Source organism: Astatotilapia calliptera, chromosome 3 (assembly GCF_964374335.1).
Source record: "Astatotilapia calliptera chromosome 3, fAstCal68.1, whole genome shotgun sequence".
NCBI lineage: Eukaryota > Metazoa > Chordata > Actinopteri > Cichliformes > Cichlidae > Astatotilapia > Astatotilapia calliptera.
Genome location: NC_137424.1, coordinates 39,892,168 through 40,029,813, shown reverse-complemented (window position 1 = coordinate 40,029,813; position 137,646 = coordinate 39,892,168). Strand labels below are relative to the sequence as shown.

At 41.5% G+C, this 137,646-nt stretch overlaps 12 protein-coding genes, 2 long non-coding RNA genes and 1 pseudogene across 28 annotated transcripts in view; 8 read left to right on the top strand and 7 right to left on the bottom strand.

The window, feature by feature from the left end:
• Positions 1-4,529, bottom strand: part of ntn5 (netrin 5) — a 20,819-nt gene extending 16,290 nt beyond the window's left edge. Inside the window, exon 1 of one of the 2 annotated variants that reach the window (XR_013902237.1) lies at positions 4,372-4,516. The gene's annotated coding sequence lies outside the window, so the exon portion shown is untranslated. Of the gene's footprint in view, positions 1-4,371 lie in introns of both variants that reach the window. The other variant, XM_026162052.2, reaches the window with a different exon arrangement.
• A 12,448-nt stretch (positions 4,530-16,977) lies between these two features.
• Positions 16,978-19,435, bottom strand: cnpy4 (canopy FGF signaling regulator 4). The gene is made up of 6 exons (XM_026152565.2): positions 19,221-19,435; positions 19,003-19,129; positions 18,772-18,868; positions 18,540-18,662; positions 18,210-18,327; positions 16,978-17,499 (listed from the first exon to the last, which is right to left on the bottom strand). Exons 1-6 carry the CDS (start codon positions 19,303-19,305, stop codon positions 17,384-17,386), a joined length of 666 nt encoding a protein of 221 aa, XP_026008350.1. The 5' UTR covers positions 19,306-19,435; the 3' UTR covers positions 16,978-17,383.
• A 779-nt stretch (positions 19,436-20,214) lies between these two features.
• Positions 20,215-32,515, top strand: LOC113018722 (calpain-5). The gene is made up of 14 exons (XM_026162050.2): positions 20,215-20,579; positions 20,898-21,177; positions 23,489-23,673; positions 25,421-25,552; positions 25,708-25,919; positions 26,142-26,334; positions 26,416-26,609; positions 26,945-27,022; positions 27,113-27,536; positions 27,608-27,730; positions 27,808-28,004; positions 31,481-31,599; positions 31,712-31,848; positions 31,923-32,515. Exons 3-14 carry the CDS (start codon positions 23,509-23,511, stop codon positions 32,097-32,099), a joined length of 2,151 nt encoding a protein of 716 aa, XP_026017835.2. The 5' UTR covers positions 20,215-20,579; positions 20,898-21,177; positions 23,489-23,508; the 3' UTR covers positions 32,100-32,515.
• Positions 32,516-33,881: 1,366 nt separating this feature from the next.
• Positions 33,882-46,734, top strand: LOC145420996 (transmembrane protein 272-like). The gene is made up of 5 exons (XM_080290664.1): positions 33,882-34,003; positions 40,930-41,015; positions 41,116-41,166; positions 41,270-41,476; positions 45,366-46,734. Exons 2-5 carry the CDS (start codon positions 40,952-40,954, stop codon positions 45,572-45,574), a joined length of 531 nt encoding a protein of 176 aa, XP_080146790.1. The 5' UTR covers positions 33,882-34,003; positions 40,930-40,951; the 3' UTR covers positions 45,575-46,734.
• Positions 46,735-47,392: 658 nt separating this feature from the next.
• LOC113013096 (calpain-5-like) lies at positions 47,393-49,367 on the top strand (annotated as a pseudogene). Its single transcript, XR_013904223.1, has 6 exons — positions 47,393-47,596; positions 47,671-47,864; positions 48,200-48,277; positions 48,368-48,778; positions 48,850-48,972; positions 49,050-49,367. The product of XR_013904223.1 is annotated as a calpain-5-like (transcript).
• A 2,356-nt stretch (positions 49,368-51,723) lies between these two features.
• Positions 51,724-57,621, top strand: LOC145420994 (transmembrane protein 272-like). 2 transcript variants are annotated; one of them, XM_080290655.1, is made up of 5 exons: positions 51,724-51,936; positions 54,044-54,129; positions 54,219-54,269; positions 54,374-54,580; positions 56,630-57,621. In XM_080290655.1, the coding sequence occupies exons 2-5, from the start codon at positions 54,066-54,068 to the stop codon at positions 56,836-56,838; spliced, it is 531 nt and encodes a 176-aa protein (XP_080146781.1). In that variant the 5' UTR covers positions 51,724-51,936; positions 54,044-54,065; the 3' UTR covers positions 56,839-57,621. The 2 variants fall into 2 exon arrangements, with proteins under 2 accessions (XP_080146781.1, XP_080146784.1); XM_080290658.1 differs by having other exon boundaries at positions 51,798-51,936; positions 54,019-54,129.
• Positions 57,622-60,060: 2,439 nt separating this feature from the next.
• Positions 60,061-64,242, top strand: LOC145420985 (uncharacterized). Its single transcript, XR_013902230.1, has 5 exons — positions 60,061-60,431; positions 61,015-61,112; positions 61,195-61,245; positions 61,810-61,965; positions 62,528-64,242. It is a non-coding gene; the product is annotated as an uncharacterized LOC145420985 (long non-coding RNA).
• Positions 64,243-65,284: 1,042 nt separating this feature from the next.
• capgb (capping protein (actin filament), gelsolin-like b) lies at positions 65,285-81,045 on the top strand. Of its 2 annotated transcripts, XM_080290604.1 has the most exons (10): positions 65,285-65,449; positions 68,275-68,357; positions 75,236-75,429; positions 77,857-78,011; positions 78,432-78,590; positions 78,799-78,948; positions 79,132-79,218; positions 79,307-79,439; positions 80,329-80,420; positions 80,619-81,045. In XM_080290604.1, the coding sequence occupies exons 3-10, from the start codon at positions 75,237-75,239 to the stop codon at positions 80,682-80,684; spliced, it is 1,035 nt and encodes a 344-aa protein (XP_080146730.1). In that variant the 5' UTR covers positions 65,285-65,449; positions 68,275-68,357; position 75,236; the 3' UTR covers positions 80,685-81,045. The 2 variants fall into 2 exon arrangements, with proteins under 2 accessions (XP_080146730.1, XP_026017830.1); XM_026162045.2 differs by lacking the exon at positions 65,285-65,449 and having other exon boundaries at positions 68,234-68,357.
• A 1,896-nt stretch (positions 81,046-82,941) lies between these two features.
• LOC113018714 (butyrophilin subfamily 3 member A1) lies at positions 82,942-88,765 on the top strand. 2 transcript variants are annotated; one of them, XM_026162040.2, is made up of 10 exons: positions 82,942-83,904; positions 84,659-84,705; positions 84,986-85,140; positions 85,226-85,324; positions 85,617-85,745; positions 85,905-86,027; positions 86,158-86,286; positions 86,962-87,040; positions 87,205-87,231; positions 87,332-88,765. In XM_026162040.2, the coding sequence occupies exons 2-10, from the start codon at positions 84,669-84,671 to the stop codon at positions 87,862-87,864; spliced, it is 1,311 nt and encodes a 436-aa protein (XP_026017825.1). In that variant the 5' UTR covers positions 82,942-83,904; positions 84,659-84,668; the 3' UTR covers positions 87,865-88,765. The 2 variants fall into 2 exon arrangements, with proteins under 2 accessions (XP_026017825.1, XP_026017824.1); XM_026162039.2 differs by having other exon boundaries at positions 85,614-85,745.
• Positions 88,333-95,238, bottom strand: LOC113018715 (natural killer cells antigen CD94-like). 2 transcript variants are annotated; one of them, XM_026162041.2, is made up of 6 exons: positions 94,718-95,238; positions 93,339-93,440; positions 91,647-91,766; positions 91,310-91,470; positions 89,718-89,842; positions 88,333-88,877 (listed from the first exon to the last, which is right to left on the bottom strand). In XM_026162041.2, the coding sequence occupies exons 1-6, from the start codon at positions 94,770-94,772 to the stop codon at positions 88,760-88,762; spliced, it is 681 nt and encodes a 226-aa protein (XP_026017826.2). In that variant the 5' UTR covers positions 94,773-95,238; the 3' UTR covers positions 88,333-88,759. The 2 variants fall into 2 exon arrangements, with proteins under 2 accessions (XP_026017826.2, XP_026017827.2); XM_026162042.2 differs by lacking the exon at positions 93,339-93,440.
• Positions 95,239-95,387: 149 nt separating this feature from the next.
• LOC113018713 (receptor-type tyrosine-protein phosphatase eta) lies at positions 95,388-104,966 on the bottom strand. Of its 2 annotated transcripts, XM_026162038.2 has the most exons (12): positions 104,887-104,966; positions 104,700-104,772; positions 103,881-103,969; positions 102,068-102,842; positions 100,765-101,022; positions 100,235-100,483; positions 99,816-99,939; positions 98,949-99,094; positions 98,584-98,832; positions 97,992-98,255; positions 95,908-96,005; positions 95,388-95,763 (listed from the first exon to the last, which is right to left on the bottom strand). In XM_026162038.2, the coding sequence occupies exons 2-12, from the start codon at positions 104,740-104,742 to the stop codon at positions 95,704-95,706; spliced, it is 2,355 nt and encodes a 784-aa protein (XP_026017823.2). In that variant the 5' UTR covers positions 104,743-104,772; positions 104,887-104,966; the 3' UTR covers positions 95,388-95,703. The 2 variants fall into 2 exon arrangements, with proteins under 2 accessions (XP_026017823.2, XP_080146680.1); XM_080290554.1 differs by having other exon boundaries at positions 104,700-104,952.
• Positions 104,967-105,092: 126 nt separating this feature from the next.
• Positions 105,093-113,734, bottom strand: LOC113018712 (cellular tumor antigen p53-like). Of its 3 annotated transcripts, none has more exons than XM_026162037.2 (11): positions 113,582-113,734; positions 112,621-112,748; positions 112,438-112,546; positions 112,132-112,320; positions 108,826-109,000; positions 108,370-108,491; positions 107,739-107,848; positions 107,420-107,544; positions 107,249-107,340; positions 107,097-107,167; positions 105,093-106,273 (listed from the first exon to the last, which is right to left on the bottom strand). In XM_026162037.2, the coding sequence occupies exons 2-11, from the start codon at positions 112,707-112,709 to the stop codon at positions 106,177-106,179; spliced, it is 1,179 nt and encodes a 392-aa protein (XP_026017822.2). In that variant the 5' UTR covers positions 112,710-112,748; positions 113,582-113,734; the 3' UTR covers positions 105,093-106,176. The 3 variants fall into 3 exon arrangements, with proteins under 3 accessions (XP_026017822.2, XP_080146727.1, XP_080146724.1); XM_080290601.1 differs by having other exon boundaries at positions 112,438-112,522; XM_080290598.1 differs by having other exon boundaries at positions 113,412-113,698.
• LOC113018709 (solute carrier family 2, facilitated glucose transporter member 4) lies at positions 111,429-131,108 on the top strand. Of its 4 annotated transcripts, none has more exons than XM_080290576.1 (13): positions 111,452-111,582; positions 116,875-117,299; positions 117,519-119,552; positions 121,375-121,470; positions 124,175-124,335; positions 125,840-125,964; positions 126,068-126,183; positions 126,447-126,609; positions 127,530-127,717; positions 127,831-127,935; positions 128,424-128,525; positions 128,656-128,859; positions 129,155-131,108. In XM_080290576.1, the coding sequence occupies exons 3-13, from the start codon at positions 119,520-119,522 to the stop codon at positions 129,389-129,391; spliced, it is 1,530 nt and encodes a 509-aa protein (XP_080146702.1). In that variant the 5' UTR covers positions 111,452-111,582; positions 116,875-117,299; positions 117,519-119,519; the 3' UTR covers positions 129,392-131,108. The 4 variants fall into 4 exon arrangements, with proteins under 4 accessions (XP_080146697.1, XP_080146702.1, XP_026017816.1 ...); XM_026162031.2 differs by lacking the exon at positions 111,452-111,582 and adding an exon at positions 112,685-112,795; XM_080290571.1 differs by having other exon boundaries at positions 111,429-111,582; positions 116,875-119,552.
• LOC145420986 (uncharacterized) lies at positions 123,849-127,979 on the bottom strand. Its single transcript, XR_013902231.1, has 2 exons — positions 127,746-127,979; positions 123,849-124,327 (listed from the first exon to the last, which is right to left on the bottom strand). It is a non-coding gene; the product is annotated as an uncharacterized LOC145420986 (long non-coding RNA).
• A 135-nt stretch (positions 131,109-131,243) lies between the features above and the next one.
• LOC113018710 (Y-box-binding protein 2-A) lies at positions 131,244-135,812 on the bottom strand. Of its 3 annotated transcripts, none has more exons than XM_026162034.2 (10): positions 135,629-135,812; positions 134,611-134,674; positions 134,487-134,520; positions 134,328-134,417; positions 133,986-134,222; positions 133,736-133,854; positions 133,415-133,652; positions 132,415-132,546; positions 132,245-132,319; positions 131,244-131,838 (listed from the first exon to the last, which is right to left on the bottom strand). In XM_026162034.2, exons 1-9 carry the CDS (start codon positions 135,705-135,707, stop codon positions 132,281-132,283), a joined length of 1,032 nt encoding a protein of 343 aa, XP_026017819.2. In that variant the 5' UTR covers positions 135,708-135,812; the 3' UTR covers positions 131,244-131,838; positions 132,245-132,280. The 3 variants fall into 3 exon arrangements, with proteins under 3 accessions (XP_026017819.2, XP_080146750.1, XP_026017821.2); XM_080290624.1 differs by having other exon boundaries at positions 132,245-132,316; positions 135,629-135,788; XM_026162036.2 differs by having other exon boundaries at positions 131,244-132,316; positions 135,629-135,796.
• Positions 135,813-137,646: the final 1,834 nt, after the last annotated feature.

Sequence of the window (137,646 nt, the reverse complement as noted above, 5' to 3'; positions counted from 1 at the left end):
CCAACGACCGAAATATGAGGCCTCCCTTTTGGGACCACACAACTCTGAGGGGTCCTGTGTGCAGGTCACGGCGGTCTCTCGGCTGCCTGGGGACAAACTGCAAATGTCCAAAAGCAACCAAATGCTAGAAAATAAATCAGCTAAACTTGATTGAGCACAAAAGGGGAATAACAGGCTCAGCAGGCGCCTGTGTTTTGTGGCGTTGCTAAAGGAAACAAGTAACAAGTGCAGTGATTAGTGGTCTGACTGTGACCCTGGTCCCAGAGAGCCACATTCCTGTGATCCAGAATGCCTCGGCTAGCCATTCCTGACGTGTCGAGACATGCCCCACGGGAACCTGAACACACTGATAAAAAGCAAGACGTATAAGTTGATCGGCTGATTAATTGGCTCTCTGGTTTCATGTGGTATCGATATACCGGTTGTATAAGAAGGGGAGACAAGTCAAAGGGATGATGAGCAGGATAAAAAGCTACCAGAGGATTCAGGGAAGTAGTGGTGAGATTTCAGTCAGGAATTCAGCGAATGGGCAGTTATAAGCGTGTAGGCGGGTGGTGGGGGTGAAGTGTACACATGGCTAAAAGAGAAAGGGGTAGGTCGTTTAACATTCCCGTGACATGCACTTGCTCTTGTCTTTGTCACATTACATGACTAATTAAACATTTGCCCATTACACCCACTCTGATAAATGGATGCTCATCTAAGTGAGGCCCTTGAGGTTTTTAATGCGCCCCTCTAGGCCAAATGCAGAGACTAGATCAACTGTCTCGTATGGCCAATGCAACCCAGCAGATATGGTTTCAACTACGGTTTTTCTCTACCGCTTTCAATAAATTCACACAGCCAGCATGCCGGGGGCGGAAATGCTGAAGACGAGCGGGATTTCCTCTGTATGAATTTCCCGTTAACTCCAAGAAGAGGCCTCGATCTCCGTTTCAGTTTTGTCTACTTTTTCTTAGTTGCAAACTTAATGCACACAATAGCTGTTGATATAACAACTATGCATTCAGTTTGAGGACCCTGTGAGCAGAAGTTTTGAAATAACTTGGCAGCAGTCTGCCTCTCAAAAAGCTTATACAGCCAAATAGTGGTATGATGAGATCAACAACATCTCCGGCGGGTGATCTTTAGAAGCAGCTATGCTTGGCTGGCAAGGGGCTGGAAAAATACTTGCTGACAACCTGGGGGCATGTTTACAGCATAGTCGAACAGGAGAGAGCAAGGAGAGCGGCGCTGGTGTTCGTGCTCTGCAGTCCTCGTTTATTTCCCGATGTAAATCTCCCGTTCTTCATAACGCTGAAATGTGTCTGAACTTGAAAGCAGCAGAGATGTCGGCAGCAGAAACAAAAAAGTGGTTTAATGATTTGGTAGAGGCTGAAGCTGCAGGAGTTCATGCACATGCATATAAGTTTTTCACATCTGAATAAATGGATAGGAATATGTAAGTGAATAGGAAACTCAATAAGGTGTTTCGGTGCAGCTGAAAATGCTGTTTGCAAAAGCATTTGCTTGCTAGACAGTTTTGCACTGAGTCTTTCTGTAGATTTAGGAGTCTGGTGGAGCTTTCAGAGAGAGAGAGATGTGATCTTATGGGGTAATAACAGCAATACATCCATAGTTTTCCATATCCATGCATGTTCATTTTTCATGCTTGGCCTGTCTCTGTAAGTAATATACCATGCCTTTTGCTGTATTATGATTCTAACTGAAGAACGAAGATCATATCCTTCTGAAAACTTATCACTCATAAATTAACTTTTTTTTTTTTTTTTGCTTGTTTAATTGTTCCGCAGCAAACGTGTCTTTTTTGTGTTCCTGTCTCTTGCTGTGGTTCCTCTCTCTTGCTACCTGCTAACTCGCTTTGTCCCTTGCAGAGCTTTGGGCCTGTCTGTGTCTGGAGCTATTCTGCTGAGCAGATGAGCTGGATTTGGCCTGTCTCGCACATTTTAACATTCCTCGTCATGCGCAGCAGTCCCGGTCAACCGCAGCGAGGGAAAATATGCTAAATTCAAATAGTTCTGCAACCTCTGTAAGGGGTTTCAATAGATTAAAATGAGGATTGCGCAAATAAACACACGGCTGTGTTGTTTAATAAGGTGGATTTGTATCGAGCTGATAGCATCTGGGAAGATTTCCCAGGGTTTTACGTTGCAGCTCTGCTCCAAGACACGGAGCCTTTAAATAAATATGATCAATTATATAAGCTCTGTCTTATAGCCAGCGCGTTTGAAGCTGAACCAAGCGGGCACCTGTTGGCGCATGTTACCAAACTGACACCTTTGTTAATTTGCAATTGTCCTCAGCCGTCAGAAATACAACCCTGGGCTCTGGGTGAGAAGAGAAAGGCTATGCATGCGCTCTGTATTCCCATACTGCATTCCTGCCCGCACAGTTGAAGCCCATGTGTGTGTTATTCCACGCGGAGCGGATTCCAGGAGTTCTGTTTTAGGTGTAATAATCTAATTTTAGTGGGGTGGCCAGGGAGGTGGAAGCAACAGACAGCGCAAAATGGATTATCGCTGCTCGTATCTTTAGCTAAAGGCCTCTGTCCTTCATGTTTGCACCTCCAACAAACAGCCAGTCCGGTGCACGTGTGCCGCATCCTCCTGGGCCATCTGTGCCCCCTCAGATCTGAAAGGTGTCTCTGCACCGACCTGCAAGATTTACTTGCTTCACTTTTGAATAAAAAAAACACATGTTGCCCGCTTGATAATACAAGGGGAGTTTCCTGTCAATTTCCCTTTTACTGCCTCATACAAGTTGGCAAGAAGCTTTCAGCGCAGCTCCAACTTCACATGATCTTATTGAAAACCAGATGGAAATTAAATCACTGGGAATCCACGCTGCAGTCAGGCCAAAGACAACTTCGGGCATTGTGGGGGGAAAAAAATTCCTGTGCGTAATTGTGTGCCAATTAAATCCGCATAGTGTCATACAGCAAGTTAATAATGAGAAGCAGGCGCAAAATGAATCAAAAAACACCGCCAGGTTTGCGCCTTTTATGAGCACTGGACAAGATTAAAAAATATATGTTTTTAAAAAGAAAGAAAAAAGAAGAAAAGAAAAACAGCCAATTAATCATTAGTGTTACAGTTTCATAAAAAACAAACAAACAACTTTTTGTTTACTAAACTTTAGCTTGTTTTAATTAACACTTCACAGCAATCCAGTAAACCCCAGTCCCCAAATTCCTTAAGAAAGGAAAGACAGAAAAAAGCAGGCTGTCTTTATTAAGACAAATGCGGTGATATTTTTATTAAACTGGACTTTTAGGGAAACCAACAAACTGTAAACGGACCTTAAAAGGCAAACAGCCCGCAGATACACGCTGGATGCCGGAGTTGACTTTAACCTGAGTCCTTAGACTTTAATGATCCCTTTGCCACGGTTCATGAAACGTAAATGTTTATCATATTTAGTCTGATTGCTTTGGCCAGAGCTGAGAGCGAAGCCCGGAGACTAATTGGCTCAATTCAGCAGAGCTAATTGCGCTTTTGTTGAGCGCAAATTAGCTGCAGCCAATTATGAGCTTTATTTACACAGCGAGGCTATCGCAACGTGATCAGAAAACTTTCACTCTGATGTTTAATGTTGATCATTATTCTCGCTTGTGTTTAACGTTTAGGATAAATAACAGCGCCGAATTCCCGGCCTGCTAATTGGAAATCGTGTTATGAGCGTATATTGTGTTTTGATTTATTTATTAAATTTTTCTTTTACCTCAACATAATGGGACATAGTGGCAAAACCACGTGCGTACGATTACATTCAAAAGAAATATACAAATGAAAATATGTTTTTTAAAATTGTAGTTCTGTGCAATGTTGCGGTAAAAAACAAACAAAAAATAAATACAGATTGTTTTTTAGAATGTTTTCTTATTTAAAAATAAAATAAAATAAAAATAAACACAATAAGCAATTTACATTTCAGTAACACTCGAGGTAAAACAATTTATACTACATGAGGTCATTTTATAGGATTAAACGTATTTTGTTCTAGTTCAGTCCTACAGCTTATTTGTCAGCGCGTAAAACAATCAGTAATCACATTTAAAAGAATGAATTTTTAATGAGATTTATTCTCAACTATGAAAATATAAGTGCGTAAACGATAACTGAAAAGAGAAACGTAGCTATAACTCTACCCCTGATGTAATTTATACGAGTTTTTATTCCCCACAAATGCGTTTCTGCCTTTATTTAACCCTCTTTTAGCCCTCAGTTCCACCGACAGAAAATACAGTCTGCACTTGAAGTTCCGTCGCTGCTTCTCTCCAGCGCCACAAAAGCGCAGATAAAACTTCACACCCCTTCAGCAACCGCAGACCTCGAGCCGATAAACGATCAAAAATCAGTCACAGGAGCTCACCATGTGCGTCGTCGCTGTGCTTCTCCTTCCTGCTCCCGCGGTGCCTCCTGATCATTAAGAGCAGCGCAGCAAGTGTCCGGACATCCAGCTCGGTGTGCAGAGGAGAGCTGAGCAGAAGGCAAACCTGCCGGGAGGGGGCAACGCACCGGGTAGGGGTGGGGGGGACTGTGGGTGCAAATTAATGGGATAATCTGGGAGGTGTCTCTCCTAATAGCAACAAAACTGAGCCAAGAGCTCCCACCGAGGAGAGGAGTCACATCATTCTGTGCCAAACTAGCTCCAAGTGCCGAATGCGTAAAACCCCGATCCAAAGCTTTATTCTTTAAACACTTGTTTTACTGCTAAGTGTTCTGCTGGTATCAGCTTCAAATGTTTGGATAACATTTACTTTTCTTTTTTGTGGGAAAGTCCAGTGTTGACGCCCACCATTCTATGCTAACAACCTGTATATTTCCAGTTAATCACTGATTATATAAATAGTTATGTAAAAGGTTTTCTGCACCAGTGCATGCTTTCAGTAAATATCTTAAAATAATCAAAAGTTGTTTTGAAACAGGACGAAAGAGCATTTGATGTAAGAATAGAAATGGAAAGTAGCCACACAAACCCCCTCTGTGTGCACAAGTGCATTAAGCAGGGCATTTGTCGTGTTGTTGTGTGATTTGTTTACTGCAGATGAACTCCATAGGTTTTCTTTTTTCTCACTGTGGGAATATTTTTAGTCAAACGTAGCTTTTGATTTCTGGTTGCCTTCACTGGCTCAAAGAAACACCTTTTCTTCTTTGTTCTTCTTTCAGGAGCAGAACCTTTTTTGGAGTCTGATTTTATTTATAGGGCCTGCAGATAGAAGACACACTTCTTTGTTCTGTTGTCAGGTGAGGAGTTTAGTTCTTTTCTGACAACAGCTCCATCAGTTGCAGGCGTGTTAGTTACATTTGCACTGCTGTTTTAGTTGTGAGTTATGTGTTCGCATTTGTACTCTTTTATTTTGTTGGCCAGTTACTGAGTGCATTGGAGACTAAGATTTGACATCCAAAACATGAGATGAGTTTGCAAACGACACTTTAAATTAAACCAGAGATCAAAATATCTCAAATTAGCCCATTAGTAGCCAACTCCCATTTATCATACTTATGATACTCGTGCATTTTTTCATAATATGTTTGTGCTTTCTGTAGTTTATAGTTTTGTAGTGTTACGTCATGCAGCAGGAGACATGACACAGCTCCCTATAAATACAAACAGGTTGACCTTTGCCATTATTCCAGATTTTTTTTGTTTAGTAGAAAACTACAATTTTTAAGACTCAGCTCAGTATTTCATGGTTTGTTAAGGATTCCTTTTCTTTTCTCTTTTTTTGCACTGCATGGATTCTCCTCCTTCAGGTTTATTAGCATTGGCAGGTAAATTGAGGGGTGCAGACAAAGTTCAGTTGCAGTAGTCTTATCTCGTCATCCAGGCAAAGATCTCGCTATCCCCTTGGTGAAATAGGAAAAATAGCTGAAGTTAATTTGGTGGAGTGGATCGTTCTCAGATGTGAGGCAAAACTGATACAGATGGAAATATAGGAACGAGAAAGTGGAGGGAGGGAGGAGGGAAGACGCTTGATTGGAGAGGAGGAAACTTTCCCAGAGAAAGACATAAAACTGATTGATGACTTCCCTCGAGGAATGTTTCCCCAGGTGTGTTTTGTGTGTGTGTGTGCGTGCGTGTGTGTCTAGTTACAATGCACTTAAGAAATGCTATCCTTGGACACAGGACAAGTGCAATAAAGTAAACTGAGGAGTGAAATAGCACGTTAATGCGTCAATATTGCATTTTGGCAACATCAATACAAAGGCACATGAGATATCAGCGTGCTGAGGAGGAGGTACCCTTATAAAGAATAATTTGAAAAACGCAAATACTAATTGAGAGCAGAAATCACCCCTAACAGTGATATAAGAAAAAGCGTTTAACTGTGTAATAAAGTCCTAAGGAGGTCCTTGACAGGTGCTTTGCACTGCCAGATTGTTCACCCTGCAGCTAGTAGTGTTCTTAGAGACTCAAAGCATAATAAACAAAACACCACGGAGGTGCAATTTTAAAAGTCAACATTAACTCGCTGTAACAGAAAAGGGGCACATTTCACAATACATGGCTGTCCGTGTTTGATGGATTAGCAGTGTTTAAATATTTAAAGTACTACAATATGGCTCTGTAGCTTGGTTTAATGATCAACTAAGGGAAGGGGGGGGGGATTTCCAATATAGCGAAATTACATGAATTTTTGCCCCCCCGCCCCAGCTCTCGGCCACCTTTTGGTGCAACAGATGGGATGTTATATTATCCTGGAGAAAGATGCCCGTGTAGTAGAAACATCCAGGCCTAATGTGAGCCACCATCGGCTCCAGTTATGCCACAGGGAAGTGTTGTGTGGTCTAGACACGACCCTAATATCACAATCCACCTGACAGCTGGCGCAAATAAAGTGAACTTGCGCCTGAGCAGAGGCACACCCGGAGTCCATGTCATCAGTCAGAGCCCACAGAAAACTGCAGATGTGGGGCCGAACATTCACTGTTATCTGGGTTTCAACACAGAATTAATAAAAAGATTTACCGCAGAGGTCCAAGAAAAAATAAATAAATAAAAGCAAAAATCAGTGTAAATACCACATGTGGGAAATAATGACTCAAAGACTGAAAGCAATTAAAGCTTAACCCATAAGAGCTCGGACCCATTTTTACTGTGAGGAAAACTATGGGAGAGTCAGTTTTGAAACTTTAACAGAAACTTCTCAGTGTGTAAAGAGGCAGTGACACCTGTGTCACCGTGGGTTCTTATGTATTTAACTGAGATCAGCTGAATCTTTTTTTTCTCCTCTACATATGATTAATGAGGTGACAACAAATAAAACTAGAGAACTATTAATGATCTTGGACAAAAAGAAAAACATGCATTTGAGGAGATTTTTGACTCAGTCCAAAGAAAACATTAAAAAAAAAAGTCAGCGGTGTACCTCAAGGTTCAATTTCGGGTCCCTTAAAGTTGCTTTGTACTGTGTGTATTATTGATCCCACTAAATGCAGGTGTAAAAACACCTTTAGAGCCTCTCTTTTAAAAACAAACAAACAAAATTTTCTCCACCGGGATGTACATAATAATTTAAATGTTATGGTATAATTCTGCATTTAAATGAAGACGTTTCTTTTTTAAGTGGCTAAAGCCTAGCAAATTATAGACAGATTAGCCATTAGCTCTGTAGAATTTAACCATGATGTTATTATAAATGACTTAAAAGAGGGGGGGGGGAAAGCATATAAAAAACTAAGAGTCAATTTTAGATCCATATTTCCTTTTAGATCTTTCTTCTGTTGACAAAAATATTAGGGGTCAACGTACTAAATATGCAGTAACTTCAGCTCATTGCTGCTAATTCATCACCATAGCAGCATCTTCTGCAAGAAAAACTTTGCATACTACTTGGGAAAACCAAGGTTCAGAGGCTGTAAGAAGATCCTCTGTAAACATTGAGATGTGTCTCATCTGTTCCAGAGATCGACCCCCTCCGTCATCTGAACAGATCCTCGGGGAGATCGTTTTTCTTTCCCTCTGACCTCCGCTCTAGTCCATAGAGGGAATAAACAATGGGCACGCTTTTTGGTATAAGCCTCATCGGGATTCTCATTTGTATATTCACCCAGAAGATGGCAGTCATTTTGGATTTTAAAAACTTTCTATGTTCTACAAATATGTACACAAATCATTATTTCCTAAGTAATGCAATATGATTCTTTTTGTTATCTTTAAGGAGGAAAAAACAAAATAAACTTTATTGAATGCTTTGGCTCTGAAACATGCTTGGTATAAAGAACAGAGTGTAAAATTATCCTGGTTGCCATGAATCCAAATGCAGTGTTTTGTTTTTCCAGAGTTTTCCTCACTTTGTCTCTGGCACGAGTGCTAACGGGTGCTGTTTGCTGACGGGGAGCAGGCTGTTGTTCTGGAAAACAAACAAAAAACAAATCAATTACCCTGTTTAGTTCAAGTACCGGCGGTGTGGAATTTAGAAGAAAGGATTTTTGCTCAGCACCTTTTCCTGACAGCAGCAACATGTTCACCCTTAAATCTCTGTCGCTCTGTCTCTTGTTTCCAGCCACATCATGGTGGCCTTCTGTTGTATTTAAACTGCTTGTTAAAATACTTTTATCATTGTGGTTGATTAAGATTTCCAAAATTAAGAGTGACCTACATCTCGCTTTAGCTCACATATCAAATATTTATCCACTACGCACCTTGCCAAAGCAAACAAAGAAGGTTTCTAGATCCTTTCAGAGAGGAAAACAATCAGAGGAAATGAAACACGAGGAAAAGGAAACAAACCGAAGGCTTTGTTCACAAAAAAATTATTAAAAATGGACGTTTCAACACAATATCAAACACTGACAAGCAGCTTGTGTAATATGATAAAAACATTGTGTATATTTTTGTCATAGGGGTTTTCATCATCAGAGGAAGTTGCCTGTAATACAATTTCAAGCGTGATGTTGACAAATGTGGATATTTCTAAAATATCGTTACAAGGCTGGCAAACACATTTAAAGTTTTAATTTGAATGATCTCACCAGCCTCATTGTGCAAGGCGCACCTTATAAGGTATCTTCTTTAAACATCTGTGACACCTTTGGGCACAGGGCCCACAGACTGTAGCAGTTTCCAAATAGTGGCATGATAATCACTATTAATCACTCTTTAAAGTTTTGCACATTTTTGTAACTTTCCTTTTTGCCTGGAAACTCATTTTTGTACACATCACTTTATCTGCTATCATGATATTACAAAGTCATAAAGCTCTGACTGTGGAAGCTTCCAGACAGGTTACCAGGCTCTATGGATTAAATAAAAGTGAACACACACTTGATATTTCAAATGCACCTGCAGGTGTAGTCTGCAAATAAATAAATATAAATAAAATAAAAGGTCAGCAATGCAGCCTCTATACAGATGGCTACATGAATGCTTTAAAAAAAAAAAACAGTTCAATGACACTAGCCTGTAATTAAAAAAAAAAAAATGTTAGCATTTTTAAAATTATCTTGTTCGGTACAGGTATTTGAGATTGATGTAGGCCTTCTCTGGAAGAAATACGATTGGTCCCAAAGTGGTTATCTCTGCAAGAACAAAACATCCGAGTGAATCTTCTGCTGATCCTGTGACTTACAAGCTGTCTGCTTTTAAAATTCTGTCCAAATCACAGCAGAAGCAGCGGTTTGTCTGGGCTGTGTTGCTCCTCAGCGCCATCTCGTGGCTGGACTTGGCAGTAGCTGTCTAAATCGTGTTGTCAGTGCTGGGACAACTCATAGAGTTGATCGTCGCCATCCTCTGATCTCCATTTGAAAAAAAAAAGTTTGCATCAGGCATTTTTCAGTGGTTTAATTTGAACTTGGAAACACTGACCTTTAACTTTTTTCTTTCTTTCCTTCTTCTTTTTTTTAGTTTTTTAAGAAAAGGACTTTTTTCATTGGGATCTTCCTTGAACTGCGCCCAGCTTCCAGGTAACACGTGATACCTACAGGGAGTGCAGAATTATTAGGCAAATGAGTATTTTGTCCACATCATCCTCTTCATGCATGTTGTCTTACTCCAAGCTGTATAGGCTCGAAAGCCTACTACCAATTAAGCATATTAGGTGATGTGCATCTCTGTAATGAGAAGGGGTGTGGTCTAATGACATCAACACCCTATATCAGGTGTGCATAATTATTAGGCAACGTCCTTTCCTTTGGCAAAATGGGTCAAAAGAAGGACTTGACGGGCTCAGAAAAGTCAAAAATAGTGAGATATCTTGCAGAGGGATGCAGCAGTCTCAAAATTGCAAAGCTTCTGAAGCGTGATCATCGAACAATCAAGCGTTTCATTCAAAATAGTCACCAGGGTCGCAAGAAGCGTGTGGAAAAACCAAGGCGCAAAATAACTGCCCATGAACTGAGAAAAGTCAAGCGTGCAGCTGCCAAGATGCCACTTGCCACCAGTTTGGCCATATTTCAGAGCTGCAACATCACTGGAGTGCCCAAAAGCACAAGGTGTGCAATACTCAGAGACATGGCCAAAGTAAGAAAGGCTGAAAGACGACCACCACTGAACAAGACACACAAGCTGAAACGTCAAGACTGGGCCAAGAAATATCTCAAGACTGATTTTTCTAAAGTTTTATGGACTGATGAAATGAGAGTGAGTCTTGATGGGCCAGATGGATGGGCCCGTGGCTGGATTGGTAAAGGGCAGAGAGCTCCAGTCCGACTCAGACGCCAGCAAGGTGGAGGTGGAGTACTGGTTTGGGCTGGTATCATCAAAGATGAGCTTGTGGGGCCTTTTCGGGTTGAGGATGGAGTCAAGCTCAACTCCCAGTCCTACTGCCAGTTTCTGGAAGACACCTTCTTCAAGCAGTGGTACAGGAAGAAGTCTGCATCCTTCAAGAAAAACATGATTTTCATGCAGGACAATGCTCCATCACACGCGTCCAAGTACTCCACAGCGTGGCTGGCAAGAAAGGGTATAAAAGAAGAAAAACTAATGACATGGCCTCCTTGTTCACCTGATCTGAACCCCATTGAGAACCTGTGGTCCATCATCAAATGTGAGATTTACAAGGAGGGAAAACAGTACACCTCTCTGAACAGTGTCTGGGAGGCTGTGGTTGCTGCTGCACGCAATGTTGATGGTGAACAGATCAAAACACTGACAGAATCCATGGATGGCAGGCTTTTGAGTGTCCTTGCAAAGAAAGGTGGCTATATTGGTCGCTGATTTGTTTTTGTTTAGTTTTTGAATGTCAGAAATGTATATTTGTGAATGTGAAGATGTTATATTGGTTTCACTGGTAAAAATAAATAATTGAAATGGGTATATATTTGTTTTTTGTTAAGTTGCCTAATAATTATGCACAGTAATAGTCACCTGCACACACAGATATCCCCCTAAAATAGCTAAAACTAAAAACAAACTAAAAACGACTTCCAAAAACATTCAGCTTTGATATTAATGAGTTTTTTGGGTTCATTGAGAACATGGTTGTTGTTCAATAATAAAATTATTCCTCAAAAATACAACTTTCCTAATAATTCTGCACTCCCTGTATAGAACCCATGCTGGGGGATATGCTCCCTCCTTGTAGGCATTCAAAAGTTGGGTTTTTCAGTGCTAACAGTGCTCCTGGGGTTCTGATGGAAAAGGAAAGGTACAAGCTGAATCTGGAAGAGTTTGTTCTGAACTTGGGGCAGGAAACAAGATCTGGAGCTGCTCAGCTGGGAGTCTGTGAAGCATCTGCAAAGAACAGACAAAACCTTTATCAGATTTACCTTCTGCCCTCAGCTTTTATTAGCATTTTGGAATAATGGGATGCAGGAACTGGAAAGCAATATGTTCAAAGGAAGTTGCTTTCATTTGGAGAATTAAGTGGAGGAACTACTGTGGACATTAAAGACTCACCCCTGGTGGTCTATGGTGGGATAGCTGGGGTAAGAATTCACATTGGGGTCAGAGTGGCCACACAGCTGCTCGCGTACAGCTCTGAGAGGAAGAGGATGATGAGGCCTCAATGTTGACTGCTTCAGCCAAGAAGTAAACAGATGTCTGTCGCTCACTGTTCCAATCATCTGATGAGGGATGAGCTGCAGATTTAATCAGCTTTCAACTTTTGGAACAAAAAAATGTTTCCTTGAATGTCTACATGAAGAGAAAATCTGTTTCTATTGCATTGTTTTATTTATAGCTCGGATTTCAAATCAGAATTTAAGGAACAGTTATATCAAGTAATAAAGGTCAAAAGTCGTTCTTTATGGAGGACCCAGCATGCCAAAATTACAAACAAATAAATAAGAAGGAATAAAGGGAATATTCATAAAATGTTATAAACAGGTATTTCAATGCGCTCCTACATTTGTTTATTTTTGTGCTAATACTCCAATGTACATTCACCAGCCACTTTATTAGGTACACCTTGCCATTATTCATCTGGACCTCTTTTACTTTCAGATCTGTTCAGCTTTTTGTTTCATTCAGAGAATGTAACAAAATAGCTGGACACAAAAGCATTTTGTGTTTAAGACTTCTGTTCCAGTCTAACTGTTTACATTGAAAAATGATTTTGTTTTAGCTCAGAGAAGTCATATTTTTCTTGTCTTGATGCTCCAAATGTTTTCAGTTGGTGAAAGGTCTGGACTGGAGGCAGGCCAGTTCAACACCTGCACTCTGCTACTATGAAGCCATGCTGTTGTGATAGACACGGTATGCAATTTATCAATGTCTTGCTGAAATATGCAAAGCCTTCCCTGACAAATGACATCTGGGTGGGAGCACATGTTGCATGGAAAGGTGTATATCTTTTTCAGCATTGATGATGATTTTCCAGATGTGCTAGCTGCCATCTCTATAAGCACAAATGAACCGCACCTTTATACCATCAGAGATTAAGGTTTTTGAGTGCTGATGACAAGCACCTTTTTATTCCAGGCCGTGGTGTTTGTGTTTTCCAAAAATAATTTAAAATCTTGATTCTTCTGACCACAGAACAGTTTTCCATTTTGACTCAGTGCGTTTTAAATGAGCTTTGACCCAGAAAACACAGCACTGTTTCTGGATTGTCTAAGGAGCTTGGAAAGAAAAGCGTCTGGACTTGTTTAAGTTACTTGAAGACGTTTCACCTCTCATCCGAGAAGTTTCTTCAGTTCTAAGAGTCAAATGGTGGAGAGTCCCAGATATAAGCCTAGTGGGAGTTTCCCCCCACAGAGGGACAAAAGGACCCCCTGATGATCCTCTAATCGCCTGAGCCAAGGTGTGGAACTGGGTGTGGGTCCCAATCAGCCAGAGTTTCGGGTGTGTTCATTGTGAAACCTGGCCCCACCTTATCATGCGAATTCCTGAGATCAGATGGCCCAGGATGTGAGTGGGCGTTAAGGCGCCTGGGAAGGGATCTCAAAACTGGATTATAGATGGCAGAGAGTTGGTGTCGTAAACCCCCGCCTCTGTTCAAAGATGGTCGCTCACAGTGGACATAGATGGCTTCTTTCACTCCTCTTTCAAACCATCTGTCCTCTCTGTCCAAAATGTGAACATTGGCATCCTCAAAAGAGTGTCCTTTATCCTTAAGATGCAGATGGACTGCTGAGTCTTGTCCTGTGGAGGTGGTTCTTCTATGTTGTGCCATGCGCTTGTGAAGTGGCTGTTTGGTCTCTCTCTTTGCTGACAGCAAAGAGGCACAGAAAAGAAGATCAGACACCAGCGAGGGAGGATAAGAAGGACAGACGCAACAACATTGTCATCCCCTATGTAGCCGGTGTATCAGGAAGACTCAGAGTTTTCTCCAAGCATGATATCCCAGTGTATTTCAGACCCAGCAACACGCTCAGACAGAAACTGGTTCACCCGAAAGACAAAACGCCAAAACACAAACTTAACAATGTGGCGTATGCTGTACAGTGCAGCGAGGAATGCCCAGACCTCTACATTGGAGAGACCAAACAGCCACTTCACAAGCGCATGGCACAACACAGAAGAGCCACCTCCACAGGACAAGACTCAGCAGTCCATCTGCATCTTAAGGATAAAGGACACTCTTTCGAGGATGCCAATGTTCACATTTTGGACAGAGAGGGCAGATGGTTTGAAAGAGGAGTGAAAGAAGAAGAAAGGTATTGTTGATCTTTGTGTGGTAATCCGTTGTGTTCAGGACCACGGTGCATCTTCCCTTATCAGCTGGTAATATAGTGATGTTGTGGTCTTTGCTCAGGAAAGCAACGGCCTTCTTTTCCTGTATTGTGAGGTTAGACGGCGGGACTTTGGCACTGGAGAGGGTGGCTGAGAGTTTCATCCTGATTTGCTCTGCTTCTGTCTGTGATAATTTATTAATCCGTATGGCGGTTTCTGTAGCTGTGATGAGGTCCACTATGGGCAACTGTTGCGGAGAAATGGCAAAATTGAGTCCTTTGGCTCAGCGGTCTCCAACCTTTTTTGCGCCACGGACCGGTTTATGCCCGACAATATTTTCACGGACCGGCCTTTAAGGTGTCGCGGATAAATGCAACAAAATAAAACTAGTACCGGTACCGAAAAAAAAGAGGATTTATTCATAACACACGTGAAAAGACCCAGGAAAACCGAGTTAACGATAAAAACGATAACAAAATAACGCTGAAAACCCTGAAAACCATACATTTCACACCTGAGCCTCAACTCTCGCGGCCCGGTACCAAACGACTCACGGACCGGTACCGGTCCGAGGCCCGGGGGTTGGGGACAGCTGCTTTGGCTAATACTCTCTTTTCAGGTTCAGTGAGATTCCGGTCTGAAAGGTTCTTCACCCATTTTTCCTGACTGTCCTCAGGTGTGTGTTCTTCTCTGAGTTGTGTAGGTTCAGACCAAGGAGTGTTTTTGAAAGCAAGGTGTGGAATTTCCTGTGTTGTCTTTCTTTTCCTTTAGAGTGTTGGGCCCGCTGAGCCTTGTCCACAAACTTGTAAACCTCTTCTAAAATAGGAGAGGGTAAAACAGTTTCCAGTTCCTGCAGAGACTGGCTAATCTTGTTCTGGAGGGCATCTATAGTGAAATGGACCTGTCTTATCCTTTCACTTAGAAGCTGATTTTGTGCTTTGTAGAATCAGAAGTCCCACTGGGTTTAAATCTGGGACTCTCCACCATTTGACCTTAGAACTGAAGAAGCTTCTCGGATGAGAGGTGAAACGTCTTCAAGCAACTTAAACAAGTCCAGATGCTTTTCTTTCCAAGCTCCTTAGACTACGATGACCTGGATGACTGAGAACCTTCACAGCCATATTTCTGGATTGTGTTCACTTATGGCTTATTCTTTGCATTATAGCGCTTTAACCTGCCTTTGTGGATGACGCTGTCAACTATGTTCACACACAATGATTTCTATAAGCATTTCTGAGTCCATGGCAGAATCATACCTGTTTTTAATGCCATGGTGTCAAATGGACATTTTACTCATCAGTCCAGTTTTTGGAATTTGGGTTATATCGTCAGTTTTTAATGGATCAGCGACACAATAAAAGCTCTTAAGACTTTTATGTTTGTGTAAATTATCATTTCTGTTCACACTGGACAGAAACAGTGTGAACAGTGCCACCAGGTGAGGCGGGAGCAAGTTGATAAAAAGCACAACACTCTCAGCACTATCAAGAGAACCCACTAGGTGGCAGCATTAAGCAGCTACATTCAGGCTTTGTGAGGTTTTGTTGAGCCCTGAAGAGCTGAAGTTGGACAACAGCACAGCTTTGTGTGAACCACAACTGTTCTCACACAGTCAGCAGAAATTGTGGTAGTCTCCATTCTCAGACACCTTGGCAGTGTAGTGATCCTGCAGGTGAGCCAGTGTGCAAGAAAGCAGTTTTTATTAGAATCTTAATGCTGTCCTCATAACATTTCACCACAGAGACCTGGATCTTGTTTCATTTATCTGCAGTTATAACTTCAACCGGATCTCCAAAGTGGGAGTTTGGCCTGTTTGCCTGCCAGCTGTGTGAGGAAGAGAGGGCAGCTTTGATAAGTGTAACACTTAACAGCTATATCTCCTGGGTCTAGGTGCGGTTACCCCCTCTGGGGACGAGGGAACCTGAACCTGGGGTGTAAAGTATGTTTGGGGAGTATGATTGTGTGTTCAGTGTCCATTTGTGTCTGTCTTCAAGTTGGGTGAGTGCTGACTATTTTTATATGCGTGCATGAGGGTGGAAATGCACATCTGTGTCTATATGTCAGGTCGGGTCTTAGACTCCACCTCTTTGGGAACATCTCAGGCCCTCCAAAATATGGAGGCCTATCTCCCCTCACCACACTCCCTGCTGGTGGCTGATGCCCTCAGGCGTTGTTGGTTCTTGGTGTCCGGGGCTGGGCGCGCAGGTATGTTCTGGCTCACTCCCGGTGGCTGCTTGGGGGGGACTGGCGGCCGTAGCTCAGTCTGGCCTCTTCTATGGGGTGGGGGGGCCCTCGGCTGGGTTCACTCTTCCAGCCCCCTCTGGCTTCTGCTCTGAGGCTGCTGGGTGACCCCTGCTCTGGGGCTCTCCTCAGCTCTTCCCAGGAGGGTGGCACGGATGCCCCTCGCACTCTGGGGCCTTTGGATGTCTGGGTCCTGGATCTTCTCCATGCAGGCTTCATGCCCTGGAGGACAGGGCTATGGCTCCCTACACCCTCTAGCAGATTGTTACATGGAGAAACATTTTAATTAAAGTGCGCTCATCCACACAGGTGTACACACGGGTGTTCCCTGTTCATAGACAAACCACACCTTTCTTGGTTGCTACCTCAAAGAACATTGAGTGCTGTCGGTCCTGAGTGCTGCACAACAACATTCAATGTTATTGCATTAATGTCAACTTTAATGCGATGGTGTTGTGTTCATTATGCTGCTCTTTTTTGCTCGGAACCCCCCCAAACAGGTGAATTTTCAACAGGAGATTTTTCTTCTTTTTAAATAGCCTTTCTGTTTTTAAAAAAAAAAAAAAAAAAAAAAAAAAAAAAAAAAAAACACTTGGCAGTTATTAATCTAGTCAGATCATACAGAAACGAGTTGAAATAAACAAAGATGTGTATTTCATGAGCGATTTTGTACAGAGGCACTGTAAAAGTAGTATTTTATTAAACATGAAAAAAAACTGTACATACTGCACTTCAAGTCTGCAATTAGGGATACAACAATACTGATATGTACCATGACTGTGGCAAAGGGAGAAGTCACATGATGATCTAACATTCAAATATTAAAGATAAAGGTTTAAAACCTCACAGGGAGCGCTGTAACAGTTCAGAAAGGCCACACATACAAAATAATGGAAGACGTTTAGGGTTAAATCCTATAAAGTGTCATGTTGCACGTGTTCATCGTAAAGCTATATATCTAAGTGTAACTTTTACTGAATATTTGAAACCCTCTCAAACGATTTCAGCTTCTGTCCACCAGTTTGCAGTTAGAAAAACTTGTAACTGAGGTGTAGTGTTGTCTTCTTTGTTCCCCTTGTCTTCTTCAAAGCTCCCCGGCATCATGGATCTTTCCCTCTTCTACCTCCTCCTCCACACTTGTCTCCTCCTCAGCTCCTTCTTTGTCCCCCATGTCTCCTTTCCACACCTCCTTTAGACATTCTGAGGGAAGGAGAGAAAGAAAACACAAAGGGCTGTGTGGTTTCAGTTCACATTTCAGTCACTTTACATGCAAACAAACATTCTCCGATAGCTGTGGTTAAAAATAAATAAAAATAATAAATGCACAGCATCATCCATGCTTACAGTTGGAGGACTTTGTGCAAGCATGTCTGAGTAAATCTCTCCCTCTTTGTAGCCAAATATCTACAAATGGACACAAACACTAACAAATGTCCAAACCGCAGGGCGAGCAGCAGGACTCCCTTACAGAAAAGGGCAGACATGAGTGATAACAGGATTAGCAATAATTCAGTGAGACACAGCATCAAAGATGAGTTTGGGTGCAGGTGGTTTGCAAAGTGGCTTGCAGGTAACCAAATGAAAACAGAATTGGCTCTTTGCATGTACTCACACCACAGTTCCAGTTTATCCTAGAATCTGACGTCCTCTCTTTTGCTCACATACACACTTTAAAAATGTTGTATTGTATAAATTTTGTGATTTGACTTCAGGGCCTGTTTGAATTAACCCTGGGCTCGATTCAATTTACAAAACAGAGGAAATGAGAAGTTCTTATTTTCTCTGTTGCTTTTCCTGGTATATGAATGTAATCATTTTGGCAGGGTGTTTACATTCTCAACAAAGTGCGACTTAAAATATAAATATCATCTGCCAACCAGTAACTTGTTTTGGCACCATGCATCTCCCACCTTGCTCTGATGTCTCGAGGACGTGGTTCTCACAGAGGAAATTCTCCAGCCTCTGGTCCTGATGATGGAAGTACCAGTTCTCGACCACATCCTCAAACTGCTCCAGCATAGTCTCACACTAACACACACCAAGAAATTAATATCAATTAATTTAAGTGTACACTACATTAAACACATTTCCTCTTGGTTTCCATAGCAGCACCTGCATAATGCCCACCACAATATAGTGTAATATGACGAAATGATTACATATAGTGTCATCAAATAACTTATGCACTTTACAAAATGTGGAGCAAAACGTGCATTTAAAACACACACACACACACCTACCTGTTTTTTCATGTCTGTCACCTCCACAGAGGGCTCGTCCCACAGCTCGTACGGCATCCCCAAGTCCACTTGAACCCCTTTGTGTACCAGATTCTTCAGGGTCGTCATGGTCTGACTGGAGCCCTGCAGACACACAAACGAGCTAAATGTCAGTATGACACACAAGCTGAAGCAATAAGGACCACGTGACCAACTTTTTAATGCACAACTATTAAAAAAACTGTTAGATTACCTTAGCATATCTCAGGCTGCCAGGCCTCTCTGCATGAACATTATACTCCAGGATGCGCTCGCATATGTTGTCTACAGCCTCAGTCAGCCGAGTTTCCCTGATTTCAAACACACGGGGTTAACTACTGGTCTCACAGTCAGACACAGGTCACAGCCTGCAGTACAGCTCAAACATGCCACAAAGAAATCCCAGCTTCAAATAAGTTGCATGTCCTCATTCAGAGATACCTACGAGGTGTTGTATTTGATCTTTTTCCTTCTTTTGCCGGTGCCCAACACTTCTCCGACCTCCAAGACTTCACGGGAGCGAGCGGTTTTCTCCAGAGCGTCCTGCAGCTCGACTGTCAGAAACTTACACACTGACCGAGATCAGAAGTCACACGTTAACAAGAAGTTTGGTAACTGTGGGCAGGTCCAAGAATAGCTGCTGGTGCTAGTTTCTGCTCCTACCTTCGCATTTATTCGGCAGCCTCTCGTTTTCTTCCGCCGAAATAAAGCCGCAGAGCCAAAACAAAGACACAACGGCAAATTTCATTGCAACGGTTCGCTTTAAAACCTGCGGGAAAAGTCAAACTACCACGAGTTTAAAGGCACAGGAGCCACATCGGCGTATTTGACGGCGAATTTAAACTGCGCGTGCGTAGTACGTCATAACAGACGTAACTAGTCGATGCATGATGCTGCGATGTCAGGGAAGATAGTCTATCCACAAACGTTAAAGAGCTCAGTTTTGAGTTCAGTTCTTTACTAATAAATGTATAAGCTCTTAGAATCAACGTCACTTATTATTCTTTTAATAACTTTAATTGAATGTATTTATTTTTTAACATTAGTGTATTTATTAGCATTTTTTTAAATGGGTCCCACTCCTAAAAACAGAAAAGTGGTGGCTCTGAAGGAAAAACGGGTTCCAAACCACTTCCAGCAACATGTGGCTAATAAAGTGGACAGTAACTGTATATAGAAATGGCAGAAATATTTACAATATAATGCACATAGATATATTAACATGAAATAAAAGGATTATGCATATTGTCTCTAAACATATTATTTAAATAAAATGATCATAACCATGTAGACACATGATTAACAATCATATCCAAAAAGTGAAATATGTGAAAATGAATTTACCGTATGTTTTTATGTGACATAAAGAATTTTTTAAGTCAAAACAATTGAATGAAACTACTGAAGTTTCAGTATGTTGCCAGGTCGCATGGATGTTATACATCATCAGCAAGTGTATTTCTAAAAATATAGAGTTTAACAAGTGGATACAGTATTTCATATTGTGTACAGTAGTGTACACAATATAAAATCTAGATAGACAATTACACAGATGGTCAGACTAAACAGAAGAATAATTTAAGCACAATCTGTTCTTTGTTTTTTAATATATCAGTAGCTTGTCAGTTTTCACTCTGCTCCTCAATGTGTTCCTTAAAAAGCTGCTGCTGCTGCTGCTGCTGCTGCTGCTGCTGCAGGGTGTTATTATTGTATATGAATGCGGGATTATTGGCCTGGTGTTCAGCAGTGAAGTAGTTAACATAGGAGCGCTAGTCTCTTGGTTTCTCAGGTGTCAGGAGCAGCACACTCGACAGCAACAGATCAACAGATACTCCAGCAGACTGTGCGGGAGAAGATAGAGAGGAGAAGAAAGAGGAGAAGAGACTACACAGATAAGACAGAAAAAGAGAAGCGAGGGAGTCACAGGCCATGTTCAAGTGAGGAGAGAAAAGAGAAGATATGAGACTCGAGGAGAAGAGGACAGAATGTGCACAGTCACCAAACAGAAAAGCTGAGGCAGCAGTAAGTGATATGAGCGCAGATATACAAACACACAACCTTAGGAAACACATTTGTTGATGTTCTTCAGATGATGTCAGAGGATAAACTGTTCGTCTTGAATGTCTGAACCTTGAGTCACTGCAGTAACTGTGTGAGGATTTCCAAGTCTCTAATTGTGTTATTACACCTGGTGTGGCGGCTGTCTGTCTATTGTCTGAGTGAAGGGGGATAAAGTTACACACACACACACACACACACGCTCATGCATTAGCTCTAAAAACTGCACACACAGTCATGGTGTGAGGAGTTGTGTTTCACGTTCAATTTTTTTTCATCCAGGTCCAATGGCACAAATATGACACCGAGTTAATTACCTGGTGGAGATGTAGCAAACACTCCTGACACATTCAGAGGAAGGGACAACATTAACTGCTGCTGACTCTGGGATAAGGAAGAGGAAAAAGTGGACACATGTTGGCTGTTTTTGTTGTTGTTTTTGGGTTTTTTTTAATTATCCTCAAAAAAATGAGGATGACTAAATGACTAAGGGAATCCACTGACGGGGCTCAGCACAAAGGTCCATCTTAGGAAGCAAGTGGATAAACTTCCAGACTTGAAGGTAAAATATATGTTTATAGAGCCATGGCAACAATGTAGGTCTACTTTTCAAATTTACTAAATGACAATATTAAGAATTGTAATTTAATAAAAACTTAAAGTCGATGCACTACGAACACTAAAAAGTGAGTACTGGAAAGGTGATCTGCCAAACTAATGCACTAACCAAGCAAACTATTGTAGGAAAAATCATTTACTAAGCAATTAAAGTCTCATGAAGTCCAAAAAGCAGACCCTAAAGTTGGAGTTTTTATTGGGAACTTTTAAGGAAAGAGAAAATTATATACATTTGTAAATTTATCTTAAATACTTTGTGTTGAATGACTAGTGATATCTCGTTATTATCTTAGTTGATTACCTAAAGTGAGCTTATACATAAAACACTATAAACAGAGGATCTGATCAGCAACTATGATTTTTATTAACCTAAGATTGTTTTAAACTATATGAAAAATTTGAAATTAAAAATCGATTTCAAAAGTTACTACAAATCTGACTTTGAACCCTTTTCAGTTTATTAATCATTCCTGAATGATTAATTATTCAAATACAAGAACTTTGATTTGATGCTCACTGGGAGCAAATGATGATTTGTTTTGTGTGTGTTAGGATACTTTTTATAAAGTGTTGCATAACTGAAAAAGGGTCATTTTAGTCGATTACTAGGTGGTTGCTAGGCAACGTAATGACACGTTGATATCGGAAAAATATAAAAACATTCATTGACCTAAGATGTATTTTTGTGCCAGATAGGGTTGGAGTTCACAATCAGTGAAACAAATAAACACACAGCAAGACAAAGATTTCATTCACTATAATAAAATTAATTATTCCTCGTAGTGAATTTGGTTTTCAGTATAACAAAAATAGACTCAGATCAGGCTCATCCAAAGTAACAACCATCTGTTTAAAGAGTCAAAGTACTGCACAACAACAAAACAAACATGTAGCACCTGCAGATAAATTCATAGAAATGTTACTAAAAGTACTCAGTCTATTGGTGAGAGAAGGCAACATCACCAAAATCGGCATCTAATCCAAAAGCATCAAGGAAAAGACATTCATCAATTCCTGCAGCTTGATGTCGTAAAAATGTGTGTTTATAGATTTTCCTTCTCATTTGGTACGTCTGTGAAAAGATTGTATGAGAAAAAAAGCCATAAAATAGATTTCACCAAAAAGTGATAACGCTGACCTCCTGGCACACTCTCTCTGGCACTGAATCATTCTGCTACACAAACAGTTAAAGTTCAACTATGCTCATACTGCTGACTCCTGCCTGAGTTCATATCACTGATGACGAAAACAGTGCTCTTACTTTACTGCTGTCCTCACCCTGTGGCCCCAAAATACACACTGACCCCACAGAACACCCCCAGCTACCTCTGCCATGAGCTACATACCCCTTTAGATTCAGTTCGATTAGTTCAATGTTATGTAGCCTGCATATTAATACTTACACAGTAGTTACTGTGTGCTTACTCAGTACTTGGATGTTATACTTGCATCATCAGGACTTTCAACAAAAACTTAAAACATGCTCCATTAGGTGGTTTTATGTACATTTTAAATTAATACACTTTGTGAATTTCAATGAACTTTTATCAATAAGTTAAACGATGACAGTGTTTGAAATTTTACTTTGACATTTTGGTTAAGTGGGAATTATATGAACTGTGGGGTTCACCTTAATGGGACTGCACAGAAAAGTCTCTAGGCAGGTTGCAGCCGGTCAGTGTGATGTGATACTGTTTGTAATGTTTAGTTGGGCAAAACAAATAATAATATTAAGTGAAGTAGTGTGAAAGATCTCAACTGTCATTGAAACAGCAAAGTCATTGGCATCTATCAGTCTGGAAGGTATTACAAAGCCATTTCTAAGGCTTTGAGTCTCCGGTGAACCACGGTGAGAGCCATCATCCAAAAAGGAAGAAAACTTGGAACAGTGTGAACCTTCCCAGGAGGGGCCGGCCTGCCAAAATTAACAGAAGAAGCTCACAAAAGAACCCAGAACAGCATCTAAAGAACTGCTTGTCTCACATTTACCAAAAAACATTTTGATCATCAATTCAATAAAATTTTGTTTATAAAACACCAGATCACAGCATCAGTTGCCTCAAAGTACTTTATATTGTAAAAATCCTACAATAATACAAAGGAAACAGAGTAAACCCCAACAACCATATGATTCTCCAGTGAGCATGCTGCGAGCGTATCACCACACTACTTTAGCAGTGCATAGCTCCAGTTTCTTACAGTATGTTCTCTGACCCTCTCTCCCCTTTCTCATCTGCTTTCCACCTTCCTTTAAGGCCTCTGAGGCCCAACCAGGATGCCAGAACGAGTGTATGACTTCCAGGGCCAGAGTTTTCACAAGCTGCGGCGGGCCTGCCTCCGTCGAGGAGCGCTCTTCAAGGATCCTCTATTCCCCGCCACAGACCAGTCCCTCTTTTACAAGAGACAGCCTCCACCGGGTCTGACCTGGAAGAGGCCGAGGGTGAGTTAGACGTGGAGTGTAAAATTGAAATTCTTTTGTTTTTTAACTTGAAATACATCTCCACTCCTCCCACATCTAAACCGAGTTGCTGCCTCCACATGTTGCATTTCAGCAGATTGGGTTAATTAAAGCACTTTCTCTTAAAGGACAGGCGTCATGTCAGCTGGTGAAACCTTAGCCCTCAGGGAGCAAGTTGATGACGGACCGCTGTGTTAGTGGGATTGTGGGTGTGTACAGTTGAGTATAGAAAAAGCACAAGCCAATGTAAATAGCATGGGTGTTTTTAGCACACTGTTGTGATGGGTACAGCTGTCTAAGTATAGGTTTTTAATGTGGCCACAGAGAGCTAAGGGTGTGGTAATACACTTGAATTAAACCAGTGAAATGTTAAGGTGAATCGAGGTTGAAGGGATTGTTGTTTAGTGTGGATATTTATCAGACATTTGATGGTCCAGTAACTTTATGATTACAGAGTTTTATACCCGTCTGATGTGTCTTAATTTTCAGGACACTGATCCTCACTGTGCTCTGCTGAGGAAAATCGGTTTAATCCAAACAGTGAAACATGTGAAAGGATCAGAAAGCCCCGGGTATTTCCCATCGGGGTCATTAGTTCAAGGAGTTCATTCAAAGCCAGGCCTTTAGTGCTCTTAATGTGAAACCCTGCTGACGATTAATTTGTTGACTCAGAGCTGGAGAGAAAGGGTTAAAGGTATTGCGGTCCTAATGCACTACTCGGGTATTTTAAGCGTGTATCAACACAGATGATAAGGTGTCACCTGTCGCTTCACCCTGCTGGCACACAAACACAAACACACCCTAACTTCCCATTTGCTATCAAAACTATCCAGTTCATAATTTCAGTGGTCTTATCTGAAGCTTGTTACGAACATGATAGCATCGTAAAGAAGGTTTATTTCTTGTCTAGTGTTACAACTGAAGAAGTTATGGCCACCCAGAGTGTATCTTTCTGCGTGTGTGTGAGTGCAGCGACACTTCTACAGTTACCTGACCCTGTCCAAAGTGAGAGCAGAAGGTCTACACACACATTATCTGTCTCCTCAGCAGTGCTTGGACACCCTGACTGAATCAGCCCGCAGGCCCCATAAAACTCTGTGACGATACGAGCTGCTGAAGTCATTAATGGCAGTGCTTGCTCCACTTAACTGTGTCGTTTAAAGCTGCTTCATGAAACAACCTGCTTTTAGAGATGAACTCACCAATAATAATGAACGCCGACCTTCCTTTAAGCTCTAGATTTAGGTTCAAGCCTCCTGCTATCATCACAGGATCTCAGATCCCAGGTGGACACAGATGCCATTCACCCCATTAGCTGTCACGTAGTGATGAACAATCCCTGTATTTCCCTAGAAATGTGCAGGTAGGAGCTCATTGACTCCTTGATGCACAAATAAGAAATGAACCTGCTGTTGCTGATGAGGTGGAAAAACTGTGGTCCAAACTTAGGATGTGAAAGTGACGACCAGAAACTGTGGTCACTTGAAGTTAGCTTCAAGCGGGAAGAAAAACTCCCTTTTAACAGGAAGAAATCTCAAGCAGAACCGGGCTCAGGGAGGGTTGGCTGTCTGCTGTGACTGGTTGGAGTGAGAGGAGGAAGACAGGGCAAAGACACACTGTGGATATACAGTCTATTGCTAAAGTGTTACTGTTATCCTGCAGTCTGCCAGGTGATGACTAACTACATCCCATATTTCTTGTCATAAGCCTGATCTCTCTTCCTCTCCAGGAGATTTGTAAGGACCCCCGTCTGTTTGTCGATGGCATCAGCACTCGTGATTTGCACCAAGGAAGTCTGGGTAACTGCTGGATGGTGGCAGCCATTTCCTGCCTGGCGTCTGAGCCATCACTGTGGAAAAAGGTTTGGTGTGTTTTTCCCCTCACCTTCTTCACAATCATCTTTCCTCTTTCTCCTTATTCTTTACTATCGTCCCTACTCTGCATTCTCTGCATTTCCTCCTGGTTCCTTCCTTGTCTTTCTTCACCCTTCCTCATCCACCTCTATCCTCTTCCTAGGTCATCCCCGATCATTTGAATCAGGAGTGGAATCCAAAGCGTCCCGACTTGTATGCAGGAATTTTCCATTTCAGGTTCTGGCGTCTCGGTCGCTGGATGGATGTTGTTGTAGATGATCGCCTGCCTGTCAGTGAGGATGGAGTGCTGCTCTTCTGTCGTTCGGCAACACCACGAGAGTTCTGGAGCGCCCTGCTGGAAAAGGCCTACGCCAAGTGAGCATCAGCAGAAAATGCTGGTTTTGATATTAGATTAGATTAGATAAAACTTTATTAATCCCTCGGGTGGGTTCCTCTGGGAAATTCAGTAGCATTGATGGGACTGCTGTTAATTTTACACTGCTGAACCTACGTCTTGACTGCCACAACCACTACTTATGGCAATCCTAATGTCTAATGATCCTGAATCAATCACTCAATCCCTCTCTCAACTTTTAGACTTAACGGCTGCTACGAGGCCTTGGAGGGAGGGAACACTGCAGAGGCCCTGATCGACTTCACTGGTGGAGTTTCAGAGCCGCTCAGTCTGGATCGTGAGGCTCTAAGACTTCACAGTGACCAGAGGAGGGCGCTCTTCCAGACTTTAACCAAGGTCCATGAATGTAAATCACTCATCACTTGCTCCATACGGGTAGGGCTTCTGAGTCTTGAACATTTAGAAAAACTGGAGAAGAAATGGGTTAAAATGATTTCACTGTTTCACGTTTCTCAGCCTGCAGAGGGGGAGACCGTGGAGTCAGTGCTGGAGTGTGGGCTCGTGCGAGGACACGCCTACGGGATCACGGCAGTGAGGAAGGTGAGGTTGGGGGAGAAGGTACTGAAGAGAGGCGGGACATCCAGACTCTTTATGGTCCGCATGAGGAACCCGTGGGGGACCACAGATTGGACCGGTGCCTGGAGTCAGAGGTGAGAGGTGACTTTGAAGTCTTTGCACTGGCTTCTGCCACATGTCAGACTGCTGAGAGCATCTTGTAGGAGCTCTGGGGGGAAAAGTCTTTGCTGACTTTAACAGTGTCGCTGTGGTTTGCAGCATTTTATAATGCCACTGCTGATATTCTGGAGAGATTCTGACATTTTACAATAGTTTGGGATTTGTTTTACTGGGGTGGAGGGACATCTGCTGTTCACATCATGGAAGTCTGAGAACTGGATCACTAAAGGTTTCTAGAAGCTGAAACACTGCTTTTATTTTTATGTCCTTTCCAAGTGTTCTGCTTTCTGTCCTTGTGTGCCCCCTGCAGGTCAGAGCAGTGGCAGCAACTGAGTCGTGCAGAGAGGGACAAGATGGGGCTCGTTGTTCGTGATGTCGGGGAGTTTTGGTACTTCTGATTTTTATTATTTGAAGAACAAAAAGTCATGTGGGTTAGCTGGTTTCTGCCTCACATTTTATTCTTTTCCTTTTCCCTCAGGATGGATTTCGAGGACTTCTGTCAACACTTTACAGACGTGGTGGTGTGCAGACTGGTGGAGAGGACTCTGCTGTGGCCGAGATCTCGCTGGAGAGAAGTGAGCTGCTACGGGGAGTGGGTTCTACCTCCCCTCACCCATGGAGCACCTCCACCCACTGTGCTCCAGAGTAACTCTACACTGACTCTGAGTAAGAGCAGCAATGGGCCTGGAGGGACCAAGCAGCGTGGGAACAGAAAGGAGGATCGACTAGGTGAGAGTCAACAGGAAGGAAGGAAAAGAGGAAGAAGCAAGCCTGATGTGAGCAAAATGACAGCAGAAAAGGGTGGTGGGAAGGTGAATGGAGTATGGAAGGTGGAGTTGGATAAGAGGAGCCGGTGTGGTGGATGTATCAATCACAGGGACACCTTCCTGCACAATCCACAGGTAAATATAAGATTGAAACCAGGGTTTGCATCAGCACATGAATGCTAAAAATGACTTTTCATTCTTATCAGTTCATGTTTGAGGTGCGAGCCAAAGAGGAGGAGGTGCTGATCTGTCTGCAGCAGGAGGACAGGAGGATGTGGAGGAAAAATGGAAAAGGAGAAAACCTGCCTATTGGCTTTGAGGTGTTGAAGGTGAGCCGGGCCACTGAGCAACCTCACGTTTTTTGAGTCATAAAAAAAATATTTCAGTCCTTCCTCATCATCTGCAGGTGGAGGTGAACCGCTGCAGTCGGGTGCAGTGCGTGGTGGAGCAGGCGGCCAGCTCCATCTACATGGATTCCCGGAGTGTGACACTGAGGGGAACTCTGACTCTGGGACGTTATGTTGTGCTGCCCACCACCTTCCTGCCGGGCGTCACTGGATGCTTCCTGCTTCGCCTCTTCTCCCACTCTCGTATCAGACTCAGGTGAAATGCTGGTCAGGAAAGAAGGGTTAGAAATAGCTTTGAACGTTCTGATATTTGTAGATACTGAAAAGGTACGGAGGACCAAAGCTGCCCAAAGGTTTCAAAACCAAAAAAGTTTTTTTTATTACAGTTTTATTTTTATATTTGTCACAATTTATGTTTCCAGTGTTTTGAATTCTGCGTTTAAATTTCAATTTATTCTGCAAGTGGCACTTTTACAAGTTCAGCATTTCACATACTGGATGATCCATCCATCCATCTTCATCCGCTTTATCCGAGGCCGGGTCACGGGGGCAGCAGCCTAAGCAGAGAGGCCCAGACCTCCCTCTCCCCAGCCACCTCCTCCAGCTTATCCAGGGGAACACCAAGGCGTTCCCAGGCCAGCCGAGAGATATAATCTCTCCAGCGTGTCCTGGGTCTGCCCCGGGGCCTCCTCCTGGTGGGACATGCCCGGAACACTTCACCCAGGAGGCGCCCAGGAGGCATCCTTGTCAGATGCCCGAACCACCTCAGCTGGCTCCTTTCGATGTGGAGCAGCAGCGGCTCTACTCACCCTATCTCTAAGGGAGAGGCCAGCCACCCTTCGGAGGAAGCTCATTTCTGCCGCTTGTATCCGCGATCTCGTTCTTTCGGTCACTACCCACAGCTCTTGGCCATAGGTGAGGGTAGGGACGTAGATCAACCGGTAAATTGAGAGCTTCGCTTTTACACTCAGCTCCCTCTTCACCACGACGGACCGGTGCAGCGTCCGCATCACTGCAGCCACAGCCCCAATCCGTCTGTCGATCTCCGGCTCCCTTCTCCCATCACTCGCGAACAAGACCCCGAGATACTTGAACTCCTCCACTTGGGGCAGGAACTTATCCCCGACCCGGAGTGGGCACTCCACCCTTTTCCGGCTGAGAACCATGGCCTCAGATTTGGATGTGCTGATCCTCATTCCTGCTGCTTCACACTCAGCTGCGAACCGTTCCAGTGCGAGCTGGAGGCCCTCACCCGATGAAGCCAACAGAACCACATCATCCGCTAAAAGCAGAGATGAGATTCTGAGGTCCCAAAGTGAAAGCCCAGTGTCCAGTATTCTGCGACCAGGACGAAAACCGCATTGTTCCTCCTGTATCCGAGGTTCGACTAGCGGACGAACTCTCCTTTCCAGCACCCTGGCATAGACTTTCCCAGGGAGGCTGAGGAGTGTGATCCCCCTGTAGTTGGAACACACCCTCCGGTCCCCCTTCTTAAAGATGGGGACCACCACCCCGGTCTGCCAGTCCAGGGGTACTGCCCCTGATCTCCACGCAACATTGTAGAGGCATGTCAACCAGGACAGCCCAACAACGTCCAAAGTCTTCAGGAACTCGGGGCGGACCTCATCAACACCAGGGGCTCTGCCACCAAGGAGTTGTTTAACTGCCTCAGTGACCTCGCCCCCGGAAATTGGCGGGTCATTCCCCTCATCCCCAGACTCTGCTTCCTCCTCAGAAGACATGTCAGTGAGGTCCTCGAAGTATTCCTTCCATCGCCTGACAATTTCCTCAGTCGACGTCCGCAGCGCTCCGCCAGCACTATACACAGTGCAGATAGTGCACCGCTTTCCCTCCTGAGACGCCTGACGGTTTGCCAGAATCTCTTCGAGGCAGTCTGAAAGTCTTTTTCCATGGCCTCTCCGAACTCCTCCCACACCCGAGTTTTTCCTTCAGCCACTGCCCGAGCTGCATTCCGCTTGGCCTGTCCATACCTGTCGGCTGCCTCCGGAGTCCCACAGGCTAACCAAGCCCGATAGGACTCCTTCTTCAGCCTGGTGGCTCCCTTCACCTCTGGTGTCCACCATTTGGTTCGGGGATTACCACCACGGCAGGCACCAACCACCTTGCGGCCGCAGCTCAATGCAGCAGCTTCGGCAATGGAGACGCTGAACATGGTCCATTTGGACTCAATGCACACCCTCACTACGCGTTTAGGTGCACCAGGTCTGTCCAGCGTCCTCCCCCGCCACCTGATCCAACTCACCACCAGGTGGTGATCAGTTGACAGCTCAGCCCCTCTCTTTACCCGAGTGTCCAGAACATATGGTCGCAGGTCTGGTGATACGATTACAAAATTGATCATTGACCTACGGCCTAGAGCGTCCTGGTGCCACGTGCACTTATGGACACTCTTATGTTCGAACAGGGTGTTCGTTATGGCCAAACTGTGATTAGCACAGAAGTCCAATAACAAAGCACCACTCGGGTTCAGATCAGGGAGGCCGTTCCTCCCAATCACGCCCCTCCAGGTCTCGCTGTCATTACCCACGTGAGCATTGAAGTCTCCCAGCAGGACAACAGAGTCACCTTCCAGCACCCCCCCCCCCCCCCCCCCCCCCCCCAGGTTCCAGAGCTCAAGCCATGCGTAGAGGTGAGCCCAACTATATCTAGCCGGTACCTCTCAACCTCACGCACTAACTCAGGCTTCTTCCCCACCAGAGAGGTGACATTCCATGTCCCTATTGCCAGTCTTGGCAGCCGGGGGTCAGTCCGCCAGGGCCTCCTCTCCTGGCCGCCACCCGGCACACAATGCACCCAACCCCTATGGCGCCTCCTGTGGGTGGTGGGCCTGCGGGAGGATGGGCCCATGTCTCCTCTTCGGGCTGTGCCCGGCTGGGCCCCATGGACTAAGGCCCAGCCACCAGCCACTCGCCCTCGGGCACCCTCCCCGGGCCTGGCTCCAGGGCGGGGCCCCGGTAACCCTATCCCGGGCAGGGTAAACTGTTCCCTTAATGTTCTCTTCATAAGGGTCTTCTGAATCGCTCTTTGTCTGGTCCCTCACCCAGGACCAATTTGCCATGGGAGACCCTACCAGGGGGCAAAAGCCCCCAGACAACATAGCCCCTGGGATCCCTGGGACACACAAACCCCTCCACCACGATAAGGTAGCGATTCACGGAGAGGGTGGGATGATTGATCCCAGTAAAAACAGATATTGTTGCTTTTACTCAGGAGATCTTTACAGATGTTCAACTAATTTACATGAAAATTTTAAAATTACTAAAAATAAAATAAAAAATCAAATAGTTAATAATCAGGTGAATAAATACAAAATTAAATAATACAGGAAAGATTTAGGAAGTAACAGAAAAATAAATGTAAATGACATTTTTTAAATTAAGTAATGGAACAGTTTTAATATTTATTTACTCATAAAGTATATTTATTTATTTATTAATTATTTTTGTATTTATAATTCAAAAAATTTTCATTTTGGTGGTTTTGTCCTTCCGCGGAACAGAGAAAAAAAAACAAAACCAAACAAACAGTAAATATGACATAGACATATTTTTTGATAAATTATAAAAATCAATATGAAACCACTATTAGCATCATAAATTTTATATTATTTCTTACATTTAATTTTTTCCACTTTAACAGAAAAAATCTCTTTTTCCCTTCACTATTCCCAGTCCTCTGCATTTAATTTAGTTATTTCTTTTTTCCATGAAGGGAACTGAGGGAGGACTTACCGTCTCCCTCTGTGCTCCACTGTTTTCTACCTCAGCCCACAGTGGTAACCACAGTTTATCTACACAGGGCGTCAGGACTCAACCCTCCCAAACAAACAGGTAACTGCAAAATGAAAGACTCATATTTGGGCAGACTCTTAATTATTGCACATATCTCCCTTGGTGTTTTCTTTCTTTCTTTCTTTACACCGTGCTGGATTTTGTTCCGCAGCCCCCGATGTTTACGCTGTAGTGAGATGTGAGAATGACAACGTCAGGACGCGGGTGTTCAAGGAGAGCGGAAACCCTGAATTCAACCTGAGAACCATCTTCTACAGGAGATACCCCAACACAGACATCTCTGTTGAGGTTTGGCACATTCCTGTTCCCTCTCACGCAGCACACAAACACACAGGGCTAATGGGCTTCCTGTGTATTGACAGATATACAGCAGAGGTCTGCTGTGGGACTCGCTTCTCGGTGAGACTCGACTCCAGACGGCCGAGTCTGAGAGGAGTCGAAGCCTCGTGATGAATCTGCGAGGCGGACGGTCTCGTTCAGGGCTCAGAGGTTGCGTCTATCTTGAGACGTCTTCCAGCGTGTGCCTCACAGACTTGTGACAGTCTGGCTGCCCTGGCAAACACTGCCCTCTCAGGTAGAAGCTGATGAGCAAATACTACTAAACTAAATGAAGCTGTGTGACAAAAGGTGCTGTAGTTTTTTGGGGTTTTTGACCTGTTGTATTTTAAGCCACAGTGAGCTCCTTGGTCTCTTGCACTTTGCTGTGGGACTTTAATAATTAGGTTATTAATGTACTGACAGATGCTCTATGGTGATCTACTGCTCAGTTTTGCAGGCACAACAACTTCGGCAGTTCAACAAGAAAAGTGCCGAAAGCAGTTTTTGTGTTATTTTAAAATATGTATTATTATGTGTTGTCATTTTATTGATTTGCTATTTATATTTTGTTTTATTCAATAAAAATGGTGATGTTTGGCTCATATTTGCATTTCTCATAAATAAACTATAAACACTGTGTAAGCCTGTTTTATTTTATCATCACTCAGCAGACCTACTTGCCTTAAGTCATTGAAATGGTCAGTCAGCTAAGAGCCATAATCTCTCCAGCATGTTCTGTGTCTGCCCCACCATCTCCCTGCAGTTGGACATGCCTAGGCTGATGCCTGAACATCCTCCACTGGCTCCTTTCATTTATGTGGAGGAGCATCAGCTCTATTCTCAGCCCCCCCTCCCCGAATGACTGAGCAACTTGCCCTATTCCTAAGGGAAAACCCAGAAACCCTTACTATAGTACGGTATAGTTCTGAACTATAGTCAATAATATCGTGTTAGCCATCTGATACGAGTCAGGAGGAAGGAACGCCAGACTGACTCTTGTCTCAGGGGGAAGGCCTCAAAAGATTTTTATTTAACAATGTGACATTTTACATTTTCATAAATAAAATAAAATAAATTAAAACCTAGTAAAAACCAAGAATTAGCAATAACAAATCAGACTTAACCACTATTTTCTATCTCTTATGGTCATACTGAGAGGTTCAGATTACAGACTATTGCAGACAGAGAACGAAAACACAGCTCCCACTCTTTTATTTTAAAATATTTTCTTTTCTTTTTAAAGAATAAACATATAACATTCAAATCAAAGTTTTAACAGCACTGCGCTCCTTTCTTTGTCAGTACATAGTACAGGATGAGTACATGTACTGAAATATCCGTTTACATCACTTGGAGCTAGTTCTGGGTCATTTTGACCCAGCATTTTGAGTTTCTTGTATTTTGGTATTGTTCTGTATTATGGTTTATGTTCTGATTCATTAGTTGTGCTGTTTTGATTAATATTATCTTGGGTTTTGGTTTAATTCTTTTTTATTTTTGACAGTCCCTGTTCTGCGTTCTGTCTCTGTCCTCATGTCTGCTCTGTCTGTCCTGGTCCCACGTCTCCTGTCTAGTCATCTCTGTTTTTCTGTTCCCTCTGTATCGTGTCAGCATTGTTGTGGTGGGAAGTTTGTGTCTCTGAGTCTGAGTCTGCGTCTGTGTGTGCTGTTGCAGTTCCTGTTGTACTATGATAGTCTTGTGTGCGTTGTTAGAGCATCTAGTTTTGCCTCGCTTGTCTCGCCCTGCTTAATTTCTCCCAGCTGTGCTTCCTTTCTGTCTACTGTTCCCTGATTACTCCGCTGTGTATTTCAGTACTTTGTTTATGATGCGACAGCAAGTGGTGACTGACAATCGCGTCGTGCTGTGTATTCTCGCTTTGTGTCCCGAGCATTGCCTGGCTTGAATTTTTTAGTTTCTTGTTTCCAGTTCTCAGTTCCCAGTTCAGGTTTTAGTTCTGCATTTAAGGTTTTGGTTTGTTTTTGTGATGTTTACTCCCACAAAGAGTTTTTCCAGCAATAAAAGCTGTACTTTGAGTTTTACTTTCCGTTTCTGAGTCCTACATTTGGGTCCTTCATCCTGCCTGCCACAGCCCACACCAGGGACTTCTTCAGAACAGACGGCCGTGGTGAGTAAAACAGACTTTTTCCTTACCCCTCGCAAATCAATAACAATTAAGATTGTGACTGAGGACCTCACCTCACAAGATCTAAAAGCTGTTTCTCTTTGCCCTATGAACAAGAACTCTGATTTTGTTTCTGATTTTGAAAAACCTGAGATTTCTGTTTGTACCACACTGTTTGCTACACTACACAAGGGACAAAATCACAAACTTTTAATGTTTAGTCTGAACCAGTACTTACTATGGACTATCGTACTGCCCAGTTGATTAAAGCAGAGACTGTGTTTCCTGTTTTTGGACCCATCTGTGAGGAAGACTGTTATTCTCCTGTTTTTCCTAAATCTCTCAATTTTAAGTTGGTATATTCTGACTTAGAGTTTTCTGTTTCTGATCCTGTGAACCCAGAGTCTGTAAATCCAGAGTCAACTAAAGATGATTGTTTTACTGCTAAGATAACTGAAAAGGCCTTAAAAACAGTTTCTTCAGAGCCAGGTTCTGAGGTCTTTACGTTTCATGTTTCTTTCATGTTGCTCCTGCCGAGCCCGGAGTTAACAGGACTGTTAACTCTAAGGATGTGAATGTAAAGGACTGTTTTTTACCTGCTCATTCTCAGAAGGGAAACAATATTACAAAGGTTTCTGTATCCCAAGAACTGGCATCTTTGGAGAATGTCACTCTCTCCAGAGATGCCAGTTCTACAGAGAGCTCAGGCAGACTCACCCAGCCTGCAATTAACTTTGTCTTGCTGCAGCACAAAAACCGTCCAGAGCTTGCTGGATGTTTCATGCAGCCTCAGCTGACTTTGTCTTAGCCAGACGTCTCCACACCTGCTGTGTCTGTTCCCGCTGGGGACTCTGGAGAGAGGCGTAAGCCGTCTGTTCCCACTGGGGGCTCTGGTGACCCAATCCAGCATTCCGCAGATTGCATGGTGCTGTCCAGCCGTCGGTCTCCGCTGGGTCCGAGGAGTTGCTCTAACCATCAATGGCGTCACCATCAGCGCCAGCCCAACCATCCACAGCTGCCATGCTACCACCTGCAGCCACCAGATCAGGTTTGCCAGAGGTAGTCCACACATGGGCCAGCACAGGACGACCAGTGTGTCGGCATCTGGCCTTGTGCTGGCCCATGTGTGGGCCACCTCTGGCAAACCTGATCTGGGCCACCATAGGGCCGTCATTCTTTGTGGTATGTGTGCCATGTGTAAGCACATTGTGTGGGCCAGATCCAGGCCATACCAATTTTGCTATGTCAGAACTATATGCTTTAGCAAAAAGAAAAGTTTTAAGCCTAATCTTAAAAGTAGAGATAGTGTCTGTCTCCCGAATCCAAACTGGAAGCTGGTTTCAGAGAAGAGCGGCCTGAAAACTGAAGGCTCTCCCTCCCATTATACTTTTAAATACTCTAGGAACAACAAGTAGGCCTGCAGCGCGAGAGCGAAGTGCTCTAATAGGGTTATATGGTACTACAAGGTCATTAAGATAAGATGGGGCCTGATTATTTAAGGATGTGAGGAGCAGGATTTTGAATTCAATTCTGAATTTAACAGGGAGCCAATGAAGGGAAGCCAATACAGGAGAAATACAGTGGGGCAAAAAAGTATTTAGTCAGCCACCGATTGTGCAAGTTCCCCCACCTAAAATGATGACAGAGGTCAGTAATTTGCACCAGAGGTACACTTCAACTGTGAGAGACAGAATGTGAAAAAAAAATCCATGAATCCACATGGTAGGATTTGTAAAGAATTTATTCGTAAATCAGGGTGGAAAATAAGTATTTGGTCAATAACAAAAATACAACTCAATACTTTGTAACATAACCTTTGTTGGCAATAACAGAGGTCAAACGTTTACTATAGGTCTTTACCAGGTTTGCACACACAGTAGCTGGTATTTTGGCCCATTCCTCCATGCAGATCTTCTCGAGAGCAGTGATGTTTTGGGGCTGTCGCCGAGCAACACGGACTTTCAACTCCCGCCACAGATTTTCTATGGGGCTGAGGTCTGGAGACTGGCTAGGCCACTCCAGGACTTTCAAATGCTTCTTACAGAGCCACTCCTTTGTTGCCCGGGCGGTGTGTTTTGGATCATTGTCATGTTGGAAGACCCAGCCTCGTTTCATCTTCAAAGTTCTCACTGATGGAAGGAGGTTTTGGCTCAAAATCTCACGATACATGGCCCCATTCATTCTGTCCTTAACACGGATCAGTCGTCCTGTCCCCTTGGCAGAAAAACAGCCCCATAGCATGATGTTTCCACCCCCATGCTTCACAGTAGGTATGGTGTTCTTGGGATGCAACTCAGTATTCTTCTTCCTCCAAACACGACGAGTTGAGTTTATAGCAAAAAGTTCTACTTTGGTTTCATCTGACCACATGACATTCTCCCAATCCTCTGCTGTATCATCCATGTGCTCTCTGGCAAACTTCAGACGGGCCTGGACATGCACTGGCTTCAGCAGCGGAACACGTCTGGCACTGCGGGATTTGATTCCCTGCCGTTGTAGTGTGTTACTGATGGTGACCTTTGTTACTTTGGTCCCAGCTCTCTGCAGGTCATTCACCGGGTCCCCCCATGTGGTTCTGGGATCTTTGCTCACCGTTCTCATGATCATTTTGACCCCACGGGATGAGATCTTGCGTGGAGCCCCAGATCGAGGGAGATTATCAGTGGTCTTGTATGTCTTCCATTTTCTGATGATTGCTCCCACAGTTGATTTTTTCACACCAAGCTGCTTGCCTATTGTAGATTCACTCTTCCCAGTCTGGTGCAGGTCTACAATACTTTTCCTGGTGTCCTTCGAAAGCTCTTTGGTCTTGGCCATGGCGGAGTTTGGAGTCTGACTGTTTGAGGCTGTGGACAGGTGTCTTTTATACAGATGATGAGTTCAAACAGGTGCCGTTCATACAGGTAACGAGTGGGGGACAGAAAAGCTTCTTACAGAGGACGTTACAGGTCTGTGAGAGCCAGAGATTTTCCTTGTCTGAGGTGACCAAATACTTATTTTCCACCCTAATTTCCAAATAAATTCTTTACAAATCCTACCATGTGAATTCATGGATTTTTCTTTCACATTCTGTCTCTCACAGTTGAAGTGTACCTCTGGTGCAAATTACTGACCTCTGTCATCATTTTAAGTGGGGGAACTTGCACAATCGGTGGCTGACTAAATACTTTTTTGCCCCACTGTATGTGGGGCTCTTTCTATGTCTCTTTCTAGTCCCTGTCAGGACTCTTGCTGCAGAATTTTGGATTAATTGAAGGTTTTTCAGGGAGTTTTTAGGACTTCCTGATAATAATGAATTGCAGTAGTCCAGCCTGGAAGTAATGAATGCATGAACTAGTTTTTCAGCCACCTTTTACTAGGTCAGAGGTTCGTGCTGACCATGTTTTCTCCAGTCCTTGGAATCCGTTGGTGGCCAAGCTTGCTGGTTGTCAGTGCTGCAAGGTGTATGGCTCCGCATATTCAGGGGTGACCTCCCTCTTCATGCACACTCCAGTGCCAAACTCGTCCTTCACGTTCATGTTCCTGACATGTCCGGCCAAAGGAATTTGACTGTACTGATCAGGTGACGTTAGAGCTGGGCGATATAAGATTTTTTCATATCACGATATGTTTTTTTCATTTCAGGCGATAACGATATCTATCACGATATAAGCCAAATAACTATATTTGTATGATTTAAATTATGTCATTGCTCACAAGTAAAATGTGAAATAATCAGCAGCTTTTTTTGATTTAAATATTTATTTCCCATAATAAGTTCAACAGGGCAGATGTACTTGAGGAACATGAGACTTCAGTTTCAGATAAGTAAAGGCAAATATTGCAAACTACACAAAAGGTAGCTGCTAAAGCCTTTAAGTTTCAAAATAGAACAAATCCTTCATTTTCGACCGTGTTTATTGGTAGCACGTCTTTAGCAAGACAGTAGGCTATGGAATTCGTTATGTCTCTTAGCTTTTTTGTTATATGGTAAGACGCTGGAGAAAGCCGACTCAATTGACTGTTGCTGCTTCGCAGGGATTCCCCTGGTTGTTTTCGATGACGAATTAGCGCTTTCAGTCAGAGATTGAGTGTGCCCTAGTGGGTGGCACTGCTTCAGGTGATAAAAAAGGTTTGTTGTAGTTCCAGACTTTGTGGGAACATGCTTTCGGCACAGTTTACAGTGCGCGCTACTCTGTTTTTTGTCAAACTTCAAATAGCCGAAATACCTCCACACTAGGGAACTTCTCTGGCCCTTCCTTTAGACAATCTCTCCGGCACTGGAACCGTCATCTGTGTTCTCTTCGGTAACCTTCGGTCACGCTCTCGGTTGATTTTTCTCTAGTCTGCACACTCATTTCCTCCATTACCCGGCCGGCACGCTGACTGCTTCCCAAACAAATACACATGTGCGGCTTGGCACTTGTGCTGTACGTAGCAAGACATGTGACGTGACGCTGCGGTTGTGATTGGTTCGGCTCTGCGCTACATAATTTGGATTGGCTGTTCTTTTCTTTTTTTTAAGAGCAGAAGAGAGAGAGATGAGGTCTATCGCAATAGTTTCATTTTTCTATCGAGAAAAAGTTATTCCGCAATACATATTGTTATCGTTGTATCGCCCAGCTCTTGGTGACGTATATCTGAATAGAACTGAGGCTGCTGCACTAGCAGGGATCTCTGACACCGGAGGTGGCGGGAGGGGAAATGGCTCGGTGCTCTGAGGATCAAGTGGAAGTGATGCCTCTGGCCAAGATAAATTCTGTATATCATCTCCCAGTATGTCAAAGGCAAGTACAGTGTGTGGGTAGGCCTGGAGGCATGGTCAGGATGAGGAGCCTGAGGCATGGCATCAGTCCACAAGGACTTCCTTTGGTCCTGGGTAAGTGAGCCTAATGCTGAAGGTTGGGGAGTTGGAGACGATTGGAGGACTGAGGACTGGAGAGAAAGAGCACCAAGTGGAGTCTGAACCTCCCGTCTGAGCTGGTTATTATCTTCTTGTATTTCTGTCAGTGCTGATAATACCACCTCCGAGGTGCCATGCTGGGAAGTCTGGTCAGCTAGAGTGGCTGAGGTGTCAGGATGTGCCCCATGGTCATCAGGGGAGTAGTTGTGTGACACATGCGCCTGTGGTAGCAATCTCCTCGTCAACTGCACCAAGAAGTCATCGAGATAACAAGGTTGATGACCATCGAGGCGAGGACGAGGAGTGGATGAGAAAGCCATCTTTCTCAAACTGCAGATCTGGCTCGAAGGACCATGGAATTGTAACCAAGTGGTCGGTGGGGTTATAAAAATTAATAAAATAACAACGCCACCTAAGGGAATTTCACCCCCATGAAATATAGAATCGTTTGAGAATAAAATATAATAAAAACAACGACGTTTGCACAGGTTAAGGGATGCACACCGAGGCCGGCTCAAATATTAATACAATTTTATTTATTAGTATAAAGCAAGATAAAACATCAACAATGACAGAGCACTGAATCTAGCGTCGTCTAAAACTGTGTCCCAAATTACAATAAGAATAAACATGGAACTGGGACTTACCAGCAGCTGTGGACCAAAAAGAAAACCACACAAAAAACACTACAGTCTATTCACCCAGTGCTGTACAACAAAGGAAGTGTGGAAGTGTTGTTCCTAGAGCAGCGGTCCCCAACCTTTTTTGCACCACGGACCGGTTTATGCCTGACAATATTTTCACGGACCGGCCTTTAAGGTATCGCAGATAAATACAACAAAATGAAACTAGTACCGGTACCGAAAAAACACAAGATTTATTCATAACACACCCGAAAAGACCCAGGAAAACCAAGTTAACGATAAAAACGATAACAAAATAACGCTGAAAACCAATAAAAACCCTGAAAACTATACATTTCACACCTGAGCCTCAACTCTCGCGGCCCGGTACCAAACGACTCACGGACCGGTACCGGTCCGAGGCCCGGGGGTTAGGAACTGCTGTCCTAGAGTATTTAAAAGTAGAATGGGAGTGAGAGCCTTCATGTTGAGGGGGCATTTTAGCCATTTAAATGAGCTGTGTTGGATCAAGGACACATCTAAAACCCGCAGGACACCGGTCCTTGAGGCCTGGAGTTCGACACCCCTGTGAATACTATTGTTTTGGATTCTTTCTTTTCTGAGTCTCTTCTTTATAAAAATGCCAGACTTGATAGCTGAAAGCATTGCCAGAATTATAAAGCGGGTTATTTTAGCTACTAATGCACGGTGCCACCAAATTTCATTTATAATGAAATTAAAATACATTTGTGTCTATAACAAGAATCTCAGATTTGATATACTCTTCAAGATTAGATATATATTATGACTGACCTGGTGTTTCATCAGATTAGATGTGCTATGTTGCCATGACAATTTTTCTGAGATCCTTGTCTGAAACAACACCTGAGATGGTTTGTGGTTCACCACCGCTGCCACCATACTGTGTGTTTGTTGTTCTTTAACACATCAGAGGAACACTTCCTCTAATCCTGGTACCACTCCTCATGTTCCGGGACGAAACATTTGTCACAGACTGATTTAGTAGTACCCTGACAAGTACAGAGTTTGATATCCAATCCCAGTCTGTTTGCTGCTTGCAAGCTGCTGTACTTAATCACATTGAGAAAAGACCAAAGAAAATAGGAGCGGTGGATGTTTATATGCTAAAATTGGGTCATTTTAGGCCATTGCTAGATGGTTGATACGCAGCGTGATGACCTGATACATGCAAGAAACCACAAGAGCCTCTGATGAAGGAGGTGCTCACAGACAAAGAAGGGACAAAAACAGATTTCCTGTATTGTACTCAAAAGATTTGTTTAGACACCATTGCCATCACCTCTTCTGGCTGCTCAAGATCGCTTTGCACAACTTCAATTTGACTTTAAAAAGAATCTGAACAACTTTTCTCATCCAGCTCAGCTCTTTATCTTCTTCCGCAGGTGAGAAACCTCATTAGGAAAAATGGAGAGCAGTTACCTTGTGGGACGCATGTGGAACCGTCCTAAAGCCTCAGGAATCGCTCTAGGTAAAATCTAGATGTTAACATCATGAACCCTGGTGTCATAGTTTTATTTCTGTAAATATCATTTGAAGAAAATGAGTTCAGTATTTGATTTTTCTTGCAGCGATTTTTAAGGGGTTTCTTTGCACCCTGAACATTCCTCAGCTTGCAATTGGTGAGCTTCATATTTACTTACTTACTTGAGTATTCACAGGTGTTAAGGTTTTCCAGGCAGCTCTTATTGATTTTGTTTGAGTCATCCTCCTTGTGTCCACCAGGGGGAATATACCTTCATGAGTGTCCACGCCAGCACTACATCCCCATCTATCTGATAGTGTTGGGAGTCTTTAGCGTGTTTAGTGTGTTGCTCTCCTGCTTGCCCTGCTCCAAGGAGCCTGAAGAAGGCACCTCCAACCCACTGAACACAATCTACAAAGCCTGGACCTCACTGACAATTTTATTTTTCATCTGCTGGGTTATTGCTGGTGAGTTAAAAAGTCAAGAAAGTGACCTGTTTGCGGTTGCCTCCCTGTTAGAATTGTGTAAATAATATCGTGGTCATCGGACAAACCACCGGCATAAATTCACACCAAAGAGATTAGACATTAATGGCTCTCAGCACCGCAAACAGAACAGGACTCCTCCTAGACAATGTTTACAATGTGCTTCTTGCAGCTTTTATGGCAAAACGTTTCTATTGTAGACCGCATTAGTGTCAGCTATATGAAGTTCCAAACAGCCAGCAAAAAAATATGATACTGTGTTAAGTGCTCTCCCTCAATCATGTCACTCAGATTCATCATAGCAGACACTGAGTCTTATGTACTCAGGCTGTAGGGTCTCTGTCTAACCATTAAAGCTTGTGACTCATACATACACATTGATATCCTACGCTAGCACAACATGCAAGAAGCCAGCTGGGACAAAAACATGGATGTCAATTAGGCCTGTAGTCTTAAGGGTTGAGTGTCTAATTGATCAAAATCTAAACTGCCCATAGGTATGAATGTGAGTGCGAATGGTTGTCTGTCTCTTTGGCTACGTCCACACCAGTGGCGGAGCGAGGGGGTGGCTTACTGGGCTTAAGCCCGGGTTGTTTTGTCAGAAGCCCGGGGTCTTTTGGAGTGTAATTTTTTCATAGTTAGATGTCTGGCTGACACTGTATAAAACAAAAACTACACACAATATTCGAAGCACATAGTGCACACTGTGGGAATTTACGACTGTGCGTAAATCCCCCCTAATATTGGTATGATCCGAGCTCAGACACTAAGCGGGGCGGGGCAGCTGCTGCCTGCGAGTGCGCTGTTAGAGAAACGCAGCCAGGCAGACAGAGGAGAACTGAAGTTCGACCAGGTACCAAAGCAAATCATTCGTACTGTAAAAAAAAATGTAAATATGACGGTGTATCACGAAAGATTGATATCAAACAGTGAATCAGCAAACGGCGAAATGAAAAGCCGAACAACAACAATAATGTTTCTTTAGAGAGTCTTAGCTTACATGTGTGCTTATTTCATATTTTCAGTTGTTACCCTCCACGGCTAAATAAATCGGTTTCAGTAATGCACTGATATACAAGAATGGACATAAGGAGCTTCTTTCAAAGAAAAAACTCTGGTAGTATTTTATATATTATGCTTTGTATGTTGTTCAGTATATTTCTATGCAAAACAAGAGGAATTTCAATACACAGCAGTATATTCACAGTTTAAACCAGATATTTACATACACTTTATGGAAAACACAAGAACATTTTTTTACTGTACAACATCAATTTAGAGTAAACTTGTTTTGTTTTGGATAAATAAATATTGAAATATCTTTTGAATTAGTTAAATGTCAGAATAAAGAGAGAGAGAGAGGAGTACATATACACTAAGTTTATTGTTAATTAATAAGAAACTCCAGACGATTCCATTCTGAGCTGAAGAAGCTTCTGATTGGTTAGTAGAGTGCATGTGAGTAAATTGGTGGCACACCTGTGGATGCATATAAGGCAAAACACAGAGCCTGTTTCTGTGACATGGGAAAACCAAGAGATGTCAACCAAAACACCAGGAAAAGAATCGTGGAGCTCCATAAATGTGGCTCAAGTTTGAATACAATTTGGTGCCATTTACAATTAAGAAATACAGATAGTTTCTCTCTTTACTCTTAAAGTTAACAAAAAAATTTTTATGTTTATCAATCTAAAAAAAAATAAACATTTAGTCTGATTTGATGTTACAATTAAAAAAGTGTTTTTATCTGAAGAGTTTGTAAATATCTGATTTCAACTGTATATTTGATGATTGTCAGCACAAAGAGGGAGAGAGAGGAACAGAGGTGGAACAAGAGCAGGTGAGACACATGTTAGTCAAATGGTCGTTTACCAAAAGTATCACTGTATCATAGGTACTCATGTATCTCGTACCTAGTGTTTCTTTTTAGGTTTGCTATTTTTCAAATTCTATATTTATTAAGTTTTGCAGGCTTGTTTGCACAACAAGGCTAAATAATTATATAAACTTTTCTCAGGTCTATGATGATTTTTAGTGCTACTATAATCTAGTTCTGATTCTTGTTCTGTCTTGGTTAAGTCCTCAGTAGTCCTGATTTTGAACTGTTGTAGTCCTGTTTTAATTCCGGATCAGTTCTGGGTCTGGTTGAATTGGGGTTTAGTCCTCGTGTCTTGATACAGCCCCGACTTTGTTCTGCCTTGCTGCTTAATTAAAAAACTAGCTTAAGGTGTCCTGCATATGTGATATATATTTTTCCCTTTATGAAGTCATTCTTTTTTGAACAAAACTCAAAACAGAGCCTATTAATCTTTCAGTCATTTCTACCCCCCCCCCCCCCACACACACACACACACACACACAAAACAAATCCCACATGCATACTACCCTTTAGGGCTAAGCCCCGGGTGTTTCAAATGTCTGGTTCCGCCTCTGGTCCACACCGTTTTCAAATGTATGCATTTTGGAGAGCTTTTTCAAAACGCTGCGTTTTCCATGAGTGAAAAAAAAACTCCGTCTCAGTGTGGACGGGAGGCCAAAACGGAGAGAAAACGATGTGTTTTCAAACGAAAACACATTAATGTGGACGTAGCCTGAGACTGCGTTTTCGCTCACGGAAAACGCAGCATTTTGAAAATGCTCTCGAAAATGCATACATTTGAAAACGGTGCTTTCAGGTCGCAGTGTGGACAGCGAAAAAGGGAGACTTTCAAAAATGATGACACATGTTAGTCATATGATGTAGTCATGTGACCAACTGAACAAAGATAGTGGAGGACATTATACAGCAGTTGTATTGTTTGTGCTCAATTTTGACAGCCCTATTAAAGCTTAATATCAGTTTGTATATGCTTCAGATAGTTTTTCTTCAAATTCTTTAATTCTCACTCGCTTTTGCAACTTTGTACTTTTGTGCAGCAAAACTCCACCTCATTGTTAGTCCATTTAAAAAACTTGGTGCTTTTCCTCGACACTGGAACGTAAGCGTTTTCGGCCATTTCAATTTGGACGCACAACTCTGCTAAAACAACTGAAAATGATAGTGTGGACGCAGAGTTTTTCCAGACGAAAACGCCGTTTTCAAATCTATCCGGGCTAGTGTAGACATAGCCTTTGTGTTAGCCCTACGACAGACTGGCGACCTGTCCAGGGTGTACCCTGCCTCTCGCGCTAAAACAGCTGGGATAGGCTCCAGCGCCCCCCACGACCCTGAAAAGGATAAGCAGAAGTGAATGGATGGATGCTCTCAGTGTTTGTTGCTTTCTGTTAGTGCCAAAAAGTGCAGAAAATGTGTCACCTGATATTTTGAATCTCCTTATTTTGGTCACATCTCTTTTGCTAGCTAACAGCAACAGCAGTGGCTGACTGTATCTGTTTTAATTGTGGCTTTTGTAGTTGTGCAGTTATTTAGGTCATGCAGTACAGTGCATCTGAGTCATGATAAAGTAGGAGAGGTAAACCTGGTTGTGGATAAAATAGTAAAATTCCTGCTAATTAAATATTTCCCAAAATAGCTTTTTATTATCAAACTTGAATCCATCCATTAAATCCACTTATCATTATCAGGCTCCAGATCATTTTAATCCACATCATACCTTTTGAACAACCATGCCCATAAGCATTAAGGTATACTGGATGAGAATTAATACATGTTGTGACATGCATGAGCCACTAGGTGGGAATATATGGCTGTTTTAATGGATTACTAGATATTAAGCCCCTGAGAAGTACATGTAACATGAATTTAAATAATAGATAATTAAAATAATTGTCTAAACTCAGTGAGTCTTCGAGTGCTGCTGTGCGCATCCTGTCAGCTGTCAGGCCTCGAGCAATTATTATTAATTCTTAATTAATTTTTTTTTTTTCATAGGTGATGTATGGATCTACTCTATTTATCAGCCCAACTATGACAAAAACACAACAGATGTGAGCTCCTACTGCAACAAGACCCTTTACCTGTTTGCCTTCTGGATAAACACTTTCGCTAACATCTCATTTGGGTTTATTTTCTTGTGCTGCCCCTTGGTCCTGATCTGCTGCTGCCTGTGTCGCCGTGCCAATCCGAACAATGACGTGTAACAACTTTTGGAAAAAATGAGGGGACTGGACACACGACGAATTTGCTCTCAAAGCAAATATGTTGGAAATTCGTTTTAAAAAAACAGCAGGATAAGTGTGCGATGTGGCCGTGCATCTTGTGTTGAAAGATGCAACCCTTTCAGATTCTCAATTGAAAATACTACTGTTTTCTCCTTGATGAGCATTTTCTATACCTCTGCAGCAGCTACTGTTTATAGGAATTTTATTCGGAAATCAAGAAGATCACTGGTGTTTAAGAATTTATTCCAGAGGTGATTCCAATAGAAAAATTATCTTTTAGTTTCTTATCTGTGTACATATTTGTCCCAGCAAAAACACACATGATAAATGTCAGCAAGGTTTTTCTCACAAGTATTTCAGGTCGTCATTAAACTCTTTTAGCAATGCTACAGATAAATCTCAGCCACTGACATCATTTACTGCCATCCTATTTGCCGATAAACACCCAGCATCAGTCAGTGTCAGTATTCAGCTGATATATCTGTGAATCTGTAGATGTGCTGTTACATGATGAGCCACAAATTTGGGTTATTGAGTGTACCACCAGTGTATGAATGTGAGAGTGAATGAATAGTGGTATTGTAAAGCGCTTTGGGTGCCTAGAAAAGCGCTATATAAATCCAATCCATTATTATTATTATTATTACATGATGAAATTAAAAAGTCCTTTTTTTAATGGTATCATTTACAGAATAATTAAATAATAAATATATCATGTGTAATGTTATTTATCATACTTTATAATACTGTAAAGTGTAGTTTTCTGTGGAAACCAACACGTCTCTGTATTTTACTGTTCAAATGCAATCACACTCTGTGTTATGGATCATGGATTTGCATTTTGTCGTGTTAGGAATAAAAATGAAAGACAGGAGTGGGAAGCTTTTACTGTATGTCGCGGCTGTGTAGCAACAGGAAATAATTTTATCAGAAAAGAAGAAATTGTGGACCTACATGCTAAATGGTTGTGCACAAAAAGCATTAGACCTAGTCGCACAATGGATGGTTAAGGTTATTTTCAGTTTATCTGAACTTTAAAATGTGTAATTGGATACTGTCTCAATACTGAAGCTTAATTTTTTAAAATATCTGTTTCTGTAAAAGACTACGATGGTTAAGGATTAAAGTATACACCTCTATACACCACTCTGAGTTCAATTATTAGTTGTTAATAATCTCTGACTTGGCTTGCTTCCACAGCGTGTCTTTTTCCCGTCTTTCTTCCCTAACCCCAACCGGAAGATGGGAAACCACTAAATAAGAATCAGTGTCACAAAGACGAAACCGTGGAGACTGTCATGATTTCATGCAGGAAACACCAAAAAGCTTAGAGGCTTGCAAAGTGTATGGCTGGGGTGACCGGTTTTAGTCATGTATTTATAGGTGGGGGCTCAGTGCAGATAAGAAAACTAATATTTAGGTTTTCAGAAAATAAAAACAGTTGAACAACAGAGAAATCTGTGATAGACTTGAAATCCTATGTTTAAACATGTAGTCTCAATGCGATTGTGACCTGTGTACAAATTAAAAAAAAAACAGACAAAGATTTACATAATAAAAGGACGTATCATACATTATACATGCAAATTAAGAAAAATGTGCAAGAGTAATCAGAATCAGGGGATGCAGGTTTTTTGCTAGTGTGTTCCATTTATAAGCAGCAAAGTCCAAATGCTGGTTTTGGTATTCGATGGGACTGTTGTTAATTTTATGCAGGCTGCTGAACCTACATCTTGACTGCCACAACCACTACTTATGGCAGTCCTAATATGTAATGTTCGTGAATCGATCACTCTCATGCCTTTTAGACTTAACGGCTGCTACGAGGCCTTGGAGGGAGGGAACACTGCAGAGGCCCTGATCGACTTCACTGGTGGAGTTTCAGAGCCGCTCAGTCTGGATCGTGAGGCTCTAAGACTTCACAGTGACCAGAGGAGGGCGCTCTGCCAGACTTTAACCAAGGTCCATGAATACAAATCCCTCATCACTTGCTCCATATGGGTAGGGCTTCTGAGTCTTGAACATTTTAAAAACTGTTAAACAGATTGGTTAAAAAGATTTTACACGTTTCTCAGCCTGCAGAGGGGGAGACCGTGGAGTCAGTGCTGGAGTGTGGGCTCGTGCGAGGACACGCCTACGGGATCACGGCAGTGAGGAAGGTGAGGTTGGGGGAGAAGGTACTGAAGAGAGGCGGGACATCCAGACTCTTTATGGTCCGCATGAGGAACCCGTGGGGGACCACAGATTGGACCGGTGCCTGGAGTCAGAGGTGAGAGGTGACTTTGAAGTCTTTGCACTGGCTTCTGCCACATGTCAGACTGCTGAGAGCATCTTGTAGGAGCTCTGGGGGGAAAAGTCTTTGCTGACTTTAACAGTGTCGCTGTGGTTTGCAGCATTTTATAATGCCACTGCTGATATTCTGGAGAGATTCTGACGTTTTACAATAGTTTGGGATTTGTTTTACTGGGGTGGAGGGACATCTGCTGTTCACATCATGGAAGTCTGAGAACTGGATCACTAAAGGTTTCTAGAAGCTGAAACACTGCTTTTATTTTTATGTCCTTTCCAAGTGTTCTGCTTTCTGTCCTTGTGTGCCCCCTGCAGGTCAGAGCAGTGGCAGCAACTGAGTCGTGCAGAGAGGGACAAGATGGGGCTCGTTGTTCGTGATGTCGGGGAGTTTTGGTACTTCTGATTTTTATTATTTGAAGAACAAAAAGTCATGTGGGTTAGCTGGTTTCTGCCTCACATTTTATTCTTTTCCTTTTCCCTCAGGATGGATTTCGAGGACTTCTGTCAACACTTTACAGACGTGGTGGAGAGGACTCTCTGCTGTGGCCGAGATCTCGCTGGAGAGAAGTGAGCTGCTACGGGGAGTGGGTTCTACCTCCCCCCACCCATGGAGCACCTCCACCCACTGTGCTCCAGAGTAACTCTACACTGACTCTGAGTAAGAGCAGCAACGGGCCTGGAGGGACCAAGCAGAGTGGGAACAGAAAGGAGGATCGACTCGGTGAGAGTCAACAGGAAGGAAGGAAAAGAGGAAGAAGCAAGCCTGATGTGAACAAAGTGACAGCAGAAAAGGGTGGTGGGAAGGTGAATGGAGTATGGAAGGTGGAGTTGGATAAGAGGAGCCGGCGTGGTGGATGTATCAATCACAGGGACACCTTCCTGCACAATCCACAGGTAAATATACGATTGAAACCAGGGTTTGCATCAGCACATGAATGCTAAAAATGACTTTTCATTCTTATCAGTTCATGTTTGAGGTGCGAGCCAAAGAGGAGGAGGTGCTGATCTGTCTGCAGCAGGAGGACAGGAGGATGTGGAGGAAAAATGGAAAAGGAGAAAACCTGCCTATTGGCTTTGAGGTGTTGAAGGTGAGCCGGGCCACTGAGCAACCTCACGTTTTTTGAGTCATAAAAAAAATATTTCAGTCCTTCCTCATCATCTGCAGGTGGAGGTGAACCGCTGCAGTCGGGTGCAGTGCGTGGTGGAGCAGGCGGCCAGCTCCATCTACATGGATTCCCGGAGTGTGACACTGAGGGGAACTCTGACTCTGGGACGTTATGTTGTGCTGCCCACCACCTTCCTGCTTCGCCTCTTCTCCCACTCTCGTATCAGACTCAGGTGAAATGCTGGTCAGGAAAGAAGGGTTAGAAATAGCTTTGAACGTTCTGATATTTGTAGATACTGAAAAGGTACGGAGGACCAAAGCTGCCCAAAGATTTCAAAACAAAAACATTTTTTTACAATTTTATTTTTATATTTTCCACAATTTATGTTTCCAGTGTTTTGAATTCTGCATTTAATTTTTCATTTATCAACGTACTTACTTATTTTTCTGTATTTCATTTTACTTTGCAAAGCTATGTAAAGCGCGTGTTCTCGTCAATATTAACAGGTCTGCAGTTTGTTGCAATCCACTTGGCAATTGTGTCAGTCAATATACGTCAATATATATGTCAGTCTACGTCGGACTTAGACTTGCTGAGTCCCCGATGCTCCGTGGGTGGTTTGTCGCAAGCTGGGTGACGCGTTAGCCAAAGTCCTAGCAGCATCCCCAACTAACGTATGCCTCACGTCAATGTGATATTTTAAGCTGGAAGTGCTTTGGTGAAAAGAAAATAAATTCTTCCACAATGTGCATAATACTTTATGTTGGTCGACTGTTCCGTCTTGTTATTTTTTTAATACTCAGATTTCCCATTGAGAGGGCCAGTGTGGTTAATTGGTTCAGGTGCCCGTCACTACCAGATCTATCTCTGCCTATTGCGTATGTGCGAAGGTAACTCTACTTGGACAAACTGCCCGAAATGCGTTGACAGAAACATTTCAGGGATTTTGAGTCATTCTGCACTCCAGATGCGTTAACTGCTTTAAAAATTTTAATCGCATTAGCCGTGATGTCGGATTAATTTGCGTTAATGCATTAATTTTGACGGCACTAATTAAAATTACTGAAAATTATAAAATGTCTAATCAGAATTAATCAGGTGAATAAATACAAAGTTAAATAATACAGGAAAGGTTTAGGAGGTAACAGAAAACTAAATGTAAGTGACATTTTTTTAAATTAAATAATGAAATACTCATTTTAATATTATTTAGTCTTAAAGTAGATTTATTAATTAGTTTGCATTTTTGTATAGTTTTAATTCTGGTGGTTTGGCCCTTCAATAGAACAGAAAAAAACAGTAAAAAAAAGCTGGAAATTTGACTATAATATTTTTTTCTCAGTTAGGATCATAAATGTTATATAATTTCTTACATATCATTTCTCACACGTCAATAGAAAAAATCTCTTTTTTTATTTTATTATCGCTCAGCAGACCTACTTGCGTTAAATCACTGAAATGGTCAGTCAGCTAAGAGCCATAATCTCTTCAGCATGTTCTGTCCTGCCCTGCCATCTCCCTGCAGTTGGGCATGCCTAGGCTGATGCCTGAACATCCTTCACTGGCTTCTTTCATGTATGTGGAGGAGCATCGGTTCTATTCTCTGCCCCCCCAAATGACCGAGCAACTTGCCCTATTCCTAAGGGAAGACCCAAACACCCTTACTATAGTACGCTATAGTACAGGAGGGAGGAGGGAACGCCACAAAACGAAGGTGAGCAGACTTAGACTGACTCTTGTCTCGGGGGGAAGGCCTCAAATGATTTTTATGTAACAATATAACATTTTAAAAATATACATATATCATATATATATACATATACAATACATAATTTTCATAAATAAATGAAACTAGAAGCACTTGTAGTAAAAAGCTAGAATCAGCAGTATGAAATACACACCGTAATTCAATAACAAATCTGACTTAACGACTATTTTTATCTCCAGTGGTCAGACTGAGCGGTTCGGATTACAGACCGCTGCAGACAGAGAACCAGAAGTTCACAGTTCGCATTCCTTTCTTTTAAAATCATTTTATCTTTTTTTAAAAAAGCATAAACATGTCTCATTTCTTTATCAGTACATATATGAGTGCATGCAATGAAATATCCGGTGACATCACTGGGACCCGTAAGGGTGAATCATTTTTAATAGCATTTCTTCTCATTAGACTCAAATCTGTCTTGTAGCATTACTACACATTACAATGCTTACAAAAACAATGCACATATACGTGTATTGCTGATATTCGCAGAGCTCCACTCCTCTGTTTAAATGCAAACAATAAACTTTTGAGAAGAACAAACGGCCCATTCCTTTTATCTGCTCTCATGTGACAGCATTTGATTATCAGGACAGCTGCTATGTGTGAGCAGCTGCTGTAAGAAGTGAAGGACCTCAAACTGCCACGACCATTGCTTTGAGCAGAAAGATGATTTCACCCTAATGACACCCTTAGTAATTCAGCCTTATTTGCATTTTATGTTACAATCGTTCCTACTTTCTCAAATATTTAACACCAGTTTAACATATTAGCCTGGAAATTTAAAAATAAATAAATATTGAAATATATCTCTGAAAACAGTCCAAAGGAATGAAACATTCAGAAACCTTTTTGGAGCCATTTTTTAGGCCGGTGGTATGAAAAGAACAACAGTTTAAAATTGCATTAAGTAATTGTTTTTCAAACTGTTTTATTTAAGTATTGAAGTGTTTACACAGTGTGTTTCACAGTCATTTTGAAGCTTATCATTAACAACTCTCATTATTAAACCGGATGTGTGTCAGAGCCTGTCACCTCTCGCCTCTTTCACAATCAGCTGACCGCGTGAGCGAGCGCTTTAGTTTGTACGCGCGCTCCCTAGAGGCGGAGGCTTTGCATCTGACTAGGTGAGGCTGTCAGAGACGCGAGCAGCTGGCAGGAGGTGAACTCGGAGTGAGCACAAGGTAAGAGATTTAAAAGGGAATCTGTCATTCGTTTATTTAAACACAGAAACTCATTTTCCCCTCCCTCTGTCTTTGTGTTGACTTTTTGCTGTTGTTTGAGGGCTCGAGAGACGACACGCGCTTCGTGTCTGTGTCCCACGCAGGCGGAGACGCTTACCGTCTTGCGAGCTTAAAAAATTAAGGCGAGGCTGCAGTTTAACGTTAAACGTGCTGGATAGGGAACATTATAAAGCGTATGGGGGCGTTGAAAGCAATTACGTCACTTTTATAGGAACTCCGTAAAGCAACTCGGATGCTGTTAAAAGTTTGTTCAACAGGATCACACATGCTTTACATTTTTCCCTCGTGATTGTGTCTGCGTTCTCTCTTTTGTAATGTGGAACACGAGCTGTTTCCTTTCCTCTGCTCTTCCAGTAATATTGGTCAAACTGGCTTTGTAGTGAATGCAGACACACCTCTCCGTCTTCCCCTTTATCTTCTTCACTGCAGTTCAGTCGATCCAGTTTCCACACAGACTGAATCCACTCCGTGTTCACCGCGTTTAATCACATTTACTGTCTGTGCTCATAATTAAGAGCTGCAACATAAACTGCAAGAAAGTAAATTGAATTTAGGCTAATGTGGCCTGCTTTGCTATTAAAGGACCCTACCACAGATGGGAATTTGTTCGATGAGAGATGGGGTCCAGCTGCAGTATGGGAAATGTAGTATTCATTGTTTTGGACTCTCTCTTCTGAGTCTCTCCTACTTTATAGAAGAGACACACTTGATAGCTGGAAGCATGCCCATGAATTATAAATTGTGTTATCATAGCTACTAATGCACGATGCCATCACCTTTCATTTACAATGAAATGAAAATATGTTTGTGTCTAATTCGATGATTGGAGTTTTGGTCAGTAATTTCATTTTTTGTTTAAAGCTTCTCAATTAATAAAAGTTGCTCTTTTATTTTTTTTATTTTTTTTTTTAGCAATGACACTGAAATATTTGGGAGGTTTCAGTTGACGGTCTATAAATATTACAAGAATGTAAAATTTTGCAAGACTCAGAGGTGTCCATTTAACCCTCTCAAGGCAGGCGTTGCCAATTTGCAACAGTTAAAAACTAACAACCTGATTACCCCACATACATATTTTATGAGTTTTTTTTACTCAGAAGTACCACTGCAGGACTTGGTTGTGCATTAGCAACAAAAAGTTTAATGAGAGGGTTAAGTTTTTTTTGTTGTTTTTTTTGTTTTTTAATCAGTTACATCTTATTGAGCGCTCAGAGAGCTTCAGTGTGGAAAATGGCTCCTCCGTGAAATAGAAATATTTCAGACGTGCCATCTCACATAAAGTTAGGGTGATTTACTGTTAACAACAACGTCTCACTAAAAGTTTCATCATTATCTCCCAATGCTAATGCTAGCTGCCGCTCTGCTAGTGAATTTGGTTTTCAGATTTGATATAATTTAATGTCTTAGATATACAGTATGTTGTGACTGACCTGGTGTTTCATCAGATTAGATGTGCTGTGTTGCCATGACAACTTTTTTCTGAGAGTCCTTTCAATTGAGATTGTTTGTGGCTCACCACCGCTGCCACCATCCTGTGTTTTTGTTCTTCCTCAACACATCACAGGAACGCTCTCTTTCTTCCTCTAATCCTGGTACCAGTCCTCATGTTATGGTACCAAACATCTGTTGCAGACTGATTTCGTAGTAGCCTGAAAAATACAGAGTTTGGTATCCAATCCTAGTGTGTGTGCTGCCAGCAAGCTGTTGTACTTAATCACATTGGGGAAAATTAAAAAAGAATAGAAGTGGTGGATGGTCATATGCTAAAATTGGGTCGTTTTCAAACATTTCTCGATGTTTGATAGCCCGCTTGATGACCTGACAAACCTGTAGGTTGGAGCCCACAGGAGCCTCAGACGAAGGAGGAGCTCACAGACAAAGATACAAATTTCTTGTATTGTAATCAGAAGATTTGTTTTGTTTGCTTCATTGTCACCGCCTTTTCTGGCTGCTCAAAATCGCTTTGCACAACTTCACTTTGACCTTTAAAAGAATCTGAACAATTTTTTTTTCTCTCACCAGCTCAGCTCTTTATCTTCCTTTGCAGGTGAAGAAACTCATTAGGAAAAATGGCGAACAGTAACCTTCTGGGACGCATCCGGAACCATCCTCAACCCCCAGCACCCGCTCTAGGTAAAATCTGGTGGAACACTGGTGTCATAGTTTCATTTCTGTAAATATCATGTGAAGAAAATGAGTTCAGTGTTTTATTTTTCTTGCAGCGATTTCAAAGGTGATTTTGTGCGGCATGCCCATTGCTCAGATTGCAATTGGTGAGCTCCATACTTACTTACTTGACTGAGTGTTCACAAGTATTAAAGTTTTCCAGGCAGCTCAGATTGTTCTTTTTTTGAATCATCCTCCTTGTGTCCACCAGGGACAATATACCTTCATGAGTGTCCGCGTGAGCGCTTCATCCCCATCTATCTGATAGTGGTGGGAGTCTTTGGCCTGATTCTGTCGTTGCTCTCCTGCTTGCCCTGCGCCAGGGAGTCCGAAGAAGGCACCTCCAACCCTCTGAGCACAATCTGCACAACCTGGAACTCCTTGACATCTGTCTTTCTCTTCTGCTGGTTTATCGCTGGTGAGTTAAAAAGTAAAGGAAGTGACCTGTTTCTGGTTGGCTGCCTGTTAAAATTGTGTAAATACAATCATGGTCATTGGACAAACAACCAGCATAAATTCACACCGAAGAGATTAAACATTAACGGCTCTCAGCACCGCAAACAGAACAGGCAATGTTTACAGTGTGCTTCATGCAGCTTTTATAGCAGAATGTTTCTATTATAGACCACATTAGTTTCAGCTCCATGACTCTCCAAACATCAAACTGAATGTATTAAAAAGCCAGCAAAAAATATATGGTGCTGTGTTAAGTGCTCTGCCTTCATTATGTCTCTTAGATTTATCATAGCAGACACTGAGTCTTATGTACTCGGGGTGCAGGATTCCCTGTCTAATCATTAAAACTGATATCCCACGCTAGCACTGCGTGAAAGAAGCTAGCCGCTACGAAAACGAGGAGTACAAGCTCGAAAACATGGATGTAAATTAGGACTGTAGTCTTTAGGGTTGAGTGTTGATTGATCAATATGCTCTCTTTTCTCATTGGTCAGAAGATCAATAGCCATTATTCTTGGCAGAGGGAAGAGCAGATCACAATCTGTATATGAATGATGGATGTAGCTTCCAGTTCTTAAAAGTTTAGCGAATGGAGAATTTTCTTAAACCTGCGACGTGACTGCTGCGACGTGACTGCTGCGACGTGACTGCTGCGACGTGACTGCTGCGACGTGACTGCTGCGACGTGACTGCTGCGACGTGACTACTCTGGTTCTAAAAATACTTAAGGTTGTGCAAAGTCTCTGAGAAAATGCTCCTCAGCTTCCTCATTGTCTCACACTTCCCGATGGCCTTATCGCCCTCAAGTACTGGTATTGCCTGGGTAGGGGCATCCAAACGCCTCACAAGAAGGAATAAAGGAAGTAAATTTAGTAAAGTTATGTTAGAAAATGATGGTGGTGTAAGATTTGGATTAATCCATGTCTGGGAAACTGGGCCTAGTTTTCAGAAGTAATCTGGAAGGTCTAATAAGATCAAGACAAGACATTATTTTAAAAAAGGTTATGAATTAAGAATGTTGAAGGTGATCACAGTAGATAAACCTTAACTCATTAAAGACTTAAATCTATCCATAGGCTCTCAGTGTTTGCTGCTTTCTGTCAGAGCCAAAAAGTGCAGAAAATGTGTCAGCTGATGTTTTCAATCATCTTTTCAATTGTCTCTTTTGCTAGCTAACATCACCAGCAGTAGCTGACTGTATCTGTCTTAATTGTGGCTTTTGTGGTAGTGCAGTTATTTAGGTCATGCAGTACAGTGCTTCTGAGTCATGATAAAGTAGGTGAGGTAAACTTGGTTGTGGATAAAATAGCAAATTTCTTGCTAATTAAATATTCCCAAAATAGCTGTTTATTATCAAACTTCAATCAAATTTTATCAGGCTCGCAGGGGCGCTGGAACCTATCCAAGCTACCATTGGTCGAGAGGCAGGGTGCGTTCTGAACAGATATTCCATTTGTCATAGGGCGTTAACAAACTGCAGGCAGTTAATTGGGAATCTTTCTAATTTTGTTTTAATTTTTTTTTTTTTTTTTTTTTTTTTTATAGCACCCCCAGCATCCTAATGAAAATGCTGGTAATCTGAATTTGATCATGTTTGAAAGTCTGTACTTAGATCAGAGTGAGCCTATAAGTTCTGTTTTGAACAACCAGGATAAAAGTAAGATGGATTAGATGCACATAATCCAGAGAAGGAAAAAACTGGATTACTAAAACCAGATATTTTTGAAGGGTGAGAATGAGAATGTTGTAACATGCAAGGGCCACTAGGTGGCAATATATGGCTGTTTTAATGGATTACTACACACAAACCCCTGAGAGGTACATGTAACATGAATTAAGATAATTAGAATAGTTGTCTAAGCTCAGTGAGGCTTCAAGTGCTGCTTTGCACATCCTGTCAGCTGTCAGGCCTCCAAACACTAAAGTCCAGCTTATGTGCAGAGAGATCAAACAATTATTATTCATTCTTCACTTCATTTGTTTTTTTCTTTTTTTTTCTTTTTTTTTTTAGGTAATGTATGGATCTACTCTATTTATCAGCCCAACTACACCAAAAACACAACAGATGTGAGCACCTACTGCAACAAGACCCTGTACCTGTTTGCCTTCTGGACCACCACTCTGGTTTACATCCTGATCGGTTTGTTTTTCGTGTGCGGCTTCTTGGTCCTCCTCTGCTTCTGTCTGTGTGGCCGTGCCGATCCCGATGACGACGTGTAAAGACGTTCAGAAACGATGACGGTACTGGACGCACACAATGAATATGCTGCTGATGCAGATATGTTTACGAATATGTTGTAAGTGTGTGATTTGACCGCGCATCTTGTGTTGAAAGATGATCATTTTCTATACCTCTGCAGCAGCTACTGTTTACAGGAATTTTATTCTGAAATCAAGAAGATCATTGGTGTTTAAGAATTTATGCGAGAGCTGATTCCAACAGCAAAATTATTTTTACTTTCCTATTTGTTTCCATGTTTGTCCCAGGAAAACACGTCTATATTATAAATGTGAGGAAGGTTTTTCTCACAAGGATCTCAGCTCGTCATTAAACTCTTTTAGTGACGCTACAGATACAGATGACATCGTTTACTGCCATCCTATTTGCTGATAAACGCCCAGCATCAGTGTCAGGATTCAGCTGATACATCTGAATCTGTAGATGTGCTGTTACATGATGAGCCACAAATTTGGGTTATTGCGTGTAAATGATGAAATGGAAAAAGTCACTTTGGTAATGGTATCAATCAGGGAATAAACGAATACCAAAAAAAAATCCTGTGTAATGTAGTTTTTCATACTTTATAATTCTGTAAAGTGTAGGTTTGTTTTCTGTGGAAACCAACACTTCTCTGTATTTCACTGTTCAAAATGTAATCACATCATTAAAGTCTGTCAGAGGTTTATCGCTGTAAGTTATGGATCATGAATCTTGACATTTGAAATAAAAGACCTGCCGTATTTTGTCATGTCAGAAATAAAAACGAAAGACAAGAGTGGGAAGCTTTGTGTGGCTAATCGATTTTATCTGAAAAGCAGAAATTCTGGACCTACACGCTAAACGGTAGTTATCTGTGCAAAAAAGCATTAGACCCAATCGCACAATGGACAGTAAAGATATTTTTAGTGTATCTGATGTTTAAAATTTGCAATCTGGCACTGTCTCAATATCAAAGCTTATTTATTCAAATATCTGTTTCTGTGCAAGACGACTATGGGTAAGAATTGAAGTATACACCTCTATACACCATTCTGTTTTAAATTATTAGTTATTACTTCTCCTGCTTGGCTCACTTCCACACCCTGTGTTTGTCCAGTCTTTCTCCCCTTAACCCAGCCGGTCACAGCAGATGGCCTCGCCCCTCCCTGAGCCTGGTTTTGTTGGAGGTTTCTTCCTGTTAAAGGGGAGTTTTTCCTTCCCACTGTCGCCAAAGCACTTGCTCATAGTGGGTCACTTGTTTCCTTTTTGTGCTATTGTTGGGTCTTTACCTCGCAATATAAAGCGCTTGTGATTTGGCGCTACCTAAATAAAATTGAATTGAAAAGGGTTAGTGTCTGTGAATAGTCAACTGCCACTGACAACTGACTAATCTGGACCATTGAAACCACTGAATAAGAGCCTATTATATATCATGATTAAAAAAAATCTAATGAATGATGATAAACTAACCATTTATCTGCCTAGCCAGTTTAGGGAAAGTAATAAAATTAAGTGTTTTACAATTACACTCGTTCAAACCCTTTTAAACAGGTTGGTTCATATACAATGTAGTTCTGTTTGGTATGTAGAATACACCTTTCATTATGGGAAAACCTTTAAATTGCCAATGTTATTGGTGTCACAAAAGAGAAACAGTGGAGACTGATGATTTCACTCAGGAAGCATACAGTGGGGCAAAAAAGTATTTAGTCAGCCACCGATTGTGCAAGTTCCCCCACCTAAAATGATGACAGAGGTCAGTAATTTGCACCAGAGGTACACTTCAACTGTGAGAGACAGAATGTGAAAAAAAACTCCATGAATTCACATGGTAGGATTTGTAAAGAATTTATTCGTAAATTAGGGTGGAAAATAAGTATTTGGTCACCTCAAACAAGGAAAATCTCTGGCTCTCACAGACCTGTAACGTCTTCTGTAAGAAGCTTTTCTGTCCCCCACTCGTTACCTGTATGAATGGCACCTGTTTGAACTCATCTGTATAAAAGACACCTGTCCACAGCCTCAAACAGTCAGACTCCAAACGCCGCCATGGCCAAGACCAAAGAGCTTTCAAAGGACACCAGGAAAAGTATTGTAGACCTGCACCAGACTGGGAAGAGTGAATCTACAATAGGCAAGCAGCTTGGTGTGAAAAAATCAACTGTGGGAGCAATCATCAGAAAATGGAAGACATACAAGACCACTGATAATCTCCCTCGATCTGGGGCTCCATGCAAGATCTCATCCCATGGGGTCAAAATGATCATGAGAACGGTGAGCAAAGATCCCAGAACCACACGGGGGGACCTGGTGAATGACCTGCAGAGAGCTGGGACCAAAGTAACAAAGGTCACCATCAGTAACACACTACAACGGCAGGGAATCAAATCCCACAGTGCCAGACGTGTTCCGCTGCTGAAGCCAGTGCATGTCCAGGCCCGTCTGAAGTTTGCCAGAGAGCACATGGATGATACAGCAGAGGATTGGGAGAATGTCATGTGGTCAGATGAAACCAAAGTAGAACTTTTTGCTATAAACTCAACTCGTCGTGTTTGGAGGAAGAAGAATACTGAGTTGCATCCCAAGAACACCATACCTACTGTGAAGCATGGGGGTGGAAACATCATGCTATGAGGCTGTTTTTCTGCCAAGGGGACAGGACGACTGATCCGTGTTAAGGACAGAATGAATGGGGCCATGTATCGTGAGATTTTGAGCCAAAACCTCCTTCCATCAGTGAGAACTTTGAAGATGAAACGAGGCTGGGTCTTCCAACATGACAATGATCCAAAACACACCGCCCGGGCAACAAAGGAGTGGCTCCGTAAGAAGCATTTGAAAGTCCTGGAGTGGCCTAGCCAGTCTCCAGACCTCAACCCCATAGAAAATCTGTGGCGGGAGTTGAAAGTCCGTGTTTCTCGGCGACAGCCCCAAAACATCACTGCTCTCGAGAAGATCTGCATGGAGGAATGGGCCAAAATACCAGCTACTGTGTGTGCAAACCTGGTAAAGACCTATAGTAAACGTTTGACCTCTGTTATTGCCAACAAAGGTTATGTTACAAAGTATTGAGTTGTATTTTTGTTATTGACCAAATACTTATTTTCCACCCTAATTTACGAATAAATTCTTTACAAATCCTACCATGTGGATTCATGGATTTTTTTTTCACATTCTGTCTCTCACAGTTGAAGTGTACCTCTGGTGCAAATTACTGACCTCTGTCATCATTTTAGGTGGGGGAACTTGCACAATCGGTGGCTGACTAAATACTTTTTTGCCCCACTGTAGAGGCTTGCAAAGTGAAGGCTGGGGTGGCAGTTTTAGCAATTTTATTTATGAGTGGGGGCTCAGTGGAGACGAGGAAACTGTTATTTAGGTTTTTTTCTATAAAATAAATCAGAGAAAACTGTGATAGACTAATGAAATATTAGCAGTAATGCATTGTAAACAGATGCCAACTGCAGTTAAACCCCAGAGGAAGCGCTTGCAAGTACGTGGCTTCCTGAGGACATAACTTTCTGTTTCATCACTAATCCTCCAGCATTGTTGTTTTGGTGGCGCAGGCTTCTTCCTTGGTACATCTTCACATCTTTTTTCAGTGCACCTCCAGGTAAACACGTTTCCTTATAAAGAGAATGAAGGTATAACAATTTTTATGCTACTTTTGTACTTGTGAGTACTTTTAATGCCAGTTAAGAATATCTCTACATGCTTATCAGTACATGACACTCAGTCTTGTGTGTCATATCGTCCCACTGATGGATTTGTTGAGTTCTTCATGACGCATCCTGTATTGTACTCTTTTATACTTGCATTTATGTTTAATAGGCAATAACTTCTGTCCATTAATTCTCTTCACCTTATCCAATCCAGAGGGGCTGGAGCCTGCATTAACTAAATGTTACTTTTAAAAAAAGAAAAGAGCAAAAATGTTCAAACAAATTTGTTGTTTGTTTTGTGGTAGACTTCCTGCCAGTACAAATGAGAGGAGCCACTTTATCATTGTCCTTTATGGGAATTTTATTTATTTTTTATTTTTTTATGTTTTTTGTGGCACATTACTAACATTTACATAAACTGAGTGTCTTACACAGCAGAAAGGTAACACCTGATTTTATTTTCTGTGTGGGGGATTAGGTGGTTGCTCATTATGCAAGACTGTATGGATAGTAAACGCTTCTCTTCTCTGGCAGGCTGATCTTTTCATTTTCCTGACAAATAAAAACAACTGGACTGTCTGGATCTGTGCTGGTGAAAGTTGGCACAATGGCAAAACAAACAGCATCGTTAGGTAAGAGAGTCCTGTGCAGCACATCTGCAGCTGTTGAGCCGTCTCATTTGTGATGTTAAAAATCTATTCTGTCTCCCTTCAGTTTGCATCTTAGTGCTTTTATTCGTCACAGTCTTTGCTCAAGTGATAGTTGGTAAGTGAGAGAAGCAGCACATTCAGACTGAATTTATCTGAATATATATTACCAGTGCATGTAGCATGTGTTATTTTTATGATATTATTAACAGATTAGTTGCTTCACATACAGAGATAACAGGACCAGACAATAGAAAATGACATGCATAGTTGTAAGAATACCATAGTTTCCCTTTATGCTCCTGCACTTTAACTAATGATGGTGCTGAAGGTGTTTTTGTCCTCTGCAGCCTGAATTCCAAACAAATTAGATACATAACATCTGAGACTACCTCTCAGCATCAGTAAGACACATATTGACACATATTGATTGTTTGCTCCACACTTTTTGTTAGGATCTGATCACTCAAGAAAGCAGAAGTTGTAAAAGCTTAACAGTTGAATTAAGAAAACTGTGACTCCATGAGCGAGCCCTTCACTGTGTCCCCAACAATACACCACACCAGTGTAGACTAGATCAAATAAAGAGTTCAGGAGAAAAGCCAGAGGTTTATAATAAGATAGTCATCAAACAGGTGACGTGCAAGCAGTTCTGGTGATACTTTGTCTTTGTGCCTAAAAGGTGGGGAGTACTTCAAGGACTGTCCAGGAATTCCCTTCATCCCTATTTATCTTTGTGGACCCATCTTTGCCTTCTTTGCATGGTGTATGTACGGGTCATGTAACGAGTTTTGTTGGTCCGTGACTACCCTCTTCTTCATTTGCTGGTACATTGCTGGTAAGCTTTAAGGGTTTTACTCAATTTCTGACCACAGCAGGCAGCTCTTGCAAAATAACATGACGCCTGCACAGCAGAAAATACCACATTAAGCAAGCAACGAGTATGACAGAGAACGAAATCCAAAAGCAAAACTATACGTATAGTTAATATAGGAATTATTCAAGTAACCAAGTGATAAGTTCAGATCCTAAACCTAAACCTGACCAGTGTACTCTGGGAATGGACATTTTTAACATCAAGGAGACTTTAACTTGGCAAAATAAAGGACTAATTAAGCAAAAATATCATACTAATTCAAGTACTGATGGGATTAAAGGAGGAGCTTAAACCGCTTGTTTCTAGCTGTGGATGAAGTTAGGTGCTGCACCAAAAAAAAACAGATAAGGAAAATAGAAATAATGAAAGCTAAAAACGACTGGATTCATCGCAAAGCTTGTGTTTGTTCTCCTCTCAAGTGCCCGAAGAATAGAAATATATAACACATTCTATTCAACTGTTTCTTTAATTGATATTGCACCAAAATCATTCATTTTCTGAGATCTCTCTCATATTTCTGCAGGTAATGCAGTGATCTACAGCAATTATAAACAACTTCAGATTACAGACTACAGATCCTGCAACCAGACACTCTACCTTTTTGCATTTTGGAGCACCACTCTGACCAACGTCTTATTATTTATTTGTTGTTGTTGCTATTGTAAAGAAGAGGCAGATGAGGTTGATGTTCAAGTATAAATAGACACAGAAGGTCAAAATCAGTGTGTATGCTGTCTAATGAGTGTTTTTATGGGATATGTGTATTTAAAGCATATCATCAAATGGATAAAACAGCAGCACTGACATTATAATTGAAGTGTAAAATGCAGGATTAAACATGATTATGTTTTTGTAAAAATGCTTTTGATATGAACTTGAGCGTTTGATTCATTATTACAAATAATATTTTCAGCACTTGATTACATGTGCACATAAAACAGGTTGGTTGATGCTTTTCTGCCTCACTGAGCCACTGGCAGCTCAGTTATTACGAACTCGAGATTCTCAAAGGTCCAAAACGTATAAAGCTGAAATGCAATGAAATGTGGCAAAAACAAAACACCAGGGAGAATATTTATTTCATAGAATGCTGCAGCTGAAAAAAGTTTATTCTTCAGTGGAATTGTTAGTTAACTCCAGTGCTGTGCAAAAGACCACTTAAAAAAAACCCTAAAACTAACAAAAACAAAAACTAACAAACAAAAGCAAGAAAAAACAACAACAAGATAATCTGGCTGTTTGGAAGCAAGATATAGATAAATTAGGGGGGTCTCAAGACTTTTTCTTAGTGCTTTATTAACAACAGAAGTATAGGATTATTGCAGAGATAGTACCTGTATTTAGCCTGTTAATAGCAAATATTCAATAAAAGCACCACATATCAATATTAGGCCCAGTTTTCTTCCTTCTATATGTTAATGATTTTATTTACTCCTCTAGTATTTTATATAAAGTAATGTTTGCTAATAATACAAATCTGTTTTGTCTCATGAAAACTAGATAATCTCCAACATATTATACATTTAATAAGTTATTGTTTGCAAAAATTAAAAAATAATAATAAAAAAAGTAGTTGTATTTAACTCAAACAGAAACTAGAAAAATGTTGACAATGTATGTATGCAGATAAATAGTAGTTTTATCAAGAGGGTAAAATCTGCAATATTTTGGAAGGTTTGATGACTTTGTGACTTCCAAGAGGCAAATTTATGGTTTTATGAAAAAAGTTTCCAAATATGTTGGTTTATTTTTTAAAATTCAGAAATTGTCCTGAATGTGAATCATTGTGATAATTACATGGTGTAATATGTGTCCTGCTCATTTTAGGAGATTGCAGACGTTACAAAAAGAGTTATATTTAGCTGTATCATGGTCCAAGGTAGATCCCCCTAATCCTCTTCTTCATTACAGACTTCTGAAGTTGTTTAAATGTAACATCCTTCATAATGCCCGTGTAATGCATAATGTTGTTTTGGTTTTGTTTTTTTTGGGGGGGGGGGGGGGTGTTACATGTCACTCTTCAGATGTCACTGGATTCGTGTTATCTTTAAGGTATTCTTAAGATGTTTGAGTGATTTAGGGTAGTATGATGATGTCTTTTGTATGTATTTCATATATAGTCCACATTCACAAATTACTCACAAATCATTATTTCACAAAGAACTGCATCATATTCGTGATCATGTTTGAATTTGTATTGTAGTCGATTTGTGAATAAATTGAACTGACAGTGTTACATTTCCTGTTTGTTCTTTATGTGAAATCGTTTCTTCATCGCTCATGTTTGAATCTTAGTTTCACTTCTTCCAAGTGGAGCAAAAACAGACTACAGTTATATTCGAACTCCACTAGATGCTCCCCTAATGCCTTTACATCCCATGACATTAATGCCTTTGCAAGAATCTGTAATTCAGCAATATTTTCTTACCTGAATTTGTTCATAATCTACAAACAGCTTTACAACTGTCTCTGACCACATGCACACAATATGATGAAATCCAGTCTGTCTTAAATGTAAACACCTGAGAAGGTTTTTATGTTGTCTGTCAGTGTAACAACAATCATAACATAATAAATATTTTTATTCTGTTTTTTTTTCCCAGTTACTCAGATGTAAAACAAAGTCAGGAAACCCAGAGGGGGTCATCTGATTGTTGGGCTTCTCTCTGTATTATTGTAGCTCTTTGAGGTGACTTTTGTGATTTAGCACTACAGGACAGATGAATAGAAAAATATGCTCTAATACAAAAAATATATATAAACAACAGATATGTGCATTATTTCACAAATGTATACACTTGGACACGCGCTCACACAACAAAAGAAGTCTAGCATTGTCAGGATGTACATAACAAATTTAGACACCTCATCGTTAAATAAACTTAATTTTACTGCATTTAAAACATCAAAACACACATATCCTTGTTTTTGTTCAATCTTATTAAAACTTAAAAACTTTACGTTGAAGTTACATTGTAACTGACTTTCAATCAAGAGAGTGAGTTAGAAAACACTCATAAGAAGTGCAACAAAATTCCCATTATGTCAAAAAGTACAAATGGCACAAACAGCTTGGAAGAAGCATAATTATTAATAATAATTGTCACAGCTGTGTTTACCCTGCACTCCCATAGTGGCTGCTGTCGTAAAAAATCAGCCTGCTAATCAATCAAATCAATCTACTCGCCCCTCGTCCTCTTGGGGGCGCTCTCAGCTCGTGGGCTCACCTGCTCACTGAGTTCACCAGTCAGTTTGTAGGAAGTGTAAAGTCCTTCAGTGGACATTAGAGCCGTGTGTTAGTGTGCAAACTGCACAGGTAATATGTATAAAATGAAAAGGTGAACATGGTGTTGGTTTGCAGCTGTGACTGACTGAAGCTTTCATCTCAGGAACCACAGCGAGGCGTAGCAGGTAAAACAGCTATAAGGATGAAGGTGTTTAACAGGTATGCAAAAAAATCAAAACAAAAAAGAAAATAGTTTAGTTCAGCTAAACACTGATAATCCCACTTTGACTCAGCTAAAATCAAGTCCTTTAAGTCATAAACCACTTCAAGAACCAGTTTGAAGCTCAGATCATCTCTAATTGGTTTGTTGAACATTACACGTACTTCACTCCGGCAGCTCTGAAGGCTGGTAATAGCAGGATACAACTGCTGAAGCAGCCAGAGGGTCTTTGTGCTGTTCTGGTAGATGTGCTTCTCCTACATGATTTGGTCCGTTGGCTTATATGTTATTGTAAATTTCCACATGTAACTTTTGCAATGAACCAAAGATAACAGACCTGCAAAATGTCAGATGCTGAAGTTTTAATCTTAAGGACAGGTTTTGTTTTTTTCCACAGACATGTAGTGACAAACGCAAGAATCACAATAGAGTATAACAGAATAAAGTCTGCACACATATACTCTTGAGTGATATTTCATTTAATATGATGTCAGCCGACCCTTTTCCTTTTATAACAAACCCCCGGCACCCTGGAGCTGTGACGTCACCTCTGAATGGGTTTTAGATAGTTAAGCTAGTGCGTCACGCTCATAGCGTCTTTATATTTCTGTTACTGTACAGACAGTTGGAAACCTCTCAGCATGATGCCAGCTAAGCCAACGCGATTTTAGTTTTGTTAGCTAATAAGTGAAATGCGACCAATAAACAGGAGCAGCTACACTGTATACGAGTTTGTTTGTTTTTTCTCACATTAATATTAGCGTTTATTCTGAAGAGTAAACCTCTTCCACCCAACTTAAGGCCGTTAATCTGTGGGTCGGACAAACAGTTTATTGGGAAATGAAAGTTACACCACCTGATAAACTATGATACGCAACCAAATTTGCGCTTAGTAACTACCAGTATTAAGGCACATAGATGAGTTTGTCCTGTAAAGAGGCTCGTGCACCTCTCAAATGGTTGAAATCGTGACAGAGAGCATCTTCAGCATAGTTATCAGCAGCTCTAAGATAAGAGCAGGCCTTACTCCAGAGCATGGACACTGCAATCGTCAATTCATGAACTAAACTATATGGAAACTTTGCTAACTTGTCATTTTGACCAGCAAATAAAATCTTTTTCATTTAATTTGAAGCTATAATTGAACTCATGGAAATTTTTGGATTCCTATTTGCACATTAATTTCTATTTCCTAATATTCTGATTTACTTCATTTTCATGCAACAAAGTGTGACACAGGTGGGAAAACTTGAGTAGGTGAGGTGCTGGAGAAGCTTCCTGCCCACAGGAAGTGCAGATTAAATAATCGTTGACTAATTGAAGAGAAAAAAAATTAGGCAGATTAGTTGACTATAAAAATAATCGTTAGTTACAGCGCTAGTGTTCTGTTGGGTTGGGGTCAGGACTTTGTGCAGGCCAGTCAGATTCCTCCACACCAAATGTGTCTTTATGGACCTTTCTTTGGTGAACTGGTTTGCAGTCTTGTTGGAACAGGAAAGGGCCATCCCCAAACTGTTTCCAGAAACTCTTGAAAAACAACCCCACACCATAATCCCCCCTCCAAATAAGTTTGCATTCAGTGCAATGCAGTCAAACAAGTACCGTTCCCTTGGCAACTGCCAAACCCAGACTTGCCTATTGGCTTGCCAGACAGAGAAGTGTGATTCATCACTGCAGAGAACACGTCTCCACTGAGTCCAGTGACAGCGTGCTTTACACCACTGCATTGACGCCTTGCATTGCGCCTGGTGGTGTAAGGCTTGGATGCAGCTGCTCAGCCTGTGATTTTATGTGGCCTACCACTTCCTGGCTGAGTTGCTGTTGTTCCCAGTCGCTTCCCCTTTGTTGTAATACCAGCTGACTGTGGAATATTTAGTAGCCAGGAAATTTCACGACTGACTTATTGCACAGGTGGCATCCTGTCACGGTACCATGCTGAAATTCACGAGCTCCTGAAAACAACCAATTCTTTCACCATTCTTTGTAGAAGCAGTGTTCACGACTAGGTGCTCGATTTTATACACCTGTGGTCATGGAAGCGATTGGAACAACTGAATTAATTCATTTGGATGGGTGAGCGAACACTGTGGACAGCACGGCGTAGCTTGATTGCGTGAGGTTTAAAGTTCTCCTGAATATTTTATGCATTTCGTTTGATTTAATCGATCCTATGAATTGAAATTCCAGCCATCAATCCTTATCTGAATCAATTTTTTCTAAACTTAAAACATTTGCACTTTATCAATAAGTAGACAGCAAATTAAAAAGTCATCCAGACAGCATGCTGTTCACGCCTCTGTCCAGATAAGAGCTCATTTTATCTGTTGGGAGATCCTTTACCTGTGGAAAGGATGAATCACAGGTTTCCCACTATGTGCATGTAACGCTGTGCAAGCGGGTGGGTGGGTGGCATTCCTTGTGATGAACTGATTAGCTACACAGATGGGCGCGTCCGACTGGGAGAATCCGAGTTTGACTAATTACAGGAAAACTGTTAACTTCTGTGAGTCACAGAGAGGCCGACTGAACTCATATTGTTAAAATGAAGAAGGTTTCATTAAACGACAAGAAAAAAACTACTATTTTTTTATTTTTTCATTTATTTTTTACACCACATTTTCACATTTCTGACACAAGACACAAACTATTATGGATTGAAACCACTTTCAACAGCTGGCTGGTGGATTTGTGAAGCAGCAGTTCTGCCTTCCCTCTGAGTCTTGACTAAATGTAGATTTTGTGGGTTTTTTGAGTCAGAGGGCTGGGCTTAGCTTGCCACAGACTGAGGCAGGAAATATCTTGCCTAACTGTGTGTGTGTTTAAGGTCGTGCTGCTTCTTGCATTGCTGCTCTTCTCTCCACTCCCTGCTCAGACGTGTTTTGTGCCACCGCCAGCTCTCTTCCCAAGGTAAGCCTTATCACGGATTTGTTTTTTTGCTTCCCTCTACAGTTCTTCACTCTGATTTCTTCTTTCTGTTCCCACTTTTCCTTTTCCCTGTACTTTTCCCCTGTCTGCTCAGCACATTCCTGCTCCTGGACAATGAGTCTTCAGTTTCACGTCATTCGGACTCGCCTCTGTCCATCATTTCATTCAAAGTTTGCCCTTTTTCACTGTAACGCTCTTACAGTTAGCAGCGAGGGAAGCCCCGTGTTTTTCATTTCCTTTCCTTTTACAGCTTTCTAACAATTTCCTTGAGGTTAGGGTGTGGCACTGAAGTAACTTCCAATCTGTGTCATTACTTTAGACAAGGAAGTAAACTACCCTTGGCTTTAAACCATAGGCAGCGTGCTGTCACATTGAATTAAAATGACACTGTTTCCTTTCTAACCCCTATTTGTTTTTCAGTCCACTCAGTATCTCCATCACTCTGTCTTGATTTCACTCTCATAAACGTAGAGCCCACTGAACCGTACACACACACATACACACACATCCTGTTCACCAGTCGCCAACTAACAGATTGCTCTCAGGTCTCTCCACGCCTGATGCTCTGTGCACCTGCATGTCGTACGCTCTCATATTTCATTGTGTGCCCAACAGCACATGAATGGCTGATTGGCTCAGTGACCCCAGCAGCCTATCTTTGACCTTGTGTATCCATCTAAGCCCTCCCTGTCGGCTCTCCTCTCCATCTAACCAGGCGCCACTTGATGCTTCAGTGGACAAGGCCAAGAGGGCATCTTTGCGTTTTTACCATTTTAACCCCTCGAGCGACCTCGTTTTCTGCTCCGCAACTCGTCTTTAGTTCGTTTTGCGTTGTTTCTCCGCAGAAGATTGGACTGGATTTTAGAGATTACAGTGCTCAGTTATTATGCTCCGTATTAAATAGACTAGAGGAGAAACTACTGATTTTAAAATACCCCTCATTGTTTTAAAGGCACGTGAAAGATGATTTTGAATGAAACCAATACCCAAATTTGAAAAATAATAGAAACCTAAAATGAAGTAAGAAAGAAATAAAAAGAGAAATAAAAACAGGCCTGTCAGTATTTATACGTTTCATGGAAACTGCAGTAAACAAAAAAGAAGCAGATTTCGGTTTTTGGAAGTTTGATGCCAGGCTTGTAATTTAAAAATGAGCTTAGCTTCAGAGCTAGTTTTGAAAAGTAAAATTGTAGTTCTGAGGTTACTCTCTCTATATTACTATTTACATTGTCATTAAAAAAAAATTAAGCCTAATGCTGTAACTAAAAAATGCCCCTTTCAAGACCTCCTCCTGGGACGATGTTCTTTAAGTTTCATCAGGCTGCGAATGCATGACCCACCTCGTGCAGACTGTTTCATGAAGTCGACTTACTTTTGTGCAAATACTTATTTATATTTTTTAACTTCATTACATTTGGCTTCATTGTTACGAAGTATTTTGGGTGGTTGCAGCTGGGCCACTGCAGCATCTTTATCATTTTCCTTTTCAGCTGTTCTGTTGTAGATGTACTGCTGTGCTTGGATCATTCCCCTCGTGCATGAACCAGATTAGCTTTAGCTGTCAGACAGATGGCCTCACGTCTGACTTTTGCATACTTTGGTATACGGAGGACTTGATGGTCCACGTTCCCCTGGCAGCCCGTCCACACAAGCCATACTTGTTCAGTGTTTTTCTACCGGCATTTACCATCCTAACTGAGACCTGTAGAGTCTGACATGTAGCTTTTGGGCCTTATCTTGGGGTAGAATTTGCTGCGACGTACGCTCCTGAGTAGATTATGGCATTGTGTTAAGACACCTGAATGCTTCAGATCTCCAAACTGCTCACACTTATCAGCAACTGGCTGCTACTTATCCTCTGAACCTCAGAGGCTGGATACAGAAATGCTTTGCTTAGACCAGCCCTTCACTCCTGTTTTAAAGAGGACAAATGGGGACAAGGGGAAGAGATGCGATAGAGGAGGGGGAAACAGTGGAAAGACGAAGAAGCCAGCAGCTCGCTCTCACTGTAATTATCAGCTTGGTGTTTAGCTTTAGCCAGGAAACCAGGAACCCGACTCTCCCCATCTCCACACACACACAGCGTCCTATCTTCGGGCCTCAGGTAGGCTTTCATCACTCCGGCTTCAGTTACCTCCCACATATAAGCTAACAAGGCCAGGTGAGCTCAAGCACTCCTCCTCGTCAGACCCCTCGATATCTTACAACCTCAAACACACAACACACACTCCAGTGGACACGCAGAATGGACCTGGAGTCAGACAGCATGCCGGAGGTACCAGAGGAGATCATACAGTTAAGTGGACCGGTGCTTTTATTTGTGCCTCCTTACTTACTCTTCGAGCGGCTGTCCAAGCACTGTAACCTTAACCCAGTGGCCTCTGCATGTGCCGCCTTTCTCTGTTTCCCTGCACCCCCTCTACACTACTCAGTATATATGTTCAAATGCTCACTTCACTGCGCTGTTTGCTCGATTGACAGTTTACAAAAATAATGCTGAGTTTTAAAAGCATGTTGACATCCTGTTAGTCTGACCACAGTGCCGATAGTCAGCACTGATAGATGCGCTGTTTTCTGCTGCCAAATGAATTGTTTTAAGACACATAACGCAGTAGCGGTGGGAGCAGCTTCTTACATGTTGGATCATCACTTGACTCTAATCCCTATAATTAAGCTAATTGCTTGTTTCCAGCCTCCCTTTATCTTCCCGTTGCCTCTGTAGCAGCACAGTTAAAACAAAAACTTCTCACTTATATGATGATAGAGCTAAAAGAAAGTGTTAACGTGTAAGTGCTCCACCCGTGCTTCATTTTATAAACAGATGTTTATCTAAATGCCCGTTGGGGCTCACCCTGAATGTGTTATGACACCCATAAGTTTGCCACCTTTTTTTAATTAGTTTTATCGCAAGAAAAAAACAACCCCAGAGCTTCTTGACGTTGTGAAACATTTTTATGATAAGGTTGATGATGAATATGAGAAACTGCAGATATACATCAGCATGCATCAATATGATAAAGATTATATAAAAGCTGGGAAGTCTTTCTTCTCGCTCGTCATCGACACTGAAGTTAATATTTATCAGTATTTATCTTTGACATCTTGAAAGTTAATTTTTGGCCATTTAAATGGTAAATGGTAAATGGCCTGTATTTATATAGCGCCTTACTAGTCCCTAAGGACCCCAAAGCGCTTTACATATCCAGTCATCCACCCATTCACACACACATTCACACACTGTGTGAATGTGTCTCATCATCAGCTACTGTTTAGCCACTTCCTGTTTATTTTGAGGTCTCTGTTCTGTTTCCCACCCTTTGGTACCACACCTGTGGTCAGTTAGGAATTCAGTCTGCTTAGTATACACCAGTCAGGCATAACCTTATGAACACCTACCTAATATTGTGTTGGTCTCCTTTTGGTGCCAAAACAGCCTTGATCATGGACTCCACTCGACCTCTGAAGTGTGCTGTGGTATCTGGCACCAAGATGTTAGCAACAGATGCTTTAAATTCTGTAAGATGCAAGGTGGGGCCGTCATTGATCAGGTTTGTTTGTCCAGCACGTCCAGCAGATGCTCGACTGGATTGAGATCTGAGGAATTTGGAGGACAAGTCGACACCTCAAGCTCGTTGTGCTCCTCAAACCATTCCTGAACCATTTCCGCTTTGTGGCATTATCCTGCTATTTAGAAAGGAGGAAAGGGAGGGGCAGAAGGTCTAGTCATTTGCACATACTTCAGTGACGTATGGGAAAATCCCCTATATGTCCAGGGCGCTTTCTTTCATTGCTCTGTGGTCCCATTCTGATGCTCACATGCTCTTTGTTGTCGCTTTCGGTGGTGGACAGGGGTCAGCATGGGTATCCTAACTAGTCTGCAGCTATGCAGCGCCCTACACAACAAACAGTTATCCTCTGTGCACTCTCACATCTTTCTATTTAAGCCAGAATTATATTTTTAAACTACAGCAGCTCATCTGTTTGAAATCACCCTGTTACTGGTTCACCATTGTTCCTTTCTTGGATCACTTTTAATAGATACTGACTGCAGAATGAGAACATGCTACAAGATCTGCAGTTTGGAGATGCTCTGACCCAGTCGTCAAGCATCACAGTTTGGCCTTAATCAAACTTGTTGAAATCTTTACACTTGCCCGTTTTTCCTGCTTCTAACACATCTTTGTGGATAAAATGTTCACTTGCTTGATACATCACGCCCACTAACAGGTGCTATGCTGAAGAGGTAATCAATGTTGTCCGTTCACCTGTCAGTGGTCATGATGTTAAGCCTGATCAGCTTTGCACTCGTCAGTTGTCAGGCTGATTCTGTTTATCACCGTTATCAAATATTCCTGACACGATCTCGCGTTTTCTAGTTTTAGCTCATGAGCTCGTGCCATGGCATTGTCATCCATTCATTCCCAATTCACAAGAATCTCTGCTTTTCCTGCGCTGTTGGTCTCATTTTAGTGAAACTTACAGTGATCACATAAGTTTATCCAAATTATACTCAAAGTCACTGTCATTTTACAGTGCCTTTTATATATGTTTTCACAGTATTACCTTCATGCATACTATTTACAGTTTCAGCATTTCAGCCATTCAGCAAAGTCGGTGACACAAGAATCTCAAGGTTCACAGAGTTTGTACAAAATTGTAAAGAAAGAATTTTGAAATGTTGATCATGGAGTCGAGTGGTCCTATTGGTTAACTTCCTCGTTATATGGGTGTGGCCTTCATATCACAAGCTAACTGCAGTAATACAATCAATGCAACAGTGCTGCTGCATGCTCATAATTGTATGCTTTTTATATCAATGGTTACTACTACTACTACTTTCACAATACTCTGACCCAAAGTCCTTTCATTTGGTGGTGAATGAGATTAATTTGTCCAGATTATCACTGTTTCCAAGCCACCCTAACTTCTCAATAGATTCTAACTCTCACTAGTTTGTGTTGCACAGCCAATGACAAAACTTTGTGTATTTCACAAATTAACTGTGGTCGATCGTCAACTTGACAAGCTATGACGTCGCCGACCTTCAAGTTCCCGTTATTGTTTTCTCTGTTCCTCATCCATTGTTGGCTTTTTAAGGACATTCCTGTGCGTTCTTGGCATATTTTATCAACCTTACCTTCTGCTTTTGACTCCTGCTTCGATTAAAACCTGGGTTTTGGCTTCTTTGTCCTTTTCCTGTGAGTCATTGCAAAATTAATTCCAAATAATTTTGTTTACAGTTCCTTTATATAGTTTTGTGCTGCTTTTAGCAGCTGGCAAGGGTATTCCTCAAGTCATCACTCCAACAAAGTCAACTTCAGCATGGTCTGTCTTCATCCAGAAGATCTTGCTGAAAACTGTAGAGCAAGGAAGCTGGCCATCACTTAAGTTACAGTTTCTGTTTTTCTGTTTAAACAACATAATTCTTGTTGCGTGAAAGTTCACTAACCTAAAGAAATGGCCACCGTCCCAGAGCTTTCAAAATATCTCTTGGTCTTTTTCAGTAGATAAAGATTGCTGACTTAATCACCCTTACCTTACAAAAGAGCAAAGCTTCACTCGCATGATCCAATGAGTCGCCGCCCCGGCCAAGGACAACTCAGATGTGCTTGAAAGCTCCCAAAAAAAAAGACACTTCAAGCCTTTCCAGTGTGATCTATTGCCTTTTTATTTCTTTGTAACAAAATAAAACTTAAATACTTGTCCTATTAACCAATATATACATAATAGTTTGGTTAATAGGGCAAGTATGTAGTAGTATGTTGGCAATAAACTAGGGACCTGTCCAGGGTGTTCCCCGCTCGCCACTCTATGGCAGTTCAAATAGGCTCCAGCACCCTCACCACTGTGACCTGGACAACACTGAACAAGCATATAAAAACCGACTGATGGTCAGAAATGAACAGTACACATATCATGAAGGGGACAAACATCATCCTTATCTCCATTTTCCACTTGTCCAATTCTGGGTCGTGTGTTGCTGAAGCCCTAATAGGTACAAGCAATAAAAAATATGATTGCAAGTTTCCACAATTTAGATGCAATGTAAAAATACAGTCAGGCACAGTGAGAGATAGTGACATGAAAGGTGGTGACGTTGGTGATCTGATCCCCCTACAAAGCTAACCGTCTGCTCTCGTGCAAAGAGACAAACCAGAAAAACCAACCAAAGACAGGAAGACGTGGGCGTATGGTTGGATGACGCACTTGTTTGTGTACTACAAAAAAAGCACAAATTTTTCGTTGCTAATGAAAAACAAGAGGGGCACGATTACGCGAGTCCACCCTGGCCTCATTCCTACCTGCGACACCAACTGTTTTTGTGCAGTGGCGCTACGGCTGCATTGGTGTCGTGTTGCATAAAAGTCATGTAATGTAGCTTGTGGTCCTTAGGCAGCAACACAACCCACACTTTGTGTCTACTTGAGGTATAATTACATTCATCACAGTGTCTCCAGCCTCTGTTCTGTTGCCTTAGAACGATTGCGGTAAGAGCGAATCAAACAACCTCCAGCTACATTCAGAAGTGTACCTTCTCCTTGAGTGTGGAGAGGAGTGTCAGTTTAGTGAGAATTTAGGCACCTTTCAGGAGTAGACAAGAAAGGTCACGTAAATCCGCTCCGTTTAGACACACTGTGGCTTCAACTTCCTCTTTTACTTCTACTTACTCCAGCCAAATCCGTGCACGCGCTCCCATGTAGAACAAGTTACACAACACTGTTTTGCCACTTCCTGTTTCTTCTTCCTTCTTTAAGGGATGTGACTCAGATGTCCTCCATGGATAAGCTTCTCATGTGCTCCCTACTCTTTATTTGTTTTTTCTTCTAACACCTTTTTACTTTGTTCTTTTCTCCATGTAGTATGCTCCCCTTGAAGCCAGTGCCAGGTCAGTTCAGCCCAGAGGTCCGGCAGCAGGGCCTGTGGGTATGGAGAGTAGAAAAGATGAAGGCGGTGCCACTAGATTCCTCTGAGGTGGGAGCTTTCTTCAATGGAGACTCCTATTTGGTGCTGGATAACCGCGGGGAGGAGGGAGCTGACCTCCACATGTGGATAGGTAAGAGACTGAAGACGCATCTGGCTTATGCAACATGCTACCCGATGCAAATCAAACACAAACTAGTCTTGACTTTACTTGGAGAAAAACAATGGAAGAGTATCTGATTTCATTTTACTCCACCCAGTAAAAGAGCTAAGCATTGTCTGGCGCTCGCTACACACATAACCCTGGCTGAAAGGCTAGTAGCCACCCCGCTGATGGTGATGACACACGAGACACTCTGCTGCCCTGATGCATCATTGTGTGTCGAGAGAAGCTGGATGAAGAGGGATGATGAGGGAATGAGTCCAGAGGGAAGCATTAAAAATACAGGAGCACTGTTATAGTACTCAAATGTGGCTGTTGTTTCCAGCATGTATCCGGTGCTTTGGTAACACTAAGCTGATTGTCACAACTTGGAGAGCCCTCTCTTCGCTCTAACATGCACCTCTGTTAATCCTCCCTCCTCCTCTTCTTGATGGACCGGCGGTGTCTTTGTATGTCCACTGTTTGTTTAGTTCAGCTTTTTTTAATCAGTCGTACCAGCGCCTGATTAGAGAGTATAATCTTTTTGGGGTTTTTTATAATAGGTACAATTTACAGATTTCCACTAAATATGTTGGATACAGGTAAATAATAAAGCTGCTATTTGAAAAGAGGATATCGATGCGAAGCAGTGTGTGAAACGCTAAGCAAACCTTTAGTGCTTCCACATAAACAAAGAGGGTAAGTAGCAGCCAGGTGCTGATATTCAAATGCACTTGATTAACTGATCAGACCTGGCACTCAGGTCTGTGTTAACATGATGCCAAAGAGAAAAGATGTCAGAAGTGGTCTTGGAGAAGCAACTGTTGTTGCCCATCAAGGAAGAGTTATAAAGGCATTCCAGTCTACAGTGAGAAAGATTATTTAGATTCAACTGGAAACAAGTTCAGAGAAATTACAAGCAAGATCATCACAAACACCTCATACCAACTGTGAAGCTCAGTGGTTGAGGGGTGATGATTTGGGTTTGTTTTGCAGCCACAGGAACTGGGCAACGTGCAGTCATTGAGTCACACATGAACTCCTCTGTGTACTAAAGTATTCTAGAGTCAAACTTAAGGCCGTCTGTCTGACAGCTAAAGCACGACTGAAACTGGGTCATGCAACAGGACAATGATGCCAAGCACAGCAGCAAACCTACAGCAAAATGGTTGGAAAACAAAAGAATTAAGGTGCTGCAAGGCAAACCTCAACCTTATTTTAATGCTTTTGAGCGCCCTCAATGAAATGAAGCAATGCTGCAAATAAGAATGGAAACAATGTGAGGCACTGATAGTCATACAGAAACCATTACTTCAAGTTACTGTTGCTAAAGGTGGGTCGACAAACTACCCAATCTTTGGGTGGATTAAGTTTTTCACACACTGCTTCTACACTTTGGCTCAGTTTTTGTTAAATAAATAATGACACAGTCTAATGAGTAATGTGTTGTTGCACATCTGAAGTTGTATTGACATTAGTTGAAGACCTGGTAAGAAACTCGTGGTTTTTTTTCTTCTTCTTTTTTATTATGTCCTGTATGTTAAAGTGTAATTCTGCAGAAGAAGAGGCAGACTGTGGCTTTCTTGAAAACTCCTCGTGCTTATTTGTCACAGGAAACCAGAGACAACAAAATAAATTCACACTGTTCCAGCTATTTTTGGAAGAACCGTTTTAGATTATAGATTTATTTCCTTTAATTAAAGCTGTTTGGCCAGTCCACAGTTGTTCCTGACCCCTGTTTAAGTATTAATACTTAGTTTTACTGGTGAAGTTAAAATTAGCTTCAGTCTAGAGTAGGAGTAAAGGTTTAGGAGCAATCAGTCTTATGTAAGCAGTACAAGAAATAAGACAATGTGCAGAGAAGCAAGAAAGCAAATATGCAGTGTGTAATATTTAGATATGTTAAGAAGCCTGATTGGCCTGGTGGTACAAACTGTCTGTAAGTCTGGTAGCACATGTAGCAGTACTCATATGTTATTTGCAGAGCTAACAGTGCTTTGTGGCCGTAGGGCTAGATGATGCACTAGAGGTCCACAGATAACCTGAATGTCCAGGAAAATGTGTGGCACCACTCTCTGTAGGCTAATTTCTGCACCGTCTCCTAGCTTTAGTATAATGAGAGGTCAGCTTCAACTCTGACATCACAAAATACAGAAGTAAATACGTTTTGAATTTGTAGGAGTTCAAATTATAATCAGAAAGTGACTCAAGTAGTCGAAGCAGCTCCTACTGGATGCACTGAGGCGGCTTTATCATCACAAACTTCACCTCAGCTGGTCGAACGTATTAATATCTTACTGAATGCTTTGGGAAATCTGCCATAAAGTTCTCACATCCCCAATCCTTTATAAATAAACTGAGTTTTTGTACAGGAAGAACATGCTTTTCAGTGACCTGTGCTCCACCCCCCTGTTCCAGGTGAAAAATCGTCTCGAGATGAGCAGGTAGCTTGTGCCATGCTGGCCACCCAGCTGGATAATTTTCTGGGTGGAGACCCCATTCAGCACAGGCACGTTCAGGGCTTCGAGACTCCGGAGTTCATGGAGCTCTTCCCCCGAGGGGTCAGCTACAAGGTGAGCAGGTGGTGCTGGAAACAGCGACGTGTTTGGATGCCTAAAACTGAAAATACCTGTAACTTTATTACCACAGCATACCTGTGCTGCACTGAACTGTGCACTGCCATTTAAAACCAGCAACAGCAAGCTTTAAAATACAATATTCTGTACCGTATGACTTTTTAATTTTATTATTTTATTTTTAGGAGATTGAGGTGGTCAGGTCTGTGTAGATTTGGCCACCTCAGGTACATCCTTGGTTACATAAATAACAGATTTTATCATTTTAGAGCTTCTTGTGGCTTCTTTACAGGTAGCAATCTGAGCTTGTTAAAATGAATCAAATCGCTCGTCCAAAAAGTCAACTGTCGTAAAACGTTAAAAAAATAAACTACCATGAAAGTTCAGTCCAAGTGATGATTCTGCTTCTCCTCACAGGAGGGTGGTGTGGAGTCAGGTTTCAGGAGAGCTCAGGGCTCTGGCACCGTGCAGAGGTTGTACCAGATCAAAGGAAAGCGCAACATCCGTGCCAAAGAGGTGGAGCTGTCCTGGAAGAGCTTCAACAAGGGAGACTGCTTCATCCTCGATCTCGGAACGGTGAGATAATCTATCAAAAGGAGGACATGCCGGGGAGAGGTGCAGCCAAACGCCACCGAATCATTTGCTCTTCTAAAATGTGTCAGAGCTATACACTAACGCGCTACACAATAACCAGTTTGTTTCGCTTTTTTACTGCAACCTGCAAATAAAATAAAGTGCCACTTTTACCACGTTGTGCTGATCTAATGTTGATAATTGTACCCAGACGATTGTGTCCTGGACCGGCTCGCAAGCCAACATCTTCGAGAAGCAAAAGGTGCGCGAGATCGCCACGCTGATCCGCGACATAGACCGACACGGTAAAGCCCGCATTGTGGATGCAAACGAGGGGGAAGAGCCGGAGGAAATGATCAGAGTAAATAAGTTTTCCTGATTTGTCATCCGATTGTTTTATTCAGGAAGGATGGGTTTTTTTTTCCATTTCCAAGTCAATAATTACATTAAAAAAAAAATCTATTTGTTTTGGTTTTTGGGTTGTTGTTTTTTTAAAAAGCTTCTCTTTGTAGTCCTTATAAGATGTTTTTGTGCTGCTGTGCAGGTCCTAGGACAGACTCCGACTTTGCCAGAGAGCACGCCAGAAGAGGACAGCAAAGCAGACGCCTCAAACATAGCCTCCCTCTACAAGGTAAGCTCTATATGCAGAACTATATGCACAAGGTTGACGTTTTAAAACCACCTTTTCCATCACTGTTCACTGTATGCTCATTCATCAGGTGTCTGATGCCACCGGTTCCATGACAACAACTAAAGTGTCCGATAAGAGCCCATTTCTCCAGGAGCTGCTGATTCGTGACGACTGCTTCATCCTGGACAACGGCTCCAACGGAAAGATCTTCGTCTGGAAAGGTGAGGAGCTGCTACTCAAACTCCAAGCGGCAAACTCGCCACCTCCTCAAATTTGATATCTGATGAAATGAAATTGTAATGAACGCAGTCAGAAATAATGATTGGCAGTTTCACGAGGACGTGAGTCTGAGGACCTGCTTACATGTGATCGGAGTAAGGGTTTCTTAAAGAGCTACAGCGGGGTTTCTACAGCTTCACACTGTCATCTCTGAACTGATCAGACAACACACCAAACGCAAATAAACATCATAGAAACATGCACTCACCCAACATCTCATCAGGTGCACCTAATCGGTGAATCGCATGACAGCAACTCAGTGCATTTAGGGGTGTAAAGATGATCAAAGCTACTTGCTAAAGTTCAAAGTGAGCAGAAGAGCATCTCTGAACACACAGCAAACGGCAAAAAAACTCGTTAAAAAACTGAAGCCCCAAATTTCTGCCACAACTATAGTGAGAGCAGCTCCAAGGTTGATTTTAAAAAACTGTCAGAGTGATAAAGTAGCTATTAAGGTCACCAAGTTGGCTGATGCATGTGAAAATCAGACTGTATTAACTGACCTCTTTCACATTAACTATTATAGCTCATAAAATAACAAATGCAATCAAAACCTTATTAAAGTCATTAAACACCCGTGTTTCTGTACGATTTTACTTTAGAAAAGGGCTGCTGTGGTGTAAAAGCACCACGAGCTGTTTGCTGCTTCGTATCTGGGTCAGTATTTTTTGTAAATGTGCTCAGGGACCTTTTGTTCAACAATTTGTTCATCGTGGTAGCTTGTAGCAGGGACACCACGCCTGATATCGAAAGTTACCCTGAAAGTTACTCTGTGTGCGAAAAAGCTCTCAAACAGAGCTGCTAATTAACATTAGCTCGTTTAATCATCAGGTAACGGAGCCAACGATGAGGAGAAGGACATGGCCCTGCAGATGGCGGACAAATTCATCGAACAAATGAATTACCCTCACATGAAAACACAGGTACGGCTGCTAAAAGCTGCTCATGTTAAACACCGCAAACCAGTCAAGCGTCTTTCTTTACTGTAGACAGGAAAGCTCGTACAACCTCTTTGTTTCTATTTTTACAGCCACAGATCTGACGTGTGAGTTTATGATGTCAACTGCAAGGTCTTTTATATAAGCAGTAAGCAGTAAAGTTTTATGTGCGTTGCACTACAGGTGGAAATCCTGCCACAGGGAAAGGAGACCATCATCTTCAAGCAGTTCTTCAAAAACTGGAACTGAGCCTTTCGCTGGGAATCCTGCACATGGAGACGAGGCTGCGCATCTTGAGAGAGCACCTGTTACAAAATGCATCGTTTTGTTTTTTTAAAGATACATATTATACTGACTTGTATGTACATACTTGTAAGGCTGACAGTAAGCTGCCTCTTGCCTTGTACTTTGGTAGAATCAGAGATGGGATGCCACTTTTATAAAAAAAAAAAAAGTTCCTTGTAGCAACAGAGAAAGGATATAAGGAGAAATATTAGATATAACTCAAGTAAATGAGATGTGCTTTTTTTTTTTTTTTTACATTGGTTCAATGGTGTCCCAGCTTTGCCTGCATTTCAAAAATAAATGTAAAACTGTGGTTTATACAGGAGGAAGTTGTGCTGATTTTTTTTTTTTTTACCCCCCCCAGTCATCATGTGGAGAAATTATCTGATGCTTATCAGTCACGTCTCCACCCACAACTGTGGACTTTATATAACCTTTATTCTAAACTATGCCCTTACTGCTGCCACGGCTGCACAAATATTACACCCGACTGTATAATAACACACTATTAATAATTAACTATAGACCACAATAATTGGCGATTAAACAATCTGGCATTATTAAGTCGGTCACAGGGGGCATTGCATTTACTGCTGAGTAATATGTGGCATACTTTTACATAAAGGACTTTTTGAAAGGACAGTTATATATACTGTTTTACCTTTTGCCTGTTCGGCTTCAGCTGCAGGGAAATCAAATTAGTATTTTTGCACAAACACGACGTCGAGATTATTTTCACGCAACTATTAAAAAGGGGGTGAAGAGGAAACCCTAAATAATCTGAGAGGACAATATTATCAGGCCTTCATTATTCCATGTCCGTGACTTGGAGTATTCACAATAAACCAGCTGTGGGACTAAAAAATGCCAGTAATTGTTTCCTTCACTCACTTCCAAAAATGCTGTCATCATTCCTCTTTGACCAGTCCCTGTGTGGTTCCATGACCTATTTCCTACTTAGATTAACATGCCCTGGCATTTTCTCTTAATGGCTACCTGGCATAGCACAAAGGTCATTGCTTCTTTAATAATCAGCAGGCGCGTTGAAACAGACCCAAAGAATCTCCCACCTCCAGATGTCTCTCAGAGGGGATCAGCCTCTGATGCTGATGTTTATTCTGCTATAACCAAAAACCTTTGGTTTAGTTATTTAACTACAGCTACTAAATGTTACTCAGACAGCTTTCTCATTTGTCTGCTTAGAAGCTACTCTGAGCTCTGTGTGGCCTCCCAGGCTATCACACGTCTTGTTCTCAGAGTGATTTGTGCTGGTCAGCCACTCTCAGGGAAGGACCAGGTATTTTGAATTCCCCTGATTTGTACCCAGTCTTTCTTACTGCAGACTGCTGATGTTCAAACTCATTATAGGAGATTATGAAAGGTTGCTGTTTTTTGCTGTTGTTGTTTTAATGCAGAGATTCATTTTCAGTCAAGTATGCTTTTAAAGTCAGACTGAATCGCTGAATTTGGTTCTCTTACACCAACTGTGGAAACATTTGATCATATTTTTGGTTACACTGCTTCTGAAGGTTAGAAAATTCACGAATGTTCTCTTGCAGGATGATTTATTCAGGTTTAATCTCCGCCTGACTCGATTTTAAAAGGCAAACTGAAGTTTGTTCAAAAGGGGAAAAAACTCAGCGGCTAATAGTTTACACTAGATTGGTTTTATTGTATACAAACAGAAACAGCGTAAGGTTCGGCAGCTTGCATAATGACACTCTGACCTTGAAGTCACAGATAACCAGGCGGTGGAAGAAACCCACAACGATTTAGGCAAAAACTCCAGGAATAAGCTGATGATACATACAGGGAAGCATGTGTTTCTCTGACGTTTCTGCATGTAATGCTGAAGACATCCAGATGTGCATGCCTTGAGTCATTTCCAATGGAAGCTCCTATTTTTCGGCCTTTTTTGACACCATGCAATACCCTTCCAAATTGCACCCGCTCGGGACATTATGAGTCCAGTCAATGGATGTTTTTGACATAATCAGTAACTTCTTCGACTCATAATCTGCTGTTAAGCAAAAGGAAATAAAGACATAAAAACAAATCCCACATTATGTAAAATGTAGATGTAGAACTGTAGTGTGTGGTTTTTTGTCTTTTCAGTTCTAATAAGTATTTATTTAGCACCTTTCATCACAGAGTTACAAAGTGCTTCACATGAAGATTTACTTAAAAACAATAAAAATAATGAAATAAAAGTAATATAGTCATTCCTGAAAGATGGCTTTATACTAAGTCACTGAAGTCTTTTTAATAAGCGGGGCTGACGGTTATGTGGTGTCTTTTGCATGTTGACGTCTCTCAGAGCGCTGATGCCAAACTTACTGAACTTTTGGGAACTGATCTTAAAAGCAGTGTTCATGCCAGAAAACCAACTAATTTAAACAAACTCTACCAATTCAGTTAAATATGCAGCTAGAATAAAGTCAGAGGCTTGTTGATGACTACAAGAAGCATCTGGTTGAGGTGCAACTTGCTAAGGAACATGTGACCAAATATTAGAGCCTGTGTGGATGAGAGAAAATCCTAAATAGATTGAAATGTGTGCATTTGAAAGTCGTTAAAGATCTATGCTGGATGATCAGTCCAGCCCAGAAAAAGAACAGTGATGACCATGAAATTCATCCACATGATGAGTGTTATAGACAAGATGGGACCAGTTACTGTAAACAAAGTGGCGCGTCATATATCACATTTGTGTAATATGTGTCAAGGCAAAGATAAGAGTTGCTAGGATTCAGTTTCACTACAGTCAGACTGAGTCCAGTGATGCAGTAAGAAGTGAAATCACTTTTTTTTTTTTACTGTTTGGAGAATCTTTAGCTTTTATGATTTTTTTGCAACAACTGAAGTTTATAAAGCACAGATACTGTAAATGACTCTTAACACTCCTGCTGCATATACAGTTTACCAACAGCCACACAGAGTATCTGTTTCCCTCCCAGTCATAACCTGAAATTTACTGCAGTCATAAAAAGAAAAAATCACGCCATTATACCCTCACGGCGCCCTCGGTTACGGAGCTGCCAGGAAACGTTTCGTGTCAGGGGATTCTGCATGCAGATTTCCTTGTCATAAAGTTCAAAGATCAAACCGAGAGAGACACAAAAGGATTAGACCAACAGCAGTGGCTGTCCAGTCTTCGCCACCAGCAGAGCTGCACCAGCGACAGGTACGACATAATAAGCTCATAGTTTGTGTATTAGTTTAGTGTGTCTCTTTATACCTGAGGTCTGTGGGAGATGGTTTAATTTCAAATATGAACCATTATTTTATTTTATGAATTCACTGGCAAACATAAGGCAGGTTTGTGTTGTAATTTTGTGGTGTGTTGCTTTTTTTGTTTGTTTGCTTGTTTTTGTTCTTTTCTTTTTTTAATGCTGATTTTCTTTTTACAGCTGTTTTATATCTAGCTTTAACTTTTTTCTATATTTATTATTATTATTATTATTATTATTATTATTATTATTATCAATTTAAAGTAATTGTATTATTTTGTATTTGATTACTTGTAATCCTGTATATGCATATACAGGATCACATATTTAACCTCCTAAGACCCGAACTCTTTCATGGCATTTTTAATTTCTCTTTGCTGTTTGGGCTGATTGGGACCTTATGAATGTAAAAACAAAGATTTTTTTTTACCTGATTTTTCTTTCTGAGAAAAATTTGATCCACATATGAGAACATTCGCTTTAAATTTCGATAGAACAGAGGCAGTATAATATCCTGACGTCAGGTCCTAGGAGGATATAGTTTTAAAACTTGCAAATATATCTGTGTGTGTGTGTGTGTGTGTGTGTGTGTGTGTGTGTGTGTGTGTGTGTGTGTGTGTGTGTGTGTGTGTGTGTGTGTGTGTGTGTGTGTTTAGTTCTATAATTTCATATTTTATCTTTTTCATGTGGCGTGTTTTTTCTCCACAGTGAGGAAGCCATGATGGAAATGAAAAGTATCCTAAAGCCCAAAAGAAGTACGTCTTTTTCTTCCTTTGTGTTTCATAGTGATACTTCGCACACTTTTCTTGCCCATCTGATAACTATCAACCTTCGCGTGATGCGATACTGTGCGGACTGATACAGTATCTAAAGTGTTTCCATTTATCAGAGCCATAAATCTATCACTATACTTTACACAGCCTCTGCTGGAAAGCTTTTATCTAAAGCTTGTATTTCCTGCTGCTTTTCTTAGTTTGGCAAAGCAGCATGACATTAACTGAGACTTAAAAAAGCTTTTTTTTTTTACCCCTACAGAGGTGAGCATGCTGCTGTCTGGGGAGGACGGCAGCGCCACCCAGAGCAGTTCCATCGGGGCCGTACGCTGGAACCTGCCCACCCATGATGAAAGCAGCCAGCCTCACAGCTCGGTCCCCAGCAGGCCCACCAACAGCCTCAATAAACAGTCACAGGTAAACCACATGCTTCAAACAGCTTTTTCTCTTCAGTTGGTCAGTGTCTGTTTGGCCTATTTGTGACCACCTCTGTCTCCTGCAGCAACAAACTCGCCAAAACGGCCTGAAAGATCTCCGCAGCCTGCAGGAGTGTGTGCAGTTTATCCAGCAGTGGAAGGAACAGGTGGATCAAGTGTGCAAGGTAGAAACTGGCAGACTCTTAGTATAGCCAGATTTAAGAGTGCACAGACCAGATAAAGATCACAATAACAAAATATTTATTGTATGCAGGAACTCCATCACACAACAGCACTGACTGTATGGATGCTGATAGCGCAGCTATTCATTAACTCTTTATAGCTCACACCCTTCACCTTATAGCATATGTAGGATGGGCGTTACCTAAGATGTACAATCCGATATAATCTTCCTGTATCTTTCTGTAGTTTCATGGTGTGACATACCACCTGACACAGTGTGATGTCTTTTAGCAGGAAGCTCTGGATCCAGGAGAAGGCACCACGAAGGACGCCCAGCGTTCACAGGGGCGCGCCGAACGCAGTCTCGAGGAGAGCAGGAAGCTAATCCTGCAGTGGGCCGATGAGCTCCGCGATGTTGACAGGGTCAGTATTTACAGATGCTGATGTGAGATCAGACCAGATCAGATTGACCCTTCAAATAAAACTGAATTGAATTAAATTGAAAATCCTATTTTGATATGCAAGGTGAAACGAAAACTGTTAAAATCTAACAATGTCGTGATTAATTCAATGTCCTTAAAGCTCCTGAAGGAGACTCCCTGGCTATCTGACAGTCACGAACACGAAACTAAAGACAAGGATGCCAGTGAGGTGGCACACATGAGGATCATGGAGTGGGCAAAGGAGCTGCAGGAGGCGAGCGAGGTGAGCAGGGGGTCACTAACCAGACAACTAACTTCAAATGTGTTTTACTTTTATGTCATTTATGTTTTGGTTGGTGTCACGCTTTTCAAAGTAAATGGAGGCAAATCTCAAGCGTTTGTTTGTGTTGCAGCGTTGTGGCGTTCAGAGCGATGAGCTGGGGAAGGTGCTGCGTGTGCTGACTCTGAAGAAGAACCGGCTGATCAGGCTGATGCCTCTGTTGGAGTTCATCACCTGGTCGCTGCTCAAGGAAGGAAGCACGGTGAGAAACCTCTGCATTTCTACTGAATCAGCCCTTGAAAACATCCTTAAAACAATTCATGCTAATGCAGAAACTCTGGCATAAATTTGAAAATGAGATGAGGATGATGGCAAGATGTAAGTTTGAAGTGAAAGATAAACATCTTAGAAGTTTGATAGCACACAAATAAACCAGTGTGCAATAAACCAGTTGTTCATTTCGAATGTCACGAAGGGCAGTCGTGGCCAGGTTGTGTAACAGCTTTATGCCATGTGTGATCCAAGTGAACTCTGCACCTTCATTGCCCGCATCTATCAATGAAAGATCTCAGTGATTCAGTTTAACGACCCTAATCGGGCTCTGCTCTGATAGCACGCGTGTCAATGTCCCCCGTGAACGACGGGGCAGTCTGCAGATAAACTGCAGCACGCCATCACATTTATAGATGATGGCGTGCTGTTTTATCACAGCTCTGATTGACTCTGATTTCACCTGTCACTACTACTTGCAGTTTTTTGTGCAGAGCCGTGACCTTTGAGGCTGTAATTGAGTTTTATCTGGACCTAAATTTATGAGTACCTACTGAATTATGTATGCAGTGACTAAGCATGGCATAGGTTAGTCAGTCTTAAGGAAATAGAAAGCAAAGGAATATAAAGTTAGTATGAGTTTCATTTTTATGTTTTTCCTTATCAGAAAATCGTCCCACAGTTGTGGCTCCTGGCAAAGCAAAAGTCCTGGGAAGCAGGAATTCCTCGATACATCCCCAACTCAGGTGTGTATTTTAAAATTTGCACCAAAAAAAACCTTGGGATTTTTCTTTAGCTTTTATTATGAATAATGATTCCGATGCTCAGAACAATTTGTGGAGGGGACTATTTTAAGAGCCAAACTCATCTCTTCTGCAACTATAATAAAACTCTTCATCTGTGTTTTCAGTTTGGGGGTGGATCTGCAGCGCAGCAGGTAACAACGGCCTCAGCTTTATCTCCATCCCATAAATCAACCAACAAACACCAAAGAACATGTGGTTTAATTAGCAATTTGATTTCCTTTCTCCCAACAGCTGATGTGATTCTTGACCCCATGACCAACCACCCATGGCTGCTTCTCTCAGATGACCAGCGTAAAGTCCAGGAGTCCTCTGTAGTGTCAGAGCAGCCTCAAAGCTCCCAGCGCTTCGACGAATGGCCCTGTGTGCTCGGCAGGGAGGGCTTCAGCAGCGGCCGCCATTACTGGGAGGTGAACATAGCCAATAACGGTTACTGGCGCGTGGGCGTGACCACCGCTGACTCTGAGCGGCACGGGAAGTTCACCATGATGCCAAAGAAGGGCTACTGGGTGCTGTGGCGCAGCACGCACAAATTCTACGCCTGCAGCAAGCCAGAAAAGGAGCTCCCCCTCAGCCTCGTGCCCAGGCGCATGGGGGTCTACTTGGACTACGAAGAAGGGCAGATCTCCTTCTACAACGCTGAAACCAAGTCCCACATCTACACCTTCACTGGAACCTTTAGAGAGAAACTGTACCCTCTGTTCGCCCCACTGGATGGACGCACACTCATGACGATCATCCCGCCAAACAACATCTCAGGGAAATGAGAGACAGAAAATCTCACTGGACTTTAATTTGACTCCACCTGTGAGGTCTAAATCCATAATCGGTGATAATTCTGACCCTCTGTGCCTTTTTTTGGCTTTAAAAAAAAGTGTCTTTTCTTGGCAACCAGGGGGACAAAAATCACTCTAACTGAGATGTGTCAAAACAATTGCTTCTTGTATTTTTCCTAAGCGTACATAAGGTTAGGGTTGACTGTTGTCATAGCTACTCAGACCTCACACGGTTGTAAAGAAAAGAAAAACCCAGATTATGCATTAAAAGTATAAAAGTAGGTCATTATTGAAATTAAAAGTGCGTGTTCTCACTTTCAAAACAAAATAGTTCAAACTTAATTTTGCTAAGTTTATCTTAAATATTAACCTAAAAAAAAGAAAAAAAAAGAATTTAAAATATTTAAAACTTTAGCTCAACAACTGAGCTTTAAAAAAAGCTATAAGCTACAATGCTAATGATGTAAACAGCAGGAAGACTTTATTGATATTTTCAGTCATAGCGTGCTAAATATAGCAAATACATTTCAGGACAATTCCGATGTTGCAGCTACAAACAGCAACTGCAGAAATGGGTAAATAGATTTATTTTTAAAACCTGCAATTTAAAGAATAAGCTAACTCTGTCCAAAACTGAAGGCAACAACATGTTGCTTATTTTTTCGACATTTTGCCTCTTCGTACATGAATGCACTTTATAATGCACTTTCAGATGGCAATAAATGTTTTATATGGCTGACTTAACGTCTTGCATTCCTATCCCTTTTGGCTTCTTTTCCTAAGATTCATAGATTTTAGAGTTGTAAACAGCTTTTTGTTTACCTTTTGTATCGTGCCAAATTGACATTGGAAGTAAACTGTGTGTAAAATAAATTGTAATTGTGTGTCAGTACTCCTTCTTGCAAGCCCACGGTCCGTACTCTTCACAGTCAGCGGCGAACAGACTCGCGCCTCCCCTCAGGTCTGCGCAGTCCCTGTGATCAGAATCCCACTCCACCATCACCCTTTGAAACACACAGTGGGAGTGAAAACTCAGTGTTTAAAGCAGTACATGACAATAAACCTCATTAAAAAATATAAACTGTAAATATGTTACATAAATAAACATATGTACAGTCACATATGGTCACGTTACATACAGTCAAGTTGATGTCATTTTGTGTGTGTTTGCCTTTGGATATGTGTGTCATGTATACGTGTATATTGTTTGTTATAATATTGTAATAAAGATCAACTTAACCTTAAATGTTTCTGTTTGTTTTCATTTTTTGATTGTGTTCTGTTTGTATTTGCCTATACATTAGATAAAGAGATCACTTTTCATTTAATAAAAACGTTTTAGTGGCTAAAACAAGCAGCATCCTACTAATATTTATTATACTCTGAGAGACATTTCTGGAGTTATTGACACTGTACTGTACAGTTTTTTGTTTGTTTCTTTTTACAAAGATAAATGTGCACAGTGTACCTCAGGAACAGCCTTCTCATCAGTGCATTTACATTACCACGGTCATCGGGGGGCCGACAGCGCACAGCCCACTGACATTTTCTACTCCCGCCTCTAGAGGACTCTGCAGTCAGACAAAAAGCCTCCAGCAGCTTCTAACCCTGCTGCCTGTTACTCCCTCAGTGCAAATAACTACTGTTTTGCATTTGCAGTCGCTGCAGCAGGCAAAAGTGTTCTGCAACTCCAGTTTTTAATAGGAAGACTTATTATTTTATATATTATTCTTTTTTATATATTTTACTCCTTGCACTTTTATTTCTAATTCTTCCAAAATGAGTTCCTTAATTATACCGTATTATTTTATTATTTTTATTTTTGTTGTTGTGATATGACTTACTGCATGTAGTGCTGGACTGCCCTCCCATCGCCCCACAGCCACTGACCCTCCTGCTTGGCATCTGTCAGTCCCACCCACAGGAAAGGAACCTGGGAGAAGTTCCTCATCACTCCTTGGATGAAATCCTGTGGTGGAAGCAACATTTAGAGCAGGGATATCATCACCGACCACACACAGCCCACTGAAGTGAGCCAGAGCAGTGACACGCCCCTTTCTGTAAGGTAGAGAAGATTAATCCCTCAGTCAACTTCTTATGAAAAAGTCTTTTTTTCAACAGCATGTCTGAGTTTTTCTACACAATAAAGAAATGTTTCTATGTTAAATGCAAGAAATGTGTCAGCACGACTGTTTAAGACTAAATTGTAAGTAATAAATGTGTAAATTGAAAGAAAAAATAAACTGTCCCAGACTGTCCTGTAATAATAAAAAGTGTATTTGCTTTTTTCTTTTCTTTCTTTCTTTTTTTTTAACTGCGCGGACTTGCTGTAAAACATAGAAATTTCTGTTGTAGATAGCACAACATTTTCAACTTTTTGTCATTTAAATGTTCACTTGTTACTTAATTAACTTTAGTGTAGTATGAATGACTTCTGGGGATTTTATTAGTAGAAAATGCTGTAAAAACTGTAAAAGAAATGTATAAAATGTATAATATCTATGCCTTTCTTGACATTTTCCAAAGCCATCCAATGGGCTTGAGTCTTTGGCGGGCTGATTCTGGCCACCAGGCAGTATGTTTGACGACCCTGATTAATTTTCTGCCAGAAATTTTACCATTTTATTTATGTTTGTTACTATGAATAAAACAAGTGCTGGTACAGAAAGCTGACATCCACCCAGGTTGGGCCATTATGCATTGGTTACTTAAGAAAGCCCACATTTCATCAGTGGTCCATAGCACAAGCTGGGGTGACTGAAAGTCGAGGTGGGCAGAAGCTGCGGGATACATCTGGGAATGTCTTGTGGGAGTCCTTAGCAAAGTTCCAACTTTTAGTTTAGCAATTTGTTTGTTTTGGGGGGGGGGGGGGGGTTTGGGGGGGGGGGGGGTTAAACTTCTTTTTATGCTAACTGAGACTCTAAAGGCCTCAGTTAGCATGTTAAATGTAAATATTTATGACATACAATTAGAAAAAGATGGAACAAGCGTGGCTTGTTTGGAAAGGATTGCATCTGAACAAAGTGCACGTGGAGGAGGGGTAATGATTTGGGCTTGTTTCGCAGCCACGTGACCTGGGGTCCCTGCAGTCACTGGGTCAACCATGAACTCCCACCAAAGTATTCAAAAGTCAAATTTGAGGCCACTTGTGTGACAATAAAACTAAATTGAGTCATGCAACAGGACACAGGCACAGCAGCAAATCTACAACAGAACACTGAAAAAGGAAAGAATCAAGGTGTTGCAATGACCCGGTCATAGCCCAACCTGATTTTTAAGCTGTGTATAAAAAAGGCTTGCAAATCTCAACGAACTGAAGCGACGCTGTGAAGTAGAGTGGGCCGAACGTCCTCAGCAGCTTAAAGTGGTTCTGATACGTACGACTTCAGAACTGTAAGTGTGTGTGATTCACATGACTTGTGCATGATGCGTTTACCATCTCTGCAGAGTCTTCGATTACAACCAGGCTGCTGTTGTGCTGCCGGCAGAACTCGGCGCTCTCATTCCATTGCCGATTTTCCTGCAGTCCGACTGAGAAGAAGTAGCAACGTCCCATCCACCACAGCCACTTTTCAGGGCACAAACTGCACCTTGAGTCTCCACATAGGAGGAAGAAACACTGATTTAAGTGTCAGATAAAACCCTGTAAGAAATGGAGCCCCACAGCTTTCACTACTCTGTGTGTGAAGCATATCACAAATGTAACCAGAAACACGCAGCGAGTGCTGTGGCGGATCACCTGTGTTCACTGTGTTTGAGATCATGTAAATCACCTTGAGTGACAGTGTGAAGCATCAGGTTCACGTCACGCTGCTGTTTCTGGCACTGCTGCAGCTGCTCCAGCAGTTCCTGCCTTGATGTCTGACTTGCTTCTGGTGCTGCTGCCAATATGACTGACAAATATAAATATAAAGATAAGAGCTGAGCACTGAAGGTCCACTACAGGCAGCAACAAAAAAAAAAAAAAAACATCATGTCTTCCAGATGCTTCCAGAAACTAAAGCTAAAAAGCAGATTAGGATTACTTTTGCTTTTTTAAGCTACTTTAAATGCTGAGAAAGACAAATGCAACCATACTATAACCAATTTTCTTATAATAAATTAATATAACTGCATTTTTAATATTTCTTTTTCACATTTGGAGGAAATTTGAAGGGATGAACATGGAGGTGGAAACCACAGGTTTAGAGAGACAAACACAAACAGCAGAAAATAGTAGATTAAGTATGTTATATATTATGTTCTGCCAGGTTATACCCTCTGGGGGGGGTCTCAAGTACCCCAAAGTTCCATCGTAGGACCCCTAAAAATAACCATAGTAATCACAGTAATAATAATGTGTTTTAGTCTTATTTTCTGACGTTGTCTTCAAATTTTGTATTTTGCCATCTTGTGTACTGGAGACTCTTTACCTGAGATATAGGAAAAACTGCAAATGCTTCTTACAATGAGGGGGGGGGGGGCACTGCTGTGCCTTATAAAGTGTCTACTTATGTATGTTTGATTATTTAGGCTAAATGTCTGGACATTATCAGCTAATTTTATATTTTAAAGCCATCAGCCTGCTGCCATAGCTGCCAGCCAAGGAGGTGGTTTACTTTATTATCTTAAGTGTTTTTATATATATTTTTAAAATAATGACAATATTAATTATTATTATTATATAATTATATTATTCTATTCATTTCTAGTTATATGCAATGTGTTTGCTTGTGGTTGTCAGAACGAAGAAGGAATACTTGCTGAAAAAATAAAAAAGTTAAATTAAATGCTTTTAGATATTTTTTATGGAAGCGATGTGTGCTTTATAGTAACACACTCAAAAAATGTTAGTACACACAGCGGTGTGTACTGATTTCCTCTTTTTTTCTATGTTTGTCACACTTAAAGGTTTCAGATCATCAAACACATTTAAATATTAGGCGAAGTTAACACACGTCAACAGTTTTTCACGCATGGACATGTAGGCCCGGACACTCCCCCTCCCTTAATCATAAACACCTTCATTTCGAAACTTTGTTGCATTTTGAGTTTACTTGTGTTATCTTTTTCTAATATTTGGTGATCTGAAGCATTATAGTGTGGCAAACATTTAAAAAAAAAGAGGAAATCAGGGAGGGGGCGAACAGCTTTTCACACCACTTTGTTCGAAACAGAACGTGTTGATATGAATTGATATGAATTTTATACAGTTCTCCGGATCTATTTCTCCACTGGGGTACATGATGATGATTTGTGCTGAGTCTGCACAATAAAGGGAGGATTTGTATGAACTCTGTATGTATGAACTACTTTCAGTTTGCTTGTTGTCCAGCAGGGTGATTCTCCAGCATCTTTAATGATCATTTCAAGGCGCTGTATGCACGACCTTATGAGCAAAGGTTTGATCCTGGAATCTCCCCAAGTGTTTACAGATGAAATACTTCATGCATGTATCATTTCTATGCACGCATATTTAGACTCACCAAATAAAATGAAGGACAATAGGAGTCCTGCGATCAGGGTTAATGCTGCTATAACAATAGCCACTCCAACTGTTAGATGACAAAACTGACAGGATCCTGCACCTGTAATGATAAAAGCTCAATGAACTGGTTCTTCTTTAGCCTACCTGAGCACTCAAAGCGCTTTATACAACTCACCTCATTCACCCATTCACACAGACACTTTTATCTATGCTCTTTCTATGTAAGTGCTTTCGATCCAACAGTGGATGAATTACAGACCAAATCGGGGTTAGTATATAAGGCCATTAGGCTGAAAATAAACATGTATTAAAAATACGCCTAAGAGATAATAAAAACCAAATCAGCAATCTGATAAGGAACACACTGACCAGCACAACAACACCAAAAGACCTCAAAAACCACAGAAGATAGCTAAACAGCTTGTGATCTAAAGCATACCATATTATCTCTCAGACATGGTGGAGGTAGTAGTATGGTAGTATGGCTGTAGGACTGGCTCACTGGTGTTTATTGATGATGTGACTGCTGATAGAAGCAGCAGGGCTCTACTCTCTGCTCAGATTCAGCCAAACCTGATCAGACGGTGCCCCACACGGCAAATGGATCAAAGCATGTAGTGCAAAAGCAACCCAAGAACTTCTCAAGGCAAAAAATGTGACATTCTTCAATGAGCTATCTGTCACGATCAACAGAGCGTGCTTTACAGTGCCTTGTTACTAAAGACAAAACTAAATGCAGCTGCAGTAAAGGCCCGGTGGGCACCTCAAGGGAGGAAACACAGTGTTGCGTGGTGTTGATGGGCTTTAAACTTCAGGCAGTCAGTGACTGTAATAGATTTTTTCACCCAAATACTAAAAACAATCCATAATTGTAAAACTATGTTAGTCTGTCCAGTGAATTTGGAGCCACTCTAAATGAGGGACCGCGTATAAAAATGTCGGATCTTCTTAAAAATGAAAACAGTTTTTAAACCCCTTCAATTAAAGGTGAAAGTCTACACTTCAGGTACGTGTTGTTTGATTTAAAATCCCCAGAGGAAAAAACTAAAAAACCAGCTCTTTGTCCAAAATATTGTGGGCCCTTCAGCCGATGAACGCATTGGGAGCGTGGAGGCAAAAATACAGCAAGGAAAAAACTGAAATCCTGTTTCAATCACAAACAGGAGGTCATTTCACTTTCTAGACCACAGTAAGTGGTCCTGTTAGTTTTAAAGAACTTCAATCATGAAAGGATGCAACATAAATGTGCCTCTGATCACACCGAGGCCCATCTCCTTTGCAGAAACAAAGAAACAGATCATTTTTATTTTCAATATTAACTCATCAGACGTGTCCTGTTTTAAAGCCTTTCCTTTAATTGCTTTTTTAAAAACTAACCTGCAAGTGTTTCCCTCTTAGCTTCACCGTCTCCGTGTCCTTGTGAAGACTCCATTGCTGCTGCTCGACTGTGGTTTTGCTTAAGCAGTTTCAAAAGCTTTTTTGGCTCACGTTTTCTTCTCTCTGATGCTTCTTTTTTTTCACATTTACATGCTTATTTAAAAAAAAAAAATGTGATCACTCCACCCCTTCCTCATATTGCAGTTTGCTTTCTTACTCTGGAGTGTTAAAGTTATTACCGACACACTGCAGAGGAAGCTGTGCAGAGAATAACAGCTTATACGAGAGCGTAACTTAAGTGTTTTTTAACAGGGACCAGCTCACACCCTGGAAGTGTTATAGATGTTACACATGCATAGGCATCAGGTCCTCACCGTTGACATATTTATTGTTCAAAAACTGAACAACGAGAGTTGTTTTTTGGAAAAAGGGGAAGTGTCTGCATGCATGTAGAATTAAGAGAACAAGTATACACAGACTGAGTTTTTTTTTTTTCTTTTTTTACTGTTGATGTTGATAAAATCTTAACAGCTGGACAATCATCAGCAATTATGTGTAATATGATTTATGTTAGTCGACTTGGTATCGTGGAAGATGCTTTAAGGTGTGACGTCAACCTTACACAAATATCTGTGTTACAGTGACATGCAGTGACAGAATCCAGACCACATTTAGATTATAGTGTGTTTATTTAAAACATCCTCGGCGTACAAAGTTCAGGTCGAGAAGAAAAAAAATAGAAGGTGATGTGAAAACAAGAACAAATAAAATGCTGATTTTAATAATGATCGGTCATCTACTTTATTCCTATAGCCTATTAAAAATGAAAAAATAAAAATTAATCAATAAATGAATATATCTGCAGGTATAGTAATCACATATCACAATTCTGATCAGAAAAGTCGCTGTACATTTTACTGAAGCACAACCTTGAAGTTTTTATGACTAAATAGCAGGAAATACCAAGTGGCTTATCCTTGTTTCCTTTATGGCTCAAGATCCCACTTGATGTGCCCGTCCAACAGCGTTTTGAATTTCTTCTCCAGCTGTAGCAAAACGCACAAACAGAAACAACACAATTAAAACAACGCACAATTGAAAACACAAAGCTGAGACCTTTCACCGAAGCCACAGCTCAGCACACTTGGCTAATCAAAATGCTGCTTATGTCCAAGTGGTGACAGATTCACCTCATTAAATACTTCATTCCTTGTTGATTTCTCATCACACAGGAGAGCCTCGGACGAGGAGCACAGCATCGACAGGCTGATTTCCTCTTGGTCTTCCACTGGGAAACGAACAGAGACTGTGAGATGTGCAAACAAGAAAGAAAAAGGCATGCTTCCATTCATGGGTAAAAAATTGCATATGGGGGAATAAATACAGCTATGGACAGAAAAATAAAAATCCTGGACTAGCTGGTCCGATATGTTTTCGCAGCCGTCACCTTTTGCTCGTATAGCATCTTGTTTTTTCTTTCTCTCAGTCTGCCAAGCGAGTTTTCTATCAGTCATATAAAAGCTCACACTCACTGTAAACGGTAAACGGACTGGTTGCTATTTAGTGCTTTTCTACACTTTCTAAGCGCTCAAAGTAGTTTACACAACTTGCCTCATTCACCCAGCAGGTGAGCAGAGGCTGTAAGCATTTCTCTGCTCTTTGTGAAATTTTGGGTCGCTGAAGGTGATTAAAATTGTTTTCATGATACGCTATTGGGTTAGATCTAAGACATAAATATCTTAACTGAAACCAGAAACGACTAAAGTGCATGTGGCAGCAGTGGCTCAGGAGGTAGAGCGGGTCATCTCTTGGTCTCTGGTTTGATTCCTGGGGTGTCAAAGCGTAGTTTTTCCAACTTACTAGAGTCCAATCCATCTATCATCGATCATGTTAGGTTAAAAAATTGGGACTGCCTGGTGTTCAAATTGAGTAAAAAAAAAAGAGATCTAAATAAGTACCTTTACATTTATTACCTCCTTTTTTAATCACTTATTTACTATTTACTTTATTTTGCAAAACTTGACCAGAGGGCTTAATTTGCTGATTTTCAAACTGCCAGTCTCCGTGAACTGTTTATCCAGTTTTGATAAGTGGCCTGGTATGAAATGCAATCATCAAATTTCAAATCAGATAATATTAACTCTATCTGTCCTCTACTTCGAGTCTGGATTTCACCTTTTGAAAAAAAAAGTCAAGTAAAAAGCAAAGTTACATAAAACACAATCATGTTTTTTCCTTTCGGTTCCTTTCTGTGGCTCAGAACTTCTTTTTGAGGTGGAAAAATCCAGCCAGGCTAGACAGCTACTCGCTTACAATTCATGGGGAAAGCACAGCTGTCTAAATCTAATGGAGAAAGTGGCCAAGTAACTTTTTCAAAAGCCATAACTGAGTTCAGCTCCTTAAAATTTTAACATCAAATAAGAAATAGCCTATTTTATCTTGGAAGCAGAAAACTTCTGAACCACAAGTCCCTAATACTCAGCGACAGATCTGTGACTGAGACTTAGGGACTATCCACCAGACACTGATTTTTGGCATTTTCTTATTTAAACTTAATGAACGATGTAAATACGTTGTCCTATTCCTTGCTTTTGAATATCTTTTGCTGTCTTCTTACACTTGTTGGCTTTTAAATGGGACCTAAGTGCAGTTTTCACCTCATGTGAATACTGGTGTTGGAACAATAATAAAAGAAGTTCAAACCTGACCCAGCCCATAATCATGTGTGAAGTACAGAAAGAAAGTCAGCAGTTTTCTTCTCACTATTTTCTGTACTGCGCAAGCTAATGAGAATCAAAATCCATGATGAAGTCAAGGAGTATGACTCCTCTTATTTCACTAAAATCTGAGCAAGCACTCGGCGATGGTGGCAAGGAAAAACTCCTTTTTAACAGAACCAGGCTCATCCAGGGGCGGACAATTTCCGTGACCGATTTTAGGCAGAGCTTTTTTTAATCTTGATGTTTTTTTGGAAAAGTTTGCAAATCATTGATTAAAGTCTCTTCTCTTCAGTTTCCCATAATAAGGATTATTTCTACAGTGGCCCTGAAGGGTCAAACACACTGCAACTTGTGAAAACACCAGCATACATGAAAAAAAAAACTGCAAAAGCACACAAAACAAAATGAAACTTTCAATGAAAGTTGAATAAAACACACGGGAAACAGAATAAAACACTACAAAAGCTCAAAAAAAGTGCAAGTGACGAGCTAACTCCTGCCAAGTGTCACCTATCATGTTGTTAACAGTTTTTCTTCCAAGCTAAAAATCTTACCTGTGAAATCTGCACAGTATACTGAGGCACTTTCCTGTCTGTCAGCGATTGCGTACACACTGAAAGCATAGTTGGTCCCTGATGTCAGGTTAAGAAATGTAAACGTGGTGTCAGAGGTTGTATAATTCCAACTCTGACCCCAGAAGCTGGAGTTGAGTGTGACACCATACGTGGGTGCTGATGTGTCTTTAGGTGCATTCCAGGCAAAGGTGATGCTGTCCTTACTGACACTAGTGGCTCTGGGATTAGTAGGAGAATTTGGCACTAAAATCAAAGAAGATGGAGAAAATTAGAAAGCCATTTCTCATTACTATTTTGCAGTCAAGTCAGCCTGACATAAGAGTAATGAAGTAATGTTTTTTGTGCTAAATCAGACTTGTATGAAATAGATCGTTTCTGCCACTGAAGTTTTTTTTTTTTACATTGACATCAAAATTTTAACTTAGCTCTGCGTGGAAATCTTTTTTCTCAGTGGCGTAACAATCATTCACAGATTTGCTTTTTAGAATAAGAATTGAGATATTTCTGCTTGTAAACATTGGTGGTGGCAACCAAACAACTCTGACCACAGAAGATGACAAAAGTGACTCACGGGTGAACTTGTAGGCGGACACTGGCGTGCTGGTAAATTGTCCACTCACTGCATAGACGGTCACAGAGTAATTGGCAGCATTCTTCAGATTTTTGAATGCGATGTTTGTTGTTACACTTGTTTCGTTTACACAACGGTCGAGACAGCGCTCGACTGTGTAATTTAAAGCGCTACCAACAGGAGGCTTCCAGGTAGCGGTGAGGGAATCACTAGTTGTAGTCAAAATCAAATTTGAAATCGGTCCAGGAGCTACAAAACAGACAAGCAGTCAGATTAGAGGCGATCAGTGTAGCGTGGGACAGTTCCCGTTTATTTGTTTCTGTGCATCAACAATGAAATCAATCTGAACAATGAGAAAGAGTTACTTGTGAAGCTGTCGATCATTTCGGTTTCTCCCACCAGGTCGTTGTTGACCCACACGGTCACATAGATGAATATATGTGTGGCCGGTGGGAGACCTGTTACTATCACGTTCTGCTGATTGGACTTTACAGGTGTATTAAACAGGCTCCTGTCACAAAGAGAAACTGTTACTAAAGCTCATACCCAAAACTCCACTCTTCATTTCATCCAGCTGAACATGAAGATCTATTTAGCTGTAATAAGAAGACCTGATGGGACAGTTAACCTCAAAATCAGAAGCTACCTATCACCGCATCATTGTCCAGAAGGAGACATACACCGAACAGTGACCAGTTGGTCTAGTGACCAAATCGTGATTTTTGGAAATTGCCGTTGAAACTCTTTCACGGGTTTTTTATTTCATCGTGAATTTTGGAGGGAGGGCTTTGAGCCCTCAAAGACAGGCGCCGTAAAAACGATTCTCTCAGTTTGCCAAGCGAGTTATATTTTAAAACTTTAAAGGTTTATTTATTTCAATGATTAATTACTGAGGAAAATATAAAAAGTCAATGTATATCAATCAAAAACATGTAATAGAAATACATGGAACATTGACAGGAATTAAAATTTACATTTAAAGTCAACATTTAGGTCATTTTTGCAGCTGATCTCTCAAAAAAACAAAAGCTGGGCAACTCAAACAGCAAAGGAATCTAAATGACCAAACAACACAACAGGCTACATATGTGTATATTATTATTTTATTTTTGGCAAACTTCCTATATGTTAATCAATAAATCAAAGGGGTGCAAAACGTTGTCCTCACATGAACTCTGCTTAGAGAAAAATGTGTGTGCATACAGTGTGGCTGGATTTCTACAAATACATACGCTCCATTCGTGTAGTTAGCTACCACAAGGATATCTGTGAAGTTTCCCACAGGTCGATCCCATTTGACCAATATCGACTCTTTTGTGTTATCAGACACTGTCAGGTTGTAAACTTTATCAGGCTCTGAAATCAGGAACAAACAGATGAGCACAAAACAGACACATCCACCAGGCGCCTCTCTTCACGTCAGCAGTGGCTCTCATTTGCCTTTGCTGATTTGAATTTCATGTTATGTTAGCAAGAAAGGACAAACTGTAAACCGCTTCCTCGTTTAGGCGTAAACAAGCTTTTCGGCACCTTTCACTGGTTTCAATCACATATTACACTTCCTGCTACTAAAAGAAGAAAAACAGATACAGTATGAATATTACATGCGTAGCACAGACGTATACGCGACAAAGAATGAGCAAAAACTCACTGGTATACGCTGAGACGTGAGCTTCATAGCTCCACTTAGATGTGTCATTGACTCCCGAGACGACAGTGAAATTGTAGGGGGTTCCAGGTATCAAACCCTCAACCTTTATTGTCTCTGTTGTCACTTTAACAGGGGTGGTCTCGTAAGTCAGACGATAGAAATCCACGTTTCCCTCTGGTTTTTCCCATCTCAGAAAGACAGAGTTTTTCTCCACAGAACTGACTGTCAGGTTTGTGACTGCCTTAGGTACTGAAAAAAAACACAGATATCATCAGTGTCTCTCTCTTTTATGTTTTTTAAACGTCAGGCTGAACCAGGCTCAGATGGGGAAAGCATAAAGAAAAGAAAAACATAAACTTTGGGTAAACTTAAAATATACCATGTAGTGCAATAACGGCAAATTCGTGGTCTTAAGCGTGAGTGTTGTTCCGGGTGTTTACATGATGCTGTTCGGGGTATATTATCAGAACTATAAGCAGGCGAACAGGTGAGTAAATAAATCTATATTTCTCACGTCCATTGAAACTCACTGGTGTAGAAGGTGGCGTTCTCTGGGTTGAGGTCTCTTTTACACTTGACGGGGAACACCTGGACCGAGTAGGAGGTGCCTGCTGTCAGGTTGGAGAGGCCACAGGTCAAATCAGTGACGCTAAACTCCCATGTTTTGTTATCCTTTTGACCTTCGACCTCTACCCGATAATGGCTGATATCGCCCGGTGCAACCAACCATGTCAGGTTGGCGCTCTCAAAAGTTATATTGGTGACGCTGACTTGTCCCATGAAGCGATCTGTTTGAAAACATGATGAAGAATATTACTTAGACAGCAACGTGAAGGCAAGGACAAATGCCCCGAAGAGTTGAGGAGGGAGATACTAAAATAAAATGTGTGGTGTATAAAGCTTACCTCCTCTAAATGATTGTTTACGCTACGTGTAATAAAGTCACCTACAGTTAAATCAAATAAGGAATATTCAAGGGCTTTTTTTGGCAGGAAATATAAAGTGGACATTAGGATACAATGTTCTGAGCCTATAATGAATAAAAACATCATATATCTGAATATGACAGAATAAAACTACTCCTATTCTTTAACCTCCTAGGACTCCCAGTCAGCCCAAATAGCAAAGAGAAATTAAAAATGCATGCCATGAAGGAGTTCAGGTCTTAGGAGGTTAGATATAAGAAATACATGAATTTATGGTCTTAACCTGTGTTTGACTGGCTTAGTAGGCCTACTCCTGTCTTGACCCACCACACTAAACAGGCAACTATGATTGTTATATGTAATTTTGCAAAAAGGTCAATCATATAAACCTAAATCTGATGAAGTGGCTAGATCATCACCAAAGTGAGGTGATTAGTGTTTTATATGCTCTCAATCAGATTCAGTTAAGTTTTAGCTGCCAAACAAATGGTTTCATATTTGACTGTAGCAAACTTTCATATACAGAGGAGCTCAGAGGAGCTTGACGCAGTGACTGCATGACAAGCTGAATCATCACCCCACCACCACCGTGCTTGATTGTTGGTATGAGTTATTTGCACTGATATGGTGTTTGGTTTAATCCAAAAGAAGAAAGTGGAGATGATTGGCCGTGGTGATGTACATTATAGCCAGAGATCGCCACCTAGGTCTCACCTGTCCTCACGTCCACTACTTGCAGCACTGAGTTTAGACACACCTAAAGTGCTCACAGCATCTGGCTGCAACTGAACCTCTAAATTCCTAAATGGAAGCATTAAGCGTGGCCTTAGTTTTAACTGTAGTATTTTATTTGTGTGATAAATTAGCAGGTATCTGCATCTGTGCACCCATACAGTTTGTGACCTACCTTCATAACAAATAAATGGCAGACGCTCCAGGCAGCTCTTTTCAATCCACGGCCCAAAGCTGAGCATGGCCACACACGAGTCTTCAATGTAATTCTCATCATCACTGTCGTCTTCATCTTCAGGTTCTTCTGGCTCCTGCACAGGCGACTTCTCACACTGCGCTGCTAATGGCATCTCAGCGGTCGTCCAGGGTGCACTTGTGGTGAAATATGGAGTTGTTCTTCGGGTCGTCATGTTTTCCGTTCTTGTTGCGTGTGTTGTACTTTCGTCGGTAACAACAGATTGGTCAGTGAAGTCTGGTGTGAATTCAGTTGTTTCAGCCGGGTCATCACTCCAACTTGTCACATTATGTCCTGATTGTGTTGTTGTCGTGTTGGGCGTTGTGAATTCTGCGTTTGTAGTCATGGGTGTTGTTGGCCTTGCTGGGCATGTGCAGGAGCAGCTGCAGCACACGGTTTTGTTGGGAGGTTTTGGGGAAGGTTTAGGCAGCGGCCAGCCAGGGTACCAGTTTTGGAAGGCTAGGGGATCCCCGTTGGCCCACTGAGTCCAGTTCATAATGGGGCTGCTGGAGTCACTGTTGTTGATATAGTGTGTGGTGAAGTAGCTTTCTGTGTAGCTTGCAACAGTGCTGGTTAAGTTGCCGGTGGAGTTGTCGATAGAGTTGTTTTTGAAGTTAAAGTTCTTGCGAAGACCAATCCAGTGGTCAGAGGTGATGTCCCGGGCAAGGGCCTGAATGTTGTCTGGAGTCAGTGTCACCAGCTCTTTGAAGCAGGCCTGGCCACACACAAAAAGCTACTGTCAGTCTTTTACAGACGGGCCAAAGACCGGAGAGCATTTCATGTTATGAGATGGTTTTCTTTAACAATTTAGATTAAACTAAATCTATAAAGTTGAGAAAAATGACAGGAAAAGCGCTACAAATTTATATACTAGTAGATTTTGTCTTATTTCTTAGACCAGTGTTTAAAATTGCTCACATATACCAACAGATGTGGCTCATGGCTCTAAACTGCAAGATGATGTTTGATACAGACATACAACCTGTGCTAAAGATATATCCGCCGCATTTAGACACACAGGTAAGCACATAGTTGACACAAGCACAACTAAAATAACTTTTTTGCTTCAAATATAACCTGGTACGTCAGTTTTGCATACTGAAACCTGTTGCTAGCATTTAGGCTATTCTAAGTTAACAAACAGCTGCTAGTGTAATCCATAACCAAGGTTTCCAAATGTTAGGCAAGTCATGTTCCTATTATTCCTGTGATACAAGTGTACAAAAAGTAAAATTTCCTTTGCCACTACTTTGTAGGTATTGATATCCTTTCATCAAAGGGAACCCAAATCCATTCAGGCCGTAATTGGAAAATATAAAAAAGGGTCTGTTTGATCCAGAGGATGATCTCAAACCCAGTAACGACCACCAGGAAAAGACGTTGGAAAACACTGGTGGTCACCTGTCTCTTAGTAGATACACCTATGGTTTTAAAATCCTATGTTGCCTTGTTCTTTAGTTATCACATTCACAAGATTTTCAGAAAACTTGACCTCTGACCTTGAGTTCACGGTCACTGAGATTCAAACTGAGATTCTTAGTAGATACACCCAGGATATCAATTTCAAACTCCTATGTCAGTTGCTTCTCGAGTTATCGCATCCACAAACTTGCATTTCCACACCGCCAACCTTTTTTTAAATTCCATATTGAATCCCCTCTCACATATCTGCCTTAGTGAATAAAACTGACGTGGTATAGCTCAGTTTCATGCTTCAGCCCGTTAGTGCATAAATTTCAGGTTTAGCCTGTACCTGACAGTAGTTTCGGGCGTCAACCCAGGTGAGATTTTTGCGCTGGATGAAATACTCTCGCTGTGCATCGCTGTACATCGACGTCAGAGCTGAGGAAGGAAACGGCAGGCAAAGGTTTGCTTGTTTGTTTGTTTTTTACAGGCTTTCCAAGTTATCAGTCAACCAATCAGGAAGCATCACTAGCTTTTTTTCCAGAGTTTTCGCAACGCTGGCGTCATCTTGTATTTGCGCTACGCTTACAGAGACTATAATATCATGTAGTGTAGTGAGTGGAATAACAGAGATCTAAGAAACATGAACATTTTCAGATTAAAATACCTTTAAATGGTGACCATAAGAACACTTTCACTCATAACTTTTTATATATCCATCTCCTGCTTTGTGACCATCAACAATTATTTTTCTCATTTCTAATTTTTTTTGTTGTTGTTGGTGGTGGTGGTGGTGGTGGTGTTTGTAAATCGGAAGACAACCCTCAGGTTTAACTTGATTTTACAAAAACTAAGCGTTATAAAGTTAAAGCACAGCACTGAACAGCAGTGGTCTGCATTATGGCTCAATTAAAACATCGGTTTCCACGCAGAATTGAGTACAGGGTGCAGAAAAGCCTAAACGTAATGTTCCCACATAAGGACACAGAATCTCAGGAGGTTAATAAACTGACAAATAGATTAATTATTGGTCAGTTATCACATATGATGAAAATAAAGAACTATCATATTCCTAAAATTCTGGACTTGATGTCTCCTTGTACACTGGATCACAAAATATTTTCTGACATACAGATCAGATTTTTAAAAATAAACTACAAATACTCACCCCAGCACAGAAAAATACAAAATTTCACCTGCAACTTCCCCATATTGGTGCTCTGTACACTTCCAGACTGATACTGTATTAGAAGAAGGAAAAATAAAAAAAAACATAAAAAAACAAAGTGACTAAAAACTCCAGCTAATCAAAAACAACAGCCTAAAAGGTGAATATTTGATGGCTCACCACTCACCCAGTCTACAGACGCATCTCTTGTGACCTCTCGGTTTGTGATGCGGGCAAATAAAACAGGTTATAAACCCCACATTTGACTGGTGTCACAAGGCTCCATTCAACTGTAGGAGCCTTTAGATAGCAACAGTTTTGCATTTATAATTCAGACTTGCAAAGCACAGAAAAATATTTGTTTATGCTGTCCAACAGAACACAAAACCACAGTGATCCTTATCGCATTTATTTTACGTTAAAGCTTAAAGTTACAAGTAATTAGTACAATACAAAAGTGAAAAATAACAGAAAAATATAGAGAAACCCTCTTATACAAAACTATTTTCCCCAAATAATCAAAAACAATAAGAGGAATGCCTTTTAACACATTGTTGGCAGTGTAAAAACTGTTTGGGCAGCGGGGACATCAACATGACGTTTACATGCAAACGTGAGAACTCACATTCACTTCCTTTTATGAAAAAGGTCCAAAAGGGGAAGAAGAAAAAAAAAAATTTTGTTCTCATTACATCTATTTACTGTGTGACTACTCAAGTAACACTAACTTATAACATCATACACTTGTCTTTTTTTTTCCTGTAATAAAATCTATACTAAAAGACTGTTAGTTCAGGGGATGATCCAGCCAGCCCCTCATCTACCAAATCTAACTGATAACTAAAAGTAAATGTTCCCAACAACAGGCGAAACAAAAAGAGTGACGGTGAAAACTGATACATCTGCATTTATTTAAAAAAATTAAAAAAGCCCCACTAAAGAATGATCAGTTAATACCATGGGTTAGTTCTGTTTTACACAAACATGATTACATATTGCATATGAATCAAGGTTGCGCAGAGGTGGTTGCATTTCCCAGACAATCATGCAAAAAATATATATATATATTTTTTTTTTTTTAAATGATATTGTGCGACAGGACTGTGGCACAGTAATACAGCAACATCAGAGGCAAATTCCATTCAAGTTTTCCAAGCCTAGCTTTGAACTTTATTTAAATAAACGGCAGTGACTCGTTATGACAAGGATCATTCTTAATCTCATGCTGAACGGCTCTAACCCAATTACCAACATAGGGTTGTTTTTTTCAAAAACTTTTTTTTTTTTTTTATAAAAAGAAAAGAAAAACATAACTGAACACAAGAGTATGTCAGTCTACACTGACTGATCAGGCAGTACAGTTTCAGGAACCGTTTAACTGAGGCAGGATGGCAACCTGAAACCTGAAACCTGAAAGAAACCTGAAGGCTGAGACAAAAACGTGACGTTTGCTTTCGAAATTGAGGTGATGGGCATCTTAGTCGCTGTCACTCCTCTCTCCTCTCTGCAGCAGCCTCTTTCCACTGGAGGGCACAGGAACCTCATGCTTCACTGAGACCTTTGACTTGCTTTTGCTGCAGAGAGAAAGCAGGGTTATAAAATGATGCAACATATTTAGGACCAATGTACATCCCAGTGCACTCATCCAAGCTGCTAAACCGAAAGCATAACTTCCACTTTGAATACCCAAAAGGTTACAGGTAGCACAAACACAAAACCATGGCATGGCCAATTAAATAGCCCATGTTAATTTACTCTATGCTACCTTTGGGTATTCAACACTGGATGCTTCATTTTTGTTTTCATCTCAAAGCACTGAGCTGCATCTGTATAACCCTGAAGTTGCTGCCTGTAAGGAGTTTGTTTTAAATTAGAGCCCTCATGCAGCCATTTCTGATCTCTACATTAACCGTGGACACGGGTTGTCACCCTATACTTACACACCTGATATAATACTGGGATTCACCCTACGTTGTAGCAATGCCACGTTTACAGTAGTTTAAAAGTGCTCACATCAAACAATGTGAAACCAGAGGGTCAACTTTGTTTTCATACAACATGGAAAACAGACACCCGGACCATCAAGACGACACGGCTAATTTATTACAAAAGCTATGTTTCGCTATAGTGTGATCATCATAAACAATACGTAATGTGGAGCTATGCTGGTATGTGCTTCAGTTTACAGGCTGTGCAGCATGGTTAACAACCACACACAGCGACCTCTAGTGTCAGGATTAGGAGACTCCAGGTTTTGATGAAAACAGGATAAATTCTACTACAGTAAAGGCCAAAGGCACACCTGACAACTGGAACCAGCTGAGACCGACTCCCTGTTGTTGTCAGTCTACAGTAGCTGCTGTCATATCCAATAAAAGTTTCCAGGGTGCCTCCTACCTGTCCTTGTCAAGCAGCTCCAAACCGTCATTGATCTTCTTCAACATCTCGTAACGCTCACGCCCACGAACCTGCGGCAGAAATTAGAGGCAAGTCATGAAATTGAAAGGCTGAGAGAGAATTTCAGTGTACTTGTATGCATATTTACTTACAGGGAGGAGAAAAACCTCCTTGTCGTCCTCCTCAGCACTGGAGGTACATTTGGACTTCTTTGTGGATGTGGTGTCAGGAGGTGGTGCGCTCTCTGGTTAGGAAATATAAATAAATAAATCAGTGAGGTCAGGAAGAAAACTAAACAAAAACTGAAACCAGCATAAACGTACTTCGTTTTTTTGTCTCTTTGGTGCCGCTCTCCTTCTTCTGTTTATTGTCCTCCTCAGTTTTACGGTCCCTGCCTGGACAAGCGCAGACGCGCACCTCGAAGCACCTCCGGCCCAAAACCAGCCCCCTAGAGAAGCACATGCAATGCAGTAAGGGTCAAACGGCTTTTCTGTGCTGCACAAACAAACTGCAAGATGAGACTTTTCTTGAGCAGTTCTAAAGATAAAATAGGCCAAAAACCAAGATGACCTGTTAAACAACATCACCATAGAAATGGTTTGTGCTGCGCTTCTGGCCACACGAGAGAGAAAACTGACTTACTCTGGAGTCTCCAGGGTCAGGATGGTGAGGATAGGTCTGCGGTTCATCCCGCCCATGCAGGAGCTGTTGCACATGAAGCTCAGCAGGATAGTGGTCATCTCTGAGCCCAACTGAAACAGGAAAAGCATAAATATTAAAATGTACTGCTGGCTCACGCAACTACAGTTAAAAGGTAATATGATACACATCCAAGAAAAACAAAACAAAAAAAAAAAAAAAAAAAAACCCTTTTCTGCGCCGTTCTTTCCAAAGTAAAAAAAGAAAGACTACATTTTTTATATTATAAAAGTACAACTTATTATATATCAAGTTATCGCAAGATCATAAAAATGAAGTCTCTTTTTTGGATGATTGATTATTATATGTTATCTGTATGAAACTCCACTGAAGAAATGCACACCTGTATAAAAGTGAACGCATTCAACCTATGTGTAAATCGTACCCCTTCCCTGAACTGTGTGGGGGTGTGTTCATGTGGAGAAGAAAAATGTCTGGAGCTCTTGCAGCACTTCATCCATCCACTGACAAATTTAATGAGACCGATGGAGGAAACATGAATGGGTACAAATCAAAGTTGTGTAGAAAAAGCGGAGATGTGCACCTCAGAGTGAACACAGTTGGGCAGTCATACCTGTGGAGGCTCATATGGTACAGTCACACTCTGTCTCTTTGTGTGTAGATCTTCAAAATACTGAGCCCTCTGATTGCCCTCCACTCTGATCAGATGGCTGCGATGCTCCACAGCTGAATAGACTACAGATTAAAACAAATTGAAATAGTCAGGGATGCACCAACAGTTAGGCAAGACTACATTTACTGTGTAGTCTGTGTTAGTTTTGCATTAGTTAATTATTTAAATATTGTGTGATGACAATTGCAAAGGCTCGTTTGTAATAAATGAAGGGGTTTTTTTGGACTCCTAAATAATTTGAAATTTGCCACATTGTTGTCTTGGCATCATCCTTAATGTTCAGATTCAATGCATCCCTTCAATCCACCTCCAACTCTTCTGCTCACAGTCATATTATTTCAACCAATTTGCTTTTTTTCCCCTCCCCCCCAAAAAATGCTGTAAAGTGTCCCTTACGGTCCTCGTTCTGGTGATGGGGACATCTGCGAACAACATCAGCCACGTGCTCCGTCTTCTTGTACACGGCAGTAGCCCTGAGTACAGCACCCTGAGGAGGCTCCTTGCTCACCAGCACCTCAATGGGACTGGTCTTTGCCAGCTGACAGTACAGTTTGTTGAGCACCTCTGAGTACTTCAGAAAAAAATAAAAATAAAAAGTTTTGTTAATAACATTTTTTGATTCAAATGCTCACCAAAGACCCCAAAAAATTGTTTAAATCTTTAATCTCAAACAGAGCCAAATTGTTCAACTAGTCCAGGGGTCGGCAACCTGCGGCTCTTTAGTCCTTATGGTGCGGCTCCGCGTGGTTTGGGAAAATAAATTAGAAGTATTTAGCTGAAGTGTATTTTATTTATGTTAGTTCTTTTTTGTAGTTCTAAATTGGAAGATTGTGATATTGAAATAAAAAAAAATAAAATTATATTCTATTATTTTTTCATTGCTCAAAATAAGAGTCGCACTCGCAGAGGCCGGTGTACCCGCCGAAACGCCGTGCATTTATCGAGACTTTCAACCCCAGGTAGGCCAGTTATGAATCTTCGGATCCACATTGTCAGCAGCTATTCTAAAACAAACACCGCTCACGCCTCACAGATGACAGCTTACAGTCCTGCGTAAAGATGAAAGTGACTTCGCACAGCCCCGATTTGCAGACGCTGTGCGCAGAGGTTCAGGAGCAGAAGTCCCATTGTAAACGTATCACAGCAGACCCGACGATGTTTGCATGAAAACGCTTTTCAGCATCTCTTTATCGACCACTTTTCACACACAGTTGCTGACGTATACAGGCGGCTGTAGCTTTTCAGCTCACAGCCCGACACACACCAACACAACAGCATAGATAGCACAGATGTAAAAGCGGCGAGGCGTGATTGCGGGTGCCGCTCAGGTGCATCCGCCTCCCTGCAGCGGCACTGCAGACCACGCCCCGCCACACACATTAACCAGGTAAAATACATATTTAGGCAGAATTTTGCAAATATCTATTTTTCATTTTTTAGCAGCATAGTGCTCCCCCCCCAATTATTTTTTTAAAAGTCAGGTCAAGGCTCCAAAAGCGATATAAGGGTGGCGGCTCACAACAGTTTTTCTTTGCTACATGGATCATTTTAGTTCAGCTTTCCTTTTGTTATATTTCTTTAAAAGTTCAAAATGTGTTAATTACATAAATAAAATGTAACTTTGGTCGTGTCCAAATTCATGGGCTGCATCCTCCTGAGGCCGCATTTGTAGACCGATTACGTCACAGTGACGCGCCGAAGGCTGTCCAGATTCGTAGACTCCTCCGACAAATGAGTCCTCCTTTTCCCCGAATTTGAAGGATGGATCGGGTGTGTCCTTCGTGGCCTACCATATCCCAGAATTCATAGCGCGGCCCAGCCAAACTCCAGTTTCCAATAATGGCAGCCGCTACTAAGTTTTAAAATTACTCATACTAATCTTTCTGGGTCACAAAATAAACTTTTAACATATTTTCAGGCGAGAAAGTAGCTGTGTAAACATCAAATATCTGCTCGGTTTATCAAGATATCGCATATTTGCAAAAGTGCTTCGAGGTTTTCGGAGACGTCTGCTACCCACCAGCTCGATAGCTAGCCGGGAGCTCGAGGGCCACTGAAGCCACCGAGAACGGCACAACTCCCGGCACATCATTTTCAGATCACCGCGGACTTTCGCTACTCGGGTTAAACGTAATATATAAGTCACTTAGACAACCTAAAAATGTGTTTTGTTTGTTTGTGAGTAAATCGGTTTGGCTGAGATTAAAGTTATTAGATTAGATAAAATAAAACTTTATTAATCCCCCGGGTGGGTTCCTCCTTGGTTTTCACACAGCTGACTAAACGTCAAAACAGAAAACTGATTAAACAGAAGTATGAGACGGTCGAGAATTTATGCCAGCATCCTGTTATATTTTAGATAGCAAGGAGCAGACGGCTGAGTTTATTAAACTCCACCGAGACAGCGGTGACGCTAATCAGGAGGCTAGACCGTCCAATTTCCCCAACTGTTTACTTCCGGCCTACCCGACCTTCTGAGGACCCGGCCCACGTAGACCACGAAGGCTGGGTCCTCAGGAGGATCCAGCCCATGAATTTGGACATGACCTTTCTCTGTAGCACTTCATGGATTTCATAAGCAACACACCTTAGTTGTTCACACAAAGCATAAAGGTAAAAAACATTATATACAGTTTTATCTTCATTTTAGATGTCAAAAAGTATTTGCGGCTCGCAGTGTTTTCTTTTGCGTGGAAACCGACTCCAAATGGCTCTTTCGGTGTTAAAGGTTGCTGACCCCTGAACTAGTCTTTCGACTCTAAAACAAAATAATCCAAAATTAAATACATTAACTTTTCTAAGCAGCAAAGCAAAATGAACCAGAATAAAATTTTAACCCTTTCTGTTCTGAGGGTGCAGGAACATGTCCCGTCATGTCAGAGCAGTGCTTTGCAAGCAGAAGGCCCTTCTCCTGCAGACCAGAGCAAGTGGTGGGGGTGGCGGGGGATTACACTGCAGAGCACCCTAACTTTAACTGAGCTAGCCAACCACATTGCACTACATGGTGAGTCACTGAAAACTTCAACACTATTGGCTCTTCAAATGCAGCAACTGACTGTGGAAGTTAAATTTCAGCGAATCGTCACAATGAAAAAGATTCCACATGAATGGCACAATGACCGATACCAAAGAATGGATTTTTAATAAAAAAAGGTAAGATGTTTTTTTCTTCATCTTAAAATCAAGGGATAAAGCAGTGACTTTACCAATTTAAGACCTTTTCATTAACAAGCCTCCACATTTTAAACTCTATATGAGAGTTTAACTTGTTTTATTAAATTAAAACAGTTATAAAACAAATAAAATATGCCCTTCTGCATTCAAAAAAAAAAAAAAAACCCACACAAAACTAAGTTCAGCAACTGCTGCCTAAACTAAAAGCAGCTCTCAAAGTCTTCTTTATCTGTGAGGAAAGCCTCAGAAAGCAGCTTTCTGCTCCATGTCATGTTTGGTTGCAGAATAATCGATTGAGAGCACCTTCAAACTTTACATATATAATGCGTCTTGGTTTAATTACTTGGATTCAGTTAAAATGCCCATCATATTAAAATTCCTGGTGAAATTTCTGGTCGTTTGTTTTATACCAATTAAAACAGATGTAAGACAAATAACATTTATCATCCTGTTTAAGAAAAAACAAAACAAAAAAAAAACACAAGTACAGTTATAAGATTTTCCGAGGTCAGATGAACCATAACTTACAGTTGAGGTCACCGATTTTGCCGTTCCAGACTTTTGGAATCTGAGCTGAAACCCACATTCACCAGGGTAATCTGTTGTGACTGGAACAGTGGAGGCTGGAGGTGTAACACCATCTTTTTGCAAAGCATCATTTGGCAGCTCAAAGAGCTTTTCATCGAAGTGTTCAGCTAATTGCTGATCATTGATCAGCTGAAAACAGACAAAGGGAAGTCAGTTTGCTTCCAAGAATAAACATGCATGTTGAAGTCACAGGAATCTCGACAAATCTTTAAAGATGCTATTCTGCATAAGGTCGGGTAATCACACCTGAAACATATCCATGGTGCCATCTGGCCTCCAGGTTTCATCGTGACCTGTTGTACTGCTGTTCACAGCGGAAATAGTGTCCAAACTGACAGACAGAGATTCAGCCACACTGTAGGAGTAATAATTGCATTTAAAAAAAATAATAATAAAATTAATGGAATCTGGAATGAAGACTTTACTCACGGTAGCTGGTCCCACAGCTCTTTAAATGAATCCTGGCTGAAGGGTAGATTCTGGCTCAGCTGTAAATCCTCAAAGCCCTGCTCTGCCATAGTTTCTCCCCCTCCTTTCCCAGTGGTGAAGCAGGCAGGCTGTGGATATCAACAGGAAATGAGCACGGGAGATTAAGTTAATGGAGGTATGCAACAACTCACATCTCCTACAAAGTCTTAATTTAATAGTTTTCCCACAATTTTAATGAAAACAAACTAAATATAGCATTCGTTCGACTTTTTTAGAAAAAAAAAAACCACAACACTTTCGCTTTATTATTGTTATTATGCATTTATTTATTTGTTGTGGTCGAAAAAAAGAAAAACAAAAGCCGTAGAAAGAGCAGAGAAAAGCAGTCGTAAACAAAGATCGCCGTAAAAACAGTTTCTGCGCACAGGAAATGAGTTCAAAACAAGCAGACCTTTGACTCGAAGAGCTGCTGACTAGCCAAGTCAACTACGGTTAGCTTAAAAATAAATAGATTTTATAAAAGCAAGAATAATAAGAGAATTGTTCCTTAATAGCGCTTTTAAAGATCATTTAAAGACTAGGCCAACTTCTGCCTTTGCGGCCCAAACAGCCACTATGATTAGCTACCTTCCAGTAGTAGGCCGACTTTTTAATTGAATGAAGCTAGCTCGTCGTTTCACGTATGGCCACCGTGTCGACGTCTCACCAGTAATAACACCGCGTACACACTAATTTCGAGTCAAAACGTACCCCGAAGTAAATAAACACTGTGCATCCACAGCCCGACTCACATTTATAGGTTGAGGTTGCCGAACTGCGTTAGCATGACTAGCTAGTTACGCTAGCGTGACGTTCGGTTAAACGTTAGCTAGCGAAACTGTCGTAAAAACTTCCCCGTCGTATAAATGTCACTCTCGGGGATTTGCTTTAGTGTATGAGGCATGTACGACCACTCGGGTACCTTAAGCGTCCCACTGGTGAGTCACAGGTGACTGCAGAGAGTCAAAAACCGCCGACAAGTCAAAATATTTTTCTGCGAACCAAACACGTTGTTGAGGGGATTCCCACAGAAAGAGGAGGAGGGGCTCTTCTTAAGAGTTAGCTTGTCCAATCGCAGAGCTGCTTTTCTGACAAAACGCAAACGAAGCGATGACGATGTGTTCAAAACTATCGTGAACACGGCACCGTTCGTAGGAAAAGCGATAAACTTGGTCAAAACCTTGACCTTATAATGGAAAAGTGTCAACGCTTTCATTGATGTGATTTGGTTTTCAAGAGAGATCTCAATAAATGTATCTTTAATATATATTTATTTGAATAAATCCCACCAAACACGTATTGTACACTAAAATTGCGATTGCAGTGTTTAAATACTTTCCAAAGTTATCCAAATGTAAAGGCTGAGGCTACGCTATGGGCCAATACATTTTCAATTGTCTTGGTTTTAAGGATCATTCCCTTCTCAGTCAGATTTCTCATGTTTTAAGGTTTTCTGATGAGTATTTGAATGTGACATCATGACATCATAATAACAAGGAGAGAGAAACGAGTGGATGTCAAAGTACAGTTTAATGCTATCCGTATGTTCAACTTACAAATAAGAAATACTTTCTTTCTAGTCTAACAAATAAGGAGAGCGTGTTTAGAAGATGGAAGGAACACTCTGAGGAACTGATTAATTAAGAAAGCGAGAGGGAGAGAAAGAGCAGGACAGAAAGAAAGCTACTGAATGAGGAGGTGCAGAGGATTGGTAAGGAGGCAGTGGGGACAGAGGATGAAGAGTGGAAAGGTGGTTGGTCTAGATGACATACACTGTATTGCCCAAAGTATTTACTAACAAGTGGTAAATACACAGCAGGGTATTTACATAGAGCAGGGTCAGCAGATACCAAGGCATTAAGTGGGGTCGCCAACTTCCTGTAAAGTCAATCACTACAGAGCTCCAAACTTCATGTGGCCTTCAGATCAGCTCAAAAGATCTTCATGGAATGGGTTTCCACAGCCAAGCAGCTGCATCCCAGCATTACATTACCAAGAGCAAAGTGTTGGATGTAGTGGTGTAAAGTGTGCCACCACTGGACCCTACAGCAGTGGAGATCTGTTCTCTGCAGTGACGAATCAAGCTTCTCCATCGTGTAATTTGATGGACAAGTCTGGGTCTGGCGGTTGCCAGGAGAACTGTACTGAGGCACCTCATACAAATACCTAGGTATTGTGATTGATGACATTTTTTCCTTTAAGCCACACATCAACCATGTATTAAAGAAACTAAGGCTGAAGTTAGGGTTCTTTTTCAGAAACGGATCATGTCTCTTTTTCACCATAAGTTGCTGCCACCTCTCTACCCCTCCTCCTATTGCGGTGACGTAATTTACATGAATGCCTCTGCTCACTCTCTTCATCTGTTGGATTCTGTCTATCATGGAGCATTAAGATTTACAACAGGCTGTAAACCTTTAACACACCACTGTACTCTATATTTTCTGGTTGACTTGTCCTCAATGGCCTTACACAGGATGGTTCATTGGTATCACTTTATCTATAAATCTATTACTGGTTTACTGCCTTATTATTTAACAGAGTACATGTTACGCAAACAGTTTAGTCAATCACTAAACACTGTGCTTTTCAAAAGACGTACAAATGTTTTGGTGAAATCATCACTGTCTCATTGAGTTTCAATGGGACTACCTGTTGCACAAACATGGCATTACATACAGTGTGTTTGCATGTTTCTCATATCCCAGTACATTATTTGTGCTTAAAACACACTGACTACCTGTGTAATTAAAGGTTAAATTTAAAAGAAAACTTATATGACTGTACTGTGCCAAATGTAAAGTTAGTGGAGGAGGGATTATGGTGTGGGGTTGTTTTTCAGGAGTCTTTGGGAACAGTTTGGGGATTGCCCTTTCTTATTCCAACATCACTGCACACCAGTGCATCAAAGAAAGGTCCATAAAGACATGAATGAGATCTTTTGAGGTAACTTGACTGGCCATCACAGAGTTCTGACCTCAGCCTAATTGAACACCTTTGGGGTGAATTGGAGCGGAAACTGTGGGCCAGTGTGTGACCTCACAAATGTACCTCAGGCAGAATGGTCAGAAATTCTCATAAAACAGCCGTAAACCTTGTGGAAAGCCTTTCCAGAAGAACTGAAGCTGTTATAGCTGCAAAAGCTGCAAAAGCTGGGCTGGTCAATTGACTTTTTTACCAGCTTGAAAAACACAGTCTTTTCAAGCAGAGATGTAGTAACTACAGAGGGATAAAGCTGATGAAGGTTAAGAAGTGAGGTGACGATAAGCAGCATGGTTTTATGCTAAGAAGGCTATGATGTTTGCTTTGGTAGTGTTAGTGGTGTTACAGTCACTCCCTCTAGCAGCTCTCCTAATGTTTGAGGGCTTTTTCTCATCCTTTCTGCCTTATTGCCATAGCTGAGATGTGTTGCAGCTCGTTAGCCACTGCATAAAGACTGCCATCTCAAACTGCCTTTTTTTTGTTCCCTGGGATCTGATCTGCAGTGATCTTGTCTGTAAGTGTGTAACCCTGTGTGGCTTGGTGTGACTTATTTGTGGGTAAATCTGTACATTTACAAAGGCAAGTTTATTGGTTCACAGTGGAAGCTCACCTCTGGCCTCACTTCCACGGCTTGAGCCTTTCTCTTGAGTCCACCAATCCGAGTGTTGGTACAAGCTTAAAGATAGTCTTACCTTCACAGGGTTGACTGTGAAGGTAGATTCCCCTCCCTGAGCCTGATTCTTCCAGAGGTTTCTTTCTGTTAAAGGGGAGTTATTACGTCCCACTGTTGCCAAGTGTTTGCTCAAAGCATGTCGTTTGACTGTTGGGGATTTCTCCATATGATTGTAGGGTCTCTAGCTGACAATATAAAGCACCTGAGATGACTGTTGTTGTAATTTGGCACTAAATATATGAACTTGATTTGGGATACTTAGGGTTTTTTTTAACTGACTGGCTCTATATACTGCAAAGTGGTTAACGCATGCTTCAATTATAACCTAAAATGTTAGGGAACTAAATAATTACATATTGGAGAAGTGTGTTTTAAGCATGCGAACACACTGTATGAGATTCCAAATTCATCAGTAACTGCACAGTACTGGATCAAAACAGCTGGCAGTTGTAGTGTTAATAAAGCTACTGTATGCTCCTGCGTGCGTCTGATCGTTACATTCATTGAGGTTTAAACTAGAAACACTATGAAATAATCTCCCTCATAATCTCTCCTAACAGACCCGACGATGTTGCCTCTCATCACCCATCATGGACGCACCTTTGCCAGCGAGACGAACAGCTGCACCGACGGGCCCCTGGGGCTGCTCTCAACCTCTATAGCTGTGCCGGAGGATTTGTGTTACGCCGCGGGACTCTTGCATGATCTGTCAGAGAACGCGCTGAATGTTGGTCGCCGTCCATCTCTCCGAGCGCTCAGTGATTGCTGGTGCCGCTTTGGGGATAGGTGGCCGTTTGACCTTTGAATGAATGCGCTGATGGGGGCCGCTGAGTCCACTCTGGATCAGTTCCAGAGAGCATATAGATATAACAGTGAGGTCTAATGCAACAGCGCAATGCAGATAGGGAGAAGACTTGTGGAGGATTCATTCACAATGCTGCAGCATATTAACTGTTCTGACTGCGGGCTCTTTCATTAAAGAAAGGTATACACATGGATGAGAGTTACTGTTTCGTTTATAAAACCTCACACTTTTTTTTGCTAATATTTTAATTATAATAATATTATAATAATATTTTTTAATTTTGCTTAGTTGGATGTAATAAATCTTTATCCTTAATCCTTTATGTAATACAACATCGGGGTTGTTAAAGTGTACTTAAATCTATTTTTGCTGATTTGGATCACATTCTTTCTACCCCAGGACGGTGACACGTAAAAAGAGACTACTCAACCAAAACTACATGCGTGGTATGTGAACGATAAACTCTATCGCTGACGTTTGTTTCCAGTCTTTTTAAAATCATGACTTCCAGATTTTTTTATCCCAAGAAATAAAACGAATGTTGTAAAACGAATGCAAATGTTGTTGCCTGTCACACACCTGTCATTCAATCAGCAGCTCTATTTGCAGTAGCATGATTTTGAACCAGGTGACCTCACCAACCACTCTCTCTCTCTCTTTCTCTCTCTCACACACACACACACACCCATACATGCCTGTGCATGCATAAATAGGTCACGACAAGGAGGAACAGTATTTACACACTGGGTTAGTTGGCTGTGTCACGTGGTGTTTGAGTGCGTGTTTGTGGTTGTGCGACTTTTTTTCGGTTGGATAACAGTAAAACACACACGCAGGTGACACTGTGACATTAAAAACGTTAACTCCTCGGCACTTCGCTGAGTCTGTGAGGTGTGTTTGTACCGATTTGCCAGTCTTCAGCCTTCCTCGCTCACTCCAAATGAATTCATGTGATATTTTTTGGCTCTGTAATATCATCATCTTAATCCCCCCCGGTTGCGTACATAAACCCCTTAACTGTGCTGGAAGAGGCTCTACGCCACTATTCCGATGGTGTAAAGTTTCTCTGCATTTAGTCAGAGTCGCACATGACTGTGCTTGGGGCCCTGGCTTTGGATGAGGGGTGTCGGGTTCTCCCACTGTTTGAGGGCAGCAAAAGGCAAAGGAGAGGGCAGCATGCTCTGACCAGAGAGTGGTGTGAGGTGGGGGTGTGTCTGCGAGGGGTGGTCATGACTCATTTCATTGGGAGATCTAGAGTAGGTTTTTTTTTTCCCACTGAGCTTGCTTGCAGGATCTCCATTCCTCCCGCCCAATGCAAAACCCTCCCACAACACACTCCCTAATCTACGCCTCTGGTCCCTCCCCAAACTTTCCCCCTGACCACACCTACTGTACACTCCTAACTCAGGTGGCAGGGCCCAATTTTAGGGCCCACCTGTTGCCTGCTGGAAGAGGATTTAGCTTTGTTGTGTGCAACAGAGAAGGAAGGAAGGGGGGTTAAATGAGGCTGATGACCTCTTTGGCATGTGATCTGAAATAGAAAGGGATTTGTATCTGTTGGGAAGGCAGACAATGGCGACCACAGCGGCAAAGACGAGCCCCCTTTTCACTTCCCATTAGGGAAGTTGAGTCATAATGGCGGACTCCGACTTTTAGGTCACCTGACATTTAACATCTCCACAACTGTGTGTCCTCCATTTGCAGGTCCAGAAATGAGGTGATTAACCTTGAGCTGTCAGTGATAAGGGAGAAGCATCTTTGCACATGCTTTGCAGATTGAGTTTATCGTTCTTTGTGGGGGGTGGGGATCTATGGCCATTACGTAACAAAGCTCATGAAAACGGTCCAAAATGAGACCAAATTTGGGCCTCTGCGTCGCTCTGGCTTACGGCTCCAGAGAATGATAAATTATTGTTGATTTAAACAGGAATCTGAAAATGTAATCACACCTTTTGTTATTTAATTCTTCATCTCTTAGCACCATAATAAAAACCAGACACCTCTTCTAAATAACCCCACCCCCACCCTCCTTCCACCACCACCTCTGCGGCCCAAGATAGATTAGGTCAGGAGAGCTTCCCGCTTGCGTCTTGACCTCTGTTGCAGGGCCTCTCTGCGTCTGCCTCCCCCCCACCCCGCCCCTCTCCTGAGAGGCGTGCACGTGGGTATGCCGGTGTCAACTCTTTAACAGCTGGACAGACAACACAAACTTCAAAGGAGAGAGGACAACCTGCGGGGCACAACGCACCAGAGCTCTTTGTTCTTCTCTTTTGGATTTAGTAGCTCGGTTCGATTTCAGTGCTAAAGTGCTCCAGTTTTAAGACGCCCGGGTTTGTCTCCGTTTGGCACCAGACGCATCTATCACCAGACTCCTACTGGGAGCCAGGAGTTGCCAAAATCATGCCGGCCGGGTTTCAGCAGCTTGGAGCGGAGGTAATTTCTTCTGGAGTTTGTTATAAACAGTTTGTTAATCTAGCTGTGCCTGTTTAGAAAGTTTCTGCAGGGATAGCCGTTATTTGTGAACTTTGCAATGTGTACTTTCAGCTATGGAAAGATTTTACGCACAGCACTTTTTCCTGACCTGAAACCTTTAAATATCTCCTGATTGTAGTGCGCTTCTTTAAAATAATCCCATGAGCCGTTATACACTTTTAACAGAATTTTAAAGGCAAAATCCGAATGTTGAGAAAGTCATGAATCTAGAAGAAGCTTTGAGTAACTCTGTTTCAAAGAGAGGGGGAAGCCTTTCTGTCCTTAGTGGTGACCTTGAGCGGCCAAAACTGAGTTTACAAGTCAGGCCTCGTAACTGCAAGCTTATGACAGGCCACCGCCTTCATAAACAAACTCTGTGTTTACTGCCCAGCTCAAACTCCATTGGAGAAATCGTTTCTAAGTGCTGGTTTTAAGCCTGACTTTCCCCTGATGTAGATTTCCATCATCTTATTAATAGGAAGAATAGGCTGCTATCCACGCTGGAATTAAGGCAACAATTCCCAAAGTTTCCCCTTTGGGAATAAACTGGAAACAGACTAAACTATGCTGGGATGTGGTGTGTGTGTGTGCGTACGTACGTGTGTGTGTGTGTTTGTGTTTAATGCAAAAATATTTCCCCTAAGCATAAAATCTGAAAAGGGGAAGAAGCAGTCATGTGCTTGTCTCTATTGAAATCACTTAAAGACGGAGATAACCTGCACAACCTGAGATAGTTTTGTGTTTAATCTGGGCTTGTGTTGTATCTCACAGTAAATACAAGCAGGTGCAGATTCATGCATAATGCCTGGAAATTTACTGCAAAGTGTGCATGCAGTGAAGTGCGGGATGTGTAATGAAACATTAGTGGCCACTTCTGGCACTTTACCTTTTCCACAAGGACGCACACGCTCACCACTACACACCTCTTTGTTGTGGTTTGTGAATGTTAAGCAGCACTTATCAAAAGCTCAACTCAGCAAGGTCAAGAGTTACAGATTTACACGGACAACATATTTGCAGAAGGTGGCTGAGCAGAGCTGCGGGGTCAAATTAGGTCCAGCAAATTTTACCAGCATCACCAGCATCATGTTGCTGTTGTATCAGTCCATAAGCCCACGTCACCAAAATGGGAAAAAAAACTTTTCAGGAAGCTCGTTGTTTCGACAGTACCCGTCTGTGTTTGTGTGTTCATCCAACAGTTCATCACAGACTTAAATCTTACAGGCGGCGTAACTCCAAAAGCACAAAAGACCTATAAATAAATGAAATTTAAAATTTTATAACCATGCTGGAGTGGAAGAAGTTCATTTTCCCCAAGGTCATCCTGTCTGTCACCCTGCAGACAGGTGGCAGAGGGCTGATGGGAAACTGGAGGGAAGCTAAAGTTCAGGCGTTGACATGAAAGTAGTCAGAGAAGTCATGAACAGCACTGCAGAGATTGTCTCTAGTCAGGATCACGGTTATATATATAGTTGACGTTAGCTGAGCAGCAGTGTTGTGTGTGTGTGTGTGTGTGTGTGTGTGTGTGTGTGTGTGTGTGTGTGTGTGTGAGAGAGAGAGAGAGAGAGAGAGAGAGAGAGAGAGAGAGAGAGAGAGAGAGAGAGAGTGAGTGAGAGTTAAAAAGATAATCGTGGTTGTCCAACAGTTATCTTATTGTTACAGTTATGAAAACACCTTTCAGGATTATTCACTGTTCTGAAAAACAAATTATTTGTAATTCACTTCTTTGTGTGTGTGTGTGTGTGTGTCTATGTGTGTGTGTGTGTGCGTGTTTCTGCTGCAGACAGTGACTGGAACCCTCGCTCTGTCAGTCTTCACGGCTGTCCTTGGATCTTTGGAGTTTGGATATAACATCGGTGTCATCAATGCGCCACAGAAGGTAAAAAAAAAGAAAGAAAGACGAATGGACATAATATAAAATGAAAGAATAAAACATGTAACACTGGTGTCATGCACGAGTCTAACACTGTCATTTAACCAGACGTCAACAAAGTCGCTTCGCCTGATTTCACAAGGTGGTGTGCTTTGACACCACAACACGCTGCCTGGTGATGTTTAGACAATAAACCAAAAAGAATAAAACTATGTCATGTGAAGCCTTCCGAAGCAAAGTCAGGTGACACAGACACAGCAGGGCGAGGCTCCTTTCCATCTTTACGTGTCATCACAAAAATGACAACACATCCCTGCTCCAGGTGTCATGGAAACAAGGAAATATTTCTGTTTGCATGATGAGAAAAAGGCGTGAGAAATATGATTCATTTCCCACATCTGAAAGCAAATTTTGTGCGTTTATCCGCATTTATCTCTTTAAACAGAGCAGCCCTTCATTTGTGTGCCACGGTACTTGGACGCTGTGTAGAAAAGCCTTTTGCATTTATGGGCATCTCAGCTCTGACATCCATCATTAAAATCCTGGCACGGGTGAGGGCAGCTATCAACTAAACTTGTCTGATACTTGGGAAAATGTGAGCATAATTATCTACAGATCACTTGTTTGATTTAACAAAATACATCTTTCTTACAAATAGTGTGACACAAAGAGCAACACTCCCTTTAAGGTCACTCTATTTTTAAGCCTTTTTAATCCTGCTTTCTTCTGATTGGCTGCCCCACGTAAAGCGATCACTTAACCAGCAGCTGGGTGGGGCTGATTTGTGACCATGTTTGGGTTTTCCACTCTCTATGACATCATGTAGATCCAAGAACAGAGAAAAACCCTCTGAAACCGAGTATTTAGAGCACTCTGAACTCGAAACCTCTGGCTCTCGGTGGTTACTTGTACATACAAAGATCTCATTAACTGAAACCTCCCAATTTTTAATATGAGAATGTGCACAAGTGTGTATATGTGAGATAATATAAGTCTATATTTAAAAAAAAATGAGGAAAGCATTCTGAAAATATGAACTCATGGGAGTAAGCTGTTACTTACACGGTGTGCTTGTCTATTTAAATAGCCCATGGCCTGATTTACATAGTACTCTTGTGGTCCATGCAGCCATTCAAAGCGCTTCACGCTGCAAGCCTTTATCTAATCCAAGTTCATATTTAAAGCGACATATAGCTTTTTTTTCCTGTCGTAGTTCACTGTATTTAGTATCTCGCCCAAAGCCATGCAGACAAGTGACTTAACCACCAGCCTTCAAGCAGCCCATTTTATATACTCCATGTTTACAAAAGCTGATTTTAAGCTCTACTCGGGCCCTGTCTGCAAGACCTCGCTCCAAACTTACCTTCCCTTTTACCCACACTGAAAAAAAGGGATTGGCCAACTCTTGGATTTACGTAAGCATCTTGCGTGTATTTAACATAAGTGCCTCATGCTTTAAAGTTAAGTGTAACTACATAGTGTAGAAACTACATGATCTACAGAGAGGCTAGATTAAATTGTTCATGTCATGTTCGAGTGAAGTAAGTCAATAACTTTCAGTCTCGTATACTTTGGATCGTGGTTTCAGGAATCCATCTCAGTCAAATCGAGTAGCCTCCACTACTTTTTTTGATATACTGAAAAAAGTAAATTCGGTGTTTTTTACATTAAAAAACTCTAACTTGTAATTTAAACACAATAATTTCATGCTTCTATGAACGTAATTAAATCATGAAGGATCTGTACGAAATTCAACAACTTAATTTGTCCTTGTTAAGATGACATGATACAATCTAGTAAGAGTGGTTAGTTGCTGAACTCGTGAAATTCACAAGATCGCACGAGATGTCAAACTGTAGGAAAATCACTGGCGTTATAAGAGGCAGACAACTACGACACACCACGTGTATGCTATTGCTATTTATTGTGGATTAACCTGTCAAGGACAAAAACGTACAAAAAAATTCTGCATCAAGCCTTGAAATCATAGCTTTCCTACTTTTGTTAAGTCTGGATTGGTGGCATGGTGGTTAGTGCTGTTGCTTCACAGTAAGAAGATCCTGGGTTCAAATCCACAATCTGGCTAGTTTGCACTGGTTTCTCTCTGGGTATTCCGGTTTCTTCCCACAGTTAAAAGTTGTGCAGTTGTTAGAGTTAGGTTAATTGATGATTCTAAATTACCTGTCAATGTAAGTGCAAATGGTTGTCTAGGGTGTACCCTGCCTAACAATTCAGGGTTATTTCCCAGCCCCCCTGCAACCAGGATAAAGATAGGATGTTAGTTGTTGTAGATCCATTAAATTTTTATGTTAACCAGACTCTAGACTTTGTTGAACATTATGTAATATGAAGACAACATGTAGTATTTAAATGAGCAAGTAGTATTGGGGTAAATGTTATTTAATAGTGTTGAAATAAAATGACAAAATTGTGAAGGATTAAAATATTCCAAAGGCTCAACTTACTTCATCTAAACATGTTTCAATCGCGTTTTATGAACACAAAATGCACATGTTTATTGAATATGAAAAAGTTGTGTTGATTGAACACAATTGTTTAAGTTTCTGCCAAAGCAAAACATTTGTGTGCAACCAATGTCCACTATTGAATCAAGTAAATCCAACATGGCCTTTTTTTTCAGTGCAGTTTGTGCTGCTCTTCTCTCACTCCTCTAGTCTCTTGCTCCAACTTATCTTGGCACTCCTTGCAGATCATTGAGGGGGACTACAATGCAACATGGATGTACCGGTACGGGGAGCCCATCCCCACAGGGACCCTCACCTCGCTCTGGTCGCTGTCCGTTGCCATCTTCTCCATCGGCGGCATGGTCTCCTCCTTCTGTGTGGGTTTTGTTTCTGAATGGCTGGGCAGGTGAGACAACGCAGGTCAAGCTTAGCCTTTTCTAGTGGTCTCGAGGGGATACGTTGCTTTTATCCTGATGGGTTCATGAAGCTAAGCCTATGAAATACTGTTTTATGAGATGGAGCAGATAGAACAGGCTGCAGCTCATTAATCTTACACTCTGCTTTAACTGTAACATTTAGAGGATGGTTTCCGTCTGTGCCCATGGTTGCACAGATTACTCAAAGCAAACCACAAGATTTTCTGGAAATCTGAAACAAACTGCACAAAGTCTGAATACATGAGCAAAGATTTAAGAAGTACACATTTCTTCTTCCTGAATGACACACATACTTCGCAGTCTCCTTACATACAAATGAAAGGTCTGATTTTTCATGTGTAAATGGATAGAAGCTGTAGGTTAATAAAGAGTGAAGTGGGTAGGGAGTTTGTCTGAAGTATCTTCAGTTAAAAAAAGAAAGAAAGCAGCACCCAGTCCACTCAAACACACACAAAAAGACACACTTATGTAAGGAAAGTAGGATTTTGTATGCAGCGGGAGTGGATCCATATAAATGTGGTTTTAAGGGTGAATGAAAAACAAGAAAGCAATTTTAAAAAGCACCACAAACAGAGACTTCAAGTTTTAATGCACTACAACGATAACCAAGACTGTTTTAGGAAACAGCCAGGCAGACACGACAAAACACCACACAGTGTTCAACAGCAAATGATAAATCGTCATTATAAACAGAGCAATTAAAACCTTAATCTAAGTAAACGACAACACTAGTCCAAAGCCTTCTCTAGCTAGCCTTCATTGTGATACATAAATATCTCCTTCTCAGTTCTGTATAAGCCCAAAAATAAAACCAGTCATTCAGTGAAAGCTCTGTCCGGGATGTTATGACCCAGTTTCCCGCTGTAACCTGAGTCTGTGCAAACTGGGCTGCAGTCCACAGCTTCCACTGGCTGAAAGGACATTTTAACAGAGTCCTGAATGTGCAGCTTACATAAGCTTACAACCTCATCAGAAGCAACTTTTCAGTGACTTTTAAAATATATATTAAAAAAACATTTTCAACCCAAGGTATTAACAGAATGTTACAAAATATATACGTGAGGTACCTTGTTGCTTGTGTCAAGTAAATTCCTGACAGTGTAAGCTGAGCTGTAGGAACCGTGCTACTTCTAAATTAGGTGGGAAAGACTCTTTTTTGGTTCCGATCACAGTCTAGTAAAGTAAAATAACACCAGACTGCAAAATCTAGTCACAAATGTTACTTTTTTTAATACTCCTCTGTGCCTTCTACAGGATTTTGTGGATCAAATGTTAAAGTGCTGAATAAACCAGTGTCTCTGTGCGATACTGAATAATTTTGTGTGATACTGCCCTCTAGTGGCTTCTTAGTGTTTTTCACTACTAAACAGTGTGCATTATCCAAACTAGATGTGCACAACTCTGCTGGACAAAAAACCTGCTGTTTTATCATTTCAAAATGGTTTCAAAAATGCAGGTCTGTGCTTCTTTCAGGAGGAAAGCCATGCTTATAAACAACTTGTTTGCCTTTATTGGAGGAAGTCTGATGGGAATGTCCAAGCTCTGCCGCTCCTTTGAAATGATGATCCTTGGACGTTTTATCATTGGTGCCTACTGTGGTGAGCTGGCCACTGTCTCTTCCCTCTTTTACTCTCCATTAATGTGTCCATTTAATAAGTGGTTTAACAATCTCTTGCTTCCTTAACTCTTCCTTTGATGCAGGATTGGCATCTGGCTTGACACCAATGTACGTGGGTGAGATAGCACCTACGAGTCTCAGAGGAGCTTTGGGGACGCTGCACCAACTGGCTATTGTCACTGGCATTCTCTTCGCACAGGTATGGCAGGAACGACCGTCTATAAATAGCATCGGCATCTTCTCTCTGTCTCCATGTCCTCGACATTCAGTGGGCCTTTCCAGGCCACGTTTAAAAAGTCTGCTCACAAAAAACACATCTTGAATCCTCAAATCCATTCTCTTTGTCTGTGCACCTCCCCGTCTTTTCCTTTACTTCCACCTATAAAGGATTGTCTTTAGGTGCTTTATCATATTATCTTTTGAAATGTCACACACTCAAACTTGCTTCCTCTCCCTGTGCAGGTCCTCGGCTTAGAGTCGCTACTCGGCAGTGAGCACTTATGGCCTGTTCTGCTGGGATTAACTGTTGTGCCGACTGTACTTCAGATGGCTCTGCTGCCCTTCTGCCCCGAGAGCCCCCGATTCCTCTACATCGTCCGGTGTCAGGAGCACCACGCCAAGAGTGGTAAGTAGGGCTGCATTATTTTAAGGTCTTGGTTTACTATTATTATTCTTATTATGTAACTAAGTTTTACATTTTAAATTCTACACTATAAACTGGATTTTTAGCATTAGGAGGCAGATAGGGCCTTATAAAATAAGCTGCTGAGTTGCATTTTGGGAAATGTAGGATCTTTTTTTTTTTTTTTGCAATTTCATTTCAATTCAATTCAATTTAATTTATATATCGCAAAATCACAACAGCAGTCATCTGAAGGCACTTGATGTTGTAAGATAAAGACCCTACAATAATAAAGAGAAAACTGCACTTAGTGACAGTGGGAAGGAAAAACTCCCTTTTAACAGGAAGAAACCTTCAGTTCAACCAAGCTCAGCGAGGGGCAGTCAGCTACTGTGTTTGGGTTTGTCCCACTTTGACCCATATCACTTTATACGTTCTTATATATAACTGATGGATACTAATGTTCGTACCTGAGAAGCGAAACTAACTCGAAGTGCCTGAAATCTGCATTCTTTCTTTTGGCCAGCAGGGGGAGACTCCTCTGGTTGCAAAAAGAAGTCTGATTCTACCAAAGTCTTATCTCTGACCACAGTAAACTGTTTTTTCTGCTGAGTTTATGGCCTCAGTAATTACTTTAAAATATTTTTTAACTAATTCTGTAAATCATAGTCTCACGGTGAGTTAAATAGTAGATAAATCAGGTTATAGTTTAAACCACGGCTATTTGGCCTTGCCTTTACATACTGTGTGGTGTCTCCAGTTCCTCGGTCAGATCAACTCCGCACTCATGATGTCTGGGTTTATCAGACATTTACAGGACTCAATGTACAGAGTATCAGTTGGACTTACGGAATTAGCTGCTAAAATGTCAGATGAGTTTTTGTACATGAAAAAAAAACTTCCTACATTTCTACTTTCTGCAGGCCTGAGGAGGCTAACAGGCAGACAGGAGGTGGGCGACATGCTGGCAGAGATGAAGGAGGAGAAGCGGAGGATGGACATGGAGAGGAAGGTGTCCATACCCGAACTCTTTCGCTCTTCGCTTTACCGCCAGCCCATCATCATCGCCATCCTCCTGCAGCTCTCCCAGCAACTGTCGGGGGTTAATGCAGTGAGTTCTTCAAATTACACTGACTCACCTAAAGTTCCAGAAACAAGCAGTCCTTTAAAATCAGGAGCCAGTGCTGTTCAACATTGACCTAAATTTGTTTACTCCTCTGGCAGATCTTCTACTATTCCACCAGTATCTTCATGAAAGCAGGAGTCCAGAGTCCAGTTTATGCCACCATAGGAGCCGGGGTGGTGAACTGTGCCTTCACGGTAGTCTCGGTGAGAAATCGCACCGACATGCCTTTATCGCACTTTTGAAATTCAATTTGGGAGCGTTTAAATAACTTTTTGAATTTGGAACAATAAACATTCACGCCCTGTCACAGAGTCACTCTATTACTGTTTAACACTGTTATCAAAGGGTAAACAAGATAAGAGGAGTCAAAATGTTTCAGTGTCATCAAGCGGATAAAGATGTACGACTTTAGCCGTAAGAGTGCCACGGCTTCAGGGTTAGAGACTGACTATTGTAATTTGATACAATAGATTGTTTTATGAGCGCACGCTTGTAAAATCACTGCTAAACTATGGTTAACACTGTTTTAGAAGTCCTGAACTGCAGTTAGGTATATGGTAAATGTGGTTTTAGCATTATAGTGACCTGACGTTATACATATTTGAGAAAGAATCTGACCAAATCAAATGCTTTAGCTCCAAATGTCAGCTGAGGTTAACCCCCCATCCCCCCTTTACCTTCATATTAACAGCTTTTCCTGGTAGAGAGGACGGGTCGACGGACGCTCCACATGCTAGGACTTGGTGGAATGTGCATCTGTGCCGTCATCATGACCGTGGCTCTTGCTTTACTTGTAAGTAAGCCCCGATCCAAAAAAAAGGAAAATAAATAAAATCCAGACTATGGTATTCCAGACTTCGGTATTTTATATATGATTTCTAGTCTCCACAAACATCTGAACCCACTTTTCTTCTGCTCTATAGGACAGTGTTCCATGGATGAGCTACATCAGCATGCTTTCTATCTTTGGTTTTGTGGCCTTCTTTGAGGTTGGCCCAGGTCCCATCCCCTGGTTCTTTGTAGCTGAGCTGTTCTCTCAAGGTCCAAGGCCAGCTGCCATGGCTGTTGCAGGCTTTTCCAACTGGACTGCCAACTTTATTATTGGCATGTGCTTCCAGTATGTCGCTGTGAGTATCCACAATGGATGTTGTGTATGTCCACAAATGCTTTTCCATTTTTCACCCACTTCAGTTTTGTTATTCTTTTTTGGCTCGACAATCTTTTATCCTCTTAGATAAACTGATTAGATTTTGGTCTTTAAAGGTTACCAACCTTACAAAATCAAATTTTTTATTCACATTTGAAAAGTTAAGTCTGGACAGACAGATGAAAACATGAAAACCGCTACTTGACCGGTTAATAGAGGCACGTGGCATCAAGTTCAACTCTTTATAATCCGACCTTCTTCCCGTCCTTCTGCAGGACCTCTGTGGGCCATATGTCTTCCTGATCTTCGCAGCTCTTCTTCTGTTCTTCCTCATCTTCACATTTTTCCGGGTACCAGAGACACGGGGCAAGACCTTTGACCAGATTGCAGCCAATTTTCACCAGCATTCAGCTGGAGGGATGATGGATATGGATATGAGCATAGGCATGGGTATGGACATAGACAAACCCAGCACTGAGATGGACTACTTGGGGGAGGATACCATGAACTGAAGATGCCCCATGGAACTGAGAAAAATGGAACTGAGCTCAGCTTGAGAAAAGTTGGGTAAAGGGGCATGACACCAAACTTTTATTTGCTAATATGTATATTGAGATCTTTATTTTTTTTCCACATAGATTGTGGTGAAAAAGCAGTGTTAAAAGTGTGTGACAATTTGGGTGTTATGGAATTGTCCTTTGGTGGTAGCACTGCAGTACAGGGTTAATAGTTATGAATTCTGGCTTCACTTGAAAGGCTACGAACCAGTGGAGTAAAGGTCGACTGCTGTAGTTTCAAGGGAAGAAGATGCTAATAAGAACAGCCTGTCTGGCATTGACTGCCAGTGCAATAAGACTTTATTCCATGGTGATGGCAATCAGTTGCAGTATTGACAGATGGGTGTGGAGAGACTTGGGGATTCCTGCACTTTATAAACAGATATCTACAGTTTTCAAAGTTTTTAGGCATAGAAACAATAGGATCAGCAGCCAGGAGTGTGATGGAGCATGCCTGTTTTTACCAAAGATGGGAACACACATTTAAGAGATTAACATATGAATTGATTTTTTGATCTCCAATGACAGGAATCACGTCGACATACTGTGGGTTTTGAATCTTTTTTGGCGCCAAATGAAGTGTGTCTGTAACACCCGGTATTTATAGCCGTTATTTACTCAAAGCAGATGTAGAAAAGGTAGTATGATGGGTAGGTAGTGTTTTTGTTCTTTAAGAACAGGTAACAGATGCATTTAATCATGTTATACTTTTAGAAACTGATTTTATGTGCTATGTTCATGTATCCAAAGTGTAACCTGGCATCAATGTAAAAATACCAGTCTGAAACTTCTCAAGGGGCATTATCAAGCGGACCAAAATGCCTCTGGAGTTGATTTCACAGACATTGCTCTGAACTCCTCCAGATATTAGCCGATGGAGGGGTCATCCCAGGACACAAGTGTCACATTCATATAGTCTGGACAGTTAATGGTCTGCCCCTGCCAGCTTCTGTCCACATGATTTCATTTGCACAAATTACAGCAAAGGTAATTCTAAGTTCATGTTGACAGGACTGGACTGCAACCAATCTGATTATAGTGTGACGCAGTACGGTGTGACCTGAAAGTGTAAACTGTCGTAACAAACTATCGTTGTTGGATGCATGGTTGTGATTGGCTCAGTATAGGTAGTGTTCTGGGGAAATGAGTTTCAGTAAAGAAACAAAATTTTGCCTCAAATTTGAACATGAGCCTTCATACTCCTCTGGTTGTTAGGTTACCAAAAGCGTTTTCTGCATCAGTACCAAAACGCTGATATTTTGGAGTTTTCACATGTGTTCTCAACTTAAGTGTGAAAGTACTCCTCTAATAGGAAACTCACTGCACCACAGAAATGCTACTTCTGATCAAGCCTTTTGTATTTCATGTGTACATAGTGTGTTTGAGGGTCTAGGTTTTAGATTCTTTACGCACTCCAGCTGGTGTTCGGCTTTGTAGGCAGACTCGAGAAATTTCCAAGTACAAGCACCGACTTTCAAGGTTTGTGCCACACAATCGCCAAGTTTTTGTTGTGTTTTCTTTGCATCCGTCACGTGTGCCGTTTGCAGTCTATTCTTTAATGTGTCAGACTTGTCAGAGATCTGTAATCTGTATAGTGTGAATGTTGATGCAGTGGTTATGTAACCAGAGTGAAAGTACTGCAAATATTGTTAATGAAACTACCTGAAGAACCCTCATTTCTACACCTTCAATTTCTTCACTACAAAAGTAATCCAATTTCTTTGGCAAAAAAAACAAAAAACAAAAAAAACAAAACATGGTACAAAGGCATCAGTGAATCTGCACTCCAGTCAGAAGGGAATGAATCTTGATTTGCAAACATGATTTATTAATTAGCATTTTAAGTATTAACATTGCACATAATCCCCTCCAAAGAAAAGCACACACAAGTAAAATAAAAAGGAAATTAAGCTTCTTTCTAATCCAACCTCAACCAAGAAGATTAAGGGAGTAGTACGTTTCAAGAATTGATTTGAGGTGTTAACAGAACTAAACAGACTCCCATTATGCATCACCAATCGCAGACCTGCTTAGCTTTCCCCTCTTTAACCAAATTAATCAGAAGCCAAATTAAACTACATGATGGGCCCCATCTGCTCTATTAAAGGAAATATTTCTAAGGGGGTGGAATAACATTCCCATTTTTTCCTCTCTCCCCCTTTTTAAAAGCTGTACTTTCAATTTCTAAATGTGCACCCACCAACTACCTGTATCCCCTTAACCTGCGCTCCCTTCCCACCCTCTCCAGATGTCAGTGTGGACAGGACAAGACAAGATGAGGGGGTGGGGAAGGGGCCTGAAGGATGACTGTGAGAAGTGGTAGGATGGAGGATTGGGGGAGTGCAGGGAGGGGAGAGCAGTGCATGTGGTCTGAAATAGGTCCAGTCCTCCAACCCTAGGACCTATGAGAAACAAAAGAAAGCGCAGGAGAGATGGATTGAAAGAAAGACCCCAAAAAAAAAAAAAAAGACCTTTAATTTAAAAATAAAAAAATAAAAAGGGCACTTTTAATCCCGAGCCAAGGATTATATTGAAAGAAAATCCAATTTCCCAGAATTTGAGCCAAAAATCTTCCCTGTGTTAAACAAAAGTCTGACTCCAAACACAGGCAGCGTTCTCAAAGACTCCTTTCAATGCCATCATTCCGCCTTAAATCCATTTACTTGACTAAAGAGTTAATGTCCATCATCAGGCCCTCTGTGACAGACTGCTAATGTTGCACATGAAGCACAAGAAGTGCAACCCTACACCCTCACGTCTCCCACCCTGTCTAATCCAAGGTTGCGCCACTTTAGTGTGGGGTCCCACCTCTTGCCAAGGGTCGTGTGACCATCCTCGTGGCCATCACTCTGCTGGTGCTGGGACAGTTGTTGGAGCTGCCTGCTGAAGTGAAGAACACAGCTGAGATTTGTCAACAAAACACCTACCAATGAAAAATGAACCAGCTGGGAAAGCAAAGAGCAACTTTAATGTCTTACCTCAGGCGATTTTACCGTTTTGGGGGAGATTTTAGGAGAGGTCTTTGGCGACTTTGATGTGGGTTTTGTATCAGATGGCTTTGAGGTCTGTGGTGGGGTACTAGGCTCTGATGCAGACTTCTCTGTATCATTCTTCAATACATGGAAAAGATGTGAAAATATTAGTAAAATACCAAAGCTTTAGAACTTCAGAAGATCCAGCTAAACCATCATACAGGCACAAAACCATAGAAATTCATCTAATAGTTAGACTCCTGTCTACCATCTAGACAGTATAAATATTACAGGGACTTAAGGGTTTTCATTGTCAATCAGGCATATTTTCAGATGAGGCGAACTGTAGTTTTTCCACTCAAATCCTGATTAAAGCCAATGAGAACACCACATTGACTGTAAAATATACAAAAACATTTACAGTACAAGTATATTTAAAAATGATGGCAGCTCTCAGTGCTCCCCCCAGCACCCTATCAGATGCAACCAAGTTATAAATTTGAAAATCCTAGGTGATTTAGAGAAAGTGTGACCTCTGACCTTGAGGTCAAGGTCCCTGAGATTTGAACTTGTACAAGACTTTTGTAGACACACCCATGGTATCCTCTGTCAGTCTACCCCAGGGCAGCTATGGCTACAACTGTAGTTTGCCTCCACCAGTGTTTTGTAAAGCGCTTCGAGGGCCCCAAAAAGCACTATATAAATGAAATCCATTATTATTATTACTATTATTACATCACCTCGTTCTTGTATTCAAACTTAGGTGCGTTTCGCCCACCAGCCCATCCGCCGGGCATGGTGACGATAAGTGTTCAGCATTTTACTGCTTGCATTAGAGCCTTAATATCTTCTGATAATCGTTTTCTGTGACCAGGACAGCTTGGCAGTGAAAAATAAGCTCATGTGGGTAGTGATCTTTTCCTCCCCAAACATCACTAACAGCTCATCTGTGCATAGTTTCCTCACTGAGTGATCTTGATATAGCTGAAGATCAAAAATATCTTACTTTGGAGACAGAGGACTCTGAATTCCTTTGCCTGCGTCGTCTGAACTGGCGGCGTTGTTTCTGGCCTTGGCCCTCCCCTGCTTCTCCATTGGTCTGAGGGCTGTCAGGTGCCGCCGCCGTAGCCACCTCGTGCTGTGGCTGCTGCTGCTTTAGCTCACTCTTCTCCAGGCTCTCTGGTGGTGCAGCCGCCTGCTGGTCTTCTACAGCCTGATTGGGAGGTGGGCGAGGACGGAATGGCCTGAATCCGAGGAAAGCACATTAAATTGCCTCAAGAATCAAGAAGTCCTTCAAACAGGATGTCTAAGCAGGACCGTAAGTTACCTGCGGTATGGGCGCCAGAATCTGCGTCGTGGCGGCCGCTGGGTCTGATCACTCTGGGTCTGATCACTCTGTGTCTGACCACCCTCTTCGTCTCCATCCTTCTGCTCACCAACTTCACCCTAAATTGGAAAAAAAACAGACAAAAGACCATTAACAACATAAGCGTTCAACTACTTCAATCCATCTCAATGTCCAGCATCATCCTAAAGGTTGTAGTCTCCCTCACACCCGTCTTTCCGCTTTAGCTTACATCTTGTGTCTCCGGCCGTGGCCTGCGCGGCCTACGGCGGCGTTGCTGAGGCCTCGCTCCCTCACTCTCTCCCGATCGGTCAGTATCAGGACCTTGCCCATCGGCTGGCTTGTTCTGGTCGCCGGGCCGAGGGCTTCGGGGAAAGAACCGTCGACGGAATCGCCGTTTGTTGGGCGCATAGCGGCTTCCTTTTACCGGAACACCACCTGGACCGGTAACATTAGCTGCTTCGGAGCCCTTTGGAACAGAGACATGCCTGAAATGCTTTCTCCAAGAGCAGTTTTTTTTTTTTTTTATACCTTTTTAAACAGCCGAGAATGTCACATTTTGTCCTTGCCATACCTTAGCTGCTTCAATCACGTCAAACTCTACAATTTCCCCATCTCCAACGCTGCGGAGAAATTTCCTGGGATTGTTCTTCGTGATTGCTGTCTGAGGAGACATGGCTAGCATTAAAAATGTGGGTACAATTAACTCCCATGAAGAAAAGAAAGACCTTACCTGATGAACGAATACATCTTCTTTGGTGTCATTCCTGCAAGAAATAAAACTTCATTAGCAAACAATAGACTGAAAAAAGTGAGGAATACTAAAAAGAAATAAGGGAGAATTCGAAACACCTTACCTGTTAATGAATCCATACCCATTACGCACATTGAACCATTTCACTGTGCCTTGGACCAAAGTGGCTACAACAAGAGCACAGCAAAAGAATAAGGAAGTGTAATAGAGCAAGTAGTCATTCAGAGCTCACACCGTTATCTTGATTACATCAGCGGTGACCTGCTCGCAAGTGAGAGCTCTATGGATCAATCATTAACCGCAAGACTTTGAAACCAGGCCTGCACTAGGTCACGAGGCGACATGGGAACACTTCCGACAATTAAGGAGTTCAAGACGAGTCACACGGACACCTGAACGATGTATTCTTCCTCACAGAGACAAGCTCAAAGCCGGCTCGTTTGTGTGTTTTACGGCAGTCTAAACTAGTTCAATTTGGCCAAATTTCCTTCTGCAATGATTTGCAGCTGGGAGGGCGCGTGCGCGTGTTTCGCTTACCAAGCGCGTGAACGACAGCTGATAAAGAAGAAAAATTGGGTCATGCGTTCAAAGTGTTCGGTTAACATGGACTTCTATACAGTCTGAATCAGCTCCATACCTACACAAACACCTGCGATTAAACCAGAGGCAGCCACTGGACTGACATGTGGGGAAAACTTTTTTTTTTGAAAAAGCACCTGTGTCCTCGAGGCCTTTTATTAATAGAAGTGAGCTTTACAAGCCAATATGTGTGACAGTCAAATAACTTCGTTTTCAACAGCGCGAGTTTAAGCATTTTTTTTTTTTTTTGGGAATATAGTCCCCAGAAAAACCTGAAAAACTCAGCCTCAAACACGTGTTGCCTAAAAAGTACCACACCGGAGACAGCAGTGGCACCCCAGGCTGCTGTAATTAACACAAATTCAACCAGCTTGGATCACACACTTCAAGAAATATCACAGAAGGAAGGGTAAAATATATATATATATATAAACACACACATTCTGTTTTTCACACCCAGGCTCGGTCAGAAGGCGCTAACTTTAAACGTTTTCTGGATATTTACCAAGAAATCTTGGCGGATAGAGTACTTCTACACCCACCTATAACTTTCCTCTCCGGCTGTGGTTTGTCTTCCACCGGTGCCGATGGTGGAGCGCTCTGCGCCTCGGCGTCGGTCATGCTCGCTGTCGGGTTACTACACTTCCACTCCCGAGTCCCCTCCCTCCTACTCTTCCCGAAACTTTCCCAAGCGCCACTGCTAAGTTTTTATCCCGGCATCCCCTCGGACTGCCGGACGGAAGCCGCGCCCTCATTGGTTTCCACGAAAGCGCGAGCTCGAATCTGATTGGTCAAGCGAGGGCGGCAATTGGGACGGAAAATCGTCAGGTGGAGGACAGACATGAGTGAAATGAAGCTGATTTGTTTTCATTTCATTTCATTCATATATATATATATATATATATATATATATATATATATATATATATATTACTAGAAAAATAGAATCGACAATCGCCAGGTTCTATTTATATAAAAATAGAATGACTGGAGTCTGTTTTTGAGAGGCCATTCATCTCTATCGATCTATATGTTATAGCTTAAAAACACAGCCTTGTAGTGTCTTTTTCACAGAACATAAATAACTGCAGAACTTAGCTGCTAGTGGGTAAACGTCTCTTTGTGATACAATGCTGTTTATATCGGTGAGTGAAAATCCCAATATGCATATACAACATGTAGACAGCCAATAGCTGCCAGCAATATAACAGCAACAGTGAAACTGTAGAAGTTAGACACATACAGTCTGATACACATTAGCATTTTTACCTGCTGTTAAACTGTTTCAGGTCTTCAAAAGAACTCTGAGCGATCTGGGAGCATTTTTCCCCATATGTAAATACAGCAATGAGAAGTTTCTGATATTTTTTTCTGCTCCTGAACAACAAATTTCTCAAAATATATATTTTTTAAATGTCATTAATTAATTGATTAAAAATAAAAAAAAATAAAAGCTCAGACTGGGGGGGGGGGGGGGGGGGGGGCACGACACTAAGTTTTCTGCCACATGGCACGGATGCTATGTAGACCAGTCAAATGTGGCATGCTTGGATCAGACACCAAATGACCACGGTAGCAGAGTCACAGTATCTGGGGTACAAGAAGCTTAAGGCAAAAGTCAGTAGCAGAATCAGCTTGTTGGTACGTTATAGATGGATGCTATTTGGATGGATGAAGAGTGCAATTTTAATTGATCAAAATGTCCTTTATTTCACTATACCCCTGATTATTTATATCCATCAGCACTTCTAGATACTTTTTTATTTGCATGTGTTATGTTCGCCACAGAAATAAGTTCTTATTTTTTTGCCCACTCAATGGTCAAAAATAGTTACACGTAAAAGGTCATCCAGAGAACTCAAATTTATTCTTCTTTTGTCCAAGAACTGAATCCCAAACTCTTGGAAATATTATTTAGCCGTCTGAAAAGATAGAGAAACTTGTTAGCACACTGGACCAATGGGCAGCACAAAATTTATGTTTTACAATACGTTAAAAATCAAAGGTTAGAAAATAAGTAATATGCTTATAAGTGTAAAGACTGGTATACAGGATTAACCAGAGCAGTGGTGAAGTAGCGGGTACCTTGAGTTTACCTAGAGTGGTAGTTGTTGCAGGAATTTAACGCTCTGCAGAAAAACTGGGCAGTCAGTTTAACATTTTCTCTGGGGGTTGTCCATGGGTCTCTATTATGTATCTCAGCGGTTTGAAATTTCTTTCTGTCATAAAGTCGAAAAGACTTTTTTTCAAGATATTCAAATCAAGACATAGACATCCACTGTCTGTAGAAGCCTGGTACCATTCAACTATGTTGTGTTTGTTGGAGTTACAGGCGTTAAGTTTTCTAGTAGTGAGCTAGAAAAATAGGTTACAGATGGTTTTTACATTAGTTTAACAGAAATAAACATTTTACATGAAGGTGAGCCAACCTAAACAGTTTAAATGTTTCATCCTGACCTGCGATGAATCCTTATCTTCGGCAAGCCAGGGACTGTTGTAAATTATCACAGCATTTTTTTAAAAAGTACATCATAACTCCAGTCATCTGTTTAAAAACAAA

What these genes read in the sequence shown, in the direction of transcription:
- LOC113018712 (XM_026162037.2), bottom strand. Translation starts at nt 112,709, where the DNA reads ATGGCAGAGCAGGGCTTTGAGGATTTACAGCTGAGCCAGAATCTACCC. An exon ending in CAAAATCGGTGACCTCAACT is followed by an intron (nt 109,001 to 112,131) that starts GTAAGTTATGGT and finishes TTTTTTCTGAAG; the next exon opens with TACTCAGAGGTGCTCAACAA. An exon ending in TACCATATGAGCCTCCACAG is followed by an intron (nt 107,849 to 108,369) that starts GTATGACTGCCC and finishes TTCCTGTTTCAG; the next exon opens with TTGGGCTCAGAGATGACCAC.
- LOC145420996 (XM_080290664.1), top strand. Translation starts at nt 40,952, where the DNA reads ATGGAGAGCAGTTACCTTGTGGGACGCATGTGGAACCGTCCTAAAGCC. An exon ending in CATTCCTCAGCTTGCAATTG is followed by an intron (nt 41,167 to 41,269) that starts GTGAGCTTCATA and finishes TGTGTCCACCAG; the next exon opens with GGGGAATATACCTTCATGAG. An exon ending in CATCTGCTGGGTTATTGCTG is followed by an intron (nt 41,477 to 45,365) that starts GTGAGTTAAAAA and finishes TTTTTTTCATAG; the next exon opens with GTGATGTATGGATCTACTCT.
- LOC113018713 (XM_026162038.2), bottom strand. Translation starts at nt 104,742, where the DNA reads ATGGGGAAGTTGCAGGTGAAATTTTGTATTTTTCTGTGCTGGG. An exon ending in TTGTATTTTTCTGTGCTGGG is followed by an intron (nt 103,970 to 104,699) that starts GTGAGTATTTGT and finishes TTCCTTCCTCAG; the next exon opens with CTCTGACGTCGATGTACAGC. An exon ending in ACGCCCGAAACTACTGTCAG is followed by an intron (nt 102,843 to 103,880) that starts GTACAGGCTAAA and finishes GTGTGTGGCCAG; the next exon opens with GCCTGCTTCAAAGAGCTGGT.
- LOC113018710 (XM_026162034.2), bottom strand. Translation starts at nt 135,707, where the DNA reads ATGACCGACGCCGAGGCGCAGAGCGCTCCACCATCGGCACCGGTGGAA. An exon ending in ACGTGATTGAAGCAGCTAAG is followed by an intron (nt 134,223 to 134,327) that starts GTATGGCAAGGA and finishes TCTGTTCCAAAG; the next exon opens with GGCTCCGAAGCAGCTAATGT. An exon ending in AAACGGTAAAATCGCCTGAG is followed by an intron (nt 132,320 to 132,414) that starts GTAAGACATTAA and finishes TCTTCACTTCAG; the next exon opens with CAGGCAGCTCCAACAACTGT.
- LOC113018709 (XM_080290571.1), top strand. Translation starts at nt 119,520, where the DNA reads ATGCCGGCCGGGTTTCAGCAGCTTGGAGCGGAG. An exon ending in GTTTCTGAATGGCTGGGCAG is followed by an intron (nt 124,336 to 125,839) that starts GTGAGACAACGC and finishes TGCTTCTTTCAG; the next exon opens with GAGGAAAGCCATGCTTATAA. An exon ending in CTGGCATTCTCTTCGCACAG is followed by an intron (nt 126,184 to 126,446) that starts GTATGGCAGGAA and finishes CTCCCTGTGCAG; the next exon opens with GTCCTCGGCTTAGAGTCGCT.
- LOC145420994 (XM_080290655.1), top strand. Translation starts at nt 54,066, where the DNA reads ATGGCGAACAGTAACCTTCTGGGACGCATCCGGAACCATCCTCAACCC. An exon ending in ACCCCCAGCACCCGCTCTAG is followed by an intron (nt 54,130 to 54,218) that starts GTAAAATCTGGT and finishes TTTTTCTTGCAG; the next exon opens with CGATTTCAAAGGTGATTTTG. An exon ending in CTTCTGCTGGTTTATCGCTG is followed by an intron (nt 54,581 to 56,629) that starts GTGAGTTAAAAA and finishes TTTTTTTTTTAG; the next exon opens with GTAATGTATGGATCTACTCT.
- LOC113018714 (XM_026162039.2), top strand. Translation starts at nt 84,669, where the DNA reads ATGATGGAAATGAAAAGTATCCTAAAGCCCAAAAGAA. An exon ending in TATCCTAAAGCCCAAAAGAA is followed by an intron (nt 84,706 to 84,985) that starts GTACGTCTTTTT and finishes TTACCCCTACAG; the next exon opens with AGGTGAGCATGCTGCTGTCT. An exon ending in TGCTCAAGGAAGGAAGCACG is followed by an intron (nt 86,287 to 86,961) that starts GTGAGAAACCTC and finishes TTTCCTTATCAG; the next exon opens with AAAATCGTCCCACAGTTGTG.
- LOC113018722 (XM_026162050.2), top strand. Translation starts at nt 23,509, where the DNA reads ATGCCAGAACGAGTGTATGACTTCCAGGGCCAGAGTTTTCACAAGCTG. An exon ending in AGCCATCACTGTGGAAAAAG is followed by an intron (nt 25,553 to 25,707) that starts GTTTGGTGTGTT and finishes TCCTCTTCCTAG; the next exon opens with GTCATCCCCGATCATTTGAA. An exon ending in CACTCTCGTATCAGACTCAG is followed by an intron (nt 28,005 to 31,480) that starts GTGAAATGCTGG and finishes TTTTCCATGAAG; the next exon opens with GGAACTGAGGGAGGACTTAC.
- LOC113018715 (XM_026162041.2), bottom strand. Translation starts at nt 94,772, where the DNA reads ATGGAGTCTTCACAAGGACACGGAGACGGTGAAGCTAAGAGGGAAACA. An exon ending in TAAGAGGGAAACACTTGCAG is followed by an intron (nt 93,441 to 94,717) that starts GTTAGTTTTTAA and finishes TTATCATTACAG; the next exon opens with GTGCAGGATCCTGTCAGTTT. An exon ending in GCTTCACACTGTCACTCAAG is followed by an intron (nt 91,471 to 91,646) that starts GTGATTTACATG and finishes TCCTATGTGGAG; the next exon opens with ACTCAAGGTGCAGTTTGTGC.
- capgb (XM_080290604.1), top strand. Translation starts at nt 75,237, where the DNA reads ATGCTCCCCTTGAAGCCAGTGCCAGGTCAGTTCAGCCCAGAGGTCCGG. An exon ending in CCCGAGGGGTCAGCTACAAG is followed by an intron (nt 78,012 to 78,431) that starts GTGAGCAGGTGG and finishes TTCTCCTCACAG; the next exon opens with GAGGGTGGTGTGGAGTCAGG. An exon ending in TCATCCTCGATCTCGGAACG is followed by an intron (nt 78,591 to 78,798) that starts GTGAGATAATCT and finishes AATTGTACCCAG; the next exon opens with ACGATTGTGTCCTGGACCGG.
- cnpy4 (XM_026152565.2), bottom strand. Translation starts at nt 19,305, where the DNA reads ATGAAATTTGCCGTTGTGTCTTTGTTTTGGCTCTGCGGCTTTATTTCG. An exon ending in GCTGCCGAATAAATGCGAAG is followed by an intron (nt 19,130 to 19,220) that starts GTAGGAGCAGAA and finishes GATCTCGGTCAG; the next exon opens with TGTGTAAGTTTCTGACAGTC. An exon ending in AAGATCAAATACAACACCTC is followed by an intron (nt 18,869 to 19,002) that starts GTAGGTATCTCT and finishes GTTTGAAATCAG; the next exon opens with GGAAACTCGGCTGACTGAGG.